The sequence below is a fragment of the Pithys albifrons genome, chromosome 2 (genome assembly GCF_047495875.1).
Source record: "Pithys albifrons albifrons isolate INPA30051 chromosome 2, PitAlb_v1, whole genome shotgun sequence".
Classification (NCBI taxonomy): Eukaryota; Metazoa; Chordata; class Aves; order Passeriformes; family Thamnophilidae; genus Pithys; species Pithys albifrons.
Genome location: NC_092459.1, coordinates 44,744,239 through 44,887,348, shown reverse-complemented (window position 1 = coordinate 44,887,348; position 143,110 = coordinate 44,744,239). Strand labels below are relative to the sequence as shown.

The 143,110-nt window shown below is 42.0% G+C and overlaps 3 protein-coding genes and 1 long non-coding RNA gene across 6 annotated transcripts; 2 read left to right on the top strand and 2 right to left on the bottom strand.

Annotated features, from left to right (window-relative positions):
- Positions 1-24,757: 24,757 nt before the first annotated feature.
- On the bottom strand, positions 24,758-94,129 carry AFG1L (AFG1 like ATPase). Its single transcript, XM_071548861.1, has 13 exons — positions 94,032-94,129; positions 85,643-85,866; positions 77,016-77,067; positions 76,295-76,396; positions 74,891-75,021; positions 69,456-69,555; positions 66,093-66,151; positions 51,368-51,450; positions 47,904-47,974; positions 47,547-47,647; positions 32,794-32,934; positions 31,007-31,120; positions 24,758-30,264 (listed from the first exon to the last, which is right to left on the bottom strand). Exons 1-13 carry the CDS (start codon positions 94,117-94,119, stop codon positions 30,133-30,135), a joined length of 1,398 nt encoding a protein of 465 aa, XP_071404962.1. The 5' UTR covers positions 94,120-94,129; the 3' UTR covers positions 24,758-30,132.
- Positions 94,130-94,215: 86 nt separating this feature from the next.
- Positions 94,216-98,724, top strand: LOC139668327 (uncharacterized). Of its 2 annotated transcripts, none has more exons than XR_011697033.1 (3): positions 94,216-94,348; positions 95,033-95,100; positions 98,662-98,724. It is a non-coding gene; the product is annotated as an uncharacterized lncRNA (long non-coding RNA). The 2 variants fall into 2 exon arrangements; XR_011697032.1 differs by lacking the exon at positions 98,662-98,724 and adding an exon at positions 96,018-96,081.
- A 2,439-nt stretch (positions 98,725-101,163) lies between these two features.
- On the top strand, positions 101,164-119,561 carry SNX3 (sorting nexin 3). Of its 2 annotated transcripts, XM_071548858.1 has the most exons (4): positions 101,165-101,414; positions 114,778-114,873; positions 115,256-115,380; positions 118,876-119,561. In XM_071548858.1, exons 1-4 carry the CDS (start codon positions 101,253-101,255, stop codon positions 118,979-118,981), a joined length of 489 nt encoding a protein of 162 aa, XP_071404959.1. In that variant the 5' UTR covers positions 101,165-101,252; the 3' UTR covers positions 118,982-119,561. The 2 variants fall into 2 exon arrangements, with proteins under 2 accessions (XP_071404960.1, XP_071404959.1); XM_071548859.1 differs by lacking the exon at positions 115,256-115,380 and having other exon boundaries at positions 101,164-101,414.
- A 2,919-nt stretch (positions 119,562-122,480) lies between these two features.
- Positions 122,481-140,858, bottom strand: NR2E1 (nuclear receptor subfamily 2 group E member 1). The gene is made up of 10 exons (XM_071548860.1): positions 140,128-140,858; positions 135,144-135,289; positions 135,006-135,008; positions 134,344-134,428; positions 133,835-134,070; positions 132,463-132,609; positions 127,366-127,462; positions 126,831-126,980; positions 126,456-126,561; positions 122,481-123,908 (listed from the first exon to the last, which is right to left on the bottom strand). The coding sequence occupies exons 1-10, from the start codon at positions 140,150-140,152 to the stop codon at positions 123,746-123,748; spliced, it is 1,158 nt and encodes a 385-aa protein (XP_071404961.1). The 5' UTR covers positions 140,153-140,858; the 3' UTR covers positions 122,481-123,745.
- Positions 140,859-143,110: the final 2,252 nt, after the last annotated feature.

Here is a 143,110-nt window from a genome sequence, read left to right as displayed (position 1 = left end):
ACTTTACAGTCTAATTTCGTAATTTTTTAAAAACTTTAATTCCGCCTGTAGGTGGTACGGGGAGCGTGTTCAGACATGTCCACACGTGAATATAATCCCTCTGTGCTTCCTCCTCAGAGGCTATGCCCTAGCAGAAGCCCTCCAAAGTAGCTCACTTGAAGACGTAGTTAGTTATGGGTTGAATGAAAGGGTGACCCACAAAGCCAAGGAACACAAACCTATTAATATGGATGTAGTTATAAATAAATACATTACATAGCAACGTATATGTATCAGTTCTCACCCAGAGTGGTATCAGCCTAGACTGTGGACTAGGTTTAGTCCAACAGTAGTGTTGTCTCTGATACAAAATACAGACAACTGCATGCTTGAGAAGCAGGTATGCTTCTGAAGCATTGCTGAATAGAATTAACAGACAAATTATTCTGGTGAATTTAGCAGTATAGACAAGCACTGAGATTTGAAACCCATTCAATTTGACTACAAAAACACCAAGGCACTGGTCCTGCATGCTTTACAAGTCCTGCTAAGTAAGGCCTAAGGCCCTCAGGGTCTAGTTAGGTTTCAAATTCAAGTGACACTCAAGTTAGGAATAGTTTGGCCTGATTTTATTACAAGGGACAGCATCAGCGTGAATACAATTAGTCCTCCATTATCTAAATATAGTTAGAGACATTGAATTAATCAGAATGAGTGGAGGTTCGAGTAATGGAAATAATTTTCACTGCAACTCCATTTTGGGTCACAATGTTGTGCCCTGCCATAGCTGTTGTTGTAATGTAGCCCCTTACAGGAATGCAAGGCAGCTCAAAAAGACACCAGCCACTCTGCAACTGTGACACTGGCATTCACATGTATGATTTAGCAGTTGGTAGGGAGGAAAACCTCAGGAGCGTTGAAGAACCGGGAACCAAGATCAGATGAGAAGGCACAGGGACAAGATGTTTAGTCCAACACCACATCTCTGAGGAGCCTCTGCTTGTGCCTTTCAGAAGTCAGCCAGACAAGGTCAGCTGTGAAACAGTGACTGACGCTCAGCCCTTTCCCAAAACTTGGTACTGCTTGGGACTGATTTTTACCAGTGCAGAAAACTCCCATGGAGCACTTCCTTAGGTCCTGAAGTTCCAGAGAAGCCAAGCACTTTGACCTCGGGCTGGATTAAAAGCTGCAATTCTAGTCCTAAATGATATTGTCATCTTCATTTATTTATTTAATTGGCATTGCATTACTCTACAGGCATTGCTATTAGGCCTCATTGTACTGGGTGAAGGCCCTGCACGTGGTAAGAAATGCCCCACTCCTTGGCAGAATTGCAGCCTAAGTAAGGCAGACCAGGGCGGGAGAAAGGAAATAATTAAGTATTAACCCTATTAATGAGATGGTGGACTAAGGCACTGAGCAATTACATGACTGTACTGAGGTCATACAGGAAGCCCATGTCAGAACTGTCAAATAAAACTGGATCACCCGAGTACCAACCTTGGGCCTTTACTGCAAGATTATCTGCCCTGTTTGGAATTCACTGGTTTATCAGTCACACAGTCTTTATCATATGTCATGGTACCAGTTCCTCAGAGCTCCATGCAGCAGGTGTGTGCCCATAATATTGCAGTTTAGAGGTGTAATTAAAACCACAGTATAATTGTTCCCACACATTTTACTTACAAAAAAGTGTGTGAGCCAAACAGAAAGACTCGGGAGCTCCTCTTATTGTCGTTCCATGGCTGGACCTGCTGAAATACATGTAAAAACTGATCAAAATTGAATCTAATGCCTGCACAATTTTCAGTCGCTTTCTTTAAGTACTTTAATGCCCCAAGGGTGAGATTTTCAAAAAGGCTTCATTTATGGGAGTTTTATCGCTGACTTCAACAGGAATAAAGTTAGGCCAGCCCTCAGGCCATTTGAAAGCCGTGCTCACTTACTGTGCCTACTTAGTCTGTGAGTGTTTCAGGGCAGTGCTGCATCTTCCTCTGCATCTCCTTTTATCTAATGTTGCCACTCAAGTTGATGTTGGGAACATGTGTGCCTATCGCTGTATCTGGTTGCGTGGATCTGGCAGGATCACAGACACATTGCGGCTAGAGGAGCTAGAGAAGCGACAGTGACATTTCTGGCTTCACCTCTCTTCTTACACAAACACCTTACTGCAGAAGCATGGTTGGAGCTGAAGTTGCATAGGTGGTAGGAGACCTGGGAATTGTCATTACATGTATAGGAATCTACGGTAAAGTTTCGTACTGCTCAATAAACTAATGTTACATTGCAGCTATGTTAGACAACGGCTGCATTGTCTACATGAACCTCATGCAAACAAGTATATGACGGGTTGTTTTGTAAGGCACCTGCAGCCGGCTCTCTGAGAAGTTTGTGTTTGCTGCAATAACTGTCTACCCCCACCCACCCACCCCATGAGAGAGCAGCTCCCTCAGTGTATTTTTTATTCTTCCCACAGTTCCCTACTATGTCCTTTAAACACAGGCTGGGCAAAGGGCAATATGTTTTGCGGCTGATTCAGAGCAACCTGCGTGCTGATTAGAAAGACATGTCATCTATAAACCAGCCAACTTCATACCCTGAGTCTTTAACCTTTCTGCCCACTTTGGCTAAAACTGGCTAGTGAGTTCCACCATTGTTAGGGAAAGATTGGCTGAGTGCAGATACAGAGCAAGGGTCCAAATGGTGCCATGGAAACATGAAGGTTTGCCAAAGATGGCTACAGAGTTCTGACTGTAAAATTTTCTTCAAAGTGGTGAACAGCAACTTAAAGATTACTTGAAGTTGGACTTCAGCCTGTGAACTGGCTGACTGACCATGGTAACAGAGGGGAGGGGAACAAAGAAAAGCACAGTAGCAGAAGGAAACAGTGACATTACTGCTGTGGAGAAAACAACTCTTTCCTCAGGTGATCTTGGCAATTTGGGGACTGAACTCCAGGGCTGGAAGAATCTAGCTCTGCATAGACCTAAACTTGAGCACCCACTGGTGAAGAATTCTTGACCTATTTCTGCACTGAGTAGAGCACAGTGACTGCAGTCACCTTTTGGGAACAATGTTTACAATGGTATCCCCAAAAAACCTGGTTGAATAAGGAGCTGTGAAGCTGAGTGGGAAAACTCAATCCTAGAGCTTCACAAATTGTCATTGAAGTGGCCTCATGTCTGCTGAAGGTGCATTGCCAAGGCTCACCAAAAAGTCACACCTTGTAGGCTGAGAAAGACTCCCAGCTTCTGGTCGATAGAACCAATGTTTCCTACGCTTACTAACAACCACAAATAGTAGTGCATAGCTACGTTGCCAACTGCCTCAGCTTTATTTATGAGGCCTGCAGTGCTGGCATTTTCCTGAAATCCCACTTCTTAAAGTCCCATTAAAGGAGCATCTCAGCTTCCATTTTATACCACTAGCCAAGCTCCTGACATGCCATGGATGTGACCCAAGTATACTTTGAGGGCCAGGAAGAAAGGTGTGAGGGAGGAAAAAAAATTATTGGCTGATTTAAAACCTTTTAAAACTGCTTTTAAAGCTGACATTGCTCAAAAGCTTGATGCTTCATAATTTTTGAGTACTTGGGGGAACATGCAGTTATTGAGTTTATGTCATTAGGGTGAAGTCAAACTGCCGAGATCCAGCAAGGAACTCCACCTCTTTTTTTCTTTTTTTGAAATTCATCTTGGACTATATATACGAAAGGATCTAGATTGTAGGTTTTTAGTCATCTCCCCTTGCCTCTTGCCCCATCAGGACATCTCCGCGGACCTGTGAAGACGGATGGATGGACAGACAGCTCTCCTGCTTAGCTTAGACTGGTCCGAGTGGCCAAACCCCGTTCTGCCCCCGCCACTAACTCATTGAGCAACCCGGCCATGTCCACTTAAACCCGTCTCGGTTATCCTGTGTGGGCTTAATTATACCCACTTATCTGTTAATTGCTCCATCATTATAATTTAACACCTTCCTCCGCCCACGCGGCGCGGCGCGGGGCGGGGGGAGCAGCGCGCTGGCCCCGCCCCCAGCTCTGGCTCCGCCCTCAGACTGACCCCGCCCCCACCAAGCTAGGCTGCGCCGTGCGAACTGAATGATGTCATGCTCCGAGGCCGCGCGTGACCGCCGGGGCCCGCCCTCGCCGCCCATTGGCCGGCGCTCGTCGCCCGTCAGCGCAGCGGCGCCTCCCATTGGCTGGCGCCCCCGCCCCGGCACCGCCCCTCGGAAAATAATAAACAATCGAGTAAGATGCGGCGCGGGAGGGGTGCGGGATTTGCCCCGGGAGCGGGTCTGGGAATGCCCCCGGGAGGGGTGCGGGATCTGCCCCGGGAGCGGGTCTGGGAATGGCCCCGGGAGGGGTGCGGGATCTGCCGCGGGAGCGGGTCTAGGAATGACCCCAGGAGGGGTGTGGGATCTGCCTCGGGAGCGGCCCCGCCGGCCGCGGGAGGGGTGCGGGATCTGCCTCGGGAGCGGCTCCGCCTGCCGCGGGAGGGGTGCGGGATTTGCTCCGGGAGCGGGTCTGGGAATGGCCCCGGGAGGGGTGCGGGATCTGCACCGGGAGCGGGTCTGGGAATGGCCCCGGGAGGGGTGCGGGATCTGCACCGGGAGCGGGTCTGGGAGGGGCGCGGGTTCTGCCCCGGGAGCGGGTCTGGAAACGGCCCCGGGAGGGGCGCGGGATCTGCCCCGGGAGCGGGTCTGGAAACGGCCCCGGGAGGGGCGCGGGATCTGCCCCGGGAGCGGGTCTGGGAACGACCCCAAGAGGAGCGCGGAATCTGCCCCGGGAGCGGCCCCGCCGGCCGCGGGAGGGGTGCGGGATCTGCCCCGGGAGCGGCCCCGCCGGCCGCGGGAGGGGTGCGGGATCTGCCCCGGGAGCGGCCCCGCCGACCGCGGGAGAGGTGCGGGATCTGCCCCGGGAGCGGGTCTGGGAACGGCCCCAGGAGGGTTGCGGGATCTGCTCCGGGAGCGGGTCTGGGAATGGCCCCGGAAGGGGTGCTGGATCTGCCGCGGGAGCGGCCCTGGGAACGGCCCCGGGAGGGGTGCGGGATCTGTTCCGGGAGCGGCCCCGCCGGCCGCGGGAGGGGTGCGGGATCTGCCCCGGAGCGGCCCTGTCGGCCACAGGAAAAGCCTGCGGTTAGGGGGCCGCGGCTCCCGCACGAACAACTGCCTGAGGCGGGGGCTGCGGCTGCACTGAAGACCAAGCCGAGCCGTGTCTCGGCTTTCCCCGATGCCCTTGTCTCACAGCTGGGTTGTGCCAGGCTGCAGGTGCCCTGCAGATGTGGCCTTCGAGGCAGTGCGGAGCTGTGTGTGGTGGGAGGGAAGGGTGCGGGTGGGTACGGGTCTGCCAGCCAGGTGTGCCAGTCCAGTGTGCCAAGCGCCCAGAGGTAGGGCGCCGCACCGATAGGGAGACCTGGAAGCTACACCTCTGAAACTGCGTCGCTGTTGGTTGTCTTCAGGGGACAAAAACCATCCCCGAGGTAGCTGTCTCATCCACAGGGTGCTGTGCAGAGAGATGCAGCCTCAATCCTTGCTTCGTTGTAATGATGTTCACACGGCACAGCCCTAAAATAACCACCTTTCACAGTCCTTCTTCCCTCAGCCTGCGAATATGAGACACACCTGTATAGCAGAGGATTGAATCGGGGATCAGGTGACGAGAATCAGGGCTGCGGGAAAGGATTGTTACCTTTGCTGAGGCTCGCAGCCTGGTGAGAGCAGGTGCCCGCATAGGGCCTGTTTTACTTCCTTCAAAGAATTAATTAATTATTTTATCCCCTTGGAGGAAGAAATCCAAGCCACTCCCTCGCACTGTCATCCTGTATTTCCAGTGATCAGAGCACTTGCTTAGGCACTGGAGATGTGGCTCCTGGTCCTTTTCCCAGAACTTTGTGTTTTGTTCTCTAACAGATGTTCAATGTAAAGTACATAGAGCACACTTTGCAGAGGGGACCGAAATGCAAGGCTGTTCCCCTCCCTTCCTCATGGCAATGTTATTACTGCTGGGTCATGGCCTCTCCTTGATTGCCCCCGAATCCTGAAGCTCCACCCTCTCCCCCAGGCAGCTGTACGGGTTCAACGGGCTGGTTGAAAATGGAGCGCGTGTTAGGCTAGCCTACCTCCCTGCTAAGGTATTCTTCGGGAAGCTCAGAGGGAGCCATCTGAACCCCTCGGGCAGAAGGAGAAGCTGACTTCGTGTCTCCTGGTGGGAGAGGCACTGCGAGGCACACAGAGGGAAGGAAGTCCCCCCATGGGCGTTAAGAAAGGGTTCAAAGGGGCTGGTGAAGTGTTAAGCAAAAGCAGTCAGCGGCTTTGCATGTGGTGGGGAAGTCGATTATAAGCACTTTCAGCTGGTTCTCCCTCTCCCACCCCGGAGGAACTGGGTGACTGCTGACTCAGGAGACTGCATCAAGTCAGAGGAATGGGGTCATATTTCTTGAGTGCCTGTGACATGTTGCAGAGTGATGGGATACCGATGGGCACCCCCTACTTGCTGTCCCGTCTTGGAAGAGTGATCATAGCAGCGTGCTGTGAGAAGCTGGAGCCCATTGGTATGTGTTGGATGTGCTCTGAGAACACTGTGCAGCCGAGGCCACGGGTCTCCTCTTGCATGGAAACGTGTCTGAGCTCCAAATTCCAGCAGTGGGCCCAGGGGGAGGACAGGAACAGAGCTGCCCAACGTGGGGTGGTTCTGGGTATGTGAAAGGCAGAATGTCCTGTATCTTGGGATGCTGACAACCTAAAAATAGTACTCCACACCCTCCAAGATTCGGCATCAGTTGAGCAGAGGCTATTGGGAGGGCACTTATGAGCTTCAGTGCTTCAGTTCTGCCCCAGTCCTGCTTCTTACATTCCTTGTGGCTCGTGTGAATGTCACTTAAATATACTCAGGGCATGCAGTTATAGCAAACTGCCCTGCAAACTCGTTCTGGAATCTGAAAAGTTGAATTCTTCCATTCACGTGCACCCTTGCCTACCTTGCAAAATCATTCCCTTCAGTCTAGCAAACCGCTCTGTTAAAGCTGTGCACCTGGAATTGTTCACTGCCAGTTCACCTGTGGAGAGGCAATGACAGCAAGACTGAGGCCTGATTTTATTTTTTTAATTTATATTTTGGGGCACCATTTAAGTGAGCACATGTAATTGAATACGTGCTGAGAACTGATCTGCTGAAGAGCCTGCTGTTTCTAAATACAGTAGCTACTTTTCATAGTAGGCATGCTTAGCTTAAAGTATATCTAGGTAAAGGTATTATAAGCCCTGTTTAACTAAAATGGATTTTTTTCCTTGGAAGTAAACAGCGAAAACTGTGGAGGAACTGTCACAGAGGTCTGACAGATGTTTAAGTACGTGAAGCTTGAAGAGGAACATGTGCTAGTGAGTTTGCTCACAGAGGCTTTGTGACCTGTGTCTTTGCAGTAATGATGACACAAGCTTTTTTGAATAAAAGGAAGAAATTAACTGCCTTGTCTAATTGTACCCTTGCTAGCTAGCTAACCAAGGACACCATTTGACTGTGCAAATTGTTGGTGCACCCAAATCTCTCAGCTAGGGAGAATATCTGAAGTGAGAGTGTTCTCATATCTGTGGGTTAGAATGGCTATTTAAAAATCTTCCTAATTAGAAAATTAACCACTATTGCTTTAAGACAGTGGTGCGCTGCTTTGAAAAATTAGGACCATATGGAATCATTTATTGCTTTTCAATATGTATTCAGTCTCTGGTGCAATTTTATGTACTTGTTAATGCATAAAGTCTTTTGGAGCACGAATAAAGCACCGCAAAGCATGATTTAATTCTATAAGGTCACCAAATCTGTTTCAGATTACTGGATGTTTCAGTCTGCTGAAAAGAAGGGGTTGTCCCTGAACCAATGAAACAATGACAGGGAAGGGAAGTGAGCCCATAAGTCTGAAACACTTTGGAAATATAGTGCACATATCAATAAAAACTTTTAAAGGACTCAGTGGGGATTTGGTCACATAAGGGACAAAATTATGAAACAAGTAACAAGCAAGTTAAAACAAAGTCAGTATTAAGAGTACAATACTTGGTTGCAACTTAAGGCATCTTAATGAATCATGTTTTCAAACAGTACAGGCCCACATAGGCATGTGACTGTAAGAGAAAATAGGAGCAAGTAATCCAGGAGTGCACAAAAGTGCTTTTGTTTGTAGTTCTGCGGTCACTGGAAGTGCCTATTCTTGTGCTTATTCACAAACACCTCTGGCTCTTTCTTCCAGAAATCCTATCCAAACGTTTTTGTTCTGACTTAGAGGAGGACTTTGTGCTTTGACTCTTTCGTATGGTTCTGTCTTACGACGTCCTTCCTCTGGCAAGGGCCTGAGATGGGTCTGATGCCTTAACTGCCTTTTTTTTCTTTTCTTTTTTTTTTTTTTCCCAGGGTGACAATCTTTGCTCTCAGAGCCTGGGCACTTTCCTTTCACTCGTTCAGCAGGGATCAACAAGAGGCTGAGTCTGCGGAGTTAACCATGCATGGTTTGAGCCACCTGGCAATGAGCTCTGCAGTCATAGGAGGCACCCTTTCTGCCTTTATCATGAACCTGAGAGCAGTATAACCGTCTGGCTAGTTATACTTTAACAGAAACCCCATTTTTCATCTTGCTGTGGTGGTGTGCTTTCTTTTAGATGTCATCTGTAGAGTCTCCCAGTGAGTGGAGAAGCTTTTACTTTGTATTTCTTACTGACAAAACCCTAGTCTACTAGGTTACTGAAAAAGAGACATACTCTTTCTTAGAGGCATAAGCAAGCTAAAGGGTTTGCAGTAATTTTTATACTTCAATCAAAATATTTTTTAATATATATTTGCCATTTATAATCAGTAGACTAATTGACTGGTTCTTTTATTAATGTTGAAATCTTACATTTTTAGAAATGTTATTAAGCAAGTAGATTAATCTTCAGCTTTCCTGTAGCACTGAAGTTTGTTCATCACTGTTGTGCTTTCCATCATTTTTTAAATCTTTGGTAACCAATACTAGTATTTTCAAATAAGTTCAGATCTTTAGTTAAAAATGAACTGAGTATACATGCATCTTCTGAATCAGCACTTCAATGTGACATCTCCTGTCTGCTCAAATTATTAATATAAAAATAAAGCTCTTCAGACAAAATGAAGCCAAGTGAATGAATGCATAATAAGGATTAAAACAAATACCATGAGTAGTAATTGCTGTCTTCAATTAACTTTCATCCAGATCATATATCTTAGCCATTGGAAAGTCTTAAATAAAATCCTCTTTAAAGTATTTTGAAACTTTTTTGAGACTAGTTGTCGGTTTAGGCATGAATCCCAACATTAACTTGTATGTATGGTAAGAATATTATTTGCCCATAGATGGCAATAGCATTACACTGCTGGAGTAGCCCCCAGCCCGTGAAATGAGGCTGTTCTGGTGGTGAACATTAACTTTGGGAATGGAGAAAAAATATCTTTTTTTTTTCCTTTCTGTCTGCAGCAGTGGCAATGGGGAGTGTTCTGCTTGCAGGAATGTTGGGACTAATCATGTGAAAAAAGATCCTGGAGTGATGAGGCAGCATATTTTCCATGTCTGAGGTCAGGATTTGTTCTGTGAAGCTGACCTTTAAAAAAGCCTGAAAATGAGGAATGTGGCACTAGAGAGCAGAGAAGGAACCATGAAATGATGTAAGATATGTTTCTTCTGCATAGGAAATACTTTTTTTTTTTAAGCTCCAGGTTTGTGATTCAGCATTTTCTGCCACTGAGAGAACATAAGAAAGCAGAAAATTCTGTAGCAAGACAGAATGTCCCTGTTGTTCTAAGCAAAATCTAATAAAATGCTAGCCATCAGACATTTTTGCTCCCTTCTGTTGAGCTGGGGAAAAGATTATATTTTCCCCAAATCACTCTCCCCTCAACCTCCTGATCTGAGAACCCTGGAACTGAAGACAAAATTTTATTTAGGCACAGCCTGGACACCTTGCCTACATATAATGGATATGAAGTGCCTCCAGCTTTGTTGGCACTGGATTGCTGAGTGACTGCTGTTTCGACTCTGACAAGCAACCATAGGACAGGCCTGTGATGAGAAAGCTCCAGGGTACTGGTGCTGGGAAGATGTTTGGTGTAGGACAGGCAGCCCCACAGGGCTAAAGCATCAGCATGGATGAGGCTGCCAGCCTTGGTTTGATCCCAGCTACAAGGTGATGCAAGACCTCAAGACACAAGCCCTCCTCTCTGAGCTTATGCAAAAGTGCCTTTACTGCCTTTTCTTCCATATTTCTTGTCTTTCCTTCCTATGTCCTTTCTCTTGTTGAGTTGCACGAGACTGCTTTGAGAGGTCTAATGCACCTGCTGGATGGCCCAGCCTGTTGCCACCTTTCTGATCTGAGAAACCCTGCCGACCTGTTTGGAAGGAGAAAGTGAGGAAGCCATTTCACCCTTCTCTCTGCTTGGAGACTGGTTCTGTGTTCAGATGGCATTTCTCTCCCTTGTTAAAAGACGTGGTAGTGGTGGGGAGCACTCCCAGTTACTGGAGCTCAGCTGTGTCCATGCTGAGGCTGGTCCCTGGCACAGTTTTGGCCCACGCTGTTAGCACTTTCCCAAAGAATTGCCAGCTATGGACGTAAAAAGTCTGGCTGCAGTTGCTCCACTTTGGTGGGTAAGAGGGTTTAACAACCTGGACATGGCTGCTCTGTGCCTACTGGCTAGTTTATCCCTATGGATGTGGTCTGGGTGTGCCTGGGGCAATCTGTGCTCCTACACAGGGGCAGCCTTGCTTTCCAGTGCTGAAGAAGCAGGGAGAGAGCCTTGTCATGCTGTCTCTTTGCCTGCTGAGCCGGCAGCACCAGTGAAAGTGACTGAGGGCTTGTCTTTGGTTGCTTCAAATGCCAGACAGAAGGAAGCCTGCTTGCATCTGCCTCAGACTCTGAATAGATTTCTTTTTTAAAGAGTCTTGAGGGACAAGCAAATGGATATGAGCACGTACTGTATTTGTGAAACCAGCGCTGAGATGGCTTGCATGTTATAAATTGATGTTGAAAAATGGGTGGTGGAACATAAGAGCCTCACAAAATGACTCAGAGCCTGAAGAAAATGCTTTGCAATGGGAGACAGGAAGCCCTTGCTCCCTCTACTTTATCAAAAAAGTCTGAGCAGGGAATTGATTATGATGGTGAAGGAACTTCCTTGGGAGAAAAATATCAGGTACTGAAAGGCTCTTTAATCTAGTAAATGATGGGAATGTGTTGCAGCAAACTGAAACCAGATACATTTAGATGAAAAACTGGGCACAAATTTATTGGAATGAAGGTGGTTAATCACCATAACAAGCTGTCTGGGTAGTTGGTGCATTTTCCAGATGTGTCCATGTCAAGACAGGCCTGTTTTTGATGAGTGTGTTCTAACCACAGCTGACAGTGTGAGGGACACTGTAGTCGAGTCTCAGGCAAGGTAAGCAGGTGAGGTTTGAAGGGCTGTGATATGTGCAAGGTCTGACTAACAGTTCCCCAAGGAGCTGTGAAGATCTAATGGTTCCCATCTGTCCTTAACTTCAGAGAGACTGAAAGAAACAGCACATAGCAGGAAGCAGAAGGGAAGAATCTGAATGACAGCCTCATTGCTGGCACACTCATGTGCCCTCTGTTTCTATAAGGACTGTATCTTTCACCTGCTCAGGGCTTTACTAATGTTTGCTCTACACCCATTGTAAGAACAACATTTCTCCAGTCCACAAGCCCTGTCTATAGATTGGTGTTGGTGCCTTTCATCTTAGGAGAGCAAGAGTAAAAATTTGTGATGCTCAGCGGCTCATATGGTAGCTCGGATAAGCTTTTTTTTTATTACTTCATCTTCTTAAACTTTGGACTTGCCTGTTCTTCATGCCTTCCAGTTTTCCTCATATCCATTTCCTCACATTGCCTTTGCCACCAGGGTCAGTGCACTTGGCTGTTTTGATACTCTGTAGTGCAGGATGTCTTGGAGGGTGCTTCTTATTCACAATTTGACAAAACCAACCCTGTCTTCCTTGCACAGGTTTCACACAGGACAGGTATGTCAGTGATGTGCTGTGTAGATAAAGAGCTTGCTAGGAACTTTTTGATAAAGTGCCTTTCATTCAGAAGTACAGATTTGTAGCTGCTGTAGCTATTGACAGGAATACGCTAAGGTATCTTGTCAAAATACCTGCAATCTGTGTCTAGACAAGTGCTCTAATTTAATTTTAAAAACAAGAATTCTCTTCTAGAAAACCAACTGGTGGTGTAAATCAAGAATTTCTCATCTCCTGTTGCCTTTTCTTGGGTCCCAGTGTTTTCCTGCTTATTTCCCATCTGCTCGTGATGATGCAAGTATTTTATTCTGTCAAGCTCTAAGACAAGTCTGCTGGTTTCTCCTTGTTCCAGAGGGTAATTGTGTACAAAGAGCTGAAACAAGGCAAATGATTCCCACACAATGTCCTAATCTTCAAATTAGAGAGGCACAGATTTGAAAGGTGGCCTGTTTGGTGGATAAGGCATTGGCTGGATGGATCCAGCCAGAGTTGTGGTCAATGACTATTGAGTATATGTCTAGGTGGAGGCTGGTGTTGAGTGGTGTCCCTTGGGGTTCTGTGTTTTTAGTATCTTTATCAATGACATAGTGGGATCAAGTGCACCCTCAGCAAGTTTGCAGATGATACAAAGGGGAATGGTGCAGGTGACACAACAGAGGGAAGGGATGCCATCTGAGGAACCTGGACAAATTTGAGAAGTGAGCCCATGAGAACCTCATGAGGTTCAACAAATCCAAGTGCAAGGTGCTGCACCTGGGTTAGGGCAATCCCAGACATGAGCACAGACTAGAACTCACTGAGAGCAGCCCTGTGGAGAAGGACTTTGAGGTTCTGTGGATGAAACACTGGACGTAAGCCAGCAGTGTACATTCACACCCCAGAAAGCCAAACACATCCTGAGCTGCATCAAAAGAAGTGTAGTCACCAATCTGAGGGAGCTGATTCTGCCTCTCTTCTCTGTTCTCCTGAGTCCCCACCTGGACTATTGCATTGAGGTCTGGGGTCTTCAGCACAAAAAATACATGGACCCAGAGGAGGGTCATGAAGATAATCAGAGGGATGGGGCACCTCTCCTATGAAAGACAGGCTGGGAGAGCTGGGATTGTTCAATACGAAGAAGATCTGAGGTCTTTCTCTCCAGGGAAATCTCATTGCAGCCTCCCAGTAACTAAAGGGGGCTTACATAAAAGAGGGAGAGAGACTTTTTACACAGGAATGTAGTGCTAAGACAAGGGGAAATGGCTTTAAATTAAAGAGGGTAGATCTACATTAGACGTTAGGTAGAAATTCTTTACTATGAGGGTGGTGTGACACTGGAATAGGTTGCCCAGAGAAGTTGTGGATACTCCATCCCTGGAAATGTTCAAGGGCGAGTTGGATGGGGGTTGGAGCAATCTGATCTACTGGAAGGTGTCCCTGCCTGTGGCAGGGGTTTGGAACTAGACAAACTTTAAAATTCCTTCCAACCCAAACCAGTCTTTGATTCTATAAAATGAAGGGGTGGAGTTGTTGTCTGGTTGTCATGCAGTTGTCATCAATACCCACAAACCATTAACCTGGTCCAGAGACTTTGGAACACAGAATTTAGAGGCAGAGCAGGGTTTTGGACTGAGATGTCCAAATAGTAAGTAAGAGTCCTGAATGTATTTTGATGTGGGAAAAGAAAGCTTTTAAGAATAGAACTAAGCTGGGGATTTTTGGTTGATTTTGGGTTTTGTCTGTTTGTTTGGGGTTGTTTGTTTTAGGCATTTCTTTTGGAGGACATGCAAGCAGTTTTTTCAAGCAGTTTCCCTGAAGTCCATATACCTCTGGAAAGCAGTAGAAGTATCTGCATGAGCAAAGAGCTCCAGCACAGGGAAGTACAGAGGATGTAAGAAAAATAAGGCTGTGGCTGCAGAGATGGAAATGGATTAGTCAGGCACCAAGTGAAGCCCTGCAGCAGCTGTTCTTCTTTGCACAAAGACTGCAGCTGCAAACAGATCCAGGCAGGAGCTGACCTAGACTTTAAGGAACATTCAGTTTTAGAACTGAAGAACCCATGTTTTAGGCTGAACTTCACCTAAACTTGTCCAAAACTTGTTCAGAACTCTGGGAAATGTTGCTTTTGACCTTACTTTGTAGCTTGGATTCATTTGCTTAGTCACTGACCAGATGAAGGTTATTCCTAGTGTCAGAAAAAAGATTTACCTTTGCTCTCTGGCTCACATTAGTTTACTGTTGTCCTCTCTGTTAATCTGCTTTTACATGCATATCCTGCTGCTAAATGGGGGTAAAATAAACAGCTAGTCCTTTTACTCTCTTTCTTTTCAGCTTGTTGATCGGAGGATTCTGTCATATGCATGGTAATGTGTAACTGAAGGATGTTGGCTCTGCCCAGCTGCCTGAGATCTCACCTCTAAGCCCATACTCAAAGAGACCTACCTATTCTGAGCAGCACTGGAAGCTCTCCAGGGCCCAAAAAGTGAAAATTAATCAATTCGTGTAGAAATGTTTCTGTAATGCTGTGGAATCCAGCCAAGAGACATGATAAATGTGAAACTGTTTTCTAGGACATCCAGTTTCATTTAATTTTGTCGTGCCCCATTTAATTTTGTCGTCCTCATAGAACTTTTCAGCAAACGACTTTGTCCTTCCATCCTGCATTCTTTTGTGATGTGGTTATGCTGGAAATCCAGCTGATCTTCCAGAAAAGTCAGCTCCATCAAAGTTCACTGACTTGGTAGTTTAAAGGCCTTCAGTAGACTTCAGCATCCATTGATTGCAAGTTCTTTCATGGGCTTGGATTGTTATGAGATCTGCAAAGTATATGATTTATACTCTGGCATGCTCGATTGGAGCTGATTTTTTTCTTGTCTCTTCACTCTGGGTGGACCAATAGTCTTCCTTGTTTCTTGAAACACTGGGGTAATTTTTCTCCATATCACCTGACTTCTCTTCCAGCTCATTCTCTGTAAGAGTGAAGTTTCCCAGGAAAAGTCTCTTCTTATGTACTTCCCTTTAATGTGTTTGCACAATAGTTTGACTTAAAAAAATCCCACTGTAAATTCTTTGTCTAGGCAAGCCACAGATGGACCAACGTCTGACAAGTTTGTCTATGTTTTCTGCTTGAATTTAGCCTTTTTTTAGATCTTGACGTTTAAGCAATACAGTCTAAAAGGTACTTAAGTATGCACCAACGCTCAGCGTTGAAATGCCTGACTCACTAAATGCTGTGTTTGGTTCTTGCTCTCCAGGGGGAGAGTTTGGTGCCTCAGAAGAACAGAACCTGATTGCACCAGGAGCTGCTTGCACCAGGAGCTGCTTGCACCAGTCAACAGAGGGTATGAGCTTGGAAGAAGAAGTCACACAGGGAAGACCAAGGAGGCAGGAGCTACTCCTGTAGGAAAAACAAACAAGCAAGCAAGCAATTTAAAAAGACCCAAACCAAAACAAAGAAAACCCCATGAAATGTTAAACAGAGGTTGTCCCATCCCCTCTAGTACCTTCTAGCTTCTTTGATCTTATTTTTGAAGAGTATACAGCCTGTACATTCTTCTCAGAATACTTGCAGTGGAGAGGACTGCTGAAAGCTGAACTTGGGGGGAGGAGAAGGAGAATGAGAAGTGGAGAGGCTGATGATGAAGGGGTAGCAGAACAGGACTAGGGATGTTCTTGGAGCTCTTAAACACAGTAAGCCCAAGCAACTGCCATCTCTTTTACAATGGCATAGTCATGGGACTTTCTTTGATGTGTCCACTATAAACCAAATCCTGCCAGTACTCTGGATTTCAGGCTTGTTCAAAAGCCAGACTCCTCCAAATCAAGTGTCATGATTTTTTGAGAAGAGTGTCAGGATCCCAGCAGATGAAGAAGACCACACAAAGAAGATTCCTTCACTAAGATGCAGAGAGCAACTTGTCAACACAGCTGCCCTTGAATGTGGAGAATTCACAGCTGCACCTGAAGTTGTGTGAGTCTCCTTTTCTCATAAGACCACTTGTATGTGCAGTGAGCATCCCAGAATTACTTAAAATCCCAGGCATGGATGGCACTGCTAGCTCCACTTGCCCTGAAGTTCCCACATGGATGAGCAGCAATGACCCTTACGAACAACTTCTACACCCCAGGGTGGAGACAGCCTTCTGTCACCCCAGTAACTTGCTGACAACATGTGCCAGAAAGGATGGGTTGGAGACAGGGATCCTGGTGGGGATGTGCCTGCCTGAGAAGTCACAAGGTAGCCATGCAGAAGGCCTGGGCTTTCCAATGGCTTTTGGCTGTGGCTTCACTCAGGAGCGCACATGCCCTGTACCCTGCACCAAGAGATCCTGCACGGTATTGTGGCAAGGAGGATTCAGCTTGAGCCATTGCAAGGCAACATCTGTCTGTGAGGGGAAGGCTGGGCTAGGATCAAGCAACATGAAGTATCATATTTAGCTGTATATAAAGCAGTCCTACTTCAAGGATGCCCTCGATTCCCAAAACAAAGTTATAATTGACTGGTTGTGTATTAAAAACATAAATCTGTGTCATGGTGAAGGTCGGGTCATCGCTGTCATGCAGGAGGCTCTGCTGCCTACCTGCCCCAGCAGCCTCCCCATGGCGCCTCTGCCCCTGTTGTTGTGCCCGCTCTGCCTCACACAGGATGTTCCCAGAGTGGTGTGTCCCATGCCAGGAGTGTGGGTGTTTGGAGTTTCCACTCTTTGAAAGCATTTCACAGGATCACAGAATGGCTCAGGTTGGACGGGACCTCCGGAGATCACCTAATCCAACCCCTGCCAAGGCAGGGACACACAGAGCAGGTGACACAGGAACTCATCAGGTGGGTTTGGAATGTGTCCAGAGAGGATGATTCCATTACCTCCTTGGGCAGCCTGTTCCAATTCACACCCTCAATGTGAAGAAGCTCTTCCTTATGATGAGGTGGAACTTCTTGTGTTGTAGTTTATGGCCATTGCTTCTCATCCTGTGGCTGGGCACCACTGAAGAGTGGCACCATCCTCTTGACACCCGCCTTTGAGGCATTTATATGCAGGAACGAGGTCCCCTTTCAGCCTTCTCGTCTGCAGACTGAACTTTCTGACAGGACTCTGAGCCCAGGCCGACAGTGTGTTCGTCACACTGACAGGACTCAGCCCAGGCTGTCTGTCTGTCTGTCTGTCTGTCTGTCTGCTCTACAGCCTGCCCGTGGCTGCTTCCCTGCGGCGGTGCGCGCTCGCCATCTAGTGGGCAGTGCTCGCCTTGCACACTGTGCTCGGCCCGGCCCCGCCTGCGCGGGGTTACAGCAGGAAAGGTGTGAGTGAGGCACTGGAACAGGTTGCCCAGGGAAGTTGTGGATGCCACATCCCTAGAAGTGTTCAAGGCCAGATTGAATGGGGCTCTGAGCTACCAGGTCTAGCGGGAGGTGTGCCTGCCCGCGGCAGAGGGGTTGGAACTAGGTGGTCTTTAAGGTCCCTTCCAACATAAGCCACTCTGATTCTGTGATTCCATGATTTTACAAACAAGGGTAGGAGAAACCGGAGGCAGCGCCCTGGGGCAGGCAGTCCCTTTTATCCCCGGAAAATGGCTGAGTGTGGACGAGGATGTGTGTTTGCAGAGCCAGAGCAGGTGCAAACCTCGGGGCAGGGACTATCCAGGGAACTCCTGTTATCCTAAGGACAGGTGTCCCCATACGTCCTTGCCAATCTAGGACTTTATAGCCCCAGCCTGCTTATCTTTTACCATGGGAGAAGCCAGTATGTGCACATTCTGGAGAAGTGAAGAATGAGTTGAATGCATTTGAGCTGAAAGTGGCCACCAAATTGCAGAAACAATGAGAAATTGCGTGCTTGGCACAGCTACAACACCCTACTGAAGACAGAGTGATGCAAGTGCTTGAACACCGGTGCAGGAAAGGGTGAGGAAAAGGTTTTCTGTTCCCTAAGGCAAGAGCAGATATCCCAGCACACGGTGGAGCCAGATGATGGCACACCATGCACCTAAGTACAAAAGTATTCCTACAAAACAGGATTAGGGACTAGCTTTCCCTTCTAAGTCAGCCTTTCATGCTAATTTGCTTTTTATCCTGCCTTAGCCTGGGCTCTCTGTTTTGCCTGGATTATGGTGCCTGAAGTCACTTAAAATACAGCATCAAACTTGTCTGTTGCCACCGATGGTAAATGCACTAAGTTAGAGGAGAGGAAGCCACAAAACCTGACAGTGTGTCTAGCCTCTCCCTTCATCAGGAGCATCATCCTTATTGCACTCCTTTGGACACTCTCTAATAACTTTATAGCTTTTTTACATTGCAGTTGCCCAAAACTGGACACAATATTCAAGATGAGGCCACCCCAGTGCAGAGCAGAGCAGGACAATCCCCTCCCTTGACTGGCTGGTGATGCTGTGCCTGATGTCCCTCAGGACAGGGTTGGCCCTCCTGGCTGCTGGGGCACTGCTGACTCATATTCAACTTGCCATCGACCAGGACCTCCAGGTCCCTTTCCATGGCACTTTTTTTCCAGCATTTCATGCCCCAGCCTGTACGTACATCCAGGTGCAGAATCTGCCATTTTCTCTTGTTGGGTTTCTTGCAGTTCAGGGTGTCCAGTAGTCTAATTTGTTGAAGTCTCTCTCCAGGGCCTCCCTGTGTTTGAGGGAGTCAACAGCTCCTCCTGGTTTTGTGTCACCTGCAAACTTGCTTAGTATCCCTTCCAATCCTGTGTCCAAGTAATTTATGAAGATGTTGAAGGTCACAGGGCCCAGGATGGAGCCCTGTGGAACCCCACTAGGGACAAGTCACCAGTCTGATGTTACCCTATTCGCTAGTACCCTCTATGCTCAACTCGTGAGTCAATTGCTCCCCCACCACATGAGGTATTTATCCAGCTCTGTGCTGGACACTTTGTCCACAAGGATCCTGTGAGAGACAGTATAGACAGCTTTCCTGAAGTCCAGAAAGATTACATCATCTGGCTTCCCTTGGTGATCTAGGTGGGTCACCTTGTTGTAAGAGGAAGTTTGGCAAGTAGGACTTTCCCCTCAAGAAGCCATACTGGCTGTGATCAGGGAGCTGGTGGTTTACCAGTTGGTTGTACTCTCCTTGCAAACCTTGTTTGTCTGCCACACCAAGTCACACACTTAGCTTTTGATGCATCACCACTGCCTCATTCTGGAAGACTTTAAGTTAAATAAACCCTGGACCAAATGGGAGAACTGCAGGGCTACGTGGATGCTACATTGCAGATGTGGAAGGTCAGACAGGAGGTGGCTGACTGTCAAGCCTGTGAGTTTCCCAGAAGGAAGAGCTGAGATAGGGGAGTGGGGCTCAGGGAAGAGGAACAGAGGGTACCCAAGCACTATGCAGTCGACCAAGGGCAAGCAGAGGGATGGCAGGCAGTCCCCGTTTGGAGAGGGCACACTAGTTCTCAGTCTGAACAGGAAAAGGCAATCTGGCAAGGACAAGGGCACGGCTTTGTAATGGTACTGGGGACCCCTGGAAAGACCGTGAAATGAGAACAATCAATTAGCAAGCTGCTGTGGCTTCAGAAAAGCCATTATAGGCATACCGATGTAACGAGCACATCTGATGCACAGAAACTATTTAACCTTCAGCCTTGTGCTTTATAAAGCACCTCTGGGGCACTGGGTAAGGCTGTTAATTATTAAGGTCAGCCTTAACAGACAGAGGTGTCCTCAAGTATGGGTTGCTGTGATACACTCAGATAATTTCTCCATTATGTCAATAACAAATTTCCTGAATTGTTCAAGAATTGAGAGATTAGCATCCATTACCCAAGCCTTAACTCATGGCTATGGGAGCAGTTACAGGCCACAAGGACTGCAAAACCCATTCATAACCCCTTTGGTACATATAATATGTATACACACATGTACATACATACACACTACTGAAACAGCTTGGTGTTAGGCATTGGTAAAACAAATAACCAATGCATATAAAAAGCCTGGTTAGGCAATGACAGGCATTGGCTTGAGCAGATGTCTTGATGTTTGAGCACTGTTGTCAGGTGCTCTGAGAGTAGAGGATGAAGTCACTCTGACTTAAAGGACTGTGTATTGAGGACTTGTAAATGAACAGAATCACAATCAGACCAAAATACCAATTATATTTACTACCAAAAGGGCATTTTTGTCTTAAAAAAAAAAGAAAAGAATTCCAGACAGCAAACATTTCATGGATTTGATAAACTGCGACTTATCATGTCATTCACCCTTATGCTGCAAGACAAATCTCATTGCTTTTATTCATGCAGGCTGTATGATTTTTGTATCTAAATGAAAACATTTTTTTCCAAGCACAGCCTATGAAGAAATAGCATATTTGGAACCTTCAATGTAGGTAGGTAGGAAATTCCATTGCTTCACAAAGCGGTTTTATTGTTTTGCCTGAAAGCAAAGCGTGACTGGAAAAGCAACTATCCTAAGCAGAAGCTGCTCGAGCTGGCACACCAACTGCACGCAGCTTATGGAGGAGAAGGGAGATGGCTGTGGTACTGTGTCACTCATTACATGTGTCTGAGCTTACCTGCCTGAGACTCTTCTGGCTGACTGCCTGGAGTTAAATCAAAGAAGGCTGAGGAGAGACAGGAGAGAGGAAATGAAACAATGACGGTGATAAAGCCTAATAATACCAATGGTCCTCCAGGTGGGGAGTGAGGCACTGGAATAACTGCTGCCAGCCTGCAGCCGGAAGGGTGACAAGCTATTTTACCAAGGCTACCAATGAACACAAAAAGATAATAAACCCTTCCCCCGCACAGATGAAAGGACCGGGGAGTGGGGGTAGTGAAAGGAGGTGAGAGCAGCCTCTTAAGGAGAAACATTACTGGAGTTCCAGCTGCACCTGGGCATGCAAGGAAAGCTGGAGACCGATGGGCTACAGGAGGGGATTTCAGGGGCTTGTCTAAGCTGCTGGAGAGGTGAAGAAGCAGAAGCTTCAAGGGCCAATACCTCGTGCAGTCTTCACTGTCTCCTGGTTTGTGGTGTGCTTTCTGAATGTACTACCAGCTGTTCTGCCCCAAAGGGACAATTTCAGCTGTCCATTGCAGACTGTCTGGAGGGGAAGGTGTTGGCAGTCAGTGTTCAAAGACAGTAGACCTGTTTATATGCCAACACAGGAAGTAGGGTGGGGGAAACAAAATGGGGGTGCCAGTCCAGTTTGAGGGAGCTGAATGTGGCAGCAGCCACATCTGGGCTTGTGCTCTGGGAGAAATGGCAAAGCTGGAAAGGGGAGGGACACTTCTCCCTCACCTGGAATAATGTCTGGTGGGGTTTTTTTGCCTCACAGACATTTGTTATTAGACCAGTCCTTACCACTTGTCCCCCCAAACTTCATCTCACCTGTGTCCTTAGACTGCCATGGCCACAGCATCACTGCTGCAGCCTCACTGTGGTACTTGTGAGCAGGGGGCAAGCAGGCATGGGAGAGGCCATGGGGGTAGAACAGGCCCAGGTGCACCACACGCTGGAGCCATCTGCCCACCAAAACTGGCTAGGCGGCTGTGACTGAAATTTGATTTTCCTGGTGCATCTCATGGACATTTTAATCAGCATTTCCTACAATCTACTTGGCAAAGAGGCTCAATTGGCAGCTGCCTGACTGAATGGGCTTTGCACCCAGTCTAACCTTCTCCATTTGCAGTTTCCAGTGCTGGAAAACCTCTCTGTCTCACTCTCAGAAGTTTCTATAGCAATCATGGCCATCCTAGAGAAGCACTGAAAATGGCAGCCCATTCAGATTGTAATTTTGCTGGACAGTAATTGCTCCTCTCTCCACTGGCCTCTGAAATGTTACTTTTTGGGAGATATGAACTGCAACTGGAGGAGACTGGTCCTCTGCCTGTGTTTTGAGCCAACTTCCCTCCCCCTGCTCCTCAAGGATCTTTCTTACCTGCTACCAGCATGTCTGAACCTCGATTAACAGGGAAGTGTTGTTGGGCACACCATACCTCAGCTACAGGAAAGACCTGACATGAGTGATGCCCAACAAGCCTGCAGGAACAAATTTCACTGCCCAAAGCGTCATGTTGTGACCTGAATATTATCCATCACTGTAGGCAAAAAAAGTTACACAAGTGTGTTTGGCTTTGGAAATTGTGAAAGACTGGAGGGCTTTTTCATCATGCCAGTGAGTTTACTTTTCCTGGTTCAGTTGACTTCAGCTTAAACAATCACTCCACCTTTTGTTCCATGCTTCATCTTTCAGTGGCTATGATTGCTCTTAATTACTAGGACACTGAAGAACCTTGTGCTAAAAATATATCAAGTAACAGAACTAAAGGTTTTGCTTCTTGCAATAAGAGGATGTAGTAGAATTGTACCACAGCTTGTGAAGGAATCGATTAACCATTCCTTAAACTCTTCTAGTAATCTTTCCCTATACTTTTATGGCTATTGTTGCCTACTGGAAAAATTAGCTTACAGCTGAGTAAGGGGAATTGTGGATAAGTGTTTGCAATTTGGCTTTGGACTGACACAATGTGGATTGCACTCAGAGAATTTGAAGTCTTTGCACTGGCAGCAGGACGCGAATCTGGGAATGTAGGATTCACATTGGAAAATAGTGGATTTTTATAAGCATTTAAATGAACAATTTCAGCTAGAGAGTGGATTAACAGAGCCAACTAAACCCTTCACCCTGACAAAGAACTGGCGGGAGGATTATAGAAACACATCCAAAATTTTACCAAGATGAATGCAGAGTAATAGGTCAGTGAGAAGCATTTCTGTATTTTAATGGCTCTCTTAGAATTCAATTCAATTTAAAACAAAAGTTGTTTTACAAATATGTGGAGAATGCAGAAGGCTGGAGAGGGAGCAAGTGGCCTGCATCCTCCATCTGCTCCATCCTCCCTCTGCTCTTGCACCAGGGACTGCCACTGCAAGTCCTCCTCCTGGGCAGGCAGGAAGGCAAAAGCAGGCAGTGCCCAGTCCAAGGGTCATAAATGTCTCCCATTCTGCAGGGCCGCAGAGGCACCACCAGGGCCCACACCCGGTACTTCACATGTGCCAGAACTCCTGAGGCCCAAAGCCACGTAGCAGGAAACTCCAAGCCCAGGGGTCTCAGGAAAGCTGAGGCACACAAACCTGCGTCCCTACATCAGAAACGACATTTCAGAACAAAAGGAAAATATCAAGTAACCCAGGATGAGCAACAATCTTCACTGACAAGAGCTGGACACATTGGGGATTGCTTATCTCTGAGAGGAAATGATGGGAGGGATGTAAGAGAACATCCACTGGACATACAAAGCTGCAAAGGCAGATTGGCTGCACTTGTTCTTGAAGTAGTTCAGAAGAGGCAGTGAAGCAAAGGGAGATGGCTTAAGCAAAATTACTGATTTCTAATTAATGCTGATGGCTCCCTGCTGTGGGATGTTTGAAGAAAAATCAAAAAGATTCTAATCCAACTGGAATCCAGCTGGAGAGAAGTCCAATGTTTATGTGAGTGACATGGCACGTAACCATTCATAAGGGTACTGTCTCTTCCTTCACAAACCTGTGTGCATCTGTAATGGGATAGTAAGACATTTTCTAGATGCTCTTTTCAAACACTGGATACTGCACTGCTGCAAGGTACTGGAGTAAGTTGGTCACACCTTGATATTCAGTATGACAATCTCCCTCTCCAAGAAATGGGAAGACAATGTTTCCAGTAGAGGGTATAGAAACAGCCCTAAAACCTTAAAAAAATTTCCACCAGTAGTTTCTCAAGCTTGAACTATAAATCACAGCTGGCCATCTGTCAGCAAGACCTAGGACTGTCTGCCACTGGCATCGATGGAGAAGTGTCATGCTGCAGCCTTGCTGTCCCATTCTCAAAGCTAAGAGGTGCTGCTTGAGGGCACCTGCACTGGGGAGCTACAGTGACCCTCTGGCCCTTTCAGCCCCTTCAGTGTGGGGACATCTCTGCCTACCTCCATGTTAACTGACTGCTTCCCAGGGGCAATTTTCCAGGCTGCACAAAACCTGTAACAGCTAACCACAGAACTAACTGGCTGACAGAAAAAGCAGATCTTGAACAGTAGGAATCCCAGATTAACAGGAAAAAAGAGCACCTTAATTGTGGTTTGCACACAGGTGGATCGTCTCATGCTCAAGCTGCTGAACCAAAAGTCAGAGAGGTGAAAAAGAGGGTTCCAAACCCAAAAAATAGGGCTGCCAGGAGCAGTAAATGAGGTGGACAAGTCTAAACTGCTTCTGGAGGAGGATCTTTCTCACAAGCTTTGGATATATCCACCAAAAGCTGAGCCATGTGTAGGGCAATGGCCTATGGCTGTACAGGCAACCAAGTGCCCAGACACTGGCAGTGCTGCCAGTCTGGGTTTGTCCCCTGGATACAAGAAAAAAAAACCCACTAAGTAATGATGATCAGAGGGCTGGAGCACCTCTCCTGTGAAAACAAGATGAGAGAGTTGGGGCTCTTCAGCTTGAAGAAGAGAAGGCTCCAGGGAGACCTTATAGCACCTTCCAGTACCTAAACGTGGCTGCAAGAGAGCTGGAGAGAGACTTTTCACAATGGCAATAGTGACAAGGGGGAATGGCTTTGAACTGAAAGAAGGTAGGTTTAGAATGGATATTAGGAAGCAATTTTTCACTGTGAAGGTGGTGAGGCACTGGAACAGGTTTCCCAGAGGAGCTGTGGATGCCCCAGTTGGCTCCAGATGATCTTTAAGGTCGCTTCCAACTCCTTAACATTCTATTATTCTAATTAACAGTGTGTCTGCCTATCCAAAACATATATCTGAAATTAGCATGCATAAGTGAGATGCTTATAAAATCTGGATTTATTAATTTTTTAAAATTACAACATAAGTTATTCTCAAATAACAGAGGAATTTGACAGTGTCCAGTTTGTTATATATTAGATTCAAAATTATGTATTAAAAAAATTCCCAGTATACATGGAAAATCCTAACAGAATTTAGAAAGCCACTGTATTTCATAAATATAGAAGCTAAGATTGTAATCAATCATGTAAGGAATTTGTTGTTAAAAGTAACAGAAAAACCACACAAATGGTTTAGGATTTTAATCACAAACTTAAATTTTTTTCTTTAAATAGACTCTTAAAATAGATGCATTATTTAAAAAAATCACTACAAAGAGGCACGTGGTGTTGATGGCATTAATTCTGTAACCCAAACAAGGAGACTAATCCACTTTGAGTAGCTTTTTTTTTTTTTTGCACTATTTACATACTTTACTGAAGTATTTTCATCCCAGAGTCTGGAGCAAGCATCTTAGAATATTAATGAGGGAAGACTGGCAGCACTCCAGGGTTAGTAAATAAGAAAGTAACATCATTCCCATTTTATCAACAGGGAAACTGAGGCACCAGGCATATCCAGATCCAGTGAACTGCAGAAAGAAAATCCTGAATCTTGATCCTGTTAGCCAGGTCTTGATGGAGAGACTGTTCTTCCTCCTTGTTAGAGGGCTGGTGACCATGCTGAGCACTGTTTGAAACCTGGTCAGCTGTTTCTTTTCCTGTTTAATTGCTGCAAAATAGGTGATGTCTATCCCAGTTGCAGTGTCATCATGAACACCTTCACTCAAAAAGCCCCCATTCATGGTTTTCCTTTTCAGATCAGAAAGCAGCCACAGCAAAAAGTGGTACAATCAATCAATCAATCAATCAATCCATCAATCAATCCATCAATCAACTCTTTAATCCCTCCAATGCCTTCGGAAGGCTGTCTTGTTCTACCCAAAATACTGCAATTGTTCCCTCAATCTGTACAAAAACAAATACTGAAACCCAGTAACTTTGAAAGACAGAATTGCATTATTAAAAAAAAAGTTACATTTTTGGGCATTATGAACATTCCTTTGTCAATCAAGTATTTGAAAGTAGTTGAGAGATTCTCAGCCAGGAAGTGACCTTTAGAAACCAACATGAAATGTTTCTCATAGTCCATAATCCCAAGCATTTTACTTCCCATGACAGCAAAATATCATAGCACATCAATAAAGGTTACTTGAAAAGACTTTTAAAAATAACTTGTTTTGCTGAATAACTGAAGGAAATAAAAACTTGGTTTAGATTTGTGATTACATAAATTTGCAACTTAAGAAAAACCTAAAAAGCCAGAACTTGAACTTGGGATAGAAGTGTCCAGCAATTTTTAAGGCCATTATGGAGTGTGCCTAATTTGTTCACAGGCATCTCACTGTTTACATTTGGCAAATACAACATCTTAATGTGGGAATAAAATGTTGCTGTCTCACAGGAGCTGGGAGCAGGCCAGGCAGCAGGGGGCAGGCCAGCTGGGGCACAGGTGACCAAGCACCTGGGGGCAGGACATACCCAGAGCTGTTCATGGTGCTCCAGTGACAGATTCTGGCCAGTGCCAGTTGCCTGGGAGTTGTCTGATCCAGAAGCAGTGCCCTGAACTCAGCATTGAAAAAAGACTGTATATGTGGTACAGCAGCATCATAAAATAAACAAATAGGGCCTCCCTCACTTTCTTCAGGGAGGTAGATAGACAAAAACATGCTGCTTCTGTGGTTACTTGGCCAATCTCCACCCCAGCATCTGGGCTGGCTGACAAACCAGTCTGCCCAAAAGTGCCAATGCACCCTCTGTAGTGCAATCACAGATACTGCACAGTATTGCACAGATAAGCAGCTTTTCTTGTTTTTAGCCCCAAAACACTTCTGGAGTCTTCCACATTTCTTCTCCTTGATTCCTGCTGGTACTTCCCAGTGACTCCCAACAGACAGCTTTCTTGCTGACCAAGGAAAGACTGGACTGTGGTTTTGTTTAGTGATATGCCCTGGAAGCAGCACTGGCTCTTGAAAGCTTTTGGGAACTTCACTCCTGTGGTTTGGCAAAGCTCATCTACATCCTCAGAGGCTTTCAAAGAAACATCAGTCCCACTGCATTTAGGAGCTTCCAAAAACCTGGAGTATCTGAGTTTGGGGTGTGCGCTCAGATTGCAGAAGCCTCAAATAACAACTGGCAAAGCAGCAACAATTTGAACACCAAGAGGGATTCCCTGGTTAAAGGAGGTTGGTCATCACCCACATAGAACATAGAGAAACACTTCAGTTCCCTGGCCTGAGACATTCTCTTTGGAAATGCAGAACCTGCCACGACCTCCTCTCTAACACATCCCAAACATCTCACCTGTGTTCTGCAAGATTACGCACTTCCCCTGTACCACATGACAGGAGGACATACAGACTAAACATGTAAACAGTTTTTAAAAGAATATAAATAAATATCCAGATGCAAAGTGCTTTATGGTATCTACCACCATCTCCTGTTTTCCCACAACACATTCTGGTTCAGAGAAGGCAGGAGGCATTTGAATGCTACTGGAAAAAAGTCAAGGCTGAAGCTTCAGGCAAGTTATCTGTACAGTCCCAGGCTGATAACTATAGACTACCATGTATAAATATAGAAGCAGACACACTTAAATTATATATGTTATTTTTAAATAGATTTTTATATACATGTAAAAATTAAATATACATATGTGTTTGTATATACAGACACACATGCATGAATCTCAATACTTTCTCTGTTGAGAAACCTAATCCAAATCTCTGAAAACATACACCAATTATTTGTATATTTTCAAGTATAAGCAATGTATTCTGATTGGAGTTTTCATAAATATGCATTAAAATTCTCCATGGTAGTCACCCTTGTGGGAATAACAACAGAGTTGCATGAGTTGTGAAGTATAAATATAGGCTTTAAACATTATTTGAAGAACAGGTACAGCCAGTATAAATAACTTCCAGGACCAACTGAAGGGATCAGAACAGAAACCCAGACTTGAGTACATGGCTCTGTAACACAAGCAAATGCACAGGACCTTTCCAGCCCTTCCTGCTGCCTAGAAGGCCCTCTTAAAAGCTTTCTGTAATTGTGATAGGAGCTATGACTAGAACAGTTTGATCAGGCTTAACAAAGGCAGTGAAAAGTATGTTTGGTAGCAAAAAGAAAAAGGTCATATTTTAAAATCCAAGAAACCCCCTCACCTTTGGGGGCAGTGTGTTACATATCTCCTCCTTAACAAATGAGGGAAATCTTTTCAGTCCATCTACATGTTTTTCCTACTCAAAGTTTCTAAATATGCTCTTAAAATTACTGTAAGAGAATACACACAATACCATGTTTTGTTTTAGTTAGATTAAAATCAAAAATGAAACCATTGCAGTTTTAACTAAAAGTTTCTAACCACAAACATGAGGATGGATGACGTGCCTTGAGGTTTCAGTTACTATCCCATCTTTTCCATAAAACACATTCCTATGGTAACGTGATGAATTGCCTCAGTAGTGCTGTGTACTACTCTCCTTGGATCAGGGCATATCAGTGAAGGTTTGCTATAGATGAAGCCTGAGAAAATTCAGGGTGGAGACATCTCACTGGTGTAGAGGCAGCATATCCAGGCTTGCAAGAACCACAAAATTTAGGAAGAGTATTAACTGGCACTTATGTTACAGCATACCCTGCCTTATCATAGTCTTTTTCCCCATCCATTACTTGTATCTTAATCCTGTGCATTTTCAAGTACCTTCAAGCTCCTCCTCAGGGTTCTCTCTTGGTTCAAACCATTAGTTTTCATTGAACCAGACTGGACAACAGCCTGATTACAAAAAAGAGCCTGAAAGTCAATGGACTCAATATAGAAAAAAAACCCCAAAATATAACACACTAGAGAGAAGTTCCAGGATTATAGCAGGGACAATATCAGGAGTTTCATAAAGAAAGCACTGGATTTTTCTTTTGTGCAAGCAGCACTGTACATGACAGAACATGAACCACAAAGTGCCCTCTTCATGTGACATCATAAATGACTCTGCACAGCCCATTAACTTTGTCTCTAGACCAATTCTCCACAAGAATTCTAATCTCTAAACTTCCTGAACATCGAAGTTGTATTCTATAGAATCAATAAGATTGGAAAAATCTCCAAGATCATCGAGTCAAACTTTTGACTGAACATCACCATACCAAATAAACCACAGCACTAAGTGCCATGCCCAGCAATTTCTTGAACATTTCCAGGGATGGTGACTCCACCACCAACCTGGTCAGCCTGTTCCAATGCTGGACAACCCTTTTAATGAAGAAATTCTTCATGATGTCCAACCTGAACCTCCCCTGGTGCTGCTTGAGGCCATGTCCTCTCGTCCTGTTACCAGTTACCTGGGAGAAGAGACTGACCTCCACCTGGCTACAACCTCCTTTCAGGTGGTTTAGAGAGTGGTAAGGTCTCCACTGAGCCTCCTTTTCTCCAGACTAAACAACACCAGCTCCCTCAGCTGCTCCTTATAGGACTTGTGCTCCAGTCCCTTCACCAGCTTTCTTGCACTTTGGACTCGCTCCAGCACCTCAATGTCCTTCTCATAAGTGAGGGCCCCACAGCTGAACACAGGACTTGAGGTGCACCCTCACCAGTGCTGAGCACAGGGGGACAATCACTGCCCTTGCCCTGCCAGTCACACTATTCCTGAGACAGGCCAGGATGCCACTGGCCCTGTTGGCCACCTGGGCACACTGCTGGCTCATGTTCAGCTGCTGCTGACCAGCACACCCAGGTCCTTTTCTACCAGGCAGCTTTCCAGCCACTCCTTCCCCAGCCTGTAGTGCTGAATGGGGTTGTTGTGAACCAAGTACAGCACCCAGCACTTGGCCTTACTGAACCTCAAACAGTTGACCCATTGATCCAGCCTGTCCTGTCCAGATCCCTCTGCAGAGCCTTCCCACCCTCCAGCAGATCACCATTCCCACCCAACTTGCAGTCACTTGTGAACGTACTGAGGGCGCACTCGATCCCCTTCTCCATATCATGGATAAAGATGCTAAACAAGGGTGGCCCCAACGCTGAGCCCTGGGTAGCCCCACTGGTGACCAGCCACCAGCTGGATGTAACTCCATTGACCACCACTCTCTGGGCCCAGCCACCAGCCAGGTTTGAAGAAGAGCAAATGAAGGCAAAATTTCACATGTCCACACATCAGTGGGACAGAAAAATAACAAAGTCCTCGTGTCTTAAACTCAAAAGACAATTGCTAAAAGAAAACATGGTCCAGATAATAAAGTGCAATTATTATTTCAGTTGTGCTAAAAAGCTTTCCAGTGCTGTAATTTTACTTCCTGGTGATTTCATTCAACTTTTAATTATGTTTTTTTGCTTCTGTCCCCATCTTTCCAGTACTGTTCAGTCTGCATCTCTGTAAGCCGTGAGAGAGTACGCTGAAAGGCAAAGACTTCCTCTTCTCCTGTAAACATGGAGAGTTCTTTGGCAGAATCCTACATTAATACACAAAAACAGTATCACAGAACTGTGAGAGACATGGCTGTACAGAAATGCATCCTGTGTAACTCCTAAGGCTCAGTGTTTTACAGGCTTTGACAAAACAAGATAGCAGCGTGGCACCAAAACATTGAAATATATGTTCAAAAATTAAAGAAAAGCAAAAAATTAAAGAAAAGCACCTATTTTAGCTAGTAATCCTCTAAAGGAACATGACAAAAACAACATGATGACATGTTAACCATCTACTTTCCCTGTTTTGTTGACTAATCGCATACTAATTTAAATAATTTAATAATTCATTAACAATAACTGGGCTCTAGGGAAAAAGAAAAACAGAATAACCAACATGCAAATTAGTACTGTTTGTGAGGACTTGTAAGGCTGTTCTAAGATGGTCTAGGAGGAGATAGAACAGACTACTTTTTATTTCTGTATTTTAAATGTAGGAGCTAAACTTACACCACTATTTTCATATATGACTAAACAAATACAATGACTAACATTCAAAATTAATTTAAAACTTACACAAAAGGGTTCTATATATTGTGACACTTTCTTTGACTGTGAATAAATAGCACAACATGTAATTATCAGTGACAGATACACTGCAGAAAAGGCAGCAAATCACTAGTTAAATGTTTTCTTGATTCCCCTTCCTAAAATGCTGCTGTAAGTATGAAATTATTATGAAACCAAATTTTGTTACAAAAGGGAGATGATGTTATTATCATGTACCTGGCTCAAGTCCAAGTCATCCATCAACACTCTGTTGTCCTCTAGCTCACCACTGCTGTGTTCCACCAGGAACAAGCTTTGGAGAGGAGTTGTGGCAGAACAGATAATACGCACCTGAGAGGAGAAAACAGGCAACAATGTCATCACTTGGGCTTTACAAAAAAGGGATAAAATACATGATCTATGGAAAGCAAACTCCAAATTATGACCTTGGGTTTTTTCCCCAGGTATCTTTCCTTTCTCTTATTAGCACTGCTGTTACAGATTTGCCTGACTTAGTCACTTGAAATATTAACCTTACAGGATGTTTTTCTCAATAACAACTCATGTAACTTTTATCCAGAGAACAAACAACTGTGCTATTAAATACTCAGCATATCTGCAATGAGTTCAGCATAAATTTTACTTTCTAAAATAACAGCTATGTAGTAACCAATGCTTTCTTTTCATCCACAGTTAGATTCCTCTCAGTGGGCAGGTGCACTGCACATGTATTTCCATTTAAAGAATGTTTAAATTCCAAATTTCCCAGTAGGCTGAGTGGAGCCTTTCTTACTTTCCCTGTGCTAGCCTAGTAAAATTTATTTGCTTGTAACAATAATGATGCTGTTTTCATGTCTGCTGGGAGGAGATACAATGTGCAGTGAGGTACACTATCTCTGAGGGGGCTGCAGTGAAGACAGACTGCAATGGTACTACAGGAGACTCTTGGAGAGAGCATGCAGGCAAAATGTTTGCATTGTGGACAGGCATCAACAAATACTCTCTGATATTCTTCCCAAGCAATTACTTTTGGTGGGAGTTTAACACTTGTGTTTTTCCCAAGGAGGAAGTAGTAGGAAGGGACTGCTTGCAATTCTTAATGACAGCAAGTAGATGGAGCGAACCACTCCCTGTTTCTAACATATTTGTTTAATACTAGTGTATCCTCTTAGAAACTGTCCATTTCCAAATCACAGAGCCCAAGAACCTGGCTGATTTGAATGAGACTACTCACACACTGAGTTAAGTTCAATACCTTGCTGAACTGAGGCCTTTCTTAACAGCAACCAGTACGAGAACATTCTTGAAAAAAGCCAACCTTAATCACTATTTCCTGACTACATAAATATTTATGTGCAAATATAGTCATACATAAGATAGGGTTTAATATCTTGTATTACTTTTTTTAAAAAATCACCTTAAACAGGAGCTTTCCTTTGTTTTACTTGTGTTGATTTTGCTTCTGTGATTGAAACCTCTATAAATCCACACAAAGTGCTGCATTTATCTTTACTATTCCACAAGCAATTCTGCAACCTAGTGCAAAGCCCAGAGGAACTGTTTCCTTTAAACTCTAACTGTGCTATTAACTCCTCCTTCCTGATCAGGAAGGCACAGATTCCTGACCAACTGCCCATACAGATTAAAATGTAAAAAATTTAAATTTACCCCAAGCACAGTTGGCAGCACAAATCTTTCATTATTAAAATTACATGGCTTCTGTTGTTTCTCTAGGTTAGGAAAGAAATAACATTCCCATTCAAGAAAGGCAAATGAGCTCAGGTTTATATTTATGCTTAATACTTGCAGAAAACAAAAAAAAAACCCTCCTTATTTGCCTTTATTGCAACAGGGCCTTTTTTTTGTGACACTGGAAAAAATGTTTCTTTGAAGTGCTAGTTCACTCTGCCAGTGTTTACCAAACCATTACCACAGAAAGCCTTACACTTCAAACCAATTGTAACAGTCAGGTTTTAGGACTCTCAATATTATTCCTATACATTCAGGAAAGGCTTGGTTCTCACCTTATACTCATAAAAGGTATCAATAAGAGTGATGAAACGACGAGCTTGTGTCCTTTTTGCTATTGTAAGAAGAGGTATGTCACGAACAAACACTGTGTCAAAATGCTTGGATATCTCCAAATAGTCACTGGCTCCAAGAGGCTGAAACAAAACAAAAGGTAAGAAATGGAAACCCATAGCAGAATGGCACATAAACATTGTATCTTGATATACTACAATTACAGAAGAGAGCTGTAAAGTCCTGATCACATTCTTATTTTTGTTTATCTCACTTCAGGAATGCTCATCTTCCCTTAGGGACATACATACATATGGCTGGTCATTTATACTGTTGGCTTTAAATGAACAGTGTTTGAGAGTTAAAAATGTGACTCTTCTGCACCCTGACAACGTTATGATCTCTCTCTGACAATCTCAAATAAAATAATCACTATAAACTGTAATCCAGAGATGAAAAGACATGGTTAAGCTGTGATTTCAGCCTAAAGGATAAATAATTTGAACAGGTAATATGATGCTTTCCAGCAGCAAGGTTTTTAAATGCAAATGCATAGGCCAGTTACTAAATCCTAAGTAGACCTGCATGTAGTTTACCCAAGACTAACCTAGACAAATCTTATATTCTAGGTACTGACAGCAAGAGGAAACAGACAGAAATACAATTTTGCAGAAGTTCCTTTGTTCATGGTTTCTCCTGCAATGTTCAAATAAAAATCTTCAATAAGAACTTATTAGTTTCTTTTTCTGTATCTAAACTATCAACAGGAGATATGTACAAATAGTAACAGCTCATTCAATACATTCATTTAAAATTACTTTTTCATTTCATGGAAGATATGCTTTTCTTCAAGATCTATCCTATAAGTACCATAGGCATTACTTTATCATCAGCTATTAAACTTTGTACGCCCAAACTCATTCTATCAGATTTAGTTGTGTGAATACTTTAGTATCTTGGATGAAACTACTCCAGAGAGCAAGATCAGCAGCAAGTTGTGTGATGACATCACAACTCCCTTCCCAGCTAATGAAATGTGCTGTACCAACAGCATAAGGTATCGCAAAACTGATATTATAAACAAATAAATAAAAAATATTTAACTGAAACTGTTGGACAATTCTGCTGTAGGCCATGCATGACTTCTCAACTAGAACCCTTCTGCAAGAAGTTATTTTAAGCAATTACTAATGGCTGTCCAACTATGGGCGTTGTTTAGATGCTAGAATAAAGAACTTGTAGAAATAGTCTCTACAAAAGCACAGGAAAGTGAAACCTCAATGGCATTCCAAAAATTCTTCTGAAAATTAATGGGAATAAGTTCACATCCCAGGCAGGTATTAAAGCCTCTGACTCACAGCCAGGTCTCCCACTTGCAGTCTCATGAATCACACTGCTTTCCCTTTTCCAACCATGCAACTTTCCTGTAAAATCTATGGAAAATAGTTATTACAAAAACTTTCAAGTGTTTCTAGCAATGTTTAAGAGCAGTATATGCTATATCCTGCTTATTTTCTCCCTCCATTTCAGTCCCCCAGTCACTACAAGGGACTTCACCAGAAACAAGAAACTCATCATCACAAGGCCACGAGCAAAGCTTCAATGCACCACCTCTAGGAAAAAAAATCATCTCATCTGGACAAATCAGTGTAGCTGAACTCCAAATGTTTCAATGAACTAAAGCATGAAAAGGCTCAACATGAAAGGAACTGATAGATGGAAACATGACAGAGCAAGCTCACCAGGCACCTCGCCATCAGTTACAAGTGATAGTAGCTGGACAGCAATTCTATCAAGTGCAAAAGAAAAGCATGGGAGCACTAAAAGCAAGCCCACCAGAATGCTGATAGGGATTTTAAGATTAGTCGTAAGCAAATAGTTCAGGTAACAGTAACTTTTATTCCAACTTAGGCCTGGAGTATCGTTAAGTGCAAAGCTCAAGTATGCCTGTGTGATGAGTACCTGTGAGGGAAAACAGCAGTGAACATGAGAAAAGAAAGAATTTCTCCTGTCTCTCTTTAGGTAAGAAATTACAGACATCACTACTATGCTGGTTCACTCTTCTATCACATGAAGACCTCAAGCACTGTCCTGCCAAACCACAAAACCCTAAGGAATTATTCTGTTCTGTCCCAATGTGATACAGTTTCTCACTCAAACCACACGAATACACCCTCCTCATCTCAAATACAAAGCACAAAATATTGAAAGCCAATTCCTAAAATAAAGAAATATACAAATAAAAATGAAATGGTTCAATCTTTCGCAAAACAGGCCCACTGAAGCACCCAACTGCTGAGCTATACATCTAAGAACCTGGTGGGCACCTTGGTGGATACCCAAACAGGAAAATGAAAAACCTGGGGAGTTGGAGGGAGGAAAACAGGTGGATGACCAAAGTAAGGCTAATGCATTTCAAATGGGAAGAAGATGGAATACTTATATTGCTTTTCACACAGACATAAAATCACAGTCCATAGAAGGTTACGACATGCATCTTTATCACAGTAAAGCAAGAATTCAGTCTACTTCAGCAGTGCACAAAGCAAGCAATTCACAAACTCTTCTAATTAAGGACATAAAAGGCAGATCATTTCAAGTTGTAGCTAGAATTTCAAGACATCTATGTGAGCTCTAAGTGATAATATTCTGTAAACGTTGGCAGAAACCTGCCCTTGGAGACTCCAAAATCTTATGCTCAAAAAGCCTAGCAGCTGTATGAGCATTTTAACCTCCCTGCCAAGACTCAAGTCTGGTGAGATGCAACTCAAATGCTGAGCCAGCCATTCTGATGTTACACATGGCTCAGTTGGCATCACCTGTAGTTCTTTACATACAGAAGTTCTCAAACTCTGCTTTTGAGTTTGGAAATATAACTCTGGAGATAAAAGAGAAAGCTTTCAATCTTGTTCTCACCATGACTTACTCTCATCTTGGGAAGTCCTTTAATTTTCTTCTGCCTTACTCTACTTACTGTAAAAAGAAGGAACCACCAGCAAAATTGCAAATGCTCTGGGGACAGTTTAAAGCCCTTTTTGTGTTTCTCTAGCCGTGTTATTGGCCCAACTCCCGTGCTGCCTGTAATTGCTTCAAAGCCTTTGTAACTCACCAGCTAACTCAAAATGCTCCAAATTCAGGAGACCATGATGCAGAGGCCCCTGACAACTTCTCAACTCATGCTCCCACTGGCCTGCTGCCCCCCAAAATTGGCATGATGCTGGCATAAGCCCCCACGTACCAACTCTGTGCCACCCAGGAAAGAAACAGGGAAAATGGGTTTAAGGCCAGATTACACCACTGCGAGAGGCTCTGGCTGTACAGTCCACATACAGGAGCTCCAGCAAGGAGCAGATTTCTCTTGTTTCTCCTTTACTGTACTGCCTTCAGGCCCTTTTTTCTTCACCTTGCAGCAAGCATCGGCTGGGTCCTGACTGCCAACAACACAGGCTCAGACTAGATAACAATACTAGTGGCAGATGATCTTAGACACATAGCACTGTCCTCTGTATAACCCTCCATGACTGAAATTTATTTTATGAATCTTAACCAGTCACAGAATGTATTCCACTTTAGTCAGTAGCATACATGAAGGTATTTCTTCCTCTAAAGTTGCTAATGAAGCCACAAATCCTCCTAATATTAATATATATATATATATGTAATCCTCTTACTAAAAGTTTAGGCTGATTAATCTCATCCTCTCAACAACATTCTAAAAATAATGTGATTTGGTGTGTGTTTCTGGTACTGTCTGATCTCTTTTGTTTCATCAATTATTGATCAAAACTCAACTTCAGAACAGTAAGATATTTATGTAACAATTGTCACTTACCATTTGTTACCAGTTCTTTCACATGCTACAATATCATTTAAATAACCTGGAGATGTTAACAGATAAGAATCTTTCTTATGGTATTATTGTTCCTGCATGTGTATATACAGTAAAACTGCTGTAGATTTTTGTCATTAACTCTGATGCCAGGAGTCAGTATTTTATAAGCACCATACTAATGCAAAAAGCATTAGCACTAACATGGGCTACAATTCTGACAGTGTTTACTCCACTTCAGCCTGTTTGACTGAGTTCTCACCTTCTTTTTTTTTTGTTTCTCTGTCTAGTTAATGCATTTTCATCTATCATCATCTCAGTTCAAGTAGGATGTTTATTATTTGGAGCTCTTGGTGGGCTGTTTTAAGAGTTAGTAGTCTCCCATTTCTATTATGTAGTCCATTTAATTATAGTATAAAACATCCTTCTTCTTTGTTGACTCATCAGTGACACAGTATATCATCTTTTAGAGATGGTCTGGAGAATACAGAATGCCTTACATATGTTAGAAAAAGAAATTTCATCCCATGGGAAAATATGGGGTTCGTTGACATTGGAAGATACTCCAGGGCCAGCTCCAGTAACATTCTGGAGAGTTGTCATTGACAATAACTATGATCTAGTGCAGACACTGACACTCGAAAACTCCCTAAAACAAACAGTTTAACACCAGACAATATTTACAAATTAGACATTAAGCATGAACAAAAAAAATACAGAGCCCTGTTGTTTCCAAAGGAGCCACACACTATCACTAGTAAGGCTGATAAACAGAACACTGATGTAATATTTCAGGGTCGTAATTCCAAGAAAGGAATAGAAAAACTTTAGGCATGATGTATAATGCAGCAGCATGCTGAAGTTTAAATAAAAATGTGATGATAGTTAGGACATGGTTAACTGGGTCAAAAAATCTAAAGATACTGATAGCAATGCAACTCATAGAATCACAGAACAGTCTGGGTTGGAAGATACGTTAAAGATCTTCCAGTTCCAGCCAGGAGAAAAGAAATCTGAGATCTGTAAACCCTGGGGTTGAAGATATCTTCTGGATCAATATAGTTCCTTGCTATCTCAGGGTTACCTCATCACAGAATCCTGGTAGGAACTAATTTTGCCTGACCTTACAGCAGAAGTTTTTTAGTCATATTTCTCATAGTGGAAGGTTGTTTCAGAGCTTTGCTCTTCTGATTAAGAAGATGCACACTCCTATGTTCAGTCATCATTCAGCACAACCACTCCTGCCTCAGAAGACCTCAGAACAGCAACAGACATCCATACTGACCCCACAAGAAGTGAGATGTCTCAAAGACCTATGAGTTGCTCAAAGCAGAGTGGAGGAATTGCAAAAGGCATGTTTCTGCACCCAAATTTCCACTGCCAAAATTCCAGTTCCAACTCCAAAGTACAGCGTTTGTCAGTGAAATGGTATCCAAAAATAGTTAAGGCTTAAAAATCTTATAGGTCTATTTAAATATTGACACTTGCTGTTAAGATTTCCAAACCATGGTCAACAAACCTTTAAAAAAAGAGAAAGTACATTCAGGAATTTAAGAGACAACTGAATTAAAAAGGCAAGCCCTAGAAAGTACAATCAGCTTATTGTATTTGTGTATTCTCTGGTCTATAAAGTATAGTATCTAAACCCTCAAGGTTTATGCAGCTTTCACTGAAGGAACTGTTTTCAAGAAAATAAGCTCTGGAGGTTTGGCTAAAAATATTACTATGACAGAGTATTTCCACCTGAAATATGTTTCTTGAGTTTCTTTCATAAAACATACTTGTGAGTTAGATAATGCAACTTTTTGGTGGGGTATAGAAACTGATTACATTCTTAAAGCAAATGTAGCTAATAAATGTCAGGCTTTCAGGCCAGAGCTTAAGCTGCAAAAGCTGATCTCTGGCTGAGAATAAACCTAAGATCCTAAACCAAAGAAACTATGCTTCTAAAAGGTTACTGAAAATAGGGCTTACCCATGGTATGTTTATTTACAGCTACACCTGACAATCCTACAATCCTAGAGATGACACCAAATTATACAGTGGATAAATTCAGCAGTTTTTAATTAAGGTAATTCCCTCAAAATTATTCAGAATGATTAAACTGCAAATGCAGCTGCATTATGTCATCATGTAGGGGAGACATTCAGTTGACTTAAAGACAGATACTTGCAATTCTAAATCACTTGTTGCTTTTGAATGGTGACTTTTTAATTTTCTTTCTTTTTTTTTTTTTTAAAGCTGAGTTACATCTTTCCTCTGAAGTGCAAGCTATTCCAGTTAGGAACTGTATCTTCCTCCTGGGTCTCTACAGGTGCCTACTGCAATGGAACAACCTAACAGAAACTGTTTGTCACTTATTTGTTGTGTTAATCTACACAAAAATTGTATTTTGCCAATTTCAGAAATGCTGAACATATATTAGAAAAAAATCACAGTAAGATAACCTTTTACAACATAGATATTAGATTTATGGGGGCGGTCCCATGGTGTAAAGGAGAGCACTCTGAACTCTGAATCCCAAGGACCTGAGTTCGAGTCTCAGTGGAACCGTCCCCTGGCAGTTCAATGCCTCCCTGCCATCCCATCCTGTCACATCTCGGATGCTCAGCAGGGTCAGCCCCGGTTAGTACCGGGTGCTGTGACAGTCCTGAGGACTTCACTGTCACTGTCCAAGCTCGCTCGGCTGTGGCAGATGGACCTCAGGACTTAAACGGTGGGGCCAGTTCTGCGCACGCTGTGCCTCACCTAAAAAATCCACTGCGCAGGCTGGAAGGGCACACCCACGTGGGGAGAGCCCTTAGATTTATTCTCATGGCTTTTACACTGTTGTGTTTGCTAATGGTTAGTATCATGTTAACACACTATGTTCAGTGGCGCTGAGCAACTGGATGAAAGGATATACTTAATTATTTAATGGGAAGGCTATAGGATGCATGAACAAAAGGAATTCAACCTTTGTGAGGAACAGGCTCGTGTGTTCGGACCCAGAATGCAGCCGCGTTCCCGGCAGAGGGCAGCAGCTGCTGGGCATAAGCGAGGGGAAAACTTTTAACAGGCAGCACTGGATCTCCTGACTCCCTTAGGAAGGACCGGGAAGATCACACACAAGGTATGCTGTTGTCTGCATTATTTATACCAGATAAGCATTCAAGCCAAACTGTCACACTTACCAACTTTCAAGTAAAATTTTACAAGGGAAGTGAAGAAAGAGGACTGGAAGAGGGTGATTTTTTTCTAAGGTATAATGAACGCTGACCTTTATATGTAAACATGGAGAAATGGGTAAGACTGTTATTTGCACAGTTTATAGTTTATATAGAGAGATTTGAAAACCAAGTTGATATGCACATTTTATTTTCAAAAGTAGTTGGATGATCTTTCATTCATACACTAACTCAATGAATAAATTAACTAATTCTGTTTTGCAAGAATCTAAATCCGTCCCTGGCAGAGAAGCTGGCAGAAAGAAATTAAAGGCCCAAAAGAAGAGGGGTAGTTAATGTGAGTGTTAAAATTCTAAAATATATAGAAACTATGTGTCCCTATTCTGCCAGGTGCCTCTCCCAGCCTTCTCTGGCTACATTATTCATTTTATGGGGCCTTAGAAAAGGTGATAAAATAACAAATATTTTGATGAAAACTAAGCATAGTCCTCCCTGGATGACTACACTGGAGAAGCACGTTTATAGGGCTCCATTCTAATGAGTACACAGCTACTTTTATGCCCTAACACTACCATGTGCCACACTGCTACAGAAACCCTGGGGTGTCAGGTCTTAAAAACTGTTTCTGGTTTTGTTCTACAGCAACCAAAATAGATCATATCCTCTCATCCAGCATTTATTAGTTTTCCACATGGTCACATAGCCAGCAGATAAAAAAAACTAAGTGTAGGAATTTGATATTAACTAAGTTAGCCAAAACTTAGGATTTTCCTTAATTGTGAAACTATGACTTAAAAATTGATGGACAAAATAGTTTAGCAAGTCAACTGCAATGTCATATCAGCATTTCACACAATATATTCTCTGTATTTTATTTTTATAAACATTAATGGACAACCAGTAAATAACAGTATTTTTAGACAGAATTAACGCTTTATATTCTTGACATGGAAAAGTTTAAAGCTAACACATGAAACAAGAAACAAGAGACTGTCATACCAGAAAAGCAACAACTCACTCTCTAAGGGTCTTCAGGTATTAATTAAAAATCAGCTACTTTGAAAATTCTACTTAAGCTAGGAGATATTTCAAATAATAGCAGGTTATCAATTGCTCATTTGCAATTTTCATGTATTACGTATTATCTAACATTCATGAAATCATGTGATATCGAAGTAGACAATGTTTTAATATTTCCCTTTAAAAGAGAATTTTGATTTTACTTCAATACTTCAGTGAATTTGAAGAGGGTTTACAGGCTTTTTATATGAAATATGGTATTACAAAAGTCACTAAGTAATTGTCTGAAAAATTTCAAACATCTTTTTAATCCTGCATCAGCAAATGTAGAGTTTTAGGTCTAGGTGTTTATCCCCCTGGAATGCACTGTAACAGTCACCCAATACCAGATAGAAGATGTTGCTGCAATTAAGTGAACATAGAGTCACTTGAGAGATAAGCTATTTCTCCAACATAAAAGCACTTATGCTTTCACACACTGATTCTTGCAAAACTTAAATACTTTTTTTCTGGAACCCTTAGGGATTATGGACAGCCAAGGGAATCAGTTAAGCAGGTGTTGAGTACAACACTGTCCACTCATGCTACAATGACTACCGAGACTCACATGAGCAGTGGTTTATGACAGTTTCAGAAAACTCAAAAAAGAATATTGCAGCTACAAGATAATATTGCAACAATTCAATGTAATCAAAAGTAACTTCCCCAAACCCCTGATGCCCTTCATTACACTCATTTAACCCTCTGCCTTAAATTAAAAAATGTTTTTGTCATTATGAACCAAATGTAACAGAAAATACGTTTCACCAAGGTGATTACATTAACTAAATCAAATTAGAGGTATTTTGAATTGTTCTGTCAGAAGATGTTGACAGTTTAGACTTCTGCTCACACACAATCTTGATACCTTGTATTTATTAGATGGGAAACATGTAAGCAAGAGTTGACATCCACCTTCCATGACAAAACTAGTTTTCATCTGGGAACTTTCCCATTCGGAACGGATGCCTCAAACTGACTTCATATGAACATGCATCTCTGTGTGAATGAAAATTTATTTGTAAAGGTTTCAGTCAATTACTACATTTCTGAGAGTAACTTAGTTCCTACTTCGTTACTTTCTGACTAATTTGCTCCTTAAGTTATTTTCCTTTAGCTTAGTGAGAAGTTTTAGGCTTCCATCATCACACAGATCAGGCATGTCAAATTTGGAAGAAAGGTTGCTTGGTATCAGGGAAATGTCCTATACATGTCCTGTGAAACCCTCCTCAGATTCAGCGAAGTTACGAGCCTTGGAAAAACTCAGTCTGAACTGACTGCACAGAATGATAGAATAAGTACTGCCTACTTGCAGAAGCATGAGGGGGCTGAGAGCAGGTTATCCCTCAAGATGGACTGGGCACAGTCCCCTCACCACATATACAGGGGCAGTGACGCAGCTGCCAAGAGGAACAGGGACCCTGACTCTCTCACATCTGTAGTTTCAAGACAATTTAAGACCAGAAGAGATCATGAAGTACTTCAAGCTCCTGCATTTTAGAGACAGGTAAGCCTAAAAACTAATCCGTAGCTTAAAAACACCTTCTCCTAAAATGACATCCAGTTTTGACCCAAAACACAGTACAAAGAAGCTCTGCTACTCCCTTCACTGTTTCATATGTGTGAATGAGTGCTTTTCTTTTTTTTTTTCTTAATCTGTATCTCTCTGTAGTCTCTGATTACGCCACTTTCTAATAGATTTAGGATTTAACTAATACTTGTATTTTTTTTTCCTATGAAAATAGCTTTACATGATAAATCACCTTCCAGTCCTCTTCTGGATAAGCTGAAAAAACTGAACTGTAGGTCTGTCATCTGAGGGAACTAATGCTTCAGGCTCAACCGGTTTGTGGTTTCTTGAAGGTTTTTCAATGTATTTTTTAAAATTTCAGCTCAAAACCACACCAAGCATTCTGCCATCAATCTGGGATGTTTCCAAAATTAAAACAAACTACTCACCCTCCTATTTATTTCCACTCTGCCCACCCCCAAAGAAATTAGCTCTAAATGCTCCAACACAGGACCAGAAACTCCTTTTGAACTCTTTGTCCATTGTATGTATGGCCAGACTTGGCAAATGCAGATTTGGGCAGGGCTCTCCCCACGTGGGTGTGCCCTTCCAGCCTGTGCAGTGGATTTTTTAGGTGAGGCACAGCGTGCACAGAACTGGCCCCACCGTTTAAGTCCTGAGGTCCATCTGCCACGGCCGAGCAAGCTTGGACAGTGACAGTGAAGTCCTCAGGACTGTCACAGCACCCGGTACTAACCGGGGCTGACCCTGCTGAGCATCCGAGATGTGACGGGATGGGATGGCAGGGAGGCATTGAACTGCTAGGGGACGGTCCCACTGAGACTGGAACTCAGGTCCTTGGGATTCAGAGTTCAGAGTGCTCTCCTTTACACCATGGGACCGCCCCCTTTGTCCAGTACAACCAACCATATTTCCAAGTCACTAGACCTAGGGCACAGTCTGCTCCTGTGTTCATGACTTGTGTTTCTAATTTCTAGCTGTAAAATTTTGTGTTTGCTTATACGTAAAAATGGCAGAACAAAACAAACTCTCTCACCCAAAGAGAACACTTCCCCTAAAATCTCAGTTCTGCTGAGAAATAAATCACACACATCCTTGCATTCATTCTTGCTCCCTCCATACACACAGCACTCTGTAGTTACAGCAAGTTTGTATTAGTATTTATGTTATACTCAAAACTGCTGGGGGAAAAACTATTAGATGTGACCTAATATAAAAATGTGCTCATTAGAAATGCTACACTCAACAACAAACCTTCAGTAATAATTCTTTTCGTATGTTAGTTAACTAACTTAGCACTACGTTTAACAAATGCCTTCTTGAGACTGCATAATGCAAATTTCCTAGTGAGAACAGCATCTTCAAACCCCAGCTCCTCCTACAAAATCAGTGAGACTGGAGAATTAATTTCCATTCTTCAGTCATCCACTGTATAAATCCAGAACCAGCTTCTTTGTTACCTTTCTGGACTAAAATCTGACCAAAATCCTGCTGTTAAATGGGTCATCACGTGAATGTGTGAATTTCACTTGTCTATAGTTTAATCCTGGCACACAGAGGCATCCTTCTAGTGATGTGGAATTTCTCTTGAACTCCAACATTTATCCAAAATAAAAAGCCAGTCAGAGATCTCAACCTAGTTTTCCAGGACTCCAGTGATATAAAATGTATTTGCAGGCTATTTTTAACATATGTTGACTATTAACAGACTGAAAATTATTTCACTACCCTTTAGTGAAACAAATATTTCACTCTGTTTCACCTAGAATACATATTTTTTGCAAAACCTTTCCCATTTTCCACATTATTATTTGAAGTTCATTCATCTCCAACTAAGACAGTAACATTCAGAAATATAAACCATATCAAAACTGCCATTTTACTTAACAAGTCTTTTATCCGAGCAGACATGATATGTGCCCAAGGCCTTTATTTTGTAAGTTTCCTGCACTTCAAAACTAATTGCCATTCATTTCATAATATTTGATTGTCTCAACACTGACACAGGAAATACTTCTACTATCTTCCTCCTCAGAGCCCTTCTTGTTCTTTTTTTCTTGTTGTTTACACTTTCTCTTCCAGGTACTAATATTTCCCTTTTGCTTTGGAAAACTACTCTTCCTGAACACTCAAATATGTTAACTACACTGTTTGGAAGTATCTTTTGGTTTCACTGAATGCTAGAAAATTAAGAAGATTCTTGCTAAATCTCTAGACAAATTCATTGCTAAGTTCCCATAAAGCTGCTCCAAGCAAATGACCTTGTACTTGATGTATTGTATTTTATGCTAGAAAATTATCATTTGCAAATTTTGGGATAATTACATTTCACCTTTTCCCGTGTTTCATCTACAGCATAAGCTTCCCATACAACAGCATATTGTCTTTATATGCTTTTTATAGCCAAGTGCTCAAGAAGCAATCCACCTCATTCTCCATTTGCAACAGACCCCAATGAGTACTGCCCTCCTGGGTTTGTTAATTAGCAGGCTGATTGATACATATTCAAGAACATTGTATTAATTAACTTTTAGGCAAGTACCAGTATCTTTAATGTTGCATACTGTCTTCCACCTATTTTAGCCACTCTGTCCTTAAGTAGGCTGTAAGCACTGATTCTACATTATTATTATTTTATGAACTGTCCCACAAGGTTTCAATAATATGAATTATATCCCATTTTCCCCCATTAATGAAAATTTCCCATTTATCATGCTTGCCATCAGGTCTTATAACTGATATAAAACCAACTGCAACTCTTGTATTCAATCCTGTTGTAAGTTTAATGGGCTCCTATGACAGTAAGTTTAAATGTCATTTATGTACTTAGGAGGCTTTGCCTGGGCTGTCAGTTTAAGCTCCATCCTGGTTGCTCCAGGCTCCCGCTGGGAAGACACTCCCTGCCCCGTGTCCCTTTATACAATTTGCCTTCCCATGGGACTTTGTCCCCATGTTCTGCACAAAGAAACCTGCAGATTCACTCTATGCAAATCCAGCCAATTCCCCTCCATGATTTTCTTTTGCGGATCCTGCTTTTCATTACATCTTTTTCAGCCTCTTACTTTCCTTTTTCCTAATAGTAGCACTTATGATGCCTGTCAACTTATCTACCATTTGGCTTCACAAGAATTAGTAAATACCTTGTAGTTATGTCCCCTACAGATTTCTGCTTTATACTTCCACAAATCATTCCCACTTCCTATTTCAGCTTACTGGAATATATATGAATGACTTTATACTTCCTGTTGTGTTGCATGTCTCCTGACTTTGGGGTATTTTTTGCTATAAACCACCTGGGCACTCTTCTAGATCCTACTTATGTCTGCTGTGACATGAGTGGGAGCAACTTCCCACTCTGATGGTGTAGAAAAGATACTGCACATGTAAGTTTTTCCATCAAAAAGGTAAAAGATTTCCCCCCAATAAAGGAACATGGCTCCATGGTTTGACAGCTGAATATTTGTTTTGCCCTTCAGGAGATTTTAATGGCAACAGAGTGGGCAAACAGAACAATGGGGCAGGCAAGGTCCTAAATCCAGTTCATACCAAGGGGAATTTTCTCCTGTTGCTAAGAATGACTTTAAAAGTTACAATTATGAAAAAGATTATATTAGAGGCAACTCAACTATTCATCCAAATTTAATGGACAATTCTAAGTTCATGACTATATTTCTCTACTTATGGAGAGAGCACAGTGATACCCCTTACAAACATACTAATTTTATAAAGTGCCATGAGTGATCTGAAGAGAAAAATCATGGCACAATAAATGATTGTACATAACAATTAAAGGTAGAAACAAATGGAGGCATATACAAAGAAAATAAGTGATTCCTGAGGGAGTTGTTAAACATTTATTGTCTCTCATATTGTTTTAGTTTTAAAAATGTGATTATGCTGTTAGAGACCACCATAACACATATGCAGAAGGCATCTGAATCAAGACAGCAGGACTTCCTAAGTCCTGGGCAATCAGTGTAAGCACAATAATGGTAAACAGTATTTAACATTTTATAAGGATTCTCTTTTTCTGAGTGCAAACCAAGCCCCTCAGCTCCATTACGCCAAGATGACCTGAACCCCATGTAACTGTTGAACAGGATCAGAACCTTCAGTCCCAAAGTGGTGGCCATTGACATGTGAGCTATCAGACCACTTCTCCTTAGAACCAACTTACCAGCCCAATTAAGTATGTAAGGCATTTACTGGATTAAAGGATTTTAAATGCATTTGCTGGCAGCATTGCTTCTCAATACTTTAAGAGGTGCAAGGAAGAAAAAGTCTAGTGAAATGCAGGCTGTTCTACCCATGAAATACCTCTATTCTTACAAATGGCTAACTGGTTTTGTCTGAAACTGAAAACCATCAGTCTAAAGCCTACAGTCTGGAACTTGACAAGTGAAATTTCTGTCTGAATAGTTATCAACTTGGTAATTACAAGGAAATGAAACCATAATGTTACCACCAAAAGACTGGTAAGTATCCTGAATCAAAAATGCTATCAGCCCAGTTTAAGGCTGTGATCATTTAACAATAGTTTTATACATCAGTAGAGAGATCAATCACCAAAGTACAGTGCAACTCTTGGGGAACTGTCTCCCAACGCACTGGGGGTCATTTACAAAGAGAGCTTTCCAGGAATCACATCCTCCAGGTTTAAGCAGAGACTTCGGCAGTATTTAGCAAAATCTGGCACATTTTGAGAAGGCCTGGGACTGAGCAGCCCTTGTGGAAATTAAGGCATGCAAAAGCAGTGTTCCTGTAGTGGTGCCAGGATCACAATTCCTTTGCTCCAGCATCAGCTTAAACTCCATATTTTATAAATAGTATTTGAATCCTATTTACATACTGATATGTTATCACACTAGTATACCAACAGTGATGTTAGGTCCATACTGTAGTAGGACTTTTGAAGACAATCTGTGATACACTTAAGAGTGAATTTACTGTATCATTAAAAAGAAAATTATTACTGGTCTTTTGCGAAGGCAGGGGGGAGGGGGATTACCAGTTAACTTCATAATCTTTCTGCCAAGTTAAAAACCCTTTATAATTTAGTACAACTTGGGAAAATTGCCACTTTGTGTGATTTGGATTTTTTTCTTTTTTTTTTAATTAAACTGTGAAAAGTCTGAGCATTAACGGATCTAGATTGGACTGGGTACTTACTCTGTCACACAGCTCTTCAAACGTGAAGTCTGCAATGGTTCCACATGCTTTATTCAGCCTCAGCTCTCTGCCTTGCACTTTTAGAATCCTTGGTCTAGTTACTATGGGAACATGAACAAAGACTCAATCTTCTCTGGATAATTACTATAAAATTCATCTCTTACAGATAGGAAATGCATAGCTTCATGAATAATAGCACATGATTCAACACATAAATTAGACAAAATGCTGATACAATGACTGCCACTTGAGTGTGGCATCAACCCATATACAGCAATGGAACTTATTAATTGGTCAGTGGAGATTGGGCATTGTGTTCTAAATGTATTCTCTTTCAAGAGAAATTAACTTACGTACAATCATTTTGTTTCTGAGCCAGCTCATCAAACAACTTATCCATGACAGCCTCCACATCAGCTTCACTTGTGCTACAGTGAAAAGAATAATAGAATATGAAATTAATAACACTTGAAGCCAACATCAAACAGCTGCCTGAGCCTGCTTAGCTTTTTGCCCATAAAAAAAGAGAACAGGATGTTATGCTCTAAATACAAACATTACATTTAGAATACACTTAAAAGTAGAGAATATTAACGCTCAGGTAGATGATTCTGCCTTATTTGCATACACTGAAAGACTTCTGTGTTTTGAGCTGTTTCCAGTAATGAGGCAATACAGGCAGAGCAGATCCATTAACACTCTGTGTACACAATGAGAAAAAAGGCTTTGGGCTCTATCTTGAATGCAAAATAAGAGCAAATAGACAAGGCAAGGCAGTCAAGCACCTAAAGAAGTATTCTTTGAAATTTCTAAGAGGAGACTTTGTGAAATTAAATGTCAAAGCAGCTTTTTCTTTTCTGGGGGGGAGACTGGGGGGAGGGATCAAGTCAACCAATTGTATTGATCTAATGACTTGCAAAATTAAACTGTGAAACTGAAAATACCAGTATACCTTCTGCATTAGTAATTGTATCAATTCCCCCCCAACTCTGTCCCCAGTACAGATGGTGAAAATGCAAAGTATCTGTGCTGAGAGCTGAAGTTAAGTATATATTAATCTTCTGAATGCCACAAGAATTATAAATCAGTCCAATCAGAGAACATTTTTTTTTATCACTAAATGGGTTAGAGGGCCAACCTTTCCGCATTTCATTCTTAAAGATGGATAGATGCAGACAGATAAGATTTCTAACTGAGAATAGTAAATTAATGCTACGGAAGACAACAAACTAGAACTAGGATATATAATGGTTCATTGAAGTTTGTATGATCTATTCTGGTGTGAAAGGTCTCATTTTAGAGATTGTGGATGCACTCAAACCACATTTATTCATACAGTTCTAGACATCCTCTACAAGACAAATGAAGATCAGCAAGTGACACAATTACTCTCCTGTTATCACATTTGAAGAGCTGCGTGACAAAGTACTCCAGTCCAATCTAGATCAGTTCATGATCAGAATTTTCACAGCGGAATTAATAGCAGAATTGAAATAACTACTTTTTAGCTCAAGCTTAACAATAACAAACCTTGTAGATACAAAGAATTTGGGAAACCCCCTCCCACAAACTATAAAAAGTCTTTTCTGACTAGGAGATTACATAAAATTCTACAAGTTTCCCTCAACATTGATATCTGCAAGCTGGTTTCCTCTGACTAAATGACAAATGAAAAAAGCAGACAAAACCAGAAAAAAGACCATAAAAGGGGGGAAAGAGTGCATGTATCTGTATCAGAGTATGTGGATATGCATGCATATGATTATTAAGAAGTTTGATGTAAAGGCTACAGCAAGAAACAGCTGAATATGATGCCAAGGTGGATAGCTGCACCTAATTGCCAAGAAAGTTTGTTTTGAAAAAAGACACCCGAGACTGGGATCAGTGCAGTTGCTTTGATCAGACATTTTGTAATTGTGTTACACTGATGACTCTCAGATGAGTATGAAAGAGGTTTAAGCAACTCTCAGTTGCATATTTTAAATGAAGACAAGACTACACAAAACACGAAGCATTCAAGAGGATTCTTAATAAAATGTGATAATGATACTATAACCCCTAACAGAGGAATAGAAACATGTTAGACAAGAACATTTTCTTTAAGGGGCAAGACTGCTAACAGAATTTCAAAGATCTGTAGCAAAGTATTGTATAGTACCTCATTTTAAAACAAACAGAATCATACTAAACTGGTTCTATGGGACTGAAAGCTCCAAGGAACAAGTCTGAACAGAAGAGTGAATAAGATTTCCTCAGAAAAAGAAAGGATGATGAAATAAGTACCTTATTCCCTTGGCAGCTACAGGATTTTTTAAATTTATTTTTCCCCACTGCTTCCTAATGATGTACACATGAAATTCTGGAGGTAACACACATGTTTTCAATAACAGAACACAAGACAGACAGCCAATCTCTGCCATTCACTTGATTGCAAGTTTTACAGCAGAACACCATGAAATGTATTTCAGCTGGGACTCCTGGGACTTGTTTGTACTTCTCTGCTGAGAGCCGGTGCCACAGGCACCATGCCTTAGCCTACCACCTGGCAGAAACCACCACCGGGCTCTTCCTTTCTTCAGAGCACAGACAGTGAGAGAAGAACATGGCACAGGAACTCTCCACAATTGTCAGACAGTCACAGAGAGCAGCAGGTGCAGGGAGCAGGACCATAGGCAGGGACAGTGGCAATCGTAACAAGAGCTACGATGAGCAATGCTGAGATACCACCAGCGGCTTCAAAAAGTACTTCTGAGCAGACACCACAAAGCTCAGAGAAAGTGGAGCCAGACAACGCTATGGAACAAGAGCTACTTGTCTTGAGTGCATCCAGTCACAATTTGAGGATACAGAACCTGCACTGGACCTGTTTTCCCCATATAAAATTCTGCCATTTCCTTCCAGAAGCAGGAGTTACCTGCTGTAATTCTACTAAGCAGGTATTCCTCCTTCCTACAACAACCACGATGACTAACTTTGTAACAAAGTGACACAAACATACTTAGTTTCAAATACCTAACACAGTGATGAAAATACCACACCTTTCTTAATGGAAGAACAATCTTTAAATCATTATATACGGGGTTGAGAGAAGAGTTATAAATCTCATACTAAGCTGTTGTTGTCTGCTTTGTTCAGGTTGTGACTGATTAAATAATACTACAAGAGCAAATATGAGACAGAAAAATGTTTGCACCTCAAAGGTTTCAAGGTATTAAAAAAAAGAGGCTGTTCCTATTAGGCAGATTTATGCTGCAACCATAAACACAACTGTGAATATATTTTAAAATTTATTTATTTATTTGCAAATATAAAGGGCTAAAGAAATGTTGGCATGATAAACAGAAACAATCTGTCAAAACAGAAGGGTGTTGAGTTTTTTAATCCACAGCACTGGAAACACCCAAAATTAAAAGAATCCTTGTCAGTGGATTTCTATAAATACTTAATTACTTAAATACAATAAGGATGTTCTTCTATTATAAGAGAATTGTGCAATCTCTCACAAGAGGATATTCATTACTTTCTAACCATCTGTCACTTCAGTTCTCCAAACACCACACCTCCCCAAAAAATCTAATTAGTTTTTATTCAGTCACACATTATAAATGATGCTAGTGTGGATACTGAAAATGTAGTTTAATGAAGTTAATATCGAGGCATAATGGAAGGCGGTTTGCTGAACAAAATGGACCAGAAAGCAAAGAAAGGAAAAGTCACACCCTGCTAATTCTACTACACATTTTTCATTTCCTATTGACAAGGAAATTATTGGCTAATAAGAGGCGAAAAGAGAGCAAATACAATATCATAGATAAACTTACAGGTAGTAAAGTTTTCCAGCGGCTGGAAGCACTTGTTTCCTGTAGTCTATTCCAGAGTCAAGCTGGACTGTGTTGCAGTATTTCTACAGAGACAAAAAAAAGAATAGCTTTCTTCAAGACAAAGCTGTATTTACTATTGTCTGTGTTAGAGAGAAGACACACTGCTGTGATAAACCATCAGCATGAATATCATCTGTCAAACTGAAACTCCAAATCACTAAATTAAAGTCTCCTTTACAATTAGCAAAGCAAAGAAATAAACTGGAAATCATTGATATATTCAAAACAAAACAGTAACCATTTTCACAAGTCCACCAGCTAGAGAATTGATATAGATTAGAAGCACACATAATGAAATGAGGGTGAATATTATTTGTCTCTCTGGGTAGTGCTTTGTTGGGGGAGTGTGCAAAAATAATTATTTTTACATTAAAGTATATGTGTTTAGAAATACGAGATCAGTGGCATTAAAATTTTAACAGACTACAAACAAATTCTAGAAAGAACTGAAACTACTTCTATTTTATAACCTAAAAACAATTTTATCTTTTCCTCCTACTTGTAAGATTAAAGATTTTGTAGGTCAGACATAAAATATATGAACCACACCAAGTCTTGCTGCAAAATGGACCAAAACATAAAGAGGAATAAACAAAGCTCTATATCAAAAGGATTGTTGGACTCAGAAAAGGATCTTTTATCTTCCCCTTTAAATGACCTGTAAGATTCCAAATGTGATACAGATGTCCCTAAGTAGTCACAATTAATTGCTTCTGTACCCAGCTATATTAAAGGTGCTTTTTTGATTCAAGGCCTGAGGCTGAGAGCAAAATTCTCACTAATATCATTGGGATCAAGATTTTACACCCTCTGGCAAAGGGACTAGCTCTGCTCATCTGTTTTGACTACTGCAAACACACACAACTTCTGGGTGTTATACAGCTAGAAGCAAAAGAAGCTACAGAAGAAAGAGAAGGAAAGTTTTAAGATTTTAGAAAAATACACCTCTATCAACAATTTAATTAAGGCAATTAAACTTTTTTTTATCTAATTCAACACCACTAGAAGTCTTTGGATTGCTAGAATGCACTAAATCACTGCTTCTTTGCTGCACTATGAACTATTAGTTTATCTTTAATACTCTCATTAAGCATTTCATATTCTGTGTGTCAAATTTTTCAAAGCCTCCTTGAGGCCATTCAAATAACAAAATTGGAAATGTCAAACCTCATTTACAGCAACTACATTGCAGGGAAAAAATTTAGAACTATCATCAGTGATTTAAGGAACAATGGTCCTTTTGAACAAATGTGTTGCATAGGACACAGATTACAAATATCTGCAGGAGTGACTGTGATGACTGATTTTTTGACTGAAGTCTCTATACCAATTTAAACCTCCACCTTCTCTGCACAGACATACAGCTGAAGAAAAACGGTGAAGAAAATCACCCTGAAAGTACAGAATCCCAGGAAAATCCATGTATCTTTAATTCCAGTAAGTGAAAAAGCCATGCTAATCAAATCGTTGTCTTGGACTAAGGCTACTGCAAACACAATAGCATTGGTACTACAATATTATTATAATCTATTCCCTTTCTTTTCGTGAGAGCTCACAAAGAAGGAGAATAACAGAGCAGAAGAAAAAAGTTCCAGAGGCATGTAATAATATGCGCAAGGGAGGGAGGATGTTTAAGCTTTCCTTCAGCATCAGTCTGGCAGCCAAGGCTAGAAGGAAGATTACTGAAATGTCACAGCAAAGCAAGTGCACTTAAGCTTTGCTTTCCCAGTATCTTTCCACCTAATGTTTTATTTTTCCAAAGTAGAAGATTAGCTTAAGTACTATTTTCTTTATGCTAGTAGGGAAAAAACATGCAGATTACTATTACAGCTTTGGGGACTCTGAGGTTACTTAGATTAACTTTAGATACTCAGATATTTAGTAATGCTGTTTATAATTTGGGGATTTTCTCCCAGAAACAAGAGATAGGTAATTTTGCATGAATTCAGCCCCATCCCTTTGGCCTTCAAAGATGGATTTACAAACTCTACCACTCTCTCAGGGTATTATGTTGCATACAGCGAAGAGTGAACAGAGAACCACATAGAGCTGAGAGTATTCCATGGTTATGGTAGGGCTGAAAGAAATAAAACGTGCACCTGAACACTGTAGCTCAAGTGGATTTGTTGCCCTGATATTTACAGGGGTGCAGGTGGCTCAGCTGATAATGACTGCTGAGTGGAGCAGGAGTTCTGTGCAATCAAACACAGACTGGGCTTGCGCTATATCATGCAGGTCCTTGCAGCTTAAGGAAACAGAAATCAGCACTCGGTGCCACAGTATTTTAGTCCACTTATGTTCTGCTTACAAACTTGTCACTTCCTAAACTCACTGACAGCCTGTTATGACTCCACGATTTAAAATTACAGTGAATGAGTTTTGGGGATAAGAACTGTAGAAATGTAAATACTGCCAATATAGCTACAAAGAAGATGAAATTTTTTCTGCCTTTCTTCCCTTTTCTCTTTTTTAAAAGTAATTAGTGTTATCACTATTCAAGAAAAATAGCTATCATTAGTGACATTAGTTAAGAAGAGCTTGTGTGCTCAAAAGCTTATTTATGTTTTTTGACCTTTCTAAAGCTACAAACAGTTGCCTAACTGAAAGGTATTTATTTTCCCTATAAACTTTGCTTGTTTGTCTGCAATGATACACTACTATTGATTCTAATAAGATAAAATATATAGTTTATTTCAAAAATATCTGTTAGATATTCTGGGCTATAGGACCTTTCAGGCAGAAAGGGAACAGCAGAATTCTGTTTAGAGATCTATAAAATACAATTAATATAGTCCTACTGATTGTTTGCTTCCTTAGGAGGCAAAATTTAACTGAACCAAATATAAACAAAATGGAAAATCAGAATTCTGAGGTACAGCAGTTTTCTGTGATACACAATATGAGCATAGAAGCAAGGGACAGCTAACAGGAACAGTGAAATACTTAGTCCTTTTGAAAACATTTGGCATTTTACTCTTCCACGCCTTGAATGTTCCTAATTCATATATGGTTTTGGTCTCTCCAGACTGATGGTACTCCAGCCATTTAGAGACCATACTTTAAATAAAAATAAAACAGCCACAATTTCCTAACCTTTCTACATGTTCACATGAGTAAGTATGTACCAATGCCTGTCATTAATTATTTTCATTGAGACACTCCAAAGCTCACCCACACCTATTCTTTTAGACACTGTATAAATACACATAACATGAATGGCTTCTGTTATTAAACCCAAACATCATAATCTGCATCGCAACACACTCTCAGAAAACATTCCTTTAAAACATGAATCCTGCTGTTAGATTACAAGCTTTGCAGGGTAGGAACAACCTTAGGTAAATACATGACAATCAGAGATCCATAGGGTCTAATGGAAAATAATCTTAACAAAACAAAACAAAAACAAAAAACAAACCCCCTAAAACCCCCAACAAACCGAAAAACCCACCACAGAAGTGGACAATGCTGTTCACACAAACCAAGCTCTACAAAGTAGAGGAGAGAAAAGTTGTGATAGCAGAACAGTAAGCTGAAAGGCAGTAAAGGGAAGATTGCTTGCACTGCCACACAGCAACACCACCATCCTCCTCTGAGTTGGGAATGTATCTGTGCAGACGGTTCTAAAGGAGGATTCTGCACCTTTACTCAGGCAGAAAGATCACAGAGAATCTCTGTGCTGAGCAGGGATCCAAAAGTTTTTCCTTTAGAGGTTTCCTTTGTAGACAAGGGTACATACCATGGTTTTCTGTTTCTGCACACACAGACATTCACTTATCTGCTTCACAGGAAGGCAGAGGGCAAAATGTTCATATTTGTACGTATTTTTTTTAAGATAAATGCTTTCAATCTTAAAAAGACAGTATATAATCAGAATGTATAGCAGAAGAAAATAAGACACACCAAAATATTGTATATGTCCAAACTAAACACTTAAAATTCCAAGGTTTACAAAAAGCAAAACCAGATAGATGGTTGCACAGCATGGAAAAACAAATCCTGCTCACAGGTGTAATGCTGAACATCAGAGAGGGTGCCTGTGTGATTGGCTCCACGCATCCTCTCCCCTCCTCACAGGTTCAACATTATTCTCCTGCATCACAGAACTAAACAATCAATACTACAATTTAAAAACCCTGCAAATCTGAGGAGGGGGAGAGGGAGGTGGGCTTCTCTACTTTTTGCCCTTCTCACAGCAAGGGGAAAAAACCCTACGAGATTAAATACAGAAGTTCTAGTTTCTCTCTGCCACTTTGGACTACCTCATCCAGCACTGGACTGATTAAACCCTACAGATGTGATTGCATCCTCAGACTCACTAATCACCATGGAATCCTAATCAACAGCCAAAGAACTAACTGGAGTGCTCAGATTGTTAGCACTTAATTGTCAAATCCACAACCATAACTACTAGTCTTAGATGGAGTTTTAAATTTCCAAATTTCATTTACTTGGGCTAAACTCCTTTTGAAATAAATACTTAATATTGAAGCTACAGTCAGTCTAGCAGAACCATCCAGAGTTTCCACAAGGTTTTCTAGTCTATTGAGATATTTAAAGTCTGACTTATCCTATTAAAGACAAATACATAAAATTAATTAGTCATACAATTTATTTTGAAGTCATTTATGTATTTATGGATACAAAGAACAAATACAATTAAAGAACTGAAAACACAATTAGTAAGTTAGAAATACAGTGTGAGCAAGCACTCATTTCCACTGAAGTGGCAGAAAAACTTTGCATTCCAGAAGGAAAAAAAAAAAAAGACTCAAGGCTCTAGACACACCACCAAAACCAACAATCTATAGACAGAATAGATAACATTGGACAGTCAGTAGACTGACTGTTGAAATTTATTAAATACAGACTAATGTAAATACACTTTTCCTCCTGTGAGAACCTCTAATATTCCTTTGTTGCTGCAGTCAAAAATGGTAGCTACTAAAATGTTTAACTGCTCAGGAAATTAAAGTATACGACATAATAGATCATCAAGAAGAGGAACAAAGGCTTCAGAAAATTTTAAAAAGGAGTGAAAGTTAACTGGATAACCTGCAAGTTCTCAAGACATGTGTTTCCCACGTGTCACAGAAAGCCCTGAAATGCTAATAGATGGCTTTGTGTTCCACATTAAATACTGTACTAAATGTGTCCCTGTGAGCTGTGATCAGCTGAACAACCTTGTTAATGCAGGTGAGTAGATATTTCTTAACCTTATTAAAGATCATCATAAGTCAACCCAATTATCTATCATTCTCTGCTCTGAATTTTAACAGCATTAAAAAAAAAAGAAAACCAAACCCAACATACAAATCATCCTGTTGGACCACAAGAATAGGCCTACTAATCACCATGGAATCCTAATCAGCAGCCAAAGAACTAATTGGAGTGCTCAGACTGTCAGCACTTACCCGTCCAGAGAAGGTGTAGGGGGACAGACAAAGACAAGAGAGTGTTTCAACTCAGGATAGTCATTACTTAACTCCCAAACCTGCTGAATTTCTGCAGTCCTTCACAGCAGACACCTGCAAATGCAGCAGCAGCACTGCATCTGCAGTATCAAATATATTTTCCATACGAGCAGAGAATAGTTCTAGCCCCAGTCATGTAAAGCTGCAATTAATACTCTTAGGCCTCTGTGTAGTTCTGAACAATCACCTTAGAACATCTACTATCAGGAACCAAGCCATGCCTATCTAAGAAGTGCAACTTCCAGCAACTCTTCCTAAGCAAAAGGAATCACAATTTTCCTGTAAGTTTCATCCTCTATTTTCAAGTGCATCCTCTGATTTGGTGTCCATTAACAATACACAGGATCCCTAATATTTTTCCCCCATAAAATTGGGGAGATATAAACTGGGAGGAGGTGCTGACTCTCTGCAGAGAGACCTCGACAAATTAGAGGCTGGGCAATCACCAACCACATGAATTTCAACAAGGGATAGTCCCAAATTCTGCACCTGGGATGGAGCAACCCTGGATGTTTGTAGCAGCCTGGGGAATGGATGCTGGAAAGCAGTGCCATGGAAAGGGACCTGGGGGTCCTGGTGGACGGCATGTTGAATGTGAGTCAGCAGTGCCCTGACAGCCAGGAGGGCCAATCGCCTGTGCAGGCCCAAGGGTTGGACTCGGAGATCTTTGTGGTCCTTTCCAAATTAGCATATTCTGTGATTCTCTGGTTGTGTGGTACAGCTGCAGGACCTTCAAGGAGCTGCTTCTTTATCCTTTTGCCTTGTTTAGGGCCTTTTTTTCCTTTTTTTTAAGGAAAAAAATAAAGGAAAGCAATTGAGTTTGTTACACTCCTAACTTTCTGCTACACCAATCCACAGGAATGAGATGTACTCAGGGGAAGGGGGAAGGAGAAAGAAAATCATCAGGTATTTGATGGTGGATAAAAACTTGGTCCAAGCATTGTTGGGTGTGCATATAGTTTTTGTCTCCTTGTTCAGATGTTGTTGAAACAGTAGACTTCAAAGAAAATGTCAATGAATCCTCATAAGTACTATACATGACCTCTGGGGTAATTAGCAATCATTCAAAAGCAACAAGACTAAAGTGTTCTATTCTTTATTACTGTCAGCTCTTGTCTTGATCAGCATTTTAATAAAGATGGTTCATTGCTAAGACAGTTTCATGAATCAGTCATAATTACATTCTGACATGCAGTGAATAGTAAAGCAAAACTAAATATCACTTCATCAACCTTTCTAACCTTTATGCAAGTATTAACTGTAAATAATTTTTACACAATCTTACAACAGAAAATCTGCACATTTCTTAGCTTTGTACATAATCTCCCCTAACTGAATTTTCTGTGACCTATACCTGAAAAAAAACCAAACCCTACAATCAGAAATAATTACTTCGTCTTGCATGATATTCGGGTATTGCCTTTCACAGATCAAATGAACTTCAAGGCTATTTATTCTACAAAACAGTGCAATGCTTTAAGGGGTTAACTAATTTTTTTTTACAATCTTTTCCCCTATATTCTTCTGAAATAGTGAAATATGGTAAATTGCTACAATAGCTTAGATATTCCATGGTTAATCCCAATTGCAAACACCGTAACAAAACAAAACAAAACAAAAAAACAGAAAACCACACAAAGAATTTTTGAGGAAAACTTTCAAAATGGCACCCAAGAATCCTGCAAAATATCCAGGAAACTAATAATGCGTAGTTTGATTTTGGATGACAAACATTTTATTTGTGAATTATTTTTCAGTGGACCTAGAGCACAAAGACCTGGGAAAAGAAATACTGACAAGTATAATTTTTTCAATTAATCTTTTTCTTACACTTGTGACAAGAACATTTAGACTTTAATCTGTAGATCTTAGCAGACATAAACTGAGAGGCAAAATTCATTCAGTGAAAGTTGCAGACGTTTACATTACAGCCCTCAAACTTTAACAACTAAGAACCCCCACCTATTCTTGCTACCACAAAGAACATATGATCTATTGTACAACTTTTCAATAACTTATTTTAATGTCTAGCTACAAATCAGCTACCCCCTAAGAAGAGGAAAAATAGATAATTAACTTGTAAAATAATGATGCATGAATAGAGACAGAGACTCTGAAAATGTACTGTTCTGTGTAAGAATTCAGGAGGTACAGATGTGGCTGTGCCGGCTTGCAGACAAGCAGCCTCTCCTTTTCCCAGTCAGGGTGCAGAAGAACAGCAGAGTAAATCTCCATGCAGTAAGAATTCCATTGAGCACCTCTCCGCATTTCACATTACTTACGGAAAGATCTTCCTTGCAGAATAAATATAAATAAAAAAATATATTAAAAAACCCAATCAAGGTTGCAAACCACAAATCACTGTATAACACCCAGTTTTGCTAAAGAACCAATAATGACTGTAACTTTCAATCTCCTAATAAGCAAGCTGTGGCATTCCATGAAAAACAAATGCCAAGAGTTCACACTGAATTTATAACATGATGTTTCATAAGCTAAGGGTCAAATTCACCCCTAATACATGTACTTCATTGGAATTATACCCTGGACAAAGTTATTTGTCTAGATTTCTTTTATGCTGTTGTTTTTCTCTTTAACATTTGATTTGTATTTCTTTTCCCAGTATTAGCCTTTGCTCCTGCCAGAACTGTTGGCAGGCAGGAAAAAAAAGGGAAGGAAAAAAAGTAGTATTGATTTACAAAACTGGATTTGCCAGAATAATAAAAAAAAAGCGATTAAGGTCTAAACAAAGGCTAAAGATGGCTTACGCTTAGCTCTGATGAGGTCCACTACCTCATTACCAACAACTGAGAACTTCTGATGCATTTTGTTTCAAGGCAATCCAAAAGTCCTTGCTGTAAAGCAGGCTGGGGGGTGCAGAGTCCATTCACTCTTTCTGTATCACAACCATTATGTAAGAAGTATAAAACACTGCCTTTATGCTGCCAAACCACAATGACTCTTCTTACATCAAAGCGTTTTTGCCACTAGGGTTTTTTTTCTCTGAAATTTATTCAAGCCAAGGGCAGGGAGACAACAATTCATACACACTAATTACACCTAATTATCTATTCCTTTTTTTTCCCCTTTCCACCAGCTTCGGCCAGTGTTATTTGCTATCTGGGTTTCTCACAACCTCCTCTTGCCCTGTCCATCCAACTCAACAGTAAAGTCTTTGAAGAAAACAGTTGTGGCTTCTTAGAATTTTAACAATATAAGGTTCAACTCAAATTAAATTATTCTATTATTAGTTTTGACACATTTATGTGTTAAATATGAAGGCCTCTTGGTTAATTTGGCAAATTCCTCACATCTCTTCACGACTAGAATTGCTGGTAACACCCTCTCTTGTAGGAGCTTCTCCTCATGCTTTCTTTTCATGATCTAAATGAAATGTTTATTGGATTAAAGTTCTTCTCTGCAGACCTCCACGGTGGCCTGTGACAAAGAGCTTAAAAGCTTTATTAATTGGCTTGGGCTTTTTGGGGGGGAGGCAGGACCTCATTTCACATTACATCACAAGCAAACAGAACAGCCACGTGTAATTAGACTAATTTATCCTGATACAGCAGCAATCAACTATTCCATACCTATGATATGCTTTGATTTACTCATTTTAATCAAGGAGTAAACAAACCAAGCAAGAGCTCAGGAAATGCTAACAATTAATGGAAGGAGAAGGCAGGAAGCCTGGCAGAGAGCTACAGTAGCAACTATTTTATCCTAAGTTTTGATCTGCATTTAAATAAACTGTGTTGGAGCAGGCATGTAAGGCAGACACAGAAGGTAAACAAATTCATCTCTCAGAAATACAATAAAGCAATAGGAATATTATAACATACTGTAACAGTTAAGTGCTCTGAACTACAGAATTCAAATAACTTTTGTGTTTAAATTTAACACATGCACACACACACAGAAGACTGAATGCAGAAAGGATTGGTAAATTCTAATCTGACACCCTGCTTTCTATGTACAACATTTTATCAGTTGATAAGTCTCACAAATTTGTCCAGCTAAACTTAGCCAGAAATTAGACTGATGTTCAGCACAAAAATATTTGCAGTCATGCTATATTTCCTTTTTTGATTTTTTCTATATTTAATTAGGTACACTTCACAAACAAGTACTTCCATTACTTGCAGAGAGAGAGAACAAGAACAAACGCTTCTTCTACTTAGGAGTTTGCTTGGTTACATACTAAGAAGGGAAACAAAAGGCCCAACATCTTCAGTAATGAAAAAGTCAATTGATAGGCGAAGCCATCACAATATCAAAGGCCTAATCCCTGCAATTCTGACTCAGGTGACAGTTCACAGGGGTCAGAGTGGCTGACACTGACCTCAAAAGCAGGTTTTAACTATTCAAGATACTGAAAGCTGCTGGGCTATCACACCATTAGACTGGAACAAACTGACAAATCAATTTCATCAAGGAGATGACTTTTTTGGGAGGGGGGTGAGGAGGGAGGGAGGCAGATCCGCCACTCAGCAAATCCCTGCATTTCTCACACAGGTGGTTGGACAAAAGCTGACTGCACCATCAAAGACATTTTATATCTACCAAATGCCTTTGTACAAAACTAACTCCCACCATTTCCTTAGGGACAGATCTCAATGCTTTTAAAAAAGTATTTTTCACATACTCAAACTAACTTATAGAAAAGGGAAAATGCTTTTCATTGTCTCAATTTCTTACTTTCTAAGAACGTGTATATTTTAATTAAAACCAGAGTGGGCAACATTCCCAATAAATAATCATTAACCAATTGTGTGAAAGAGGGCAACACAGCAAATAAAAATACATTGTTTTCTATTTGAGAGGAGTGCACAATTTTTACTGTTAAGAGTAATTTTAACCAAATAGTGTTAAAATAAATATTTGGCCCCTAATAGCAGAAGGAAAAAAAAGGTCATTATAGGAAGCTAACAGTAATTTCATGTCCTACTGACAACAGATTTCGGGCTGATTCCTTCTCTTTATTCAAAACAAATTGCAAGTAGCCAAAGCCAAACATGTTATTTTAAAACTGTACCTTTTAAAGAGAGACTATGAAAGGCCCTAAAACTTTGTGACTTTCAGTTAGAATTTAGTGTAGTGCAGATCTATTGTATGAAGAAAACCTGACAAAATGCAGACGTTACACACCTGGTATTTCAACACAACTTGACACTTTAAAACTTTAGGCTACACTTCCAGGAAACCTTTGGAAGCTCAAGAACTGCTCACTGAAGTTACAGACTCTACATAACAAATTATTTGAGGAGCTTTCCTTCCTGATTTTCTGGAGAATGAAACACTGAACAAGGCACTGAATTAAAATTAGGATTCCAGAACAGTTAAGGGTTGATATAAAAGTCTTCATTAAACATCTGCAAAAATTAAAGTGTTGCCAAAATTACAGTCAAACCAGTAAATTAAAGCATGTTTTCTCTTTTGCTATTTTTGCAAGAGCCTCACATCACATCTTACATCAAGTTGTTAAAGATTAGTGGAGTGTTGATCGGCTGGAGGGTAGGAGGGCTCTGCAGAGGACCCAGACAGGCTGGGTTGGTGGGTCAAGGCCATTGTATGAGGTTCAACAAGGCCAAGTGTTGGGTTCTGCCCTTGGCTCACAACAATCCCATGTAGCGCTACAGGCTGGGGGAAGAGTGGCTGGAAAGCAGCCAGGCAGAAAAGCATCTGAGAACAATTTCTTCACCAGAAGAGTTTGTCAAGCATTGGAACGGGCTGCCCAAGGCAAGAGGAAAGACAGCGACAGGATTTGGTGGTGGACTTGGCCATGGCTGGGTTAATGGTTGGACTCGACAACCTTCAAAGTCCTCTCCAACCTTAATGATTCTGTGATTCCAAGACACACAGCTTTACTTGCAAATCAACTTTAGAAAATTTGTATATTTCTTTTTGGTTAGCTTAACAATTTTGGGAGTATTTCTAGTCTAAGCATTTGAACAAAGTAACTGAGAGCAATGAATGTTTCTCAAGAACTGCCTTGAAAAAATTAAAACAAAAAACATCACATAGGAGTTCCATGCACTTTAAAATGCTCAATAAGAGATCCTTAAAGAATAAAGCTCAATTAGAATGGACTGAATCTAATTACAATTACAGAATTAAGAGATGTTTCTACCTCATACTTCTTATCTCTGTAAAACTCTTTCTCTGTGAAATTTCATGGACTGAAGAAGCACTCTTACCTGTTGCAGAAATTAATCCCTGCCATAAGGAATACTGTGTCCCAAAGACTTATAGCCACAACAACAAAGTGATCAATTCAGAGTTTTCCTGCTTATGCAAACCACCCCTTTGATTAAAGAATCACTGAAAAATTACACCTCAAACGACTTAAGATTTCAAAGGATGAGAACACTGGGATGGGCTCAGAACTGCACAGGGAAAACACACAGGCCAGAAAGAGCTGCTGATGGTGTTAGTGGCCTGCACAACAGCACAGACCTGGGGCTTTTCTGTGGCCACCAGCTGTAGGACCTGAAGCTCGTGTCCCTAAAAACTGGAACTTACCAACTGCAACCTCATTCTGCAGGCATTTGACAATTACTTGTCCCCAGTAATGTACTCCCAAGAGAGACAATATGAGCAAACTCTGGAAGATAACTCTATCTTCCCTAGAATGATATTTCATCCTTTTGCTTCTTCCACAGAAGCTGGTTCTCAGTTTTCTTTCTAAGAAACAGGAACTCAGCCACAGATACTGGAACTACACAGCCAGAAGAGAAACAAAAAAATCAAAGATGAACACACATAACTCTAGATCTAGGAAAGAAACCATTACTTTTGATCATTTGAAGACAGGAAAAGATTTTTAAGTTACCTAGGTATCTAGGAACTATGTGGAAGTGGCACTGAGTGCCATGATCTGGTAAACGGACTGGAGTTGGACCGAGGGTTGGACTTGATGATCTTGGAGGTCTTTTCCAACCCAATCAATTCTATGTGTTCCATTTATGAGGAATTAAAACAGCCTGAAATCTACTTCAAATGAAGCACCTCTTAACAGAAATATATTGTTAATACTTATAATTAATCCCATCTTCCCAAGAACATTTCAAGGAATTTGAAGCTCCTATGTTGAACTTGAACTACTTCTAGTGCTAAAGCCTCATTTTAAGACTTATGATCATAAAAGTTAATTACTGGAACAAAGAAAACCAACCCACCCATTTGGTTCCACTAACCCCTAAACAAAAGACCTTCAGGAGGCTCTGAGCCCAGTGAAAACCAAGACAGGGGTCAGTCTCAGCTGTCAAAGCCAGTGCCAGGGAAGAAGAGATCAGATGAGTGACATTACCACAGACACACATGTTTTGGAGCGAGGTAAAGATTGAGAGGACAAATCAAACATTTGCAAGGAACCAGTGTAGTATTTTCCTTCATATTTTCACACACAATTCTGGAAGATATTATGTTTACGTTTTCTAGTCACACACAGAATTACACACAGCTGAGGCAGAAGCTACTTCATCCATTTACACCAATGCCATCACAGATTCTACACACATTAGGAGCCCTAACTCTGCATTTCTCAAACTACCAAAGCCAGAGAACCAATGTAGTTTTATCCACACCTTTTTAACATAAAGGTCATTTGTTAAAATCTTACTTTAGAAGAATCCAGTGTGGGTTTTTAATGCCCATCCAGTGTGGGTTTTTAATGTGTTACATTAAAAATGTAGATTTTGACATTTTTTAATTAATATTTTTAGTACCTTTCCATTACCATTCCATTTTCCAGTTAGGGTCAGAGAAGCATTTTTTTAAAACCTCCTCTGATCCACCTTTCAGGCATTATGTTTTTGGGAAAGAATCATGTCATATTGGTAACTTTTATTAAAGTGACACTGAAGGCAGATATATTTAGAGCAGTGTTAAAACACAGTGGGGAAAAAGAACAATCCAGAATTTTAGAAAGACCCTCATGAGTAGTGTTAAATTTTTTTCTCCCTTCATTCATTATGATGATAATACTCATCTACCTCAAGTCTGGCTTGTGGTACTTGTTTCTTGTTGCACTGCTCCATTCTCTGCTGCAGCTCTAGACCAATCCACTTTTAGTGCTTCTCTCAGCATTCTATCCACATGGTCCCTTCTAAAAAATTTTCATTACTTTCCCAGTCCTGATGAGGTGTTCTATAGGCATAAACTATATATCACTTTTTTTTTCCTCAGCTAGACAAAAAGAGCAAAAAAAAGGAAACTACAAATAAGCATACATGATAGATACTCTTAAAGTCTAATGACCAGTGAAATAAAAGAGCCACATATTTATCAAAAAGAAAACTCAGAGTCAACAAGGAAAGATACATAGAAAAGAATTATTTGCTGTGGTTGCTGCATTTCAAAAAGCAATTGAATATGAAACTACTTCTATTCTTGAAAATACTCTTATGATTGGGAGCTCTCTTGCATTCAGTGCAGCCAGCTACAGAATAAACCCTTTTCAAGAATCTGAAATAGAAGTGGTTGGTTGTTTATTTTAATGTTTCTTACTTTTCTAAAGCCATCCAGGTGAGAACCACTTTCATTGGTAACCTCCCTGACTTTATACACAGCCATGCTACAATGCATAGGACGGGCACAATAATATCAGTGGCATATTATCTTCAAAACCTGGTAACTGTTCAAATGTTGGCATCAGATGGGATTTCAAAGGTGCTTAGGCAACCAAGCAACATCATGATTTGAAAAGGGCCCACTGAAAACCCAAGGCAGTGTCAGCTGCTTTACTGCCGACCACCTTAACAGAAACATCCAGAAAGAAGCCAACTGAAGGGTACAGAACAAACACTACTTTCCTTCCATCAAAAAACAGCAAGTTTTTGTAGCATAATAAATGTAAGATGTCCACAAGTACAACACAAATATTAGAAGAATACGATGTTACACAGAATACACATACCAGTCAGCAACAAAGTCTTATCCAAACAAACAAATTCTCCTGCCTTAGTAAAAAAGATAACTTTTTGCCATACTAAAAATATCCAGCTTTCAAGACATGTTAATTCCAGAAGGAGACAGTCCCTTCTTGCCTTACCTATAATTATTTTCCCCGTAAATAGTTAAAGCATATATATAAAATCTGGAAAGTAGCATCAAATCAATCCTGCACAAATCACTAATTTATTTATACAACAGGGAAAACTGAAAGGCATTTAACAAGTGGGTCTCCTTACCTTCAGCACAGCAATGAATGGTACAAAATTAGCTCTCTGAAGACCATTTTTATAGAGATCTGAAAGAAAGAAAATCAGTACCATTTTGCTACTTAGTCTTAATAACAATGTCGGCTTGTCTGTAAGTCTAGCAAATAAAACTCAGTGTTGCTGGAGACACAAGGAGGAAGAAAAGGCAGAAAAGGAGAGCTGAAATTGATTTCTCTTCTTTTACTATACAAAAATTCAACACATTCTTAAGGAGGAAAGGAATACCCTGAGGAAGTCTGAAAAAGGCAGGGAATGAAAATATACTTAGATCTCTAATGACATGTAACTAATTCCAACAGAATAAATTAGACCAGCATGTTTTAAAGTAAGGTTAGAGAAATTATTTGTAATGCTGGGTATAAATTGGTATGTTATAGGGTTAAACTGCAACTGCTAAACCCGCACATAAACTAAAAATACACAACTTGAGTTTACGGAGCCAGTATCATTCTTTTTCAGTTTACAGTGGTACACTTTTATCTTCTAGCAATTCTGCCAGGTACACCCCCTTTTCCAAAGCAAGAAAAAGGGTCATTCATAAGGCCAAAAAAATGAAAATTTAATTATTCTGTTATCTTAGGCAAAGTTGCTAAAAAAACCCTGAATTTAAAAAAAAATTGGGATGGTAGGTAACAAAGAGCAGATATGCACTAAAAGAAAATATAAATTACCAAAAACAACTGCAAAGCAGCATTTTTGTGTGTTATTTATCACTATACATTTATACAACATGAACTCTGGAAGTTATACAGCCATCCAAGAAGTTCATAAGGCAATGATGACTTCTTTCAAAACACAATCACTTGAACTGTATGATGGGCTGCTCTGGTTCATTAATATTAGGAAGCCTTTTAAAAAGGCAGTTTAGCACCTATGACTGATGGGAGGGAAGAATAAGATAATATAGACATCTGGTAAAGGTATCACCAAAATTCCACACGGAAACCACACCACATTATCATTATCCCTTATATTCCCCACAATGCCTGAAGGATAAAGCTAAGCTGAAGCTTTTATGCATTGCCAGCATCACATGGTGGACAGAAGATGCAGCATGCACGAGACACCAACAGGACACCTACAGAATGGTTTTCACAAAATTGGGATATGCACACAGGAACATTTAGAGAAATTATCAGTGAAGGTGATTCCACATCCTCCTAATCAGTAACAAAGTTGTAGGAAGCCATGCATCATGCTCATTCACCACTCTGCAAATCATGGCAGCAATACATTTGTTAAAAATGTATAGCAAGTGTTTATTTACTTGAAAAGATTAGTGAACATGTAACAATACTATTAGACAGCTGTTCCTGGTAGGTCTTCTAGCCAGTAGGGCTGTGAGTTTTGTATTATGTCTCTGCTTCGTGAGGATGAAAAAATAAATGGTAATTTTTGTGGAGAAATGAAGCTAGGATTCCTCAAATACTGCGCCTCAGTATTTCCCCTCACATCCCCCAGGGGAAGAAGTTCAACACAGTTGTATGTATGTATGGCCAGACTTGGCGAACGCAGATTTGGGCAGGGCTCTCCCCACGTGGGTGTGCCCTTCCAGCCTGCGCAGTGGATTTTTTAGGTCAGGCACAGCGTGCACAGAACTGGCCCCACCGTTTAAGTCCTGAGGTCCATCTGCCACGGCCGAGCGAGCTTGGACAGTGACAGGGAAGTCCTCGGGACTGTCACAGCACCCGGTACTAACCGGGGCTGACCCTGCTGAGCATCCGAGATGTGATGGGATGGGATGGCAGGGAGGCATTGAACTGCCAGGGGATGGTCCCTACTGAGACTCGAACTCAGGTCCTTGGGATTCAGAGTCCACAGTGCTCTCCTTTACACCACGGGACTGCCCTCATTACAACACAGTTAAGTGCAGCACTAATGTTCAGCAGCTGGATACATCTGCTCTCTAATGAAAATGCCACTTTTCCCCTTGGTGTATGCACAGGAAACAAATCTCTCCATTCAGTCTTAAACCTTGGTGTGACATACTACAGTAACTCAACTCTCTTCACTGCACAAGGATTTCAGACATGCCGTGAGCATGCAGGAATAGTGACAAGGGAAGAGACAGGCACTGACTAACACCTGGACTGCAATATAGTTCAGTTCTGGAGATGTTGTTTATGACATTCTCTGTTGGGCAGCTAGAACAAGTGAATGGCTTTCAGGTTGATAAAGTGACTTAAAGTGCATTAAAGAACCCCACAGGACAATAAAAGTCAGAAAACGGTATCTTGATGTTGGATACAATTCCCAACTTATGATTAAAATTTCTCCTGAACTTTAAAGAGCAGTGCTTCAAAAAAACACAAGGATGAGTAAGACATCAACTGAGTAAGACATCCAGTCTGTCTGTGGCTAACCCAACTACAGTAGTTATGATTTCATCTTGTTTGCAGAAATAAGGAAAATAAGCCAAGAGGAAATTATTTACCCCTCTAGTAAAAACCTTGAGTGTTTTCATTTCCTTTTTATGTTGTTTTTTTGTTGGGTTTTTTTGGTTTGGATTTTTTAACATAAGGTGCATTGTAAATCTTTAGTGATTGTCTTTTACTAAATGAATTTTGGGAGAAAAATTAACTGGTAGTTAAATTTAATACTGTGACTTGTATATTTTTCAAATGTTCAAAACTAAACTGTCATAAAAGTTGCATAGAAATATGCATTATGCTAACTGTTAATGCTACACTATACAAATAATTTTCTCCTCTACAATAAATTACAATGGTTAAAACCTACATAGTTTTGAGCACTTCATGGAAGGAATTATCTAGCTAGCCACTGCTAGTGACTAGTTATTCTTAAAAACATTAGAGATGGAAACAACTCTCCACTTAAGTCACTCCCAGTGAACTCAAATCGGGTTTTAAGGGCATCTTGATAAGGGATTCTCCACTGAGCTGGAGTATCACATCTGCAAGTTCCCGAGTCTGAAACTGTGAAGGATTGTACTCTCGTTTCCTCTTTCTTCTGCAGAATATGGTCTATTCCTATTTTGGCATCCATCCAAAACCGGAAGTATTTTACCCCTCCTCAACACCCCTGTCCCCAAATACCCTTCCACTAGTTTGGGTAGAACAGAGATCAGAAAAGAGAAGGATTTGGGAGTGATGGAGGAAGCAACATACTGGGTTTGAGAGAAAGGAGTAAGATTTAGCAAAAACTTTTCTTCCTTAAGAACTAGAAAAAATAGGGGATAAACTGGAACCTCTCAGATTCTTGAAGACTAGAGATTTTATTAGTATTAAATACTGTATGATATAAATACAATTATCTTGTAAGATACTGAGATTAATTGCCTTTGAATCATACCAGTAGCATGTTTGTTTTTACCTTCTGGTGGCCTGTTAGATGTTGCCACAACGACAACTCCATTTTGGAAGAGATTTTCAAAAAGCTGCTTCAGAATCATGGCATCAGCAATGTCAGTGACCTGTAGAAGACAACACATTTGTTTTATCTTGCTTTCAGCTTCTGCTGCAATAGATCTGCAAGTGGCTTTGTAGCTAGGGAAAATGCTTGTTAGCGAAAGCCATTGGAGAAAGATTCTAATTATTGCTTGGGGAGAAAAAAATAAAAGAGATAATTAATAAGCAGTGAATGTACCACAGTCTTTCAAAACTTGCCCACTCTTTATCACAGAACTCCACCATTTCTTTACCAATTGCTAAATGATTCCATGTTAACTTCTATTATAAAACTACAGGTGGGAGACATAGAAAACAGACCTAAACATTAAAGAAGCCTACATAATTAGGAGGAACATGAAAAAAACCAGAAAATAGAAAGAAAATACACACCGGCTGTTTTACATTTCTATTACCTTTGAGGCAAAGGTTTGCAGAGGTGAATTTATATGGTCACGGGACTTCAGAAATAAAGACAAGTAGCCAACTATACATAATCAGCTGCTGTTGAAAATAGAATGATATGACATAGATACTATTGTGTGATTGTTGCAAAAAACAATTCAACAGATGGCCCATCACAAAAATAAGCAATTTCATTGTTCTTTTTAAGTGCCTTCTATTACTGTCCATGAATAATCAAAAGGCAGGCAGTCACTTCCAGCACAGTCAGCCTCTTCTAACCTTCAGGAGCAAAACACAAATGAAAAATAAAAATGCATAGGACAAGTGATATTGGGGAGGGGGAAGGAGGAAAAATCAGACTTAAAAAAACCACCGTTAGGTAAAATTTCTTTAAAGATCTTAATTTTAGCTTAACGAACTTGCTTCATAGTACCAAGAAATAAAAGGAAACAGAAACTACTCTGTACAAATGAAAAAATATACTAAGTTTTTAGGAAAAAAGCACTCCTTGTTTCAACAGCAATTTCTATTTCATAGGACTTCATCAGCTGAGATCAGTAAATCTTAATATGTAAATCATGTTTATGATCATTACACTTGATTCTCCTGCATTCCCTGTGGTTATTATACAGACACTTGTTGCATTTTGACTTACCAAAACAGACCCTTATCCCGGGGAAATAAACCAGTGGTAGCATGGTGAGAGTTACACACACTCATCATACAACAGACTGACAGGTTGCTGTGCTGTCACCAGCTTAGTTGTGTATACACCGTGACAGTAATACATGAACAGAAAGATTTGAGCCACTATCATTTTTAATTCTATTCCACACCTCTACACCTCCCACCACTCTCACATTTCTCAATTACCTTTCTGGGCAGAAAAAAACCCAAAAGAGAGTTCCACACTAGAGACAGTAAAAAATGGAATGCATTAATAGGGACTTTTAAAAACTAAACTTTTACACTATCTATAACACACTCCTCAGATTTGCACATCTCTTCTAAGATCTGATATTAAAAAACAATACAGTAATTTACTATTATACAATATGTCTAATAGATCTGCTTATGAATCATTTATCACTAATTTATGTCTTCTGAATACTAAAATATAGGAACTTCCCCCATTCCTAAAAAAAAAAGACACACTAGGAATCACTACAGATGTGCCTCTTAGGGGTAACTGAATTTGTTGTACCACAAGGCAAATCTAAAAGCCAGGTTTTAAAAACATATTATGTAAGTCATTTTGTTACAAACTTTTTTGTTTAACATATCACAAAGCATGCTACCTTTAGAAAAACGGGAGCAAAAGAATATTAATGTTGATAAAACAAAAAAATAACATTTTCTTATTAATAAGAACTGTTGTTTTATGCAGAATTATGAACTGCATTACAACAAAAAAAAACACCTCTTGAGAGCTCTGTCAAAAAGGAAGAGCCATTTTGAGGACCAGGATGAAAATATGAGCTCTTTTTATCTAATGTAGTTTGGGAAAGACAAAAAATTTCTACAAGGTAAACCAGGTAGGAGACAGTAACTAAAGGATTGTAAATTCTCATGTTTTTCCTGTATCCAGCATTCATCAAAGCTACAAATTACCACTAAGGAGAGCCTGCTAATGGAGAGAACACAGAAATTTCATTAGCATTTAAGAGAAAAGATTTTTATGACCTAGTACTGCCTTCCATTATGACTCATGTTAGAAAAAAAGAAAGAAGAAAAAAGAAGGAAAAACACTAGGTTAATAGTTAATTTACATGTCTAAGTGCCTGAGACTCAGTCAGCCACTGATTGGTACAGTTTCATGTAATGAATGACAAACATAAGCATTTATTATCAGCAATTAGTATTAGCACAAAAATAAGAGCCTAATTTTTATTAGAGGCTTTTAATAGACTGCAGGTTAGTAAAAACTCTCTAAATTGTAGTTCACTTTAAGTCCAAACAGTACTGATGGTATATTAAGACTAACACAGCATGATCAGTCAGCTTCCCAAGAAGTAGAGATTCTGTTTTCATTTTCAATAGTAACAAACATAGTTTACAGTCATACACCAAATTCAGAGTTTCCAGCTACATTTGTGTAGTTATTTGATCACTAAACCATAATTAGACTCTTTTTATAAGCCAACTTTGTGTTTTGAAACACCAAAATTATAATTGTAAATGTCTTAATTCTGGGGGTTTTCTTCAAAATGAGGACATGCTCTTAGAATGGCTTAAGACTTTGGCAATTAGAAAAAAAAAGATGACTTTAATATTAACAGTAAACTGTATAACACAGATCAGTAAGAAGTACCAATACTTTAATAACCTGATAGCCTGTGACTCAGGCAAATGTTGACAAAATCCTGCTTCAAAATAGACAAACACAGAAGCTTAATTCCATCACTGAAGTCCTGGCTACCACACAGTCTTTACCAAAAAGGAACATTTAAAACAGTAATTTTCTTAATACCATACTTTGGAACACAGAAAACTACTTTTTAAAAAAGTATTGAGGGATTTTTCTACACCAACTAGTCAAATCTCCACTTGCTTGATAGTTCTGAAGGTTTTGCAAGAAGATTCACTTCAGAAAACTTCTGTTTGCTTTAGCTCACTGTAAAACTAAAATTGCAGCATAAGGAGTGCTTTTGTCTCCTGAAGTTCTGCATTTGGTTTGCTCTGAAATATAAGCATTAACAATATTTTTGGCTGTCCCTGTTTGCAATATCACTTGCCCATGTTTCTGTACTTAAGAGAAATAAAAAATTTCAGCTTATTCTCCTTTTCTTTTGTCCAATAGGTATCTGAAAACAAATTGAAGGGCTTAAAGCAAATCTCAGTACTTTGGTTTTGATGTTGCCTCTACACACATTTATTTTGCGCAAGCACTAAAGACCCAACTTCACTTTACATCTGTCAAGACAGAGAGTCACTGTCCACAAGTCAGAGCGGTACATATTTTGAGTTTCCAGCTCTTTCCAGTTTCAATTTTATCTAGTAATTTTTTTAAACACGAGTACATCAGACTGCAGTGAAATAGAGCCATGATCTCCACTGGGGAAATGAGTTGGAAAAATCTTGAATTAAATATGGCTCTTTATTATTAATGTGAGCTGTTCTTCCAGTCCTGCACTACTTCATGATTACTTAAGCTGAAGGTTTGTTATCCAAAGTTCAGTGTCTTCTGCAAAATTTCAGAAAGCTGGAAGTCCTCTTCAGTAGGCAAAACCTGTGCAGAGTTTGATGCTACAGAAAATGAGGCAAGAAATCCAGTCATTCAGAAATCTGTGAATTTAGAAAATGAGTACACCTAGAACAAGTAGATTTGAAAAATTCACATATGAATGCAAAGTCTTAGAAACACTTTTTAAAATATAGTTCTTGTATTAATTTCCCAACTGTGATGGACTGACAAAAACAGGTGATTTTTACAACTGAAGTCAGCGATGTACTTCAAGCAAGTCAGCAGGGGGAGCAGGCAATCAATTTGGGAACGAACAATACTTTGAAACGTGGAAACATGACAGGCAGTCTGGAAACAACAGCAATACCAGGACATGAAAGCAACCGGCACTTATATAGAAAAGCAGGTATTTACACCTATATATGCTACAGCCTCTTTCTACAATTTGAGCATCTAATTTCACGACGATTATCACTTCCCTCTCCAAACCTTCCCATTTCTTCATAGTGTAAAATACAACTCTCTCTCTATTTAGATTTTATATACAAGTTTCAGAAGCCCAGCATTCATACTCAACAGACAAAACATAAATTAGATGATGAAACAGCAGCAATCACAATGATTCCACACATTCTGAAACTGTAGATCCCAGGACTGCCCCCAGATGAAAAATGGAAGAGTAACTTAAAACAACTCCTGCTTCACAAAAATCCCCTTCAGGGAACCTGATCATAAAACAGTTACTTTCCTCAGGTGCACATGGTTGTAAAATAACAGCTAGCAAACATAAATTGCTCCACCCATTTCAGAAATATATTTATTTAAGAGCAGAACACAGAACATATACAGTTAATAGATTATTCTTTTACTATCAGTGATTTGAGAACTAACTCAGATCTGTTCTTATCTTGTTCAGCATTAAATTAAAATTAAAAAAAATCCCAGTTGGTTAGAGTGGCCAATACCTCTAGCTTCTCTAATAAATGAAGCAATTTTACACTTAAGTTCATGATGTGCTCTTAAAACAATATTCACAAGCTGTGTAAAACCAATGAAACAATCAAGTTAGCTTGGGCAAAGGTAATTTTAAAAGCCTGTTTAAATTTTCACATTTCATTCAATGAAAGGTTCTTAAAATGTGTTGATATAATCTGGCACAGTCATGCCAAAGACTCCAGTAACTCCAGGAAAGAATTTAGGTTGAATTTGACATATTGGTTAAAACTTGGTTGTAATAATGCCAAGGTCATGGGTTCAATCCCCTGTGTGGGCCATTGACTTAAGAGTTGGACTCAATGATCCTTGTGGGTCTCTTCCAACTCAGAATGGTCTGTGATTCTGTGATATTATTTACACATCCTTAATCACCCTGAGAGTACTTTGTTGCATTATATGAACTACAAAGAGCAGGCACACCAAGCAAGCGTTGGGTGGCACAGACTCAGCACAGGATGATGCCCCCTGCCCTGAAGTATTCATGGGCCCCGGGACAAACTCTAATTCCCCCTTGTGTGGTCAGTAAATAGATTGGTAAACAAAAGCACTATACGGGGACTTATACTGACAACTTACATCTTTATGTACTGTGAAAAAAATCCCCCAAATCTGCCACCTTCAAAACTGTGAAGCAACTTACACTCTTCAACTTCTACAGTTCACTGGTGGCCAGTGATTCTAATACTGTATTAGCAGTGACAAGTGTTAGATTTTAAGATCACAAGTAATTTTATGCAGTTTCCCTTGAAGTGAAGGAGTGATCTCTGACTTCTTACCTGAAACTCATCAAAACATAAGAGAGCAGCCTCTTGGCTTATTTCCTCTGCCACTGGTGCAATTGGGTCATATGATCTGGCCATAAATCCTGCCTTTCTCTTTGGCAAGCTCTGCTTAAGGCGATGAATTCCTTAGTTGATAAAACAGAAAAGAACAAATATTTCTTATTTCTTTTTCTAAGATGGGAAGAACAAAATTATCTAACTACCAAACAAAAAGTAACTCAGTCCAGTAAAAATAAGAAAGGTTCAAACTTAGTCTGATTTCAAGAGGGCGAAACAGTTTTCAATCATATCCAGGCAACAATTAAAAGGTGACAGATTCTGCGATTCATATTTTCTCATTTATGAATATGCAAAACAAAAATCAAAGAAGACTTGAATGATATGCACCTACATCTTATCTATTATAAACTAATATGAATTACAGTTTTATCTTGTTCTGAAAGTATTCTTAGAATGTCTTTAGTTAGAAAAACACATACATAGCAACAGAGTTATACTTCAAAATGTGAAGATGATGATACTGGCACAGGGTAAGATTATTATATCCATCCTTTCTGTCTCATGCATTGTATTTCATCTGACTACAAACAAACATTCAGAAACAAAGACTCTGCAGCAGGAAGCTACCTTTGTTAAGATTAAGCACAAATGACAAGAAATAGAATCAGAAAATCTCAAGAGTGACCTAGTGATGATAGAAAACTGAGCACTAAAAGTGGCTCCAGTTCACACTGATGAAAGCTTCCCAAGAAAAATGTAGCTGTCACAGCACTTGTAAATTACAGCAATAGTTAACAATTTCATAGTGTTACACAGTCATCAAATCTAAAAACAGAAGCAAATTTTAAAATATCAAAATATTTTAAAGGCATCTCTGTCAAAACAAAATGCCTTTTCACCCTGTCAGAAAATTTTCTGAAACTTAGGATGAACTTCTTTCTATGAATTTTTCCTACAAATTACTCATAGTAATACTAAGTTAGTCAACTAGAGTAGTTTCCATTCTCCTTGGCATTTCTACCTGATTTAGTTATTGTTTATTCAAGATGCAGATGGAGATAAACCTTTACAGTTTCAGTTTTAGCAATTGCCTTCAGATTTCATATAAGCTAATTGGTAACAGGAAAACATTTAGTTAAGGATTTCATCCTAAACAATACACCCAAGTTTCTAACAGTCAGGTATACGTATCTCTCTTTCAGAAAAGATACTTGAGAAATAATATGCAATTAATATCTACCCTGGTCTGACAGACAATGCTAAAATGCTTCAACATTTCTCCTATTCTTTTACCTTTTCCTTAAGTACTTGAATAAAGTTACAGTGATTAATACAATCATGAGAATGGGACAGACCATATTTTGTAACATTGTTGTCAATACCAATGTCTGCACTTACTCTGGTGTACATCCAACATGAAACCATGAAAATGGACTCTCTTTTTCCTTTCTACTTCTAAGTGGGAATAGAACATGTCCATCACCATTGTCTTTCCTGTGCCTTCAAATAAAAACAATAAAAAACATCCAACAGGTAGTTAATTTAAGTACAGTATGTACCGATTACAATAAGCTTTGTTTGATAGTTTTGAACTAACACAACTTTACTCTTTCACAGAGTAAGTTCGAGACCAGACTGCTGTGAAAAACAGCTATGTCTTCCGTTCAAAAACTTGGAACAACTGCGTTGTTCTTTTTCTCTTTTAAAATTTTGATCCTCAGAGAGATGGCCCAAAAGTTGCACAAATGACTCCACATACATCCAGAAAACATGCTTAGTATTTCCTCTGGAAAGCAACTATGATTTCATGCTGCACTGTTGCAATTAGAATATATGAATTCTCTCTGATGGCCCCCACAGTTACTTCCCAAATACTTAAATTGCATTCTTAAATATTAGGGAATGGGTAACACTGAAAACTCCACATGGTAATGTGGTACAATCAAACGGCTTACAGCAGAGTGTAATTGTATTAAATAATGTCATATTGTGAAAGAAAACTAATCCTGTAAAATTCATTAAAGCAATAAAGCTACACAAACATAAAGCTTTTAGACACTCCAGAATTTGAACAGATGAGCAGTTAGAAAAGATCTCACTGGATGCAAATGAAACTCACCAACATCTCCATAGACATAAAGACCTTTTGGGGGTTTCTTTTTGGCAAGGAGCTGCAAGTCAAGAGAAAAAGAATATAGATATGGGATAAAATAAAAGCAAACATATTGCTGTGGTAAAGTACCAAAGCAGCTACACTTAAGCATGAAAGTATCACTATCTAGCAAAGTACAACCTTGAATAAATCATTAGCTCAGAATTTGTAAGACACTTAGTGTTGTATTTGTGTGAATTCTATGAAACAGGCAGAACACACATGCAGGAATTGGGTCTTTTTTTTCCAGATCATTGTGAAAATATCCCCAGCCTCAGTCCTAGCACACATGCCTTTTTATCAGAACACACAATGTTTCCCAATCCATCATCATCAAAACAAATCCTTTCCCCCATTAAGCCATTTGAACAGTTCTAGAAAAAAGGATATAAAATTAAGCAGTATTGTAGTAATCACAGATATATGCACTATGTATCTATTAGAGCAGTTCTGCTACAGATATAAACTATTAGAATTCAGAAAATCAGTATTGTAAAGACAGTGAGCATTGTAGATCCTCCTTCTCTCAGCTTTGAATCTTAAACGCAGAATAACCTTTGGTTCCAAAATTATTAAAATCAATGGTGTCACAGTAAAAACATGTAAACATATACATGTGTGTGTATATGCATAAATATATAAACATATAAAAAAGATATTTTCAAATGTATGCCTTTTATAACGTTTTTTTCAACTGAGTTATTTTTACCTGGAATGAACACTGCTTAAAAATTTAAAATTTCTTAATATTATTCAGGACATATATTATGACATCTAAGGGTTTATTCTATTTTATTCAGATACATATTTTTATGGAAAAACTTCCAATAATGCCAAGACTTTCCATTTGAAATAGTCCTCCCTGCCCCCAGTGTTGTGCAAAGCCACTTTCAAGTATGATTCTAAGAGAGTTTCTAAAAAACTAGAGATCTTAAAAATTCTATCAAATCCATGAAACTGAATTGGCATCCACAAAAACACTGCACAAGAGTCCTTGATTATTTTAAAGTGCTTCACTTTCAGAGCTCTGTGGCTGAGCCAACACAGAAGAAAATTAAAATTCATAGAATCATAGAACCGTAGAATTGATTGGGTTGGAAAAGACCTCTGAGATCATCAAGTCCAACCCTTGGTCCAACTCCAGTCCATTTACCAGATCATGGCACTCAGTGCTACGGCCAATCTCAGTTTAAAAACCTCCAGGGATGGGGAATCCACCACCTCTCTGGGCAGCCCATTCCAATGCCTGATTACTCTCTCTGGAAAGAATTTTTTCCTGATCTCCAACTTAAATTTCCCCTGGCAGAGCTTGAGCCCGTGCCCCCTTGTCCTATTGCTGAGTGCCTGGGAGAAGAGACCAACCCCCACCTAGCTAGAACTTCCTTTGAGGTAGTTCTAGACAGTGATGAGGTCACCCTTACAACCCTGTGATCTCCTCTGGAGCAGGGCAATTGCTAAACAACTTGAATTTAAAGCACTTTTTCAAAATACAGTGCCATATTAAAGAAATAGAGGACTCAGTAGCAAAACACCATTTGAATGTGAAAGAAAACACATGACCAAAAGGTAGAGGGGTAATGTCTCAGGTCTGTAGAACCAGTTCATTCAGAAAATATGCAAGCAAGGCTCTTACATAATATCCCCTTTTGGATTTCATTTAAGTTATATCAATAGGGTAATCAAAAATTTGTTCCATCAATCTGTGGCTGGACAGGGTTTCAGATGTTCTGAAACCATTCAATTAACAGATAAGGCTGCAATTATTTGCTAGTGCTTTCAAAGGATTGCAAGACAATTTAACTGCTGAGCATTTTTCAGTGTGTACCTTTCCAGAGCTTGCACTCAGTAAAACACGATGCCCAAAGTTACACAGCAAAGAAAGGAGGAATGGAAAAAAATCCAAAAGAAAGACACTCATAAGAACTTCTTTGGTTTTAATTCGATATTAACAGTCATTTTAACACGAAAAAAAGACTATTCAATTTATTTCACAGAATTGCAGTTTCACAAGGGATGACACAAAGCTAGAAAAACAAATCAACGTGTAGAGAACAGCTTTACCTGTCTTTGTGAAGGTTATATAACCAGAATAAGCATCAATGTCTACATTTTTATACTACTTTTTTCACTACACATTTTTTATTAATTACATTTAACCACCTTGATATTTGTCTTTTTAGGCCTATTTATTTTTAGAAAACTTGTCACAAAAAAGGGATTTTGACTAAAGGAAATATGTATAATGGCTTGGCCTCCATAAAAGTCTAAATCAATTTCTGGTTGACTTACAAAATGAAATTTATTTCCCTGCAAAGACAGCAATTTTTGAGTGATAGCTAATTGCTGAAAAGGACAAATATTGCGGCAGATTCAAACACATTTGCTGAAGCTGATCTTCTCCAAAAGCAAACCAAATGTCAGAAAACCTCTTGTTCTCTTTGAGCAAATAAAGAAGTTTGTAGGAAATATTTTCCACATACTTCTGCCAAAAGTGACAATTTAGAATAAGCACTTTGTCAATCCTGTCAGGTACTGTATAATGCTAAGAATTTATTTTTATATTCTTGGGTTGTTTTGTTGTTTGGGGTTTTTTCTTAATATGTATTTTTAAAAAGGAAACTTGATCAGTCGATTTTAATACTGAAAACTCAGACATCTGACCATTCTCAAGCTATTCTGAATTATCATAAAATGGATTTTTTTCCCCCTTTTTTTCTTATTATTATTTCAATGCACGTTTTGAAGTCTGAAAGTTGTCTAAGAAAAAGAGCAGTGTCCACTAGGATTTCTGATAAAATCCCATCAATGTTCTTGATTCAATTTAAAGCACAGTGAGCAGGCAGGGAAGTCAACGGTTTGTGAGGGCAAAGAAAGGAGAAGATCAATCTTGGTTCTATTCAGACACACACTCTGAAAGAAGGAGGGGGGAAAACTAATGCAGAAGATCCTCCAGTTACTCTAAAATAAAGACAGTCCAGTTTATTTCAGGGAGGGAAGAGGAAGAAGTAGGAAATGTAGGAAGACAAACTAAATGAATGACCTTCTCCTCACTCCTCATTTTCATATTAACCTGATGGATAATTGGGGGTCTCAGTATAATAATGTTCAATTTGTTGACAACACGTTTTCTTCTGTGAACAATGGTAAGATTTAAGGATGGTAAAGTCAATATTTAGAATGTACTAACCCAGAGATATTGAATGATGCACAAAATTTCAGTTTGAAGGGGAGAATTAGCTCAATAGGTTAAAACTTGGTTGTAATAATGCCCAGGTCATGGGTTCAATCCTCCATGTGGCCATTGACTTAAGAGTTGGACTCAATGATCCTTGTGGGTCCCGTCCAACTCAGAACAGTCTGTGATTCTGTGATATGTTTTAAAGGCTCCCTACATCCTTTCAAACAAGGGCATCACCACAAAATGTGTCAAATTGCTTGAGTCCTTAAAGTTTCTTAATTTCCACAACATTTTTGCAATAACTTAAGAAAGCATAAATTTAGTGTTTCACAGAGTTTCATTATCCTCAGGACATGCTACAGCAGAGGCCTTTTTTCCTTTTATAGATAGTTGACTTACAGATTTTAATTTATAAATTATTCATATCCCAAAAATATTTACATTTCCACAAGATGATACACATCTTAGTATCCCAAGATTTACAGAATTCTGTGTTATCAGACTTTTCTTTTTTGTTTAAACTTCACTTTCAATCAAATAATATCCTACCTTATATAAGGAATTAAACTGGTCAAAACATCTCCTTCAATCTGGAACTTCTTTTCCTTCTTAAATATCTTAAATAACATGCAATGTCTTCCCACCTTCTCCCACACTCAAACACCAGACGCAAGTAGTTCATTTCTTGGGGATATTTACACTCTGATTTCAAAAACTTTGAAGATCGTTAGGCTGTATAAGGTGGTTAATTAAAATATGCAAAATCCAAGAGGCAAGTCTCCCTTAAACATTAACAAAACTGCCTCTTTCTCCTACTCTTTCAGGCTCCTTTTTGCCTGCTGTTGTAGCTGGAGACATTTTCAACGTCTGGAATGGTGTTTACTATTGTTCATACTTCTTTTCAAAACATGACCTCACTTACTGAGCTTATTTCAAGTCATTTGTACAGCAACTCAACAACTCTTAAGATGTCCCAATTGGTATTATTTTGTAAAGCTAGAGATCTGAAATATCTGTGCAAACATAGCACTGGACTTCAATTCAGAGGATCTCAAAATATCTCTACAAGGCCACGCTCTCACCAAGTTGAAGATCAAAGTCCTTGTTCAAATTTGAGCAATAATTTTGAAAAACAGAAGCCACTTCGCTGGCAGCAAGAACAATGTTTTTTCCCCTGAGAATCATTCTAAGCTGAAACCCTAAAAAAGCCTGTATCGAGGGAAACAGGTTTTTATTACTATAAAGAAAATGGTTGGTGTCATGGGGTATGCCCCCAAACTACTGATTTCAGAAAGCTTTGACCTGTGAGGTAATACAAGTCTCTTGGATAAACACTGAGGTGTTTCTGTTGTATCTGACATAAATGTTTGCTGCTGTTAGGGAAGAGACTTCTGCAATTCTATCACAACAAAAAACAGGCAATAAAATAAGGAATATCAGACTACAGAAGAGGCTGATGGAGAGAGGCTTCTCTTCCACCATCACCTTTCCTTCAGTGCAGCGTCCCAACCACATTGTCTTCAATGACAGAGGCAGGAAAAATGAGCATGCTTGAAATGACTAACAACACTTTTTTTTTATTTCTAAAAAGCTGCCAGTAGATTCAACTCTTCTCAACACAGGAGATTTCATACTACAGGTAGGCTAGTCAAGTTGCTAAAAGCCTCCTGAAAAAGCAAAAAGTCAATCTACAAAGTACTATGTATAACTGATAAAGTATTTGATCTTTTAAAAAAGAAATCCTTAAATAATTTAAAATACACCAATTTGTTTCATTTACATCTATCAAAGGCCATTAAGCACAGAAGAGAAAGCAAACCCACCTGTTCTATCACAAAAACATAGGGTTTATCTTTTACTTTCTCGCATATTCAAAGTCACAAAACACCAGGGCCTTCATGAGAGGAGAATGACAAGGAGCTGTTCACAAATATGGGATCTACCCGTGCCCTGTATCATTAGTGCTCCCTGCAGATGCCTTCTACTAGTTACATGAACTAATTCCACTCATGAACCTACACACATCCTATTCAAGCCAGGACAATTCCAGATAACAGCACACACCACCACCTCTTCTTGGCAAGAAAAGTCTTAGTTCTACTCTCTAAACCTGAACCAAGACTGCAACAGCATCCTTACTCTGGAAGTCCGTAACAGAAAAACAGGTATTTTGATTACTTAGGAAATGCCTCAACAGATGCAGGCATAAGACAAGCACATGATTTTACCAACTATACAGTCACAGCTGTGACTTATTCTGGGGAAAACCTTCATTAAGGATGTTGATTACAACTTTGCTGAAGCAAAACCTTGCCTGCACTAGAATTTAATCCATACTCCATTTGGCTGCATTTTGTCTCGAAAGAAGCTCTGTTTGAACTGGCAAACAGCATCCTCAAAGACAGCAGAATAGAAACAAAGTTGTTGTAACTTCCTTGTCCTGGATCACGCTTTGATTTAATTACACAAGCTAGCAGGCTTTAACAGATTTAGGCAAAACTCACTGCTCTCTCCATTTTTCTGGGGTTTGGATGTATGGCATGGCACTATAGTGCTCAACCTGGTTTTCAGTTTTGAGAATTCCACAGAAATACCAAGCTCTAGAAGAAAAACCTCAAACTGCAATAACACTTACTCCAATAGCAAGTAGTTCCACAGCTGCCTCTTACTGACTGTGGCATTACTTTCATCAGTGAGCCACGTAACAATTTTTAAAAGCTGGTTTAAAATTACAGCATGGAATTGAAGCAATGTTAAATGAAGAAGTGGAAAGTTTTAAATGAACTAGTGAAAAACATATTCTCAACCTAGAAATGGTATTTGACTTTTTCTCTTTAAGAAAGTGTCAGTCAGTCTTGTTTTACTGTGATTAGCTCTGTTATGTAGGGAAAAAAGCAGCATTAAATTGCCTTGAATAGAGTAAGTTTAGTATTCATTGTCTGCAATACAGACTTTTTTCCTTATTCATGCTACCCAATCAAAAAATCAGTAAATAACCACACAATGCTTGATCTAGAAAGCCAGGACAAAACACCTACTCTAATAACTAACAGTGATTCGGGGCACTCCAGTGAACACAAGTCAGCTCTCAAAGCTATTCTCAAAGGCAGCACTTGTAGAACCTAATATTCAAATGTCCAAAACAGTTTTCCAGTAAATATCAAAATACTCTAGCCCACTGATCCTCAGGTTTGACAGTAAGATCAGTGCCTTCGTAATAACATTTTTTTCTAGAATATAAAAATAAGTAAGTCTGGCAGTATGTCCCAAAATAAAACAGGAGCAGGCCTGAAAATTGGCTCCCTTTTGAGTGACTCCTGTAACAGGGGATCATGCAGCCAAGCCTGCTGTTTAAATTGGGTCACAGAGTACCTCAAGTTAGGAGGGACCCATAAGGATCATGAGGTCAACTGCTTCCAGAACAGACCTTCCAAAGACACACTCACTCCCCTTTAGGAAGTCTTGCCTTAGGACTTTGCTTCCTGTACTTGCATGTTTTGTCTTTCAGAGTGCCCAACTATTGTTCCATGGAATTATTTCCCATTCAGATTTCTTCTCAATAAAAAGGAGCTCCTTCTTAGGTGTTTACTCTGCTTCCTTGCATCAGGAGGGAGGAAGACATTTAAGGCATTTCCAGTCAAGCACATGATTAGCAAATGCATGGTCTGCAGCTACAGATTTGAGTTGAAGGCATTCAAGTGATGTTAGAGGCACACTATAGGCAAGCATGTCCCAGTGCTCTGCACCCTGCTACACTCATATATAAACAGGGCTATTTACAGATATACTACTTGGCTTGTTCTGTTCTCTACTTTCTTTTCACACCTTGAAGCTCATATACATGGCAAGAGCCTTAACTTGTCCTTCGGTGCCTCAAGGCCAAAGGACAGTGTGCCATTTTAAGGCACTTGAGCCCTGTAGGCTTTGGCTTCCCTGATCTCATGCTACTTTACTTAGGCTTGTCATGCAAACAAAATACAGTATTTGTGCCAGGTAACAGGAGAATTTGGGGTTGCAACAGGAAGTATATGGCTAGATAACAACTTCAATAGAGTTACATGTTTAGATTTATGCCCATGAGAGGAGGCGTGTTGTGTAACAAATGCTGAGAAAGGCTGACATGGACATTTGTTAGAAAGAACTGCACATGGTCTGTAAATGTGGAAGTTACTCTTGAGGAAAAATAAAACCAAAAGTGGTGCAAGACAACCAGAGAGAGCACAAGAAAGCACTCTGAGGCTGGCTGGGAAGAGCAATGACAGTTTCCCCCCTCCTAGAGGCAGGCTGTCTCTCCAGTGCAGGCAGAGAGAGAGTGCAGATGGTGATGGCAATGTGCATTTTGCCATGCTTTTTTCCCAGCACTAGCCTTTCATCATCAGACTCAGTCATAACACTGCATTCTTATTTTCCCTCACCATTATGACTATTTGTGCTGACTGCAGTACATTAACCATGTGCAAATGAAGCATAATTCACCAGCTGTTCAGCTTCTGTGCAGGTCTATGATGGCCTAATATTTACCAAGTAATTAAATGTCTTACCTACTTTGGTGGGCACTACTTTTGGTTTTCTGGGATATAAACACAAATCTACAAACCAAGAGGCAAGGAAAGCTGAAGGGGGAATTCTCACACCAGTTCTAGTTGCTTCCCATGAGAGCAAGCCATAACAATGCTATTAATATTTGCAAGTGCAAGGCCACAAGAGCAACAACTGACGATAACAGCAGATAACAAGACATGGAACAGCGTCAAAGAGACTCTGGAAAACATTGTGTCAAGAGCTTAAGGGAAATGATACCTAGATGCAACTGCAGGCTAACAGCATCACCAGTAATTGCTGCCTTCCTGTGTAACAGGGATGTGTCTGAACTTTTGCTTATCCTTTGAAAAGGGGCTGTGATGGCCCCAAACACACAACTGGAGTGCACATCACATCCCTGCCTTATTTCGTCACCTCACATGGAGAATTAACAAAATGGGGGAAAAAATTAAGTCATATCTGATCTATATTATAATGTGGAATTATTCATGAAAGACCTGATAGAACACAAAACATCAGTGTTCAGTTTATGTAACCCAAACACACATGTGTAACACACGCTTCACAACTAAAACCTGGATGAGGTCCCTCATAGCATTTTGAAAAGGAAGAGAGTGGACACAACTAAAACCAAATCCGATTTTCTTGCAGCATTATTTCAGTAATATTTAATTTGGTTACTTCCAAAGTGCCCCTGGATTTTATAAGCCAAAAAAAAAAGAAGTAACAGAAACTGAAATATGAAGAATGCGCCATCTGTAAAGACCCATCTGCAAAAACAAGACTCATTCTATTGACAGAAATTTATGTATTTTAAGCACACTTTTACGAGTAAATATAAATGCAAAAATGTTTTTATCACTGTAAGTCTCACCTTTGAGAGAAGATTTTTTGAACCAATGCTGTAGCCTTTAAGGCTCTCATGCAACTTCTGCAGGTGCTGCACAACTCTTCTTTGTTGGTCATCGTTCCTCAGCTCTTCTTGCTTAATCAGAAAGTCATAATGTTCTAAAGGTCCACTGCAAACCAATAAGGCTCTGGCGTTTGCATCTGTAGGAGTACCAGGGACTGTTCTCTCATCTGCCTGAGCTGTGTATGCTGTGAAAATAAACGCAGCCAAGTCAAACAGAAGTTTTGAAAAGCATCTTCCTATAAACAACATACATTTGTAACATTTACACAAAGACATAAATTACTTAGTTACACAATCACTAGAGTATGTTACCTCTTCATTTTTCATTAACTCCATTTCTAACTACTCTAGTAGTATTTTTTAACATTTATTTTTGTTGTTAACAAGCACACTAAGAAGTCCAGATGGAGAGTTGGTAAGATTTGTATCAGCTGTTGCAAGGGAAGTTTTCCAAAAAAACCATTTCAAAATTCCAAAGTGCATTTCTTTGAATAGATAATCCTTTAGATAATATTTTAGAAAGTATTTAAAGGTCAGCAAACAGGAGAACAAACCAGGAGTTCTCTAAGGAAGTTGAGTGAAACACCACACTAAGCAAGGCAGAAGAGACAGGGGTGAGCACAAGCAGGAATTGTGTTGAAAAAAAGAAATAAAAAAAATAAAAAGGGATAATTGCTAGACATAAAATAAGATATAACTAGGAAAGGAAAGCATGTACAGGATTACGAACGCTTGCCAAATCATTAAGATCAGAAACAATGGCACACACCAAAATGCTGTTAAATATCTTGTTTGCTGCCATTGTCATTTAATAGGTTAAGTATAATAAAGAAAAACATAATTTGTAGCAATGATAAAGGGAATAGATTTGAGTGCAGGAAAAACATATCGAAGACTGCAAAGTTTTGATATTTTTAACACTGCAAGATCTAAGTAAATTTATCCTTAAATGTTTTAGATCTGTTTCCCAAGCACGCAATGGGCTCTAACAGCTTGCTTTGAAGCCTCGCTGAAGGCAGGTAAGGTTACAAAACACGAGGAAAATGAAAAAAAAATTGTCTTTAAGAAGAGAAAGGTAAATCCAGAAATTCATAGGCCAGTCAGCACAACTTCAGAACACTGAAAAATACCAGAACAACTACAAGCAGATTTTTTTTAATAAAGCACTTAACAAGATAACAACATAATAAATAAAAGGCAACATCAGCTCCTCAGAAACCTACAAGATCAAAACATTTTCCTCTCTGATCAGACAACATGCTTAATGGGCAGAGGAAAAACACCGTAATTGCAGCAACATTTTATCACACAGCATTCTCATCTATAAAGCAGGAAAGTAAGTTGGAAATTAAGTACTTTTGAGTAGGAATGAAACAGCTGGAAAAATGATATTGAATGAATAATTACTACAGTTAAACCAGGTGTATATTTGTAGTAGAGTTTCAGCGAGGGCTCAGAGTCTCCTCTTGGCGCAATCCAGATTTTCCATTCATGTTAAATACAGCAAAATAAATTACCTGGACTAGGAACGCAGACAACTGAAAATCAAGGGAAGGCAAATCCATTCTGACAAACTGGACAAGTAGTCTAATACAAATAGGATGCAATTCAATAGGGACAAGCTATGGTAATTAGAGAAAATAAGTAACCGAAGAGATGGGCAACAACCAGCTAAAGGGCAGCTCTGCAAAAGGGATCCAGGGGCTACATTGGATCACAAACTGACAGCGAGATACCATAACACTATTAAAGGAAAAAATAAACAAAACTAAAATAAACACAAGTACTCCAAGATAAGCACACATGAAAAAATACTTGGTATATTAAACACTGGTGTAGTCTGCCCTGAAATACACTTTTCAATTTTCACATCATACGTTATGAGAAGCATGAAGCAAATGGGAGAGTAGATGGTGACTTAAAGGACTGTTTTCCAAAATATGAGTAACAATCCAGAAAGAAGCTGTAAGAGGCACAAAAAAGTTTTAAATAGTTCTAAGAGATATAAAATGAATATAGTTAGAAAAGATGGGTAAAACTGAACAATTAGATCAAATTATGTTTATTTATTGCAAGTAACACCTTAGTTTCTCCATAGCCCAACTATCACTGTTTACATCTACAGTCAATAATTGCACCACTTTCTCCTGTCCTGAAGGAACTGAGTTATTGCTTAGAAATAAAAATAATTAGCTGATCCCCAGGTAAAGAGGTCACATAAAGAAAGCTGTGTTCAAAGTCTGTTACTGCAAAAATTTGAGTGAAACCTTCTTCAGAGAAGAAAAGCACATAGATATCTCCAGATACATACCAGATACTGAGAAAATGAAAGGAAGTTGTATTTATACAGATATCTTAGTAACTGTAATTAAGGCAGTAAAATGGATTCATAGTCTAGAAGCTGTAAAACTTCCATTGATGGGGTAAGTTTTAAAAGTAAGTTTCACAAAAATCTGCCAGGAACAGATCAGCAAAGCCGGACCTGCCTCTCAAGGGAAGGGGAAAAGGGACAGATGATAGAACGGTTTGGGTTGGAAGAGACCTTAAAGATCATCTACTTCCAATCCCCCTGCCATGGGCAGGGACACCTCTCACTAGACCAGGTTGCTCAGATGCTCTCTCAGAAGTGTTTCTCATCTTGTTCAACCATTCCACTCCCACATAAAGTCAGCCTCAGTCCTGTGATCTGTAGCCCTGAACTGTCCATGCCTTTGCAGTGTGTAGAAGCTGATGGCTCCACAAGCTCCAGTGTGCCCCATTACACCTATAAATCCAATAGTTCCTAGTGCTTAGCAAAAGATGGGAAAAAATAAAAAAATAAAAGCTGACTTAGGAGTCAAGAAAGGGTTTGTGGCTCGTGACCTTCATGGCCATAGATAAGGCACACCAGCAGGACTGCTCAGAAGCCTGGGGTTTGTCTCAGCTTACATGTCCTCACAGCTAACCATCCTGGGAGTGGAAGATAATACACTGTCACTAACAGATGACAGAAATGGAAAGCATGCCCAAGTGGCAACAAAGGGTGTCCTGGCACAAATTACTCACTGTTCTCCAACAATAATATTCAATGTTGAGATTTAAATATGATGGGGGTACACTACAGTACACTACCAGGAGATACCCAATAACTGCTTAACTTGTTGCAAAAAAGGCAGATGCTTTTGAAGAGCAAGTAGGATCAACAGAAGACAGCTATAAAAGTGATTAACTACTCTAAGAGACAGAAAAAAATGTGGGTCTTCCATTCTAACCTGCATTTTTTATGGAACAGATTGTAAAATTCTCATTCACTCAACTACGAATCTAAAGTAGACTAATAAAGAAAAGAAACTAGAATTTTTAACACATAGCAGAGGAATACCAGGCAATTACCCTCCATAATTTTACATAAAGGAAACTACTGTTGGAATAGGAATCATGTATGATTCAGTGCACTAAGTGCAGTCCTCCAGCCCTCCTCTCCACATTGCAAAATCTAAGTTTTCATTTATCTCTTCCTGTTTCATTATCTAATCTTTGGATTACATCAACTGCTACCAAATTTTTATTGCCTCTCTTCTGAAATCTTGAAGTGCAACATATGAAAAAGTATCTTCTATCTCTATGTAGTGTTCTAGATATGATGACAGAAAAGCACTGCATAAGTTCATGATTCACCCAGCTTTACATAAAGCAGGGTACAACCAGACATAGAGTTATCCACAACCTGCCACTGTCAGGGCACAGGACAGTGTTGGATGTTACCACATTTAACCTCATTCTTCAGATTTGGCACCAAGTTGCAACTTTTCACTAACTTCCTGTTCTCCAAACATACATATTTAAGTATCATCTCGTTTCAAAACATAAATTAGCTCTTTACATTTGCCTTGCTGCTTGCCTTTCTCGCTTTTCATCTTTTCTGCTTGCCATAGCTGCACCAAAGACCTACTGTGATATATCCAAAAAGGCTTTGCGTTGGAGAAATCTGAGGGTAAAGACTCACCAAAGCCAAAAACCCCTTACAAATGTAGAAATGTCTAAAGAAAACACCAAACTGGAATTACGAAAAAATTCTTTAGAGTGGGGAACTTAAGACACCTTCAATAAACTGACAGTAATTTACCACTGCAAAGATATGTGGCTACTTAAAAATATAAGAAGTGTTCTTAACTCCAGGGACCTTCTGCTCTGGAAAAGCACAACAAATTGGAAAACTGATCAGTATGTTGCTGAGTTTTTCTCCTGCCACTTAGAACTGATGTCTGAGATGACACAGAAAAAAGCATGCAAGTTTAATGACACAGCTTATGAAAGCAACAGCTGCAGCTGAGGCAGGCACCAGTTATTTATGTGTGAAGACAAACCGAACTGGAAGTTGGGTTGCAGCACATCAAAAACTGATCTTAACAGTAGCCAAGAGGCTACAAATACAGAAGGGTAACCAAGATAAACACCACTCACCCCAGCAATCCTTATCTATTCCCAAGTAGTTGGATTTCGTTATGTAAGGTTTTGAACCATGTCTAAAATCTGTCAGAAAAAAATTCCTGTGACACAAATCCTAACATGTCCTTGTCTCTCCTCTATTTCAGGGTCTCAGAAAAGGACCTGGGCTCCCCTGACATGACTTTCATCTTTGCAATCTTTCCATCACAGCAGAAACTGATGCTTTTGAACTTATTAATCTGTGAGTTTTAAAGTAACACAGAAATATTTCATGTGACTGTAAGATGACCATTCACTTCTGGGAAAGACAAAATATTGCACATCCACAGAGGAATAAAAAATTTGGTCAGCAAAATCATAGAATCACAGAATCGATTGGGTTGGAAAAGACCTCTGAGATCATCAAGTCCAACCCTTGGTCCAATTCCAGTCCATTTACCAGATCATGGCAATCAGTGCCATGGCCAATCTCAGTTTAAAAACCTCCAGGGATGGGGAATCCACCACCTCTCTGGGCAGCCCATTCCAATGCCTGATTGCTCTCTCGGGAAAGAACTTTTTTCTGATCTCCAACTTAAATTTCCCCTGGCAGAGCTTGAGCCTGTGCCCCCTTGTCCTATTGCTGAGTGCCTGGGAGAAGAGAAATCTCTCACTGCCCTCAAACTGTCTTTTAAACACATTATTAGAATTGTATGGGCTGAAAAAGAAAAACCTTGACAGATAGATACTATGCAGCTAAGGAAGCAAAGATCAAACAAAACCAAACTTCTTATTCCAAAATAAAAGTCATGCTTCCAATAACAATATTCACCTCACTAGAGGGTCACTCACAGACAGTACACACGAAAATGTGTATTACTAGTTCTGGAAACAAAGTTGAAAAATCCCTTCAGGGGACTGATGATGGAAAAAAAAATCACTTTGAGCTGAATGTGTCCTTCAAGCCACTCCCTCGTGAGAATAGCCAGAAATAGTTTTCATTCATGGACATTAAGGCTGGAAGATAACATTGACCTTTCTAAGTACAAGCAAAGTTCAATTTATCAAATTCTCTCTGAACTAATTACAGCATATTTTGAAGAAAATATATTCTGAAGACATAAGAGATGGAGAATTAACCCTTTCCTGTGACAAACTGCTGTAATGGCTAATTACTATTTGACTTAAAAATAAAAAAATATTTCCAACCAGTATTTCCAACCAAACTCATGGAGGTTACAAGTGCACCAAAGAAGGACCCCAAAATCACCCAACTGCCACCTTTGCTGAAAGGCATAATCAACAAGCTGGAACAGCTTCTGTTAAACCAGTGTTAGGGCAAAGCACAGGAATCACATCTGTTTCATTACTGCTCTGCTGATGCAATCTGCCTTGAGAGCTTTTCACAAACCCTGGAATTTGTGTGAGCAGAGAAAAAAAAATAACAGAAAGCACCTTTTAAAAAACATCCTGTTTTCAACAATCCAAGCTGAAGTTCAGGATAGTTGTTTGGGCTGCAGTGAAGTCAAACTGCTTCAACCCCTGAATCCCTAATGTAAAGCTGCTAAAATTGCCTATGAAACATAATTGCCATGACAGAAAAAGAGGTTTTTGAAGTCAGAGGGCACCTTTATCGACAGGGAGGTGGTATCAGAGACTTCCCTGAACTCAGAATTAAGCAGGTAACAGAACTGCTGCAATCTCTCCTTCTTAGGTGGTATCAGAGTGAGGAGGAAGGGCAATGGTACAGTGTTGTAGCTCCAAAGATTATTTTCCTGCAGGAGAATGGGAGCAAAGGTAGCAAAACATCAGAAAAGACAACTTTTTTGCATACTAGTACATGTGGATAATAATAATAATGTTCTCCTGTCTCATCTCTTATTAAAAATATGTGCAAGTTTTGCAGAATCAGCCTCAAACAGCTAACCTGCCCCATGATGAACAAGGATTTGGATGAGTTGTACACATGTTTTGAAGTTAAGCATATGAGTAAACCTGCAGAAGAACACAGACTTTGCATGTAAACTTCCTGGGGAAGAGATCATGTGTTGGTTATAAAGCAGAAAATATATTTAAACAATTGCTCCTTTCAAAATAGTTTACAATGATTAATGACAAGAACATGAGAGGAGGGCACCTGAAAAAATTACTTACTTTCCAATGCTTAAGAGAAAGCTTAAAAAAGCAAAGTCCCATCAGCCATGCTGAGGGGAGGACAACACACTAAGTTATCTGCAGAAACTGAAAATGTTAGGCCAATATTAAGTAAAACACATAAACCCCCACACTTGCTGAATGGGAAGTTCTAGCCAGGTGGGGGTTGGTCTCTTCTCCCAGGCACTCAGCAATAGGACAAGGGGGCACAGGCTCAAGCTCTGCCAGGGGAAATTTAAGTTGGAGATCAGAAAAAAATTCTTTCCCGAGAGAGCAATCAGGCATTGGAATGGGCTGCCCAGAGAGGTGGTGGATTCCCCATCCCTGGAGGTTTTTAAACTGAGATTGGACATGTCGCTGAGTGCCATGATCTGGTAAATGGACTGGGGTTGGACCAAGGGTTGGACTCGGTGATCTCTGAGGTCTTTTCCAATCCAATCAATTCTATGATTCTATGAAATTAGCAGTTCAAACCAGAAGAAGCAGTTTGCAGCAAAGACATAAGGACAAGGTCTTGCACCATTGTCTTATTACATGACCTTAGGTGAACGACTAAAGCCTAAGGCCTTCCTTCAGTCCATTGATTTAGGCAGTACAGGAACCAGTGTTTAAGCTTCTAGAAAAACATGTGAGGGTTAGAACTAGAATTACACTTTGTTGCATACCAGCAAGTGACATTATTCTGAAAAAAAAATTACTTTTTCCATGCATACCCCATTTAATAGTCTGACCTACAGATAAATGTAGAAACACAGAAGTTTACCAGTGAAATGGGAACTTTATTTAGACAAATACTATTTGTGAAATCTTTAAGTTAAAGAAAAGATACAAAACTGTGGAAAGCAAATCACAAAACCAAGGAAAATACTATAAACCAGTGATCATAAAACCAAGATTATAAATCAACTCAGTGATGGCTGCCCAGCCCTGCTGATGTCCTCAAACAACATATCCAAGGACCACCATCCCTTTAACATGGAAGCTGGAAAACTGTGCCTAAAGCCACTGGATTTGCTCTAATAACTTTTTCTAAACGGTAGTTTTGGTTATAAAAACCAAACTACAGAGATTTCAAGTGTTAAGACCAGTATCAAATACAATACATATAACCAACAATCCACTAATTGCAATGCTTGTCTGTTTTTCTTAGGACATACAAACATTGTACAATCACAACATAACGTGCATGTGAACATTTATTTAGCGACCCTGGGACCTACCTGTGGCCAAATGAATTCTCAACACTTTTGCCAGACTGGCAGAGGACGAAGAGCTCTCCGAGAAGCAAAAAAACCTCTGCTGCTGACCCAAGCCTCACAAAGCCCCACGGATCTGTGGTTGCCCTGACTTTTAAAGCACGGCTGTCAGACACAGCACGGCTGCTGCCACACACCGGAGGACCCTTGAGGGAGAGCAGTCCCTCACACACCGTAAGCCGAGCCACAGGGCCCGCACCCACCGAGCACCCGGTGCAGCCGCGGGGCAGCGCAGTTAACCAGGCACGGCACCGACGCGCTGTTTCCCGGGGGGGAAAGCGGCCCCATGGATTCGGGAAGCCCCGCCCGCGGTCCCCCAGGGCACCACCCGGCAGACGGGTCCCCTCCGGGGCTGCGCCGCGGACAGGCCCAGCCCGGGGCAGGTCCCGGCACAGCGGCCTCTCCCGTGGGGCACCGGCCCCATCCCCTGTCCCCGACCCGCCTCCGCCGGGGGAGACCCGCGGCACGGCGGGGAGGGACGGGAGCGCCGCCCCGGCTGCTGCGGCAGCCCCGGGTGCCCCGCCAGGACTGACCTCTGTGCGCCGGGGCCGGGCGGGCACCGCGCCCCGCAGCCCGCAGCACCCACCGCGCTGTAGCCAAGGGCAACGCGAGCGCCGCCATCTTCCCGGCACGGCCGGCGCGCGGGGCACGCTGGGAAATGGAGTCCCGCGGGCCGCTGGGGGAGCTGCTCCCGCCTGGACACCGGAACACTGCGGCGATAAGGCTGGGAAAGAGCTCCGAGGCCAACCTTCCACCATGCGTGTGCATGGCCAGACTTCGCGAACGCAGATTTGGGCAGGGCTCTCCCCACGTGGGTGTGCCCTTCCAGCCTGCACAGTGGATTTTTTAGGTCAGGCACAGGGTGCACAGAACTGGCCCCACCGTTTAAGTCCTGAGGTCCATCTGCCACGGCCGAGCGAGCTTGGACAGTGACAGGGAAGTCCTCGGGACTGTCACAGCACCCGGTACTAACCGGGGCTGACCCTGCTGAACATCCGAGATGTGACGGGATGGGATGGCAGGGAGGCATTGAACTGCCAGGGGACGGTCCCCACTGAGACTGGAACTCAGGGCCTTTGGGATTCAGAGTTCAGGGTGCTCTCCTTTACACCACGGGACCACCATGCAGTCTTTCCTGAAAAATCTCCTGGGATGATGACTCCACCACCCCTCTGGGCACCCCATTCCAATGTCTAATCACCCTTGCTGTGAAGAAATTCTTCCTAATATCCAACCTGAACTTCCCCTACATCCTCTCGTCCTGTCACTAGTTGCCTGGAGAAGAGACTGACTCCCACATGGCTACAGCCTCCTTTCAGGTAGTTACAGAGAGCAGTAAGATCACCCTAGAGGGGCAGGGGTCTCTGGTGGTCTTTGGGGATGAAGTCAGTACTCTTCCTCCAGTGAACTTTTTACCTTTTCCTCAAAACTGCTTCAAACCGGGCTTGTTGGCAACTGTAACAAGTCTAAGTGGTGAATTTGTCTACTCATCTTGTTCTTTTGACATATCTTCTGATTTATCTTCGTTTCATAGGGTATCCTGGCTGTTTTAATTAGTCCAAGAGGCTCTGGGAACTCTTGGTATGGCATCTTCAAGAACAGGTTTGTACCTTGTGGTTTTTGCTGAATGTTATACAGTGAATTTTATAATAACTACTAAGCAAACTCTATGACAGGTATATTGATTAATAACATTATCAATTAATAAGCATAAGTCCCCCCAATCATCTGCACAAGGGCTGTGTTCCCTGCACAGCCACCACAGCCACTCGTCAGGAATCGCAGCTCCCAGACCCACCTGAAGCCACGTGTACAGCACAACTCATGCACTCCAGTTTTCAAACAACTTCCTTGTCCTCCTCAGCATGAGGAAGAACTTTACTCTGAGGGTGACAGAGCACTGAACAGGCTGCACAGGGACGTTGTGGAGTCTCCCTCTCCGGAGACATTCAAAACCCACTTGAACATGTTCCTGTGTCACCTGCTCTGGGTGTCCCTGCCTTGGACTAGATGGTCTCCAGAGGTCCCTTCCAGCCCTAACTATTCTGTGAACCTATAATTTATATCATGTTGCCCTGTGCCTGCAGCAGGTGATGCAGCTTTCAGGTCACCTTGGCTGTCACCGAAGAGTTTTGGCAACTGAATTTGTATTTGTCAATCCTTTCTAGTTTGTGCTATTTGTTTTTATCTTTAAAAACATGGACCATAAACCACTAAAGACACATATTTGTAAAATATTAAGGACAAGTATCCCTGTGCAGAGTTACAGCCTATCTGAACATCAGCCATATCAGTTTTATGTCTATCAGTATTACTTTTATGCCTATGAGTATATATTTAAAACTCAACAAGAAGATATGTTAACATAAATAATGCAAAATCTAGAGGCTGATTCAGTCCCGTCCATCCAGTTTGTGCTTAGCACACAGTAAGCCTTGTCCTTGATATCAGTCCAGATACCCACATGTGGCCCTTGAGAGCTCCTCAGGAGAATGCTGACTCCCTTCCTCCTTTGACAGGTACCTGACTGCCTTATCCAAGCACCTCCACTGCAACTAGAAAGCTCTTTTGACAGAAAGGTACAATGCAAAAAGTCTCCCCTTCACAGGAAAGGCACTTGCACTCAGGAATCACTAACTGTAATACTCACCTGTTCACTGCCTGGCTCTGCATTCCCATCAGAAATGCACCCAAAGCTCAGGGTGGGGCTTCAGGAGATGTTGCCTGAAGGATGCATTGTGCAAGAAATAGATAACAAAATGTCTGCTTCTGATAGAAGCACAAAGGAAATGCTTAAACTGACCTTTGGTTTTGCAACATCAGAGTTCCTGTCTTATTCTAGTATTAAATTTCTGTGCAACATGAGAGGGCAAGCAAGTAATTTTCATAGACTATCAATTACCTTTATTTTTACAAAACTATTAGAAAATGTTGCTTTAGGGCACTATAGAATAGCTTGCAAACAAAAGTTGATTATATCCTGAATAGTATTGCTAATTCTAAAAATAATGTTTATGATCCTGAAAATATTAAGTGATTGAAGTTATGTTCAGCTGTTTTAAAATGCACAGTTGTTCCAGACACAGCTTCAGCACAGTACACCTAATTAAGTAGTGAACTAAAGTGCCTATTAATCACATCTTAAAAGAGCTGTTTTCAGTGCATTTTCTTTCATCTTTCCTTTATTGGGCATTTATTGGTTTTGACTCATTCTAGCACATTATAGCTATCAACACCTGTGCCCATTTAGGAATGAATTCCAGTACAAATCACAGTGAATTGAATAGACAACTCAGAGATGCATCACAATTGTTGCAATATATTTAGAAACTCAAACAAGGAAACAAACAACTTCAGTAAAAGTGATTTAAATAACAAATAAGTTATCTTTATAAACAGATTATCTCCTTGAGAACAAAGAATAAACAAGGCAACAAGAGCTGCATTTTCTTCCATTATTAACTTGGATCACAATATGAAGGGGTGAAATGCCAAGAATAATTTGAGAAAATGACAGTACAATCTTCAGCAAAAACATCTGATTTATCTAAATTGTCACTGTTTTTTTTCTTAACCTTGTTATGCAAGGCAGCATAGAAAAACTTCCCATTTGGTTCTATTCTGACATCTTCTACCTAATAATAATAATAAACTTTCTACAGAAGGCTATGAGCCTTCTATAGACTGGCAAACTCTGAAATGTCACCATGCACTGGATTGCACACCCCAGGAACTCAATGTCCATTGACTTTAAGCACTTGGCAAAGCCAAGTTTTGGTGTTAACCTACAGGACTTCCAAGTACACTTCCATAGATTACCATTCTGTGGTACTTTTGTACCCTTCATTCCCTGTACCTGTGCCTTTGCTCACCTTCAAAAATGTGACATTGCAACTGTGCAAAAATTAAACTCGCACGTGTTCAGTTCTGCTGTATTCTTAATCTGCCAGCTAGCCAAAAGTACAGGAATAAAAATCGAGTATAATCAAACCACTCCAGAGGTCCCATCTGGCCTCTAGTGATATTAACTGCACTGCTTTGAGAAATCTGGATGTGTTGAACCCCATGGAGATGGAGGTGTCCAAGAGTCTGCAGGTCTCTGCCAAACTCTTTCTGAGTTTCTGCAGAAAGAGGGCTAGGTTTGCCTGCCTGCAAGACTCCAAGATATTCCATCATGGGACACATCTTTGGCTCCCAAACACAAATGTACTTTTTATGTAGAACAGGCCATTCAGCCTACTCTGAAAATTAATTCTGTGCCTGGTTTTCATCAATACAGTTACCATCAAATGTTATTTTCCTGGGACTATGTCAAAACACTCTGGGGTAAACTTGATATGAACCTCATCTATTTTGAGTAAATCAAATATGCTGTTAATAATCTACATTACTTGTGAAGTCTCAGGTTTAATAAAGCTGCATAAATATTCCCAAAATTATGCACTTACAGCCATTTTCACTATCTGTTTACAGCTTGCTTCTCAATCAGCTCAGTGTTAGAAATTCACTGCACAGTCTTTCAGCTACACAGGCACTACTTAGGGTCTCAGAACAGGAGTTCACAGTACATGTATATATATATATATATAAATGTGGATATTACAAATTATATTTAGAAGCTTAATACTATTATCTGGCAGGCAAGTACACAATGCAGATATTCATACACCACGTTTCAAGGCACTGGCAGCTACTGCAGGGATCAGGAAGTCATTTTTCCACATAAGGCATTGCACAATTACTTCAATGCCTTGTGGTTTTGCCTAATCCAGAGTCAGCATTCCCCACAAGTTTTGACTAAATATGCCTATGATGTCTTAAATGTGTTAACCTAGGCACTTGTCAGAAATGCTGAAGAGTCCTAACTGGATAATGGAGAGATTTGGTTTCTTTTCCAGTAAAATACGACTTTTTCTTTTTAAAAACAAACAAAATACTACTGGAGAGGTATTACTATACAAAATTCAACAACTAATCATTCATTAATAACTGCTTATATGGGTTCATGCTATGAGACTCTGGTATCCATATTAAAGTCATGCCAGAAAATCCTGTGTCATGGTTGAATAAACAATGTGTAGTAACAAATCTGTGAGTATAAGTGCTTGGTTTCTTGCATCTAATCTTTGAACCTACAAACAGAGCTGACCTCTCTCCCTCCAGATTTGAAATGTAGCCCAAAGTTAATGTCAGAAACGGAATTAAAACTTTCTTTTCTGAGTTTGTGCTCACCTTCACTCTGAGAGAAGAACCAAGAGGAAACAACTACAGAGAGCGTAAGTCCAGTCCCATGATCACTAAAAACATCTGGAACTCGATTCAAAATAAACAAATGCATTTTCTGAGGATTGAATAAAAACAAGGAGGATCACGAGGCTCTGCTTCTCCCCTACCCCCTTCATTGCTTCTCTTGCCTCATTAGCCAGTGTGGCATGCATGCTTTCACTTGATGTCAGGGGGAGGCTAGTCATGGAGCAAGACATCTTTCCCTTTGTCTCCCAGGTCAGAGGATTTGTATTTGACCTCAGTGGGGAAAAACCGGAGATGGGAGACCTCATCCAACCACTGTAACCCCTTTATATACCAAATGCTGTTGACACATGGGCACTAAAACAGTCACTCCCTGTTGCTTGCCTCCACATGGCTCTCCCCCACCAGTTACTCCCGTTAGGAAAAGCAGACAGAACAGTGGTGCCCAGATGCTGTGCTGTGAGAAAAGCCTTCAACTTAAGCCTCACTCTTAGTATTTACCCAGCGTGAGAACAAATTACTGATTCATCATAGACTCAGCAAATTTCCAAAGGTACAGTACTGGACATCTTTTTGCTTTGGAACAGATAATGAAATCAGGGTTGGCCAGGAGGCAGACAATACATTAGAGTTAAGACATCAGTGCTCTGCTGCATTTTCACGTTTTCAGTCAGATGTGGCAGCACAGGTTGTGTAACAAACAAAAGCTTATCCAGATGCGTGCATATCTGATCGCAGTGGAATTAATGAGCTTTTTCTTGCCTTGCTGCAAGACCAGTTTAATAACTATTATAATTCAGGTAAGGCTCCCTTTCACTTTCGCTTTGTAAAACTGTTGTCAGCTTAATTTCTGTTTATAATTACAAAGTGAATAGTTGGCAGCTATTAGTGGAAAGAAAGGAAGTAAGGAAGGTGCACTGTAAGGGGGAGAAATAATACTGAAGGAGTGATGACAAGGAAATTCACAGAAAAGTTACCAAGCAAAACACCTACGGGATACTGTTATAGTAATTGCCTATTTTTGTGTCTTGAGTTCATCTCTGCTTTCTGATTATCTTTTTATTAAGGTAGACAACTGTTAACTAACCTTGCCAGATGTTAACTTTGAGTGTTTTTTGTGTACACAGTTTTGGAAAAAGTATCACTAGCTTTATTTTGGAGGTAGACTACAGTTTCATTCTACTTGGATAGGAAGGAGGGAGGGAAGGAAGGAAGGAGGGAGGGAAGGAGGGAGGGAAGGAAGGAAGGAGGGAAGGAAGGAAGGAAGGAAGGAAGGAAGGAAGGAAGGAAGGAAGGAAGGAAGGAAGGAAGGAAGGAAGGAAGGAAGGAAGGAAGGAAGGAAGGAAGGAAGGAAGGAAGGAAGGAAGGAAGGAAGGAAGGAAGGAAGGAAGGAAGGAAGGAAGGAAGGAAGGGAGGGAGGGAGGGAGGGAGGGAGGGAGGGAGGGAGGGAGGGAGGGAGGGAGGGAGGGAGGGAGGGAGGGAGGGAGGGAGGGAGAATTATATATGTATTTATTCACTGGAGTGTTTCTGTTAACAGGTATTAAAAAATTCTGGAAACCCTCCATGATGGTAATGTGAATTATCAGCAGATTAGTACAATTTCTCTTCACTGATGTTCCAGGTGCATCAAGAGGGCAAACATTCCACTACTTTGGGCAACATTTCTTGTGTCATAACACATCACCTACTCAATCAGATACTGAAGAAATAAAGACCGTATGTCATGGAAGGGAGCAAGTCTGTCAGGTCTGCTTCTGTCTTTCTCTCATCTCCTTTTTTCTTTCTCTCTCAAGTTATTAAAATACTTTAAAAAAATTTATTTTGTAAACACAGTTTTCCTTTCCTGTGAGTTCTGAATGACACGTGAACAAACTGTTACCTTTGTAAGGTATGTGGATATAAAATCTGGGCCCGTTGCTTATATTATCAAATGTACATCACTCGCAAAAATGCACAGAGACTTCAAAAACTTTAGGCTACTACAGACAACTCTGTCACCTTGATTGCAGGTTCGGACTGTAACCTGAGACTGTTTTCAACACAGAGCTTTTGGAAGGCATCTCCTCCAGCCTACGTTCGCACCTGCCTGCCTCTTTTTGCCCAACACCTTGCAAAGCAGCGTTTCCTCCCCGGTGTTTCCATCCCCCAAGGCGTGGGAGCCGCGGGCACACCCGCCCGCCCGCCCGCTCGCGCAGCCCCACTCCCTCACCGCCCACTCGCGACGCACCGCGAGCGGGCGGGCCCGACAAACCAGCTTCCCCTGCCATCACGCCGCACTCCCAGCGCCCGTCGGGACTTGTAGTTGCAGAGACGGGAGGCCGCGCCGCACGTAAGAGAGCGGCCCTGCCCCTGAGGACTACACTGCCCAGCGTGCCTTGCGCGCGGCCGGTGGGTGTCTGTGCGCGTTGCCGGGCAGTCAGCTGGGCGCGGGGAGGGCGGGTGGAGCGGCGGCGGCGCTCGGGGTCGGGTCGGTCGCTCAGGGTGGGAAAGGCGCCCGCTCCACCATGGCAGAGACGATCGCGGACACCCGGCGGCTGATCAGCAAGCCGCAGAACCTGAACGACGCCTACGGGCCGCCCAGCAACTTCCTGGAGATCGACGTGGGCAACCCGCAGACAGTGGGGGTGGGCCGCGGCCGCTTCACCACCTACGAGATCCGCGTCAAGGTGAGGCAGCGCCGGCCCGGCCCGGCCCGGGCCGGAGCAGGGGTGGCGGGGTCGGGCCCTCCTGCCGCCCGGGGCTGGCCGAGGCTGGGGTCGGGGGCGGGCTCCCCGCGCCGTGCCCTTCAGAACCGTGTCGCGGCTCCTGCGGCGAGCGGCGCTGGGCAGGCGGCGGCGGAGTCGCAGTGGCCCCTCCGTCCTCGGCCTGGCCCTGATAACTGTAGTAGCTCCTGGTAGCTGGGGCGGTGCAGGTCGGTTAAGATAACCGAAGGATAAGTGCCCTCTCGTCTCTTGCTGTGCATGGCTTGTCCTTCGGCAGAAACTTCGTGTGCTGTGAGCGATTGTTTGTCTGTCTTCAGGTGAATAGAGGAGGGCAGATTCTGAGCTGTCTGAGGTGGAGTAATATGGGTGGATCTGGCCTGAGAAGAAAGTCAAGGATTCCAGTGGCCTCAAAAATACATAAGGAATGTGCAAATAAGTCGTAGTGGGCACACATGCTAGAATACAGCCAGCTGAAGTGATAAGGGGCAAGTGTATGGGGGAAGACCTCCTGTTTTCTTTGGTACCTGAAATAAAATTGTAGTGTCTAATAAGTTGGACTGTTTCTTGCTATGTGCTGCTATCAAATACTTTTCCATACTAGCACTAGACTCCTGTCTAGCTGGAAGGGCTATATTCACTTACTTGCCCCAGAGGTTAGTCATCTTGAGCTTGAGAAAAACTATGTTAAGTCATTGCTATGTTGTCTGGTCTTTTTACTTTCATAAACAGGACATAGAGGAGTGGACAAACAAAATGTAATATCTACCACAAGGTTCTTGCCTGTAGCTGGTAGGGACTTGAGACAGAGAACCCTTTTTGGTCTACATTGGTAGGGATAAGTCAGGTTGAGAAAGAGGATCTCTTACAATTTTTTTTGGTAGTTTGTGGTTGAGTCTACTACCTTGCATAGCTTTACTCTGTTACAGCTTATTGAACCTGGTCAGTTATTACAGTTAGTAATAAAGAGGGAAGCTTCTGAGTCCCTGCAAACATTCTTTGCAGTGTGAGTTCTGTCACTGGAGTGCATATGCCTTCCCAGCAGGGAAGGCTTCAGCTGAGGCCTGCTGCCTTGGTCACTAAAATTCTTCAGACAAGACTTGACCTTGTGAGGATTTTCTGGTTTAAAAGGCCTAAGTTCCCAGCTTAATGTAACCTTACTTTAAAAAGCAAAATCAGCTGAGATCCAAAGCTACTAGGAAGGATAGTTCTTTATTTCAGATGCTCACAAATGGTCACAGTCAGTAGCCATTCCTGTGTTTCAGGGTGTGTCAGTAGGGCAGGGAGAATAAACTGACATGCTTGTAGCCTGTGTTTGGCCTCTGTGTGAGGACAAACTAGAACTTGCAGACTTATGTTGCATTACACTGCCCTTACCAGAACACTGGCAGTCAGCTTAGCAGGAAGATATAATTCCACCTTGCTGGAAAGTATTTGCACTTTAAGTTCCTGATGACGTTTCTTTCCATCAGACTGAGCACTTGGAATTGCTGGATGCAAGGAAGATGGTACAAAAGAGACTTAGCCATGATATGGCCCTGGGAATGAGACCAAATCTCAGGCACTCAGCAGTAGGACAAGGGGGCACGAGCTCAAGCTCTGCCAGGGGAAATTTAAGTTGGATATCAGAAAAAAATTCTTTTCAGAGAGAGTAATCAGGCACTGGAATGGGCTGCCCAGAGAGGTGGTGGATTCACCATCCCTGGAGGTTTTTAAACTGAGATTGGCTGTGGCACTGAGTGCCATGATCTGGTAAATGGACTGGAGTTGGACCAAGGGTTGGACTTGATGATCTTGGAGGTCTCTTCCAACCCAATCGATTCTATGATTCTATGGTTCAAATCTCCCATGTTTAAAAAATTAGTAATTTTTTTCAAATTCTCAACTGAAGTTCTTCATCAGAAAGAAAAGCAGAAAAGCAGGTTTTGTGGCAGATATGTTTTAGCCCATCTGCTGTTTGGGGTAGAAAATTCTGGATTCTTCTTGTAGTGACGGCCAAGAAATTATTTGAACAAACATACACTGTGATAGTACTGTGACCTTCCTCTATTCTTCCTCCCAGTCTAACTACTATGTAAACATTGCATCCTCCACTCTCCTTGCATGCAGCTGTGTGTGCCTGTGTACAGGGCTGGCTTTTGTAGTACATGATCATTCCCTTTCCAGTTGTGAAGTGCTGTACACATAGTGCTATACACATAGTTCACAGCTATCATGAGCTGTAAAATTGAATTTTATGTCCCTCTGTGCTGGAAGGCTATAGAGCAGGTAATACATACATACAGAATTATGGTCACTGTCTAAACTTGTCTCAGTTAGCCGCTTCTCAGCAGAACACAGACCATGCTGCTAATAAACAAGTTTCAGCATGGAAGAAGAATGCAAACTTGAATTGCTGTGATGTTGTATTTGTAAAAGTTAGGCCTAAAAGTTAAGCTGCTTGTTGGAGTGTGGCAGACAATGGCCACCAGCTGGCCTCTGTGGTTTGACAAGTGCTTGTGATCCCAGAAAGTAGGAAAGCGGCAGCTGACATTGACAGTTTCCCCCAGCAGTAGTAGTGGCAATAGAACAAACCTGAGAAGATTATGTGAGTTACTTCTGCCATATCTGGAAAGTGATGTCTTCAACTAGCACCAACATTACAATGTTAAGTGTGCAGAAATGGATGGCTTAACAGCTGCCAGATTCTGAAGAAAGCTGTTGGACAGCAGCCTCATGTTACAGCTGGAGATTACACTAACCCAGAAATATTGTCAGAGAGGACACTGGGATTCAAGTTTGCACTGAGACAATTAGACATGTACCATTGTCTTGGTGTTTACAAACTCTGTCCAAGGGTAATTCTCTCTTTGTCTGAATCTAAAAGCTTTAACTTTTTTTTTTTTTTGAAAGACTGAGCTTGCTAGCAGACTCGTGAACTGATACCTGATAACAAGTACCTTGCCAAAAGTACGTGCGTGAAATACTGCAGTTTCCTTCTACCGATGCTGCAGCTGAAGCATATCTGTTGTATGGAAAGCAACAAGTGGAACAACCTCCTGCTTTAGTTCTTCTTTTGCTGTATTCATCAACTTCTGGTGGAAGTGGGAAAGCATAATGGGGAACTCTAAAGTTTTGAATACAGTCCTCAGCAGTGAGCTACTGCATGAGCAAGTCACCAGTGTTTTGGTATTTAGGAAGGTTTCTCATAGCGACTGTCTCTGTGAAGGGTGGCTATGCATTGTGGTAAGTGTATAGTGCTTTGACAAGGTTTTTAGGTCTCTTAAGAGGAGTGCTGCAGGTAGGCCCTCTACAGCACTTGTAGCAGGACAGTTTACTTCACAGATGGACACTTGGCCAAAGTATTGACTTGCTGAGGCTGAACTTGCATTAAATAACAGTCTGTTCTTGGCAAGCTGGACAAGGTGATGACAGAAACCTTTCCATGATGGCGACCCCTGTAAGGCACATAGTGTGGCAGTGTACCTCTGCAGGGCAGCCTGGCAATCAAGGTCAAATGTCTTGTTCAGAAATGGTAAGTGATAGAAAATGCCATCCTGGCAGTGCTAAAATACCAAATTTGAGTGAGTTGTGGTTTGACAGGCTACTTAAGAGTTTGATTTGCATCAGCAGCATCAGGCAGCGACTTTGTACCATTCGAAGTTGTCTTTTGTGTGTGACAGCTTAGAGTGAGCTAAAATGGAGCTAATGCAGTAGGGTATAAAGCTCCAAGTACTTTTTCTAGTGAAATAAACTTGATAAAGCACTCAACTCATCTCAAGGCATCTATGGAATCACAGTATGGTGACTCTGCAGTGTTTAAAACTAACATAATCAACTAGACTGCCCGCTAAAGTGATACAGCAAACTACTCCAATGCCTTAACCCTTGAGGAAAGGTGTGAACCAACAGTTAAGTTCTCAGGTTAAATACCCTTGCATGCTGTTTCTCGTAAGTCATTGTTAGCTGTTCTTTCTGCTTGTTAAACCTTTCCAGGGTGGGCTTGTGTATGTCAACACTCTTCAGTGAGGGCATGCAAATACCTGTTACTATTTGTGAGCTACAAGCCAGTCCTTTCCCTGAATTCCAGGAAGCAAATGTGGAACAAATTACATTTATCATACTACTGTCCTACAGCATGTTGTTAGTCCTCAATCCAGTTCCAGGTATCACTTGTCTTCTGCTGTAGTTGAGACATAGTTTTCCTGATAAGTGGGTCAAAAGGAAGGTCTTTACTCAAACAGATTATCTGCAACAGCTTCAGTTGTTAAATCCTTTAAGGCGACAAGACTTAAGCTTTACGTGCTAACTCTGATCCAGCAACCGGTGACACATGTCAGAGCCATCCATACACCCACTGTAAGGGCAGTGCCATAGCAGATAAGCACTTCGGTGAGAATACTGTCAACAAAGCATACAGGTATCCAGGAACTTCTACATTTTGGGTAATATCCCTTTGTTAACACTATTTCATCTGTTACTGTTTCTGTAAAGTGACTTCTGTGTTGCCTGTTTTGGTTGGATTTGTTATTTAGACTAAAAGGCTGAATTATCTGTTTATGGTTAGTAAGAATTTGCAGAGAAGTCGTTGATATTCAGACTGACAGAACCAAAACAAAATATCTGTTACAGGAGCTATTAGTCCAAGTAGTTAAAGAATTCTTTTTGGTTAAATCAAACTAAAAGCCTTTGTCTTCTTAGTTCTATTCTTAATGTTCAATGGCTTGCTACCTCTAATCAGTGCTATTAAACTCAGCACTAAGGTATACCTTAGCTTTTCAGGTTCTCTAGTGCAGTGGCTTGTGTCTTGAGGTATGGAAAGGTACTCTCTTGCTGCTGTGCTTCCAGGTGCTGTGAAATGCATCACTTGGGTGGCACCAATGCCCTTTAAGCAGCAGTCACCTCTCCTGTACCTTCTGCAGAAAGACTGCTGTAGACCTGTAGGTCCAGTGTGAGGAAGGAAATGAACAGACAGGCTGTCAAGTGCCTGCAGTATTAAGAATAGTACTGATTTCAAAGGACTGGGGAAGTATATCCAAGTACTGCTGAACTTGAGCTGCTTTTTAAAGTCTGTTCTCCTCTTAACCCATTTTTTCAAGAGTTAGCTTGGATACAATATTTGCATTTTGGCATATGTATAGTAGTCTGACTTGAGTGACTGATTTAATTCTGACTGCTGTGATCAAATCAAGTCAGAGTAAGACAATAAATGAACTGAGAGTATAACTTGCTCAGAAAGCACTTGTCTTATGTCATGTTTTGCAAAGTGGTGCTCTTGATCTGATGAATGCATCTTTGAAATGGTCTGTCCTTGAACAGTATCAGATCTCCTGTCTTTGATGTGGTTAGCAGGGTTTGAAGTTGCAGATTGTCCCCCCACCGTGAAAAGAATCAAATTGCCCTTCATGTAGTGGACTTTGGCACTGTACCGTTTCATGGTTGAAGCTTGTGGTGGAGTAATGACTAAACACTGACTCAGCATGGATGTGTTTGGGGATGCACAATCAGCACTAATTCGCTATTTCTTTACTACTGCAAATCTTGCGTAACCCTGGAAGTCTGTTCTAACTGGAGTAAATTATGCTTTTAATGCCCTATTCTGGACACTACCCCCAGTTAGATATTTCCAAACTCCTCTTCAAAGAATAAAAATGGAGTGATTCAGATGACTTTTTCTGTTCTACAGCCCAGGTGCTGCACATTTACAAGCATTAACTGCTCTTTCAAGCTGTCATTCAGAAAAGGATAGCTGGAAGGCTAAGAACTTCCAAGGAAGTTCTAGGAAGACAGAGAAGTGGAATGGCTTGGATGAAAGAAACTTCTAAAGCAAGGAGAGTGGATTTACAAATCTATTGCATATATTTGCTCTGAACAACTTTTTTTTTTCTTGAGAGGTTTGGGATTAAACTAATTTCAAGAGCCTGATCCAAAGATATTTAACTAGTTTGGCATTGATACCTGTTACTGTGTAAATAAAATAACCAAGTCTCTCTCCAGTGCTTCTTATTAGTATATTAGTTTAATTGGTTACTTGGACTCCTTTTATTTCAGCGTATACAGTGTGGGTCTTGATTGTCATGTGTTAAGATTGCACTCTGCTACGGTGTGGAACAGACCAAATCAAATGGAACAATGACTAATCCTTGTAGGACAGATGGCTGTGATCCAGGTAGGCATGTGATGCCAGGGAGTTTCGATACATGTTTATTTTTAGATGGCTTGCTGAAAAAGTGTCAGCTTGAACTTTAGAGCAGTCAGGTCTCTGCTACTTTTCATCTGGGGAGATAAATGATGCAGTGCAGATTTATGTCTTCTAACTCTAAGGGAACTATTTTATTTAAAATTTTTTCACTTGGTAATGCAAAGCCAGTTGCACTACTGGAGGCTGTTTTAGCAAGTACATAATCCAAATGCCCTGTGAAGATACATCACTGAGTGGAAGGTCTGAAGTTGCTTTTGCTGCTGTAACTTTTAATGTGAAAAGGATGAAGCCCTAACCTTCTAGTCAAGGTATAGAAACAAGTGTTTTACCTACTGAAAATGAGTCCATGAAATATGCCTTCTGTGACTGTTTCTTAAGAATCCAATTCAAAACTTTTGTTATGCCCTACAAGGTTCTTCCATATGACAGTATAGTTTTCATTGGCCACAAAGCCCATCTTTAAAGTGTAACTATAAGCTAGTGTGTAGCAGCTTTACTCTAAAGTCCATAACAAAATGAAGCTGTGTGTTAAGTGGTTTAAAGCCACCTCTGTACCTGGGAAAAAAGCTTCTGAGTTTATTTCTGTGGGCCTGAGCTCCAGCACCCTCTAAGTGTTAAAATATGCTACAAACTAATGAACAGCAGTCAGAAGCCTTTCTGTAGCTTTAGTAGCTACTTAAGAATGCAAATGCTTCAGCTTCAGTAAAACTGGCAATATGAAGAGAATTTTTTGCTACTTGAGATCTACTTCTATACTAGTTTCTTACTTCCTTTTTCTTATATTTTTGAAGTATAAAGATACTGGACTATCTCTAGCTTACAAAGCATGTTAAAGCTTTTGTTCCTGATAAAAAATTACCAATTACAGCAATTCACTGCAATTGAACTGTAGCTGGCAGATGTCAGCTAATGAAGCTAAAGCATAAACTTAATGATTCCTCTTTGGTCATTCTCTATGAGGAATTAATGGGAGCATTACAGTAGGCCAAATCAGAGCATGTGGCCATTACACCTTGTGATTGTGTAAAAGTAGCAATCCCTTCTATTTCAAATGAATGTTTGGTATTTCAAAGGAGGCTTTGGCTTGCTAACTCTGTGAAATAATTATCTAGAGTTACTAATTTTGTTTGGGTGTTGTAAAAGTCTTTGCCTGAATGTGTCCTCCTTAAAGCAAGTTCCTGATTTTACCTTTGGCTTCTGAGCATGGAACCTGAAGAGTAAAGAATCGCTGAACAATCTGTTGTTCTTGACTTACTCTAGTTTGAGCCCTCTGACCATGGCACACCACAATTCAGTTGTTTGAATTGATGTTGTTGAACTTGATCAGGTGATGATAGATGCTTTTTGGCAAAAATCTAGACATTCCTATGCTCATTTTCAGAGAGCACCTCTGGACTCAAGGCATTTTGGCAACTGTGAACTCTTGTGTCAAGACTGATAGTCCCTCTCGTTTTGTTGCTATCAGGATTTCACTGTCTTAATCTTCAAGGTGAAAAACATCCTAGCTCCATATCTCAGTACTGCAGAGTAGGAATCTCTATAGTTCTTGGTATAGTTTAAGTCAGCATTGTTTAAAACTTTTATGTAGACATATGATCAGATTTTTCAGTGTTCTATTAACTTTGTATTTTTTTGAATGTAATGCACATTCAGTAGATCGGACATCAAGTGGAGAAAAGGGAGTGTAGAACTCTGGTTTGGTCAAAAGGATTGAAACTTAGAAAAATAGCAATCTCTTATCTGACACTTTGCAGTGGGAAAGAAGCTTCAGTTCGGTACCCAGCAAAAATCTAAACTTTAGAAACTGAAATTTATAGCATGTTTTCCTTCCTTCTTGCTTTCTATAATTGTAGGAAATAGAGAGGTAGATGCTTATGTCAAGTCAGGAAGGAAACAAACCACTGGCAAGGTTTCTGCAATAACAGTGGACTGCTGGAACCAGTTTCTTGCACTAAAGGACTGCAGGATCTTGCATTAAGAAAATCAAATACTTTTTTATCCACCCTGAATGCTACTTACTGTAAGACCCCAGAGCTCCCATTGACTGACCGTAAATGTAGCCAAAGGGTGTAGGCTCTTGACAAAGGTTACAGCTTGGATGAAGAGACAGTGAGGTGCTTGAATTTAGCTTCCAAGAGTCAAACCCACAAGCTTCTATCAAAAGTGAGCTGTGTGCTTGCTTTCATTCTATTTTAATGGAAATAGAGTTCTGTCAAGGCCAACATAAGCTGCTTGAAAAGATGACATCAAAGTAGGTGCTGTGGCAACAGTGAAGCTTTATCCTGCCTCTGTTAGGAGTGGGAGACAAGGGCAATGCAGGGCTGCTGATGAGTGTTATGTTGGCAGATGAGAAAATTAATCAAATTTACCTCAAACTATGCTAACAACTACAGCTGTGAAGTTTCTGCTGTTACGGAGAAGGACTGACCTGCTGTAACACACAGACAACCTTGTAGGGTGTCAGCACACTCTTTGAAGAAACCCAAATGCTACTGGCATTTGATTATGTCTGGAAACAAATTTATAGGAGCAAATCTGGCTGTTTGCAAGACTTTGTCTACTCCCTGGATAAGTTAATGTAATCTAGATAACAGAACACTTAAAGATACTTAGAATTTAAATGTATTTAAAGCAAAGTACTGTAGTTTTCCCCTTGCATTTAAGGTAACCTGTATACTGGAATGGCTGCACTGGAGAGCTGTGCATCTGAAGCTGAATGGACAGTGTTGACTAGTACTCAAACTACATGCATTCTGTTCATGAAAGTCTCCTCACTTGTATACAGAAACAATTTTTAGACTTCTCACTGGATATAGCTTGGGGATTGACTGCAGTAACAGCTAGAACACTGTTACCTGGTTATCCAAGCTACTCTCCTAGGAGTGTCGTTTGCTTCTGAAGTGAATTTGGAACCTACTGAGCCTGAAATTGGACTCTTAAGTTGAATATGTCATAGTAACATTAATGTAGCTGAAGAAGCATGTTTACTGTGAATACAGGTTTTGTCCTGAAGTCTCTTAGCAAGCAACCATTGGTTCCCACTATTAGTTTGTTGAGCACTAGCCGAAAGACTGTAGAAACTTCTTTGGTGTCTGATTGGAGAAATGTAGGAGTGATTTGGGGATCTGGGTTTGTCGTCTGTTGTTTAACTATGTAATGTAACTTGGCACCAGCTTTGATAATATTCCAGTATGCTGGCTTGGCCATTAACTTCCCCAGCTAAATACAGACTGTTAGTTTGACAGTAGTCAGAGAAAGCCTAATGATGTCTGCACAGAGTGTAGTAAAGAAACAGTGCTATACAAAATCTGTCTTTTCTTAGCATCTTTCTGTGGTTTAGGATTTTGGGTTGTGTGGTCCTTCTGCAATAGTGCTTTATCTGCCATTCTGACTAGTGACTTCTGGGTGTCTTGGATTATACACAATCCTTTCAGCTTGAGGACTTGCATTCAAACTGCTAAGAGGCATGATTTTGGACTAGGAAGTTGTTGAATTTTTTTTTCAAATAAATTATTGCACTGCAGAAGAAGCAACTGCGGCAGTAAATCTGCTGAACTTACCAGAGGAATGAGCTGTACCAAACTGGGTCATGAGGTTCATGATAGTAGACTTTGCAGATCAGCAAGCCAGAAAGCCAACACTATAATGCTGAACCAGCATGGGCAGAAATGCTTGTAAAAATAAAATTAGCCAGACTTGAAGTGTTGTGCCTTACTCTTGTCTCTGTTCTAGCAGGCAAACAAAGAGCTAGCAGTGCTTAGAATAGCTATTGGCACTTTAATGACTAAACAAGGATAGCTGTCAACATAAAATGTAAAGCAGAGAATAACATTTTTGGTGTCCTCTATGGTCTTGAAGTTTCTGTTGAAACTTCAGGATTGTCTCCTTCTACCAAATTCTTGTCCAATGATAGCCCATGCTTCAGGAGCTGTCTGGCTCGCTTGATGAAAACTCTCTTTCCATGGTAGATGAAGGCAGTAGGACATGCAGAAATCCTTCCCACTGAAGGAAGAAGTGGTCTGCTCAAACAGGGCAATGATCCTTAGTGAAAAAGGCCCATTCAGGCGTGAGTATAGCCCAAATTAAGGGCGGTCCGGTGGTGTAAAGGAGAGCACTCTGGACTCTGAATCCCAAGGACCTGAGTTTCAGTCTCAGTGGGACCATCCTCTGGCAGTTCAATGCCTCCCTACCATCCCATCCCGTCACATCTCGGATGCTCAGCAGGGTCAGCCCCGGTTAGTACCGGGTGCTGTGACAGTCCTGAGGACTTCCCTGTCACTGGCCAAGCTCGCTCGGCCATGGCAGATGGACCTCAGGACTGAAACGGTGGGGCCAGTTCTGTGCATGCTGTGCCTCACCTAAAAAATCCACTGTGCAGGCTGGAAGGGCACACCCACGTGGGGAGAGCCCTGCCCAAATCTGCATTCCCCAAGTCTGGCCATGCACACATACACACAGCCTGAGTTAAAAATGGGGACCTAAGGTATAAATAGGTTAAGCAGTATAAAACAGGACTCTCAAATTGCTTTCTAAAATAGGTCTTTCCAGCAGCTGTTTACCTGAAGAACACTGCTCTATCAGTGCTTATTTCTAGAGGAAGAAGAATTGCTATAGTTACTGGGTTTTAAGAAACATGAGGTTTAGAAATTGATCTCAATAGATAGCTCTAGTTCATATCCACACCAAAGGACAGGGAACATGTACTTTCCTTTAGCATACAGTTGTCACCTGGTGACTTGTAAGACGCTTAATTTAATGGATGCCTTTTGACATACTTTTCAGTCTGAACATTTGCAATACTTATAATCAAAATTGGAGTAGAGTTTTCAACTCAAAAGGAAAACAAAGGACTCTGTCCTTTTCTTCAGCTTGCTAGCTGGACTGTGTGTCAAAAGTTCAAAAGGGAATGTAGAAAGTAAAATGAGCTCCATTGGCACTTCTACCCCCACATTGTACCTGTAAGCCTGATAGGTTGTTTAGAGATTAACTTTATAGACTTCATGCCTGGAAGTATGAAAAGAGTTCCTGAAGACCTGGGAACTCATTGTTTTTTAGCTGCTTTTATCCAGTTCTAATCCCTCCTGTAAGTAACTTGAGAAAGGAGTATTTTCTGCAGGTGAGAACCTATGTGTTAAATACTGTAAAGGACTTTCTACCTGAGACACTGACAAAGAGTTAATGTGTAAAGGTGACTTTGGTTAAAAAGCCAATAGCTGAAATCAGAGGAAAATAATCCAGTACTTAACTCCTGAGAATCTCCTTCATGTTCTCACCAGGACCCAGCTATATTCACTGTTGAGCAGAGTATTCTTACCCTCAAGACAAGAGTGGTGATTTATAAATCGTGACTTCTGACATAAATCTTAAGTCCAATTTTATTTTTAGTCTCTAGCACAATCAATGATTTATCTGGGAAGGAGAGCTTGAATACTTTTAAACATTTAGCAATAAGATTGCATAACAAAATACTGTTCTGTACTTTATAACTTGTAAATTATGGACTAACTTGCATAATGTGAAACTACACAACTTCTCAAGTACTTTTGAACTGTGACAGCCAGAAACTTGTTATTGGCTGGCAGCAATACAACAGCTCAGAGTGACAGGCCTGCCTAGCGCAGGAATTAAACCTGCGGTTAAACTTGTTTGGGCAGCCAAAAGTATTGCCCAGTGATAGCTTAAGTGTAACATCCTACAAATGATATTGTACAGTGATCTCCACTCAAACTGTGACCAGATCCTGAGTGAGACGGCTTATGAGATAACAAATAAAACAACAAAAAGGAAGAGGTAAAAGGCACTAGCAGAGAATAACTGCTGTGCATCTGTCAACAGGAAAACACAGGAGTAACTGTAGTCTCATGTGAACATCAGAATCAGAATCACAGACTATTCTGAGTTGGAAGGGACCCACAAGGATCATTGGGTCCAACTCTTAAGTCAATGGCCCACACAGGGGATTGAACCCATGACCTTGGTGTTATTACAACCAAGTTTTAACCAACTGAGCTAATTCTCAGCTTCCAAGGGTACTTCTCAAGAGTCTTCTTTAAAGGTATACTATTAATGAATACGCAGTCTGACAACAGTAGGGTTTATTTTGTTGCTTCTGGTTGTGTATGGCAATTATAGGCTCATGGTCTTACTTTCAGGAGGTCAAAACTCTTAGGAAGATTTTTGTAATGTTGTAGCCGGTTTGACAATGACACCAAGTTTCAGAATATGGTCTTGGAGCTTTTCATTCTGGGAATGTCATTAGGAGAGCACTCTTTCAATGTCTACTTTTAAAATAACATGCAAATTGGATTGCACCCAAGAATGAACAGAAGTAATACAGGCTCCTGCACAAGTTAGGACTGGTATCAGGGTGCTTGTATATGTAACATGGTCTTGTGCAGCATTATAGCCTTGTTCCCATTTGATGTCTCTTTCAGGGGTGTCAGAGTTGGGTGCTGGCTCCTGGCCTTGTTCAGTAAAGTTCTGCCTAATGTCTGTAATCCTGCTCTGCTTAGTTTAACTTTGTAGTCAAACACTCTAATCTCCTCAGCATTGAAAGTTGTATTGCATCTCAGCCCTGTTGGCCTCTTTGGAGCTATGCAAACTTGGCAGCTTGTGCTATCAAATCTTCATCTGTCCTAGATAGATGCACTGCTTCTGAAAATGTTGGAGGCCGTGTTGTATCAGAGAGTAGAAGAGTACAGGAATCTTGGTTAATGTCCTGTGCTGGTATCTGAAACACTCCCTTCAATGCAATAAGAGAAGCCTGGGTGGATTAAGAAGACCCTCTTCCCCTTTCTCTCTCCACCTCCAGTTTTGTACATATTGGGAATCCAGCTCCCAACAGGAAGAATAGCAGGTGCTTGTGCAAGTTTAAAACCATCTCAAGTGGCCAGCAAATCAGATATTCTGCTAGGTGATATGATAACAAAATGCCAGTGATCAGGATATTATATAAATGAGGCTCACAGTTATGTAGTTTGAGGCACAGATTACTCAGGTAGCTTAGAGCTTTATCTGTATTTCTCTACCTTCTCAATACTGTTGTTTTTGCTTAAATGGAACTAACGTGTAACTTAACAGTTTGCTTCTTGCATCTGCTTATCAAAACTTCTAATCTGTCTGATCAACAGCTTGTGTTCTTGTTTTCAGACAAATCTACCTATCTTCAAATTGAAAGAGTCTACGGTCAGAAGAAGATATAGTGACTTTGAATGGCTAAGGAATGAACTAGAAAGAGAAAGCAAGGTGAGTAAAGTGAAAGCTAAACGCAAGTCTTCATAGACATACAAAGAGTAACAATGCTGAGATGTTACGACTGTGGTATAAAGCATATATCATATAGAGCAGATATTGTGGTTGAATATGTCCAGAAATAAACCAGAGTGTCAGTCTTTCTGTCAGGTCTCAGTTCTACAATGCCGGAGGCTGTTTGAATGGTTTTCAGTTAATTCAGAATTAAACTACTTTAATTCATCTTGTCTTTCTGAGCAGATACTGTTCTTCCCTGCTCATGTTTTATTACTTCACCAGGAATATGATGAGTTTGGTCCTCAAGGGGGAAGAGGTGGAACAGGTGTATGAACTTGCTTACAGGCTGCACTTAAAGACACTTCTGTGAATCTTTCAGGTTGTGGTACCACCTCTACCAGGAAAAGCTCTTCTCCGTCAGCTCCCCTTCCGAGGAGATGATGGTATATTTGATGATTCCTTTATAGAGGAAAGGAAGCAGGCTCTTGAACAATTCATAAACAAGTAAGTGTTGGGTCTAGTTATCTAGAGACAAACCCAGAGCTCAGCTCTGGAAAATTGAATTAAAGCTGCTCATCCTCTAACTATGGTTACTGCACTAGGTTCAGAATATTAACTTTCCCTTCATCTTGCAGAAGGACATACTAACATTGCTCATCCAGTGTTTAGTTTGGGTATCTTAATGCCTACCTGAACAGCTGAAATGACTGTTAGTGTTGTTGTTAATTTATGCAAATTGCTACTTAAATTATAGCATTCAAAATAGTTCTACTTTATAATTTCTGAAAAGGTATCCTGCACTGGGTGAACAATGGAGCTTACAATGGGCTTACAGCATTTTACTTTGATTGCAGATGTGAGGTATTATCAGCTTGTGTAATGATGCATATTTTCTCTAATCATCATGAGAATCTTTCTGAAGATGTAAAAACACTACTCGAGGTAGGCATATATAGTTTGAAATACACACTTTGGGTTTTGTCGCTGCCTTTCCAAAGGTGAGCAGAAATTATAGCAGCAAAGTCTTATGATTCTGTTTCTGACATCTGACACTACTGACAGCTGTCTGTACATGGACCTGAGTAGCTGGTTTAGTCTCCTTAACAATGTAGATCCAAAACGTGGGTAAGAAGTAGTGCTGTCAGTTAACCAGCTCTTCTGGTCTCTAGAGTCAATGCTGTTCAGACCAACTGGATTTAGGACTACTCCCTTTAAAAGTTCCAAGCTTGACAGTTCCACTAGCATTCTAATCTTGTTCAATAGTTACACTGTTTAACAGGGACAGAGGATGCCTGTGAGTTATGCCAGAACTGAACAGAATGTACTTGTCAGTCACTGTTAGTCAGCTGAGGCACGTGTTTTGGAGTTACAGGTGACTAGTTTACCAAAACTGTCTGTTTTGTGCACGTAAGTGAGACCATATGAAATCTCTTTAGTTTTTCCTCACATAGCTCAATTTAGAGGTATTGCTAATGATTCTGAGCAAGTAAAATGCTGCAGGTTGCTCTTTTTGCTGTTCAAAGACAAGTGGAATGAACTTCCAAGGCATGCAGTAGTAAGATGGAATGTGTTGGTTTTTTTTAATGCTGTAAACTCAAGGCAGTCATGACTGTAAAGTAGAACTTTTAACCATGCAGGCTTGAGACTCTCTCTTAAATGGGGAAGAAGTGCACTTCCTGAAAGTTCTGCATGCCAGGTCTGGCAACGTGTGTGGAAGAGGGTTATTTATATTTGGAAGCAGATGATAGTGAAATAGTCATCTTACTTTGACTCTGAAAAACTCAGTTTAGCTGACAGAAATGAAGTGATCAGTTTATGGGTATCACTTTTTCAGTCCTACACCAAGTAATAAATTGATTCTGTGGAAGTGTAAAACTTCTTGGTTAATTTTTCCTCCTTTGAAACATAAAAGTAAGTTGTTAATGTAGCTATTGATGCAGTGGCAGACTTGAGTACATCTGGAATAAGGCTTTTTAGGCACAACTCATAACTATTCAACTTTGTCAATTTATTCTAATGGGATGACCAACTCATTAAGCAAATACTACTAAAGATTTGAACCATATAGAAGCCTTAAGGCTTCTACCAAGTACTCTGGGAACTAGTGAATTAGACTTGAAGGTAATTTGCATAATACATTCACATTACTGAATTCTCAAAACTGGTCTTTGCTTCTAGAACTAAAGAGTCCCTAAGATAAATTACATCACTGTAAGAAAAAAATCTTAGTGTATCAATGCCAGTTCTTGATATCCAGGTATGTTGAAATGGATGTTGTTGAGAACCTTTGCCCCCCTAGATGTGAAATCTAAATCGCAACAGTACAGCTTATTTGAGTCAGCTCTCTCGGGCCAGCTTCCTGGCACCACCATCACAATGGCACAATGGCATTCAAGGAGTGGCTGTGTCTCAACACTCTTGTCTGCCTGAACCTGACTGAGATACATGAAAATTCTTGAAGTAGCAGCTGTTATGTGTAAGGGTCACTCTGGTGAAAAACACGGAGGGACAGCCAGTGCAGAGTGAGGTATTCCTGTTGAAGTTGAGGTCAGATCTAGTCTTGCAATTCAACCACTGATTTCCAAGCCTTCCTGAAAGGGAAAAGGAATATGCTGCTTCCTCCTCATCTTCTCCTGTATGTCTTTCCCTTGAAGTTCAGGCCAGCAACTTCAGTCAGATGAGGGTAAGAAGCTCAAATGAGTTGTTCTAGACTATCATCCTTGTGAACTTGTGCTTGAGACTGCTGGTCATTTACTAGAACCAACAGGATTGACAGGTTTTATAACTGCACTTGAAATAATCCATGAACACTGAATAGGAGAGCTTAGCTGCTTCTTTATAGGTCACCCTCAATGACAAGTGAGTAGTGACAAGTGAGTATGTCCTGTGGTGAAATAAACACTAATAGATAAATTTGAAGAAGATCCACAGAAGTGCTTGGAAGTACTGGTGCTGAGCCACCAGAGCTGGCTGTGTATTACATGTGTTCAACTAGATCACTTCCATTAAAAGAAGAAATGTTTTGACAGAATATGGAGGCCATAAGGCTGACAAAAGCTGCCCTAGGAAAGATGCGGGGCTTTCTCTTAAAGGAAGAAGTCTGTCTTGATTGACCAAATTGGATGTAGCTTTTTTAAACCACACTACTTTATATTTTCATATCTGTGAGTGATCAACTTTCAGGTATCTGATTCCCCTGAATTTTTACCTATATAGGAGTCTGCGTGGTATTTTAATGGTTCAAATGCAATACTTTGTGGTTTTCTTCCATGTTTGGGAGTGTCTCGTAATTCAATTTCAGCTCCTTTACTGTTAAAAGGATGGTATCTCAGTTTATGTATGAAACAATGCTAAACCTACAGTAGGGATACTGGTCTCTCCTAGAACAGACAAGCTCCGTCTCATGTGTTTGGTAGCTAAGACACATGCAATGAACAGACTGGGCAGTACCCTCTGGCTCCAGTCAGTCCTTCTTCTATGGGAGAGGAGCACTGACCAAGAGGAGTCACTACCCTGAGCAGTGCCAGAACCTTCCAAAGGCCTTTGCACCTGCTGGTGGAGTGAGGCTTCAACTCTGCGGGGGGGAGAACTGCTCCTCAGTGAGACTGAAAACTGAGGGGATGAGCAACTGTTAGAAGGGGGCCCTGTGGCACAGCTGTCAAGACCTGTGAAAAAACCTCATTACTTGCCTTTCTTAACTCTAGGTTTCCTATTGTTAGGATGGCACCTGGATAGTCCCATCACCTGTGGGTGGTAGATGATGACCTAACATGCTTCCAAATGATCAGACGTAGCTCAGAGTTCCTATGGACTAACTTCATCTGGGGGAGCATGAGAAATCTTGCTGCTAGACATCATTCTAGTTGCCAGCAGTGAACTGGAAGTGGGATCCATGCCTAAGTGCAGAACAATAGATTACTGGTGCAAAACCTTGGTCTGCTGGCTACCTGCAGGTAGGCTCCACTGGTTCACACTAATGTTTGTTTCTTTCCTCCCCAGGGTTGCTGGCCACCCACTGGCACAGAACGAGCGCTGTCTTCACATGTTCTTACAAGATGAAGTAATAGACAAAAACTACACACCATCCAAAATAAGACATACATGAATTCTAAAACCATCTTCTTAAACATTAGTGGTTCTTAGGCTTGGTTTTAAGACTTGGTTGTAGTTTGTCTTAGCATGCTGAGGATGAACAGGCACGACATCTTCACTAACACCAGTACACTGCTTGGTCTTTGCATATGCTTTATAGCATTAAAGAACTCACTTGTCTTCTAGCTAATTCCTTCTGAATCCTTCATTTAAGAGTATGATACTATGAGACTATCCACCCCTTGCAACGTCTCACAAACCTTTCCACTATTATTTGCAATGACTTTAAAATGTTTACTGACTTGGCCTTACTTGAACTTTCATAATCGTAGTGTCACGTGTTCACTTGTATTTGACTAAACTGCTGTGCTGTTTCTGAGGTAGTCACCTGTCTGAACGTCTGTAGAAAGACTGCTTTATTTCTGATATCCTGTGTGAGAAACACATATGCAATTGTCTTCAAGCTTGTAAAACACTTTATACTGAAGTAATGAGGGAATTATCTTTATATTCTGTAAGAGGAAAAAAATCAAATTTATATACTAAAGTAACTTGTCTAAAGTTTTGAAATAAAAGTGAAAATGCACTTAAAATGATTTGTCACTCTTGACCTTGAGCATGGGGTATCTCATGCTTTCTGAGAAGCAGGGATTTGACTATACTAAGTGAACTGGTGTTACAGCCTTGCTGTGATGCTCATCCACAGTGTAGTTTTGTCTTACTAAGAGCCAGCACTAAGCACCCTTAGTTGCTGGCACTCACTCTGCAGGTGTTGAACATATTGAAGGTATTGAAGGCTGTTTCTCTGTTATGGAGCCAAAGATGGAATGCCATTCATGATAGGCAGTTGACAGATCTGTGACTTTAATAACTTTGGGGAAAGAGTGCCTTTCTACTTGGCACAAGAAGCATCAATCTAGCTTCAACTAGCTGGTGAAAACTATACCATCCTATAGAGAAAGGAATGTTGACATAACCTTTATTATAACCTGGTTCCTAGATTAAGGTAGCACTGGTCTACCAATACAATTAGGGACATGAAGTCCTTTAAGTGTGCTGTAAGATGTGATCATAGCCCACTCCCCTGAACAGTAGAGGAGGGGTAAACTGTAGCACTGTGCTTGTATGACCACTGGTGCAATGCAGGTGGTTGGTGGCTGACCTGCAGTTCACAAGCAGCACTCCTAAAATTGTCTTTTCATGAGAAAGAAGTGAGCTAGAGAAGCAGCTTCCTTAGTCTTCCAGATGTGACATGGAAGTTCCCTATCCAGATGTTCTTGGAAACAGTTTCAAAAACATTCTAGTAACAGTCTGCTCTAGTGTTTTGTGCTACTTGGTAGCTACATGCTGCCTTAGACCAGGCTCTGCTACTTTTTTCCTTCTTGTAATACTTACCACTGTCAAGAGCATCCTACAAACTTGCTGGCAAAGTTATTAGCTTCTTTTAACTAAGACAATTAACCTCATTTATGGAAATCTGAATGTGAAGGACTGAACTCCCAAAGCAGTAGTGGCCAATGGGATTACATACAGTACTAGTCATTAGCTACACTGAATGGATAGGTGTCTGAATAATTGTTCTTAAGTAAGACTGTGCTAATCCCTCTAATGGTCCTATTCACAAAACCAGGGACCAAAACTGAGAGAGTCCACTTGCAGTCCAGGGATGTCCAGCTTTTTGAGATGTTTGTGATAATGTAAAATAATTTCTAAAATTCACCGTGCTTGTTGAATCACACTTAAAAGTTGAGTTACTCTTGAAAAAGGGAAAAGAAGGGCTAAGGTTTAGATACAGAGTAAGATGTTCTTTTTCTCTTCTCAAACGTTCTTTTCTGAGATATGCTTGTTTCAGAAGTCAAAGTAAATGCCCCTTCTTATACCTAAAATATGATGACATGATCTGCATCATTTGCCATGGAGAGAAAAAAAATAATCCAAAGAGGGAAAAACTGGATGCTTGATGTCGAAGTATTCCTTTTTCCAAAGTGAGGACTTAGGAGTGTTAGCCTCTGAGAATTACAGGACTCTGGGATCTTAACTGACCTTAAGTCCTTCAAAGCTAGCTTGAGACCCTAATTCTAGTACAGTGTACTGGTTCTGCCTCTGTGCAATCTGCTGTAGTGGGAGCAAGACATAGTCTTGAGATTAGCTGTACCTAAACCATAGGGATCTGGGCATTGTTCCCAGTTCACGGGTCTGTTCTGCAGCTGGGCTAAGTTTTGCAGGTAAGATGGTGAGAAATGAATGTGCTCCCATTGTCCTACATGTTTAACAGCTGGAAGAAGGCCAGTGTGCTCTGTTCTGTCCTCTGGCCTGGGTGATGTGGTGACTTGGATTACAGCGCGCTGCAGAGTGTGGGTGCCTGGTTGCCTTGCAGCAGGGATGCAGTTCCCGTTTATTGCTGCACTGGGACAGCAGCATGAATCTTACTGGAATGAATGTTCTGTGATGGGTTCTGCACAGCACTGGGTTCAGTTTCTTTAGCTCGTAAACCAAATTGTCACAGAGTGGAGAACCACAATTGATTTTTCTGCTCTGTCTGGTTATTTTTAGTATAGAGAGCAGAAAATGGTTGAAGGTTATTACTGATGCAGGAAGAATGATTTATAAAGTGTTTGTTGGTTCTTTCTAAGAAAGTGCTTTGCTCTGTGCAAAATGCATTCTCAAGTTGTCCATGCTGGTTTGTATAGTAGATGTTTTGAGGTCCCATAGTCTGTGCTTTGTCTCACTGGACTCATCAAAAGTATTGTCTGCTTTATGATCTAGTTGTATTGGAAGGATAGAATGTGAGACCAAACAGACTGCAAATGGAAGAGAGTTGGGGGTAAAAACTTTGACCACTGAAACATGAGAATTTTGAGCTTGAAAGCCAACAGAGCTAGGATTGCACTGGTGACCTGTATTCCTTGACACTGCAAAGTCAATGAGCCATCAATATGCACTGTACATTTTTACCTGTCATTTTAGGAGCCATGACTCTTCCATCACTCATCGCCAAATGAACAATACATTTCCCTTCTCCTACTGCCAACTTTTTTTGTTGATTGGGAGTTGCTTACTTCTTTCTTTGGTGTGATTGCCCAATTGGACAACTTAATAAAACTTCAATCTTTTTAATTAAAGCAGTACTTTTGTGCTCATCATCCTTTGTTAGCTGCACAAGTCACTGATAGTTAAAACTGAAGTAACATGAAACAGAAAGCCCATACTGGGTTAGACCACTGATGCACTTAGTGTTTTGTCCTAGAAAAAGCTATATTTCAACTCCTTGAGAAGGAAACCTTACAGCTCGTGTATATTCAGATTACAGAAAACAGCTCTATGCAGAATCTCACAAGGCATGATCACCTAAGCTGCTCCTTTAATGTTTGTCTAATCTGCTTTTTAAACTTCTGATGGTGGAGACTCCACAGCATCTAAGGCAATCCATTTTAGTAGAGAATATTTCTATTCCCTGTTAAGTAGGATACAGTTGAAGAAGCATTAAAAGAACAGCACAAAGTAATTTAAATTCAATATATTTTTATTCTTTGTAAATACAATGAGTACAACTTTTTAACTTCACAAATCGGTTAATCCACTTTGTACAGGAAAAGTTTTACTCATTCTATGATAGTCCAAGTGCTGATCTTTCTCAGTGCTAGTTCCTAATAACAAATTTTGAAAAGTACAGCAGCTATCTTTAAATGTTTTTTCTACATTTTTCATACATCAAATAAGCAGCTTATAACATTTTTGTGTGTGAGAGAGTATAGGTGAACAAGGCTTCAAAATTAGAACCTGGAGTATTCTAAAAAGGCATTGGAGACTTTTGGAAATTGTTAGCATTGTATCAGTCAACAACCTTTATTTCTTTGAAATAAAATTCCTTCCATTGATTTTTTATAGTCATTTCATTTCTCTGCACATCTCATCGACAAAGAGTTTGGCCACCGTTGCCTTTGGTTTCAGCACTGTGCCAACGGAACAGCCAGTAGGTCACTGAAGCAGTCATCTCCATTGTATTTGGTTTTGCTGTTTTAGTCTTCCTGTCTTGACTTGCATCTTTTCGGGTGTGTGTGTGTGAATGTGTGTCTGTGTGTGGAAGAAGAAGGAGGGAAGTTTGGGGAGGAAGTGTGTAAAGCTCTTCTGTCTTTGAGATGTTAACTGAACAAATTGTGACATCCGCGTCAAAGATCACCAGTTCATGTTGTAGGAAGAATGGAGCTGCCATCATAAGCTACTTTTTAATCAGTTCTGAAGGCCACTTCAAGATGTATTATAGCAGAAGCAATGTTTTGGTAACCTGGTCTCAAATGTTGCCTATCATATTAAAAACATTTTCCCAACATAGGGTACTTTCAAAACAATTCTGAAGGCCCACCGCATCTTGTGTTACAACAGAAGCCAAGTTTGGTCACCCTGTTCCAAATACTGAACAAACTAAAGTACCTTCTTTCACATTTTGTCTCAGATCTGCCAGTTAAATGGGAGAATAGCAGAGTCTTTGTTAACTATGACTGGCATCTGAATTGCCTCCATCCTGTAGTAACAGGAATAGCAGCCAAATTCCAACCACTTTCACTTTTTCTGTAGAACAAAGCATTCTCTTCATGATCTAAATCACTCTGTTCAGAGCAGCAGAATCATATCTACTGGGGTGTTTTTTTGTCAATGAGTTTAAGGGCTAAACATTCCCAGGCTTATGCTTCCTGTAGATTTTGTTAGTTGAGGCTTATTCTCCATAGATAAAAGTTCTTCTCAAACTGTCCATCCTGATTGTTTATTTTAAGGTAATTTATATGTCACTGGATTTGTACATATCTGAAAGCAGTCTTGTAATAGGTACATTCCCAATGGTCTTTTTGAAAAACACTTCTTCTATTGTAGATGGACTAATTGAACGTAAAGCTGGTAAAAGCAATAAAAGTTTCCCGAAACGACAGGGTTGTGTGGGATACCTAGGAGACGGAGAGAGAAAGAACGTTATTGAAGTTTTTAAGTATTTGTTTCAGAGGAACTATTTTACTTCATAGAAAAGGACAAATATTCAGTAAATTGTACAGGTGGTGCTACCTGTGCTAAAACCTTGTGTTTTGTATTTGTGTGAACAAGAAGGTTGACTCCAAGGAAATCTCTATGGCAGTTAGCAGAATATGGAACAAGGTTTCCGAGTTTTGTTTAGTTCCTTTGTTTATTTCCCTACAGCAGTAGCAATACAAAGACTGGATCTGCTCTGATTTATCCCTCATACAACAACTATGTTTTCAATGTAATGCAGAGAAGAGCTTGACCTGTAATAACTACCCTGTCATTTAAAGTGCAGCTTAAACCTAGCTGGATTGTCATGGTAATCACTTGCCCCCCTTTTTGCTGACATATATATTGAATACCAATTGACATTTGTACAGAAAATTTTTGTTAAAGAAGCTCTGTTTATCCCCAGGTAATGTGTTTTTGTATAGGATATTTTCCATCCTTTCTCCCAGCCTCTGAAGCCAACACAACATAGGATGTGCATTCTAGCTGTGCTTATGCTGACTTTACACCAGTGATTCTCAAACTTCTGCTTACAGTGGTCTCCCTAAAAGAAGGAGTAGGCCATTTGGAGAAATATCCTGCTTCTCCAGACTGCCCTCCCTTTCATCCTGTTGACTCCACCGAGGTCAAAGGGCTGATACTGCTGTAACCCTGGCAGGAAGGTAAATTCAAGCCTAAGGATGAAACACAAGGTGAAAACCCTCTCCCAGTCAAGTCAGTGACAGTCCTGTCAGTAGTCTGCAGTTTTGCCCTTGTGAAAGAGTGTATTTTACACTAGATACTTTTTAGCCCAGTAGCTTAATACTTCCAGCAACACAGAAATGCAGCAGAAAAGTTGCCATGTGTGGAGTGGAAACAGTGGCTATGTATTCATCCCTGGCTTCTCACTCCAACAGGCCCTGTCTCAGTCTCTAGGAAATAATCTTCCTGGAAAAGGCTTCCCTAAGAGCAGGAAGAGGCTGCTACGTAGAGATTATTCCTTTCTCTCTGAAGCAGCCGTAACTGGATGGAATTTGCATATATACTCCCATCTGCAGACCATTCCCTTTAGACTAATAGAAGTGTTTCAGAGACTGCTGCCATCTAATCTCTGATACGGAGTGGACTTCTTCCTGACAGAGCTATTATGGCAGCAATTCAGAGTTCCAGAAGGAAAAGATGGTATAAAAGTTTCTTTTTTGGTGCTTCATCTCCCACTCTTCTAGTCCCATGGACCTCCACTGCAGCTAAAGGACCCAGGTGTGGACTTTACAAGCCCTGTGACAACCCTCCCTGGGAGCCCTGAACCAACCAGGACAGCATTGCAGAAAATTTTAGGTAACATCTTTAGGCTTCTACCCTGTCACTCCACTCTGAAATGGTCCATAGTAGGAGGCAACTGATCTGTTCCCAGCCAGCTGTTCTAGAGTTTGGGGTTGTACTTTGCACATTTTCTGGGTTCCCTTGTATACTTTGTGGAATGACAGCTACAGCTTTTACAGCAGGTTGTAAGATTTCTGTATCCTATGGGATTTGTCTTGAATGAGACAAAGGGAATATTTTCTTCCCAGAAAGTGATTCTCATCACTCTGCTGCAGCACCATTATGGGAAGCACAAGTTCTGGATTTTTCATTTCAACCTGAGTGCAGACATGTAAGTTCCTTGTGTCCAATTTCTGTGTCTGCAAAATGGGGGAAGAGCACTCATACTGGTCTGAGATGTGATCTTCTGAGCATCACTTTCAGTGCTGTTTAATTGGATAAAGTGTAGAGGAAAATTTAGCTCTCTGAACTGTAAAGTTTTCCGCAGCACGTATGGCTTCCCAGGGGAAGATCTCTCCTATTAGCACTTTTCCACTTGTTTAAATACATTGAGGTGCTGGAGCGCACCCAAAGAAAAGTGACAAAGCTGGTGAAGGGTCTAGAGCACAAATCCTCTGAGCAACAGCTGAGGGGGCTGGTTTGGGTTAGTCTGAAGAAAAGGAGGCTCAGGGCAGACCTTATCAGTCTACTTGAAAGGAAGTTGTAGTGAGATGTGTTTAGGTCTCTTCTCCCAAACAGCAGGCGATAGGACAAGGGAAAACAGCCTCAAGTTGCACCAGGGGAAGTTTAGATTGAATATTAGGAAAAATCTCCTCCCCCAAAGGATTATCAAGCATTGCAACAAACTGCACAGGGAAGTGGTAGAGTCACTATCTGTGAAGCTATTTAAAAGGTATATAGACGTGGCAGTTGGGGGCATGGTTTAATGGTGTACTTGGCAGCATTAAGTTAATGATTGAACTGGATGATTTGAAGGGTATTTTCCAACATGTTCTATGGTTCTGTTCCATCAGGAAATGCCAAATCCCAGCAGGCTGACAGCCAGTCAATACTTGCTGTAGCAGCTCAGTCCCCATTTCAGGCAGTGCAAATGCCACCTTCAGTACAGTGAATAGGATTTCCCCCCACACACCTGCCCAGAAGTATTGAGAGAAGACAGCACTCACCTGGTATGAATGTAGCTGTTCAGAGTGAGCTGGGCTTCATCTTGAAGGGCTGCTATGGCAGCAGCATTTCGGAAACTCCTCAGTTCAGAACCACTGTGTGTGGGCACTGGAAAGCAGATCAGTTACTAGTTCAGCTTGACTCTTGGGTGGGTCAAAACAGTTCAGCTAGTGCTATCAATGGAAATTGAATGTTCCGATTAGTTTCCTAGCACTCCACTGACAGCCTTTCAAAATGCAGCACTGACTACTGGAATTTGATACTGGGAAACCTGTTGGGTGATGCAAAGCTGTATCTGGTTTAAAACGTCTTATTTTTCTTTAAAGTAGCAACCTCATAGTTATGAGACAGACAAGCAAGAGATTTCTTCCGCTTACCAGCTTTGAAAGTGACGATGCATTTGAGACAGGCAAATTCAGTAGCATCTAGCCGGAGTTGTCTAAACCTGGCCACAACCTCCTGTAAAGCCTGTATTTCTGAAATAATTTTATTCAGCTTCTGAGAATCTGTATTGTCACTGTTCATGCCTGAAACAGAAACAGATGAATTAAATAATATTAAAGGCATTTCCTTTATTTTATATTGATTTCAGGCAAAATCCTCTGTATCAATATCCACTCAATTGTCACTCTTGTCTATCTGGTTCCATGTAAACTGACTATATTGTATGAAAGTTAATATAAAATCTTCTCTTGGATGATAACAAACACAGTAATTTGCATTTAAATGACAATGCAAGCGGTCATGAATACAACAAAACAACATTATTTGCATTTAAATATAGATTTATAAATGACAGGTATGCTCTATTGTTCAGTAGGAATTTGTTATTCTTTACATGTTGTTCTTTTTTCAGTAATGTATTTTTATGGTAATTTTTGTAACAAAGTCATTAAATTGTGCAATTCTTACCAGATACAGCCAGTAGAGTGTTAGCATCAACTGGAATGGCCCATTGTGCTATTCCTAGAACAAACAGTTCTCTCCAAGCATCTTCCAAAAGCATCAGCTGTCATACAATAGATGTACAATATAACATAGTGTATAATTTATAGATTTATAAACAATTTAAATATGTAAATTTCTGTTATTTTAAAAACTACTTTAAATGCCTGTCATGGTATTTCCCCCACAGCATTCATTAGCTCTTCTCTTAGCTTTTGGAGAAGGTGTCTAGAAATAAGTCTATGCATTGTAGAAAAATACTGAGGGTTGGCTTACTGTGCACCATGTTGTGTGGACCAAAAGGGAGGAGGAGAAAGGAAAGTGAAACTCCTTCCCCAGAGAGTTTGCTCACAACCTGAACACACTTGCCTGTGTTTCTTAGCACAGTATGGGCTCTCTGCTTCTCTCCCTCAGCACATATAACTGTTCTAGGACAGGTTGAATGAGTGCTTTCCTCTTGCTCTCTAGGGATTATGCTCCTTCCCTGGGAAGGCATAATTTGTGAAGAAAAGCCTGGACAACATCCTACATCAGTGTAGGGAGCACTGCTTTAGAGCACATACGTATCTTACAAGCCCTTTCTTAAAAAGCAAGTTCTTGTCAAACGCATCATCTGGACACATATGTCACCTGTTTTCCTGCTTTTTCCTTAAAATCACTCAGAAATTCCAAGCACTAAGAACTGTTTCCTTTCAGACATGTGAACATCCAGACACCTATGCTGACAGTGTTGCGAATTCTCTGCAATCTTTGCACATTGTGTGCCTCTGCTTGCAGGCAATGCTTTTGATTTCCATGAAGAGTCAGTGGTGCATCTGAAGAGGAGACAAGACTTCTGAAAATGCAGACTGGCAAAGCCAGAACAGGCATGTTTACTCTTGAGGGCATCTATGAATTTTTAGCCCAGACCAACTCTTAAGACGTGTTTGGAGGACCCTCAGTTCAGCTGAAGTTCATGGCCTAAAGGGCATGTTGTGGTGCATCCATATTGCTGGGATCCCATGCCCCACAATAGGGTGGGAGAGATATCATAGAATCATAGAATCGATTGGGTTGGAAAAGACCTCCGAGATCATCAAGTCCAACCCTTGGTCCAACTCCAGTCCATTTACCAGCTCATGGCACTCAGGGCCACAGCCAATCTCAGTTTAAAAATCTCCAGGGATGGTGAATCCACCACCTCTCTGGGCAGCCCATTCCAATGCCTGATTACTCTCTCTGGAAAGAATTTTTTTCTGATCTCCAACTTAAATTTCCCCTGGCAGAGCTTGAGCCCGTGCCCCCTCGTCCTATTGCTGAGTGTCTGGGAGAAGAGACCAACCCCCACCTGGCTAGAACTTCCTTTCAGGTAGTTGTAGACAGTGATGAGGTCACCTCTGAGCCTCCTCTTCTCCAGGCTAAGATTTGGAGGGGTGAAAACTATAGTGGAGTAGGGAGGGATCTTCTGGTGGCTCCATGCATTGAAAACAGATTTTCCAAAACTCATACAGCAAAAAAACCCAAACCAAACCACCCAAAACTACTAGCATTAAAGTTGCTATGGTCCTTGAAAGTATCAACAGCTTAGCTTTGTAGGAAAATAGGAAGGTGGGTATTTTAAGTCTATAAAGAGTCTGTAAGGAAGAACAAAGTAAGAAAAGATGTAGCAAATTAATGATGATTTCCTTGAAATCAAGTATGTGTAAGTAATAGGCGATACAGAAAGCATCAGTAAAAGTGAATCCTTCATTGATGTGCGAATTCTAAACAGTATTGCTGTTCAGGACAGGCTTATTTGTTGCCAATCCAGAGGACAAGAGGCAACAGTCAGAAACTGATGCACAGGAAGTTCCACTGACTATGAGGAAAAACTTCTTTACTGTGTGGATGATCAAGCACTGGAGCAGGTTGCTCAGGGAGGTTGTGGAGTCTCCTTCATTGGAGATACTCAAGAACTGCCTGGACCCAGTCACATGCTGTATGCTCAAGGATGACCCTGCTTGAGCAGGGAGGTTGGACCAGATGACCCACTGTGGTACCTCCCAGCCTGATCCACTGTGTGATTATAAGTTTTAAACCACCCTGTTCTGATCTGAATAGGAAGGAAGAGCTCCCACAATCTCTGCTCTCAACTTGTCACTGTCCATTTTGTGCCTTTTTGTGCTATGTGCTTTGCAGAACTTCTACATAACCTAAGGAAATTGTGACAGAAAGGTATTTCTGTCACTGTTTGCACACAGTTACTGTCTGAAATACTTACATTTGATTTTACAGTACAAAATCCTGCCCAGATTATTTTTTGCAATGTGGAGGAAGGGGTGTTTTGTTATAGTGTAGTGCCTGTCTCAGCTCTGTTCTGAGAGCAGATGCACGTGCTCTTAAGTCTCCTAACAACTGCAGCCTGCAAACCCAGCCCTTCCTCTGGATAATCCTGCCTGATGGATGTGCAGGTTTCTGTATGACATAGGAAATGATTCACCAGCCTTTCATTTGCTTTTGTTAAACTTTTTTGTCATTCATTCATGCAGATACAATGGTAATGAATGGTGGTTCCTGGAAGATATCAATTTCATATGTTCTTTCCCACTAAGTCTTTAAAGTCAGAAGACTTTAGAAATAAGAGACTATTCCAATAGCTAAAGCTTTCTTCATGCCTGTGCATAAGTCTGTAAAACCACCAATTAAAAGAATTCATGCTGAAGTCATACTCAGCACTCCTTCTTCAAAGAAATAACAAATACCAGGCTTTCTGAAGGACTGGGTTTTGCTTCTTAATCAATCCCATCCTTTGTGTGACCTTTTGTTGGTGACCTGCTTTGGGCCAATTTGTCTCACAGACCAAGTGGACAGATGTGCAGGCTGGCAGAACTACAAGTATGGTGTTTTTTGTTGTGTGACTTCCATTTCATGATGGATTTATCTGCATGGCTCTAGGGAAGGGATACATCCTCACTGTTACCAAGGGTAAGTGACTCAGCAATCCTCAGATTTGTGTTTTATCAGCAAATTTATTTCCTTGACTTCAAGATGAAACTGTCTCAGAGTCCTGAAATCACAATGCACTTGCTTTTTTAGAAGGGAACAAAAAAAATCAAAATTCAGGAAGATTTTAGAGTCCCCTCAGGCAGATGTCAGGGATACAAAAAGAAAAATTCAGACATTTACAGCTGGGCCATTGTCAAATTAAATAATGCAATAGCACTGTTATAAAAATCAACTGTATGATTATTCATGAAATAAGGTGATTAAAATCAGAGTTATTTCTTCTCCAGCTCTCCTAAATATGACAGGGGAATCATGCAGAAAGATGTGCAAGTCAAAGCTTTAGGGCTGAGCCCCTTTGAGTTTTGAGGAAACTGACTTGCAACTAGTACAGCAAGTCAAGATGATGTTAAGGAAAGGCTGGGATTTAATATGTAATTCACTAACATTAGTCCCTGGTATGAAAGTGAAAGAGATAGTGCATTATTTAACAGGAGCACTGTGGTATCTATGGTAGATGGGCAGCCCTTGCTGTTGGAGGCATGCTTGGTCATGTGCAATGGAGACTTCCCTTGCTCCCACATCCTGCTGCCCCCTCCTCTGCACACTAACAAAGATGCATAGGGAAATACCTCCATATCATATCAAATAAAGCCTTTGCCTGGGGAGCCTCCTGTGGACATCACTGATCTAGAGATGGACCCAGTCTCCACTTGCATCCTGGAGCGGATGCTGGAGCACCACATCTGCTTCGTGTCCCTGACACTTGAGTCTGTTTCTTTGGTTGCTTGATGTGACAGACCTGGTGCTCCACGGGAGTAGTGCCAGCAGAAGACACGATTAGAAAGCAGCATCTGCACTGGGATTGTTGTCTTCCTAACACTGTGTGTGACCTCCTGGGCCTTCTCTCATTGCTTCCTTCATCCTCACTGCATAGCAAGACTGCAGCTGGGGCTGAGCAGCATTCCCTTTTGTGTAATTTCAGGATAAAAATTTCAAAACATGGGTTTGGTACCAGAAAGGAACATTTTTATATACCTTAGCATTATATCATGTTGTGATGACCATGATTTGCCTTTAGGTAGAAAACACGATTGGTTTCCTAAGAATTTATTTTTTTTTTAGTTCAAAATGCATATTTGCATATAATCTGCAACACTTGCAATGTGCATCCGTGGAAAGGAAGTAGTTTCCAGGATGACTGCTATGCAACATCTAAGGCACAATTTTTCTAGTTACCATTTTGGTAAATTAGCTCAATCATATCAAAGTATTAGATGTCTTTTATGATTGGGGCTTTGTGTAAGTTTCCACCCTTCCATTCTATAATTATGTGATTACTTTTTTAAAAATTGATGCATTATACAAAGCACATTGAGTCCTCATCAAGAATCAAGTCATTAAGAAACTGCTTCATCTTGTATGGCTTACATATGGTTTACTTGAGGCAAAGGCTAATTGTCATAGAGGAAAACAAAACACATTAGGGAAGATTTTAATTAATGGTGAAAAATATTGGGCGCTGGCCAAATACTGCTTCCACCATATTGATGTAATTTTAAGTTCACTGAAGCCAAGGTGAATAAGGAAAAAATGTTGGCTATGTGAACAGTTCAGAGGAGAGGAGGAGGAAAAGGAGAAAGAGAAGGTGGTAGAGCAGGTGGGGGGGAAGGAGGAGAAAGTATTGTCAGAAACCATCTCAGTCATATCCTGAGGCTATATGCTTATCTACTCATTTCTCATCCCAATACAGCAAAGTAAGATGCTATTCCCCATTTCATGGAGGGAAAAGTTGTCCCACAAGTTGACAAAAAGGTTTGGCATGCTAAACTTGGTCTGCAGCCTGGTTGTCCTCCCATAATATTCACTTTATTCTTTTTCTGGTTTGATTTTTACTTGCTTCATGAAATAAAATTTGGAGGAAAATAGTTTCTAAATCACTGCCTGTTTTTCAGAGACAGACCAAAACTCCACTGTGATTTAGAACTGTGAAAGTCCATCATAGATTTCAAGGTCTAGAACTGGAAGTTCAGGACCCATTCTGAGGCCCAAGCCTTTAACAGGCAGACCAGGCTGGTGCTGTTCCCACTGCAGGTGTCTTACCTGGTCTTGTAAGGACAAGGTGGAGAAGGCTGGGACACTCTTGGCCCACTTGATGCTCATGAACAGAAGTCTGGCTGCTGACTCACAAACGGATTCAGTGGCCACTTCGTAGAGGTACATAGGGGTACTGTTGACTTCATGTGGGTACTAATATCAAAAAGAAAATAAAGCAACTTCATATAGTGTCACTAAGGCAACCTCATCTTCCTCTCCCCTACAGCTGCCATTCTGTGTGCACTCTCCTATTCTGCAAGCAGAGGGCATTGCTTGCAGTGGGTTCACTCTGAACTGCTCCCTGCTGCTTATCCGCATGGATGAGCTGTACTACAGAAACAGTTTGGAGGGAAAATGAAATTATTACATCAGGGGAAAGAAATGTATCAAAACAGTGTCATCCTTTACTCCTTACATAACAGTAACACCTCTGATAGCAGAGTTAGAAGAATACAAATTTGATTAAGAATTTGTGAGTTCTAACCTTGCTTCAGAAGCTGATTTACCATTCCAGCCCTGCTCAGCCTTAACTTTCATCTTGCTCCGTGACTGCAGCAGGTTGTAAGTAGATGCATAGAGCTAAGCTTAATTATCTAAAGGCTGTGTCGGGTTGGAATGGAGTTGTGTTTTCAAGTGTGTGCTACATTTTCTTGCCAGTGATTTCTGATTCTGCATTTTCCAAAGGTACCATGTAAAACTATTTATTGTGACCACGTTCATGATGGGTTCTGCCAAGCTATGAACTCTGAATATGCAGAACTATTTAAGCAGTCTCTTCTGTGATTTTCTAGATACTATGAATATGCAAAATACCATTGCAAATGGGGTAGTGAGAAACATCACCTCACAGCTAATTCCTGTGCAGTTGAGGCCACAGCAGTGCTTCTCCTGGGCTGCTTAGGAAGTGTCTCAACCAACAAATGCAGAGCCAGCTCAGCTAAGTTTGGGGTTTGTGTCTGTGCGGATAAGCTGCAGGCTTTGGTCAGTACACATGGTACTTTCTGGACTATACCACCATGGAGATGGGAATTTTGCTGAAGAAAATGCAGTGTTTGCATTCCTTGTGAAACAAGGTTTAAAACTGACTTAATGGATGGGCTCCTGGCAGGAGGAGCACTTCTGTAGGCATGAATGTAAGAGAGACAGGGTTTGTATGGAGCAGGTTATCCATCAGTTCTGCTGCATACCCCTTCTGCAGGTGGCCTCTCATCCCTTGCACCTCATATTTTCAGAACTTTTAGGGATGTAACAAAAGTCCCCAGCACAACCCACAAAGCCTCAAGCTTTGCTGTTTGCCATGTCTGCCCCAGAGACAGGAAGGAGCTGACAGGTTGAAGGCACTCTGGCAGTGAGATCTGGGGTCAGGGCAGTGGCTGACCTTTGGGGTGGGCTGTGCCAGGCCCACCAAAGCCTGTCTCTCTGGGGTGCCAGTGACGGCGGCCAGCTCCAGGCCGTGGGGCTCCAGCTGGGAGACGGCAGTGAAGAAGGCGGGTGCTGGCAGGGCAGCCGTGGGGAAGTGTGGAGTGCCGCTGCTCTCCTCCTTGTGCCCGCGGAAGTAGAGGGCAACCTGCTTCCGTATCGTCGACGTCCGGGGGCCTCGCTCGTGCTGCACTGCTGTGGGTGCACCAAGGAGAGGCGAGGGGGTCACCAGGGGGTTCTGCACTGGGTACGCCGCACTGCTTGGCTGGGCCTCCCTCCCTCCCTGCAGTTTTCTGGGGCCAGCCCCGTGCCCCTTGCCCAAGGGCTATCTGGGGACAAATGTCCGAGGCCAAGGGGTCGTTAGGGGCCGAGTCAAGGAGACACCAGAGTGACACAGCGCTCCACAGTCCAGAGCATCTCCCTCCTGCTGCCCCGCCACCCCGGGCCCGGGAGAGGAGGAGCAGGTACCATCTTTGTTCATGTTGACCTCCAAGCACTTCTTCAGCCGGCAGGCTCGGCACTGGTTCCTGTGCGTCTTGTCCACCGGACAGCCCTCCCTGCAAACACAGCCAAGCCGTCGGGCCGGGCACAGCAGCGCGCCCACCCCGACACCCTTCTGGCGGCCGTGGGAGGCACGGAGGGGCCGCCCTTCGGTGCGTCGGGCCGGGCCGGGCTGGGCCGGGTGCTCGGTCCCGGGACAGGGCGGGCTGGGCCGCCTTCAGCACCCGAGACAGCGACGGCGGCGCCGCCTCCTCTGGCCGCCCCGGTGCCCCAAGCCCCCACTCCGGGTTCCCGGCCCCACGTCCCCGTGGGGACGCGCCGGGGGTGGAAAGGAGCGCGGACAGAGCGGGAAGAGGAAAAGCGGGACTAGCTCCACCCAGGCGCGGGCGCGACACGCCGGCGTGTAAACCCATGGCTGTTCGTCTCCCGGCCATGTATTGAGGCTTGTGGGAAGCTGCCCCTCTCTGTCCTCCCAGAACGAGACGGTGTGCTGACTGTGCCCTCCCCACCTCCTCATCCCTTGTCCTCCCTGCGCGTCCCCCCCGGCCTCTCCGGTGGGCCGGAGCGGGGGAGACGTGCCGGGGGTGAGGCGGGCTGGGACATCCAGCGACCCGGTCTCGGCCCGGCACACCCTGCGAAGGGAGGGTGAGACTGCGTGGCTGTGCGTCTTACTGCAGCGGGTGTCTCTGTTGGAGAGGGGAGGGCAATGCGGGCCCCTGGGGAAATTCTGGGTGCAGGCGGTGAGGGGGATGCGCTGCAGCTGGTACCTGATTTCCTGATTTGCAAACATAGGTCCTATTCCTTCTGATGCTCCTCTTGAAAAATCCCGAGCACCCATCGCAGGCGTAAACCCCATAGTGCTTCCCGGAGCTGCGGTCCCCACACACTTTACAAGGGATGTCTAAGATGCGACCTGAAAGCAGAGAAGGGGAAGAGGGGAAGAGAGCGCTCAGCAGTCTGACCTCCGGAGGGATTAGCCCCAGAGCCGCAGTACAAGCAAATAATGAAGTGATTTTATAGCCAACTTTCTTTTCCTTGAGCAAGTGTCAGTTTTCTACAATGAGCATTATTCATGCCCCGCTACGTTTATTTGGATCTGCTATAATCGCCAAGACCCATTTTGGAAGGGAAGATTACAGCAGCGGGAGCAGCAGACTTGCCCGCTAGAAGTGAGGATGAGGGGGGCGGGGAGGAAATTAGGGGGGGTTGGGGCGAGTGTTTCCCTCGCTTTCTGGAGCTCGGCAAACAGAGGCCGGCACTTTCCTTGGGCAGGAGAGCAGTCAGGAGTCGGAGGCACAGAATTAAACCACAACAAACTAAAATGCCCGGGAAGTCAAGTAACCTCCTCTTCCTCGTAGCAACCGCGGCGAAAGGGAGCTGGTTTCTGCCGCGGAGAAGGCGTGACGTTTTCTTCACCCCAAAACATGCACCAAACTTTCTGCCTCGTTTTTGTGAGCGGAGTCTTCGGGAGAGCTTGGGTGGGAGTCTAGGGGGGCGGGCAGCGCCCCTCCGCCCCGCCTCTCCGCAGCCCCTGCTCCGCCGGGCGCTGCTTTCGCATCGGCTTTGACTAGAATTGCTAATGTTCTGAGGGGCATGTAAAAACTCCTACAGACTATTGCAGCCCAGTTCGAGAAACCTACTAAAACACCTCTCGGCTTCTGCCTTTCTTCTACGGCTTATTTCTTCTAAATTCTTTTTTTTTTTGCTTGTTTGTTTTCTTTTTCTTTATTTTTTCTTTATATTTTTTCTCTTTATCCTTTTTCCTCTTTTTCTCTTCTCTTCTCTTCTCTTCTCTTCTCTTCTCTTCTCTTCTCTTCTCTTCTCTTCTCTTCTCTTCTCTTCTCTTCTCTTCTCTTCTCTTCTCTTCTCTTCTCTTCTCTTCTCTTCTCTTCTCTCTCTTCTCTTCTCTTCTCTTCTCTTCTCTTCTCTTCTCTTCTCTTCTCTTCTCTTCTCTCTCTCTTCTCTTCCCTTCTCTTCTCCAAACTCCAATGAAGAACTCTCAGGACCACTGTCTTTGTTTGGAAGTAGTTCGAGGAGTGCCTCGGCTACAAGGAGAGAGGATGAAGACTGGGGGGCGGGGGGGAAGAGGCAGCGTGCAGAGTGGTGCGGAGCGATGCTGGGGGGCGGGAGAGGGGCAATGGAAACAGGCCGCAGGGGCTCCTCTCGCTCCCTAGAGAATTTAGGAGCCCGAGATACTTTCAGACATGTCTACGCTAAGGCTCTAAGACAATGCCTGCTGGCAGACAATAGGGACATTAGATAAAGTGTTAACTTAATGATTTTGCCCATTGAAACTCGTTTGACTGCCTCCAATGAGCACAAGCTGCCAGCTTCTCCCCTAAATGAAACACGACAGCTGCTATACACAACACGGTGAGAGGGACGGGGATTAGGTTAGGGACTGCGAGAGGGAGGGGTGGCGGAGGGAGGGAAGGTGGGAGGGAGGGAGAGAGGTTAAAGAATAGAAAACTTTCACGCAATTAATAAGGAGCGCAGATGAAGGATGCCAACCCCCCCGCCCCACTGCCTGAGAACAAACTGCGGCTTTGGAGCTGCAGGTAGGCGCCCGTGAGGAGGGCTGAGGCCAAGACACCGTTTCTGGGAGTGTGTAATTACAAGCCCTCCTTGCCACCTGCCTATTGGGGCACCAGTGACCCGTCAAAAAGTGTAGCATGGGAATTCGGATATCGCACAATGCCAACGGGGAAAGCGCTCGACTTCCCTCTCCAATTCTTAGCATCCACGGGGAGAGAGAGGGTCCACACGCACGCACACAAAGGAGGAGGAGGGGCAGGCTGGGGGTGGGGGGAGAGACACTGAAGCTGTACGTGCAGCAGTGGTGCATCCCGGTGCGGATCCCGGCACTGCCGCGCTGCCCCCGCGCACCCCGGTCCAACGCCGCTCCCGGCGCCGGGACACCGCTCCGTTTCCCTTCCCTTGGCAGTGGGCCCCACCCACGGCCGCGCACCCGGGCCTGCCGTGGGACCGCCGTCCCCCCGGGAGCATCGGGCAGCCACGAGGGTCCCCTGTTCCCCCGCCGGCCTGCGGTGCCGAGCAGCCAGCTCGGCTCCGTCAGCGCTGCAGCTGGGCGGTGGAGAGGAAAGAAACTTGGGTTAGTTTTCCAAAATAGTTTTTTTCCAGACGGATTTTAGGTTTGGGAGCTGTTTTGAAAAAATCCTATCTATTATATAGGTACATATCCACACCATGCATGTAAACATATTGTCCATATATTCTTTACACGCCCACATATTCCGTCTATAAAACCCGAGCACCTGGACCACATCGCCAAATCCACGTAACCACGTTTCCAGCCGCCGGAGTGGCGCGGCCGGTCCGTTCAGCCCCGTGGGCTTTGACGAGGCGGAGGACGGGGAGAGGTGACACGGCGGAGGTAACGGCTGGAGCCCCCCGCTTCGCACAGCTGCGGGGCCGCCGGTCCCGCCGCCCGCTCGCAGCCCCGGCCGCGCTCTGCGCGCCCCCCTTCCCCAAACCCCCATCCCTGCTCCGCAGGGGCTGTTATGAGAAAATTTTAGGCCAGGCAAAATATGAAATAAGCAGACGAGTAAGAGTTAGCGCGAGGGGGGTGGGAAGGGAAAAATGTAAGCTTGACACGGGGTCATGAGATAACTGATTAACTCTGTTTAAAATCACTCCAGTTCCCCGAGGTACCGCTTCGTCTCAGAAGTTTTAGCACTAAGAAAATGGGATTTCTGTTCAGCGGGGAAACCGTTTTGAACATCCCACAACAGGGGGTACTTGGGGGCTTTTTTTTGTGTCATAATTGCTTAAAGGATATATGGCAGCCCCGATTACTGTAATTACCATCAGAGGCTGTTGAAAGAAGTTAGTCTGGGCCCCGGGGACGGCGGGATGGGGTCTTGTTACCACCCAGGCAGACATCGCAGCTGACATCTCTAGGCGCCCACCGGCGGGCAGAAAAGCCAGTACGCAGCCCCCTTGCCCCGGAGGCCCCAGAACCCTCAGGATGGGCGCCCAGGCCGCGGGACAACTGGTCAGGTTTTGCATGAGCTGCCAAGGCCGGCTGGGCTCGGGCCCCGGCCCTGAGCAGACCACGCGTGTCCTCATCCACGTGGGGCTTGGCCCAGTCGGGCCTGGGGGTCCGTTTCGGGAGGTCCCCGGGGACCAGGGGGTCATCAAGCGGTGAAAGCGGCGGCGGTGGCCCAGGGTCGCCGAGCACCGTGCGGCTGGAGGCGCAGTCCAGCCTGGCGGATTTTCTCCTCCGCAAAATGTCTCCGGCAGAAGCTTCAACGTCTTTTGGAGATGAGGCTCCTCGGTCCTTCCTGCCCCTTCCCCGGCACTCCGAAGCCTGCCAGGAGCCCCGACAACGTGTCGGCTCAGCTGCTCACGGGCCCGATCCCTCTCCAGCTGCCTCGCGCTTCCCGAGCAGACTGTGCAGTGCAGTCGGGTGGAACCAGTCCCCCTCCACCGCAGGTGTTTGGCCTCTGCCCGCTTCCTCTCCGCCAGTTAGTACCTTAGCACCTCGACTACACATTTTTTTCCTTCTTCCCCTCCGGGGGCTGGCACGGAAAGATGCCGCACTGAGCCCCACGGAGCAAGAAGACAAACCAAACCCCCGCCGAAACCGCGGCTGCTCGGCCGCAGCGCCGGGGTCTCCGCGCCGCCCGCCTCCTCCACGCGCGACCTCCGCGCCGCGACTCCCGACTACCTGCCGGCCCCGCTGACGCGCCCCCCGCCCTCCTCCCCGGCTTCCCGGCCCCCGCGGACAAAGGGCGGACCCGGGTCAAAATAATGGAGGGCAGCGGCGAGGAGAAGGCCGCAGGGCTGACTCGGGGCGGCCGGTGGCAGGTACCGCGGCGGGTTCCTCAAGGGTCTGACTCCCTTTTTCCGGCGCTCCGCAGCCCCGGGAGCTCGTCGGACCGTAGAGGAAATAGCTGTCCTATCCATCACTTGTCAGACATTAAATTGGATTGGGTATTTTTCCCCCCCTTTGTTACTGACTCCATCCATATTACAAACTCCGAAAGTCCCATTGGGATTATACGGATTGAGCCATTCTGTAAGAGCGGTTAGTCATGCTTTAAATTCTCCAGTTATGAGGTGCATGGATTTAGGATTAAGGAAAATGTGACTTTTAAGTTGTTTCTGCTTTCCTCGTTGCAGGATTATTTGTTGTAACTGGGAATGGTGTGCAAAGTATTGTATTTAAATCCTCCTTCAACTGAATTGCTTACGCGATTCCGTGTAATTGAGTGACCGGAGTTTGAAACTCTTAAAAAGAAATTATGTCGCAGAAGGTTGCATAAAGTCCGTGAGAAAAGCAGCACTTTTCAACGCCGTAATGCCTTTTAAACCTAAACCTTCGTTCTTCCGCCCCAATACCGGAGACCCGCACACGGCCGCCCGCGCCCCGGCGGGACCAGCCCCCTCCGCGCCGCCGGCGGAGCCTTCCCATGGATCGCAGCCCACTGGCTTCTGCCCCGGGTCCCCGACGCGAAAAGCCAGGGCACACAGCTGAAAAGGGCTTTTTGTGAAACCCCGGGCCCAAACTCCAGCGGGGCAACTCCGAGCCTATATATTCGTTGCCACTCCGGTTGGAAATAAACACTTCTTTTTCAGTTGGGCGGGGGTAGCGGAGGGGGGGGATGTAAACCCAAGCCACAACCCCCCCTCCCCTTCCTCTCCCTCCCCTCCACCTCCCGCCCCCCAGGCCAGGCTGCAGCCGGCCTCGGAAAGGCTGGGTGAAGTCTCCACCGCGTTATTACCCACTTGTTGATCCCGCCGGCTTGCTCATGCTCGAAGCCCTCGGGAATCGTTAAACTCGGGGTGAAGTGTCGGCGCCGGGGCGAGGCGATGTGGCCCCCCCGGGGCCCCCCTGCTCCGCGGGGCAGGTGCCTCCCTTGGGGCGCTCACTCCTGGCTCCGCCGCGGGGGCTCGCACATCCTCGCCGCTGCCCCGCTCCCCAGCGATGTTCTCCCGAGGGACGGGGACACTCTGCGGGGACGCGACAAAGGAAAAAAAAAAAGTGGAGCAAAATGAAAAAAAAAAAAAGAAAATAGAAAACCGATTAAAAAAGCAAAGTGGCCCAAAGTCGGCTGTCTCTCGCTGCCCCCCTGCGAGCAGATGCTCTCGGGACCCCGGGAGGGTGCAGGGGGTGCGACTGTGCTCGCCACCGCGCTCTTGGAAGGCAAGCGAGAGCCACTGCAGGCAGGACAACAATGAGGCGAAAGAGAAGGTAGGATGGGGAGCGGGGCTCTGCGCCGAGCGCCTCGGTGCAGCGAGCAAGGAGATCAGAGCCTGGAAAAATAATGGAAGGGGGGAAAAGGCGTCAGAGGAGGCAGTCTCTGCCTCTCAGAAACTGAATGGTATAAAAAGGGAAAGGTTTCCAGAAGTTCATTACACTGTCTGACTTCGCGCTTTGAGCTCCAGGCTTCGGCCCCTATAATATCGGCAGAGAGGCTGTGACAGGCAGCGGCGGGGAGGGGAGAGGGACGCCCCTTGCCCACTGAGCTTCCCTCGCTTTCCCCCCAACTCCTGCTGCCGTGTGACGTCACCCCGCGCTGGCAAGGGGAGGGGGCAGCGAGGGGGTTAAATGCTAATGATATTAATGAACCCCCGAGCGGCTTCCACACAAATGCAGCGGCCGCCGAGACGATTCCGCCTCCTCACTCGCCTTGTGCCCTCACTGTCATAAAAATGGACAACTTCACCAGCACCGCCGGCACCCCACCCCCCACCCAAAAAAAAAAAAAAAGAAAGGAAAAAAGAGAAGAAAAAAAGAAGAGACAAAAGGGAAAGCAGAAAGAACGGATCAAGATCCCGTTTCTTCCGCATTTTCCCGTGGAGCCCGCCTGCGGTTCGCCCCTGCCCTTGCCCTTGCCCCTGCCTGGGCATGGCTGTGCTGGCAGCCAGTGGGGCCCGGGCTGCGAGCTGGGCCGGGCCAGGCCGGCCCGAGCCTCCAGCCTTCCCGCCGGCCGTCCGTGCTGCCGCGGGAGCCGGAGGCTGGCAGCGGGGGAGTGGGGCCGGCGCACGGCGCGGGGTGCAAGGCGACCCGGGCGGCAGCTGCCGCTCCCCGGCTCTGGGACTTGTTGCACGGCGGCCGTGCAAGGAGCCCGCCTTTGCCTCTTAAGGCTGCTCCGACTCCCAGACACCGCCGACCTCGCCGTGCCTCAGCATCCCGCCGCCTCCGAGTGTCCCAGCAATGTTGCCAGAGCCGGGGTGCAGCGAGGCGTCGAGGGGCCAGAGGCGGGACCCTTTCCCAACTCAGCTGCTCCAGTTTCACCGAGAGGCTGTCGAGCACTCCCATTCCTGTGGGAACCGCTGCGAGGTGGGACCTAGTAGAGCAGTTCAAGGATGGTGAGAGGTGAGCATCTGGGGAGGAGAGAGACTCTATCTCTCCTGCGGATGCAAGCTGTGGCAGGCAACGGCACTAAAGAGCAGGGGCAGCAGTTGCTGAGTAGCTTGTGAAGCCCTCGGGTGTCCCTCTGTCTCTCCTTTTTTGGACCCTGTCACTGGTGTGAGGTGTTGATGTACAATAACTGACTTCCCCTCTGCTGGCTGTAACCCTGGGGAAAAGTAGTGTCCAGCCTTAATCCCACTTCACTTCATACATCCGTTTGCACTTCATTATTTTATCCTTCCATCCTTCTACCACAGGTTATGGATGATTCCTCATGTTCCTATACCATGCCTGTGCTCCAGAGCTGCATGACTCTGGACAGCACTGGAATCCCAGTGACTTTCTGCTCTTTCCTCCCCATGGGGCCAGTGATCCATGGCACAGAAGAAAGCCTTGAATGAGGACAAGCCTGGTCCTGCCTAACACTGAGAGACACTGTCCAGAGGACTGGGAAGTTGCTCAGGGAGACCTCAGAAAGCAAAGAAACTGGTGGATCAGGGAATGCAGACAAATTCACTCCAAATCTGCTTCCAAGGAGGCAGGCAAAAGTTCGCCTCCTTGAGCAATGTGGAAAGCAACAGGGAAGGAGATGCTATATTAGCAGGGTCTGGAGGTCAAAACAAAGAGGATTAAATGGCAGCAGGGCTCAAATCAGGCCCTGGGCATCCCCTTGTCTAGTGAGGCAGGTAGATCTCTGGCCCTACAGAAGCCACAATTCTTTGTCTTGAAAAACCAAAAAAAACCCCAAACCCCAAACTCTGAATGTGAGCAGGGCTTTCCCTCTCATATACAAATTCAGGCTCTGCCAAGAAAAAAAAAAAAGAGCTCAAACAACACAGGTCTCCACCCAAAACTCCACCAACATAACCCAGGCACCCAAAGCTGGCTCTGCATTTGGAGTAGGCTGTGGCTGTGAGTTGCTGAGGAGGGAGCAAACCATCAGCCCTTCCCTGTCTCCAGGCTGTGCCTTACATTGCTTTGCAAAGCTGAGGTTTATCCTCTGTCGCTTCAGAATCTTTCATGTGGTTTGGTATATCTCAGCCCTGAAAATGAGGGCAGGATGTATCTTCCAAGAGTACAGGGAAGAGCTCTCTCCCTACTTCACCTTTTCACTGCAGCTTCTATCAAAGCTGTTTCCATGGTCATTTGGTAGAAAAATAGCCCAGCTCCAAAAAACCAGGAAATTATCATTATCATTTAGTATTTATAATTATTACCATTTAGCATTTTTCAATTGTTGTGGTTTTGGGTGGGGCAGAGTTAATTTTCTTCATAGTAACTGGTATAGTACTGTGCTTGGGATTTAGGATTAGAATTATGTTGATAACACAGTGATGTTTTAGTTGTTGCTGA

What these genes read in the sequence shown, in the direction of transcription:
- AFG1L (XM_071548861.1), bottom strand. Translation starts at nt 94,119, where the DNA reads ATGGCGGCGCTCGCGTTGCCCTTGGCTACAGCGCGGTGGGTGCTGCGG. An exon ending in TTGAAGAGCTGTGTGACAGA is followed by an intron (nt 32,935 to 47,546) that starts GTAAGTACCCAG and finishes GTTTTGTTTCAG; the next exon opens with CCTCTTGGAGCCAGTGACTA. An exon ending in ATGACTTGGACTTGAGCCAG is followed by an intron (nt 30,265 to 31,006) that starts GTACATGATAAT and finishes GTATTAATGTAG; the next exon opens with GATTCTGCCAAAGAACTCTC.
- SNX3 (XM_071548858.1), top strand. Translation starts at nt 101,253, where the DNA reads ATGGCAGAGACGATCGCGGACACCCGGCGGCTGATCAGCAAGCCGCAG. An exon ending in AACTAGAAAGAGAAAGCAAG is followed by an intron (nt 114,874 to 115,255) that starts GTGAGTAAAGTG and finishes TGAATCTTTCAG; the next exon opens with GTTGTGGTACCACCTCTACC. An exon ending in CTTGAACAATTCATAAACAA is followed by an intron (nt 115,381 to 118,875) that starts GTAAGTGTTGGG and finishes TTTCCTCCCCAG; the next exon opens with GGTTGCTGGCCACCCACTGG.
- NR2E1 (XM_071548860.1), bottom strand. Translation starts at nt 140,152, where the DNA reads ATGAGCAAGCCGGCGGGATCAACAA. An exon ending in CAAGCCGGCGGGATCAACAA is followed by an intron (nt 135,290 to 140,127) that starts GTGGGTAATAAC and finishes CTCTGCTTTCAG; the next exon opens with GTCGCATCTTAGACATCCCT. An exon ending in GGTCAACATGAACAAAGATG is followed by an intron (nt 134,071 to 134,343) that starts GTACCTGCTCCT and finishes GTGCACCCACAG; the next exon opens with CAGTGCAGCACGAGCGAGGC.